General features: G+C 36.5%; 2 protein-coding genes and 1 pseudogene across 2 annotated transcripts; 1 reads left to right on the forward strand and 2 right to left on the reverse strand.

Moving 5' to 3' along the window:
* Positions 1 to 40,288: 40,288 nt before the first annotated feature.
* AADAC (arylacetamide deacetylase) lies at positions 40,289 to 52,942 on the reverse strand. Its single transcript, XM_015072469.3, is given in 6 exon segments — positions 40,289 to 42,813; positions 42,949 to 42,973; positions 43,066 to 43,135; positions 44,174 to 44,329; positions 44,332 to 44,395; positions 49,877 to 52,942. Coding segments are annotated over 6 exon segments (1,032 nt in total). The 5' UTR covers positions 50,027 to 52,942; the 3' UTR covers positions 40,289 to 42,246.
* Positions 52,943 to 66,417: 13,475 nt separating this feature from the next.
* LOC106975180 (arylacetamide deacetylase-like 2) lies at positions 66,418 to 114,493 on the reverse strand. The gene is given in 5 exon segments (XM_015072483.3): positions 66,418 to 71,030; positions 84,485 to 84,656; positions 87,449 to 87,518; positions 100,269 to 100,491; positions 104,638 to 114,493. Coding segments are annotated over 5 exon segments (1,206 nt in total). The 5' UTR covers positions 104,776 to 114,493; the 3' UTR covers positions 66,418 to 70,427.
* LOC106975158 (dynamin-3-like) lies at positions 73,113 to 82,415 on the forward strand (annotated as a pseudogene).
* Positions 114,494 to 120,968: the final 6,475 nt, after the last annotated feature.

Raw genomic sequence — 120,968 nt, forward strand, 5'->3', positions numbered from 1 at the left:
TAGCATACTAGTCACCTTTAGCTTGCTGCTCTTCTTAAAGAGTTTTCATCCAAGTAATTCTTCTCAGGTCCATATTGGAGTGCTAGGCCTTCCACCTGGATGAATCATAGCTACTGCAGACACTGTATGAACAAACATCCTCTCTACCTCCTACCCCATCAAAAAGATTCAGAATCATCTACCTATCTATCTATCTATCTATAGATATAGATATCTATATCTATAGATAGATAGATAGATCTATCTATAGATATAGATAGATAGATATATGTGTATGGCAGAAATTAATTAGAAAAAAATAAGCAATGGAAAAGCCAAACACTTGAATACGCACTACATGAAAGAGAAACCCTGTAAACCAATAATTACAGGATGATAACCAAACTCATTAGTATTTAGAGAAATGCAACAAAAACCACAATAAAATACTATATTATACAAATTTCATTGGCAAAAATGAAGCTTAACAAATCCAATTACTGGAAAAGATGGAGATCAAAAGAAATATTCATACATTGCTTTTGAGAATGTAAATTGGTACTGCTATTTAGAAAATAACGCAGCATTAAGTTTTCTATGACTCAACAGTTCTACTTCCACATATATATGTAAGAGGAAAACTCTTACCTAAGTGCACCTGGAGGCCCAGAATATCATATTTATAACAGTATATTTTATAAAGTGAAAAAACATAGAAAACAAACAAAGAAACAAAAACCTGGGGAAAAACTAAATACCCCAAACAAGAGAATGGTTAAATAAATTGTGGTATATTCTGGTAATAAAACATTTTATACCTTGATGAAAACAAATAAGCTTTCATTCCCTGCAACATTTATGGCCAGTATATATATGATTGAGTGAAAATCATGTCTCAAAAGACTACATAAAGTGTAATTCCATATTTTGCTCCTAAAATAAGCAAAACTAAGCATATTGCTTAGGCCAGCTTACATACATTTAAAAATATTTTTAATTAAGAAAAGAGAATTGCATACCTCCAAATGAGAATTTTAGCTATTTCTCAAGGGAAACAAAGACTGGATAGGAAAAACATGTAGGTGGATAAAACATATTGGTAATATTCAGTTGAAGTGAACACAATAGTGAATTTATGGTGTTTGTTATATTATTAAGACTCTCCAAAAAGAGAGAAGAAAAAGAAGGAAATGAATTAACTCTTGAATGGCAGAGGGAATCTGTAATAAGTATAAGACACACAGAGAGTCCATTTAAGGCCTTCCATCCTTTTATAAGCTCTCCCTCACCCCAAAACCCCTGTGCTGCTCAACCAAACTATTCCCCAAGGTTCCAAGGGAAAAAAAAAAGAAGAATTTGTAAAAATAAAACTTTTCGAATGAGACTCATATTCTCTACACATATAATTAAAGTGTTACAGCTGCTAATAGAAGTCTACAGGGCAAAAATGGGGCGAGACAAAAGTAGTGTCCAGGATGGTCTTCTAAGAGGAGGGGGAAGTATGAGCACAATTCCATAAATACGAAATTCTGATAGGACTATGGGGCTTTAAGGTATTTTGAGGAGTAGACTGTGAAAGGCAGAAGGGATTCTGCAAAATATAAGCTGAAGACTTCATCAGATGGATCATTTAACTAATTGATAATTGACCTTGCTTCTATTCTAGTGTATGTATTAGAAACTACCATGTATGTTATAAATTCCCTTCTAAGACCAGCTTCACTTCAGCCCACAAGTCATGATATGTGTTCTCATTATCATTCAATTCAAAACATGCTCTAATTCCTATAATAAGTTAGATTTTGTCTCTAAGTTATTTAGTAATACATTTATTACTTTCATAGAGATGGGGATTTTAAAATTTCCTGTTGTTATTAACTTTTAGCCTAATTTCACTAGAATCTGAGAATATGCTCTACATGGTTTCCATCATTTAAATTTGACAATAATTACTTAATGGCCAAAAATATTTTTTAATCTTCAATGCATACTTGAAACAAATGTTTATTATGACATTATTTGCTACTGAGTTCAATATGTGTAAATTAAATCATTTTTATTAATTATATTATATAATTTTATTAAATATATTAACAGAATTATAATTATGTTGTTGCAATCTTATCTACTTATCAATTTGTGTCTGTTTTTTCTAATAGTTACTAAAAGAAAAAAAGGATTCAAAACTTCCACTATGGGTCCTTAATTTTTAAAAATCCCCAAATCTCCCCCATGAGAATTCACACAGAAATTTGGTTAAGAACACCAAAAATCTATGGACAACATTTTATGCGGTAAAACATGAGTCAGAATATAAAGTATCCATACAAACCTCCAAGTATGAATGGTGAGAACATTCCACCAATGATTATAAGGCTGGTGCAGTATCAGTGCCTGTATAAGAGATAGCAGAGGGAAGCAACAAAGCATTTGATAGGTTAAGATTTTAACAAGTATTCATCAGAAATCTTAGTAAAATTCAGAAAACAGTTGAAACTGACAGGGATTTGTGGACCCTACTAATAGGTGAATACAAGCTATCTGCAATTAGATCTGAAGGGGCTGGAGTAGTCTGGACTCTACCATCCCTCAACATGAACCAGTTAAAGCCTCTTTCCAGATAGAGCTCCACATTGACTAAGAGCTGTTGGGAATAGAATCCAAATAAACCAGGACAGAGGAAAGGACAATGCAGATTAAATGGCCAGAACATAATGTAGTATTTGACAAGAATAACAGAAGAAAGAGCTCAAGAGTCATAAAATTAGGAAATCCGTAAAACAATTATTTCCCTACAGCTTCTAGAAGTTAAGATAGTTAGTTTCATGTAAAAATGAGCATCAGAAGTTGGAGCCAAGATGGTGGAAGAACATGGAAGTTTTTTGTGTGTCTCGCATCCATGAAATACAGCCAGACCAACACTAAACCATCCTGCACACCTAGAAAAGTGATTTTCGATTAACACAACAATCTGCACAACCTATACCACAGAAATCAGCAGGCATGCAGCGTGGATAGGTGAACTGGGGGAGAGAAGCTGCAGAGGGCAGGGAGGCACTTTTGCATGCAGAGAGAGGATGAAGATGGGGCGGGGGGAGAGGGCGGATAATATAGGAAAAGTACCCCTCCTGGAAAGGAGGTAGAGACAAAGTGGAAAGTTGGAAACAGCCACAGGGATAGAACTAAAAAGGTAGAAAGGAGAAAGGAGAAAGGAGAAGGTTTAAATTCCATTAAGACTGTAAACAGGGGGAGCGCAGAGTCTGAACATCCACAGCTCGATAACTGGTGGTGCTCTGGTGGGAAGGGCAAATCCCCAGTAGCAGAGTGGGGTCTTGGAGGCTCTCAGGCCAAACAGGGAGAAGTGGTTCCACTGCTGGAAGGATATGTGGTGGAGGCTGTGAGGCTACATGGACCCAGGAGACCCTGAGAACAGCCACATTTGCTGGTGCTGGAACAAGGTTGTTGGGGGTGAAGTCTGGTGCCAGATGTCTGTTGTGATTTTCCATAATCCCTGAGGCTCTGCTGCTACACTGTCTTGCAAACTTTTTCTGGGACAGGCTGGCAACTGGATGCAGTCTCTGGGCATTGGCAGCAGCACCGTACCGCAAGCATTCCTTGGTGCAGCCGGCACCCGGCCGTTGATCGCCGAGACATTCTGCAGAGGGGTAGAACGGGTCAAAGACACAGTCCCGGAGAGAAGTTGGGGGGGGTTGGAAGATGGCGGCGTAGGAGGACGCTGGGCTCACCGCGCGTCCTGCTGATCACTTAGATTCCACCGACACCTGCCTAAATAACACAGAAAACCGCCAGAGGATTAGCAGAACAGAGTCTCTGGAGCCAAGTGCAGAAGAGAGGCCCACAGAAGAGGGTAGGAAGGGCGGTGAGGTGGTGCGTGCTGCACGGACTGGCGGGACAGAGCCGGGGCGGAGGGGCAGCCTGCTGGCCAAGCAGAGCCCCCGAGTCTGGCTGGCAAAAGCTGAGGGGCCGGACGGAGTGTGTTCTGACAGCAAGCGCGACTTAGCGTCTGGGAGGTCATAAGTTAACAGCTCTGCTCAGAAAGCAGGAAGGCTGGAGGACAAAGGGAGAGAGAGTTGCTGAGTCCCCGGACGACAGAGCTCAATTTGGTGGGGAACAAAGGCGCTCGCCAGCGCCATCTCCCTCGCCCATCCCCCAGCCAAAATCCCAAAGGGAACCAGTTCCTGCCAGGGAACTTGCTCGCTCCTGCAGAGCCAAACCTCCGGCAGCGGATCTGACTCCCTCCCGCTGCCACAGGGCCCCTCCTGAAGTGGATCACCTAAGGAAAAGCGAGCTAAGCCTGCCCCTCCTGCCCCCATGCATCTTGCCTACCCACCCCAGCTAATACGCCAGATCCCCAGCACCACAAGCCTGGCAGTGTGCAAGTAGCCCAGATGGGCCATGCCACCCCACAGTGAATCCCACCCCTAGGAGAGGGGAAGAGAAGGCACACACCAGTCTGACTGTGGCCCCAGAGGTGGGCTGGGGGCAGACATCAGGTCTGACTGCAGCCCCGCCCATCAACTCCAGTTACACACCACAGCACAGGGGAAGTGCCCTGAAGGTCCTCACCACTCCAGGGACTATCCAAAATGACCAAACGGAAGAATTCCCCTCAGAAGAATCTCCAGGAAATAACATCAGCTAATGAACTGATCAAAAAGGATTTAAATAATATAACAGAAAGTGAATTTAGAATAATAGTCATAAAATTAATCGCTGGGCTTGAAAACAGTATAGAGGACAGCAGAGAATCTCTTGCTACAGAGATCAAGGGACTAAGGAACAGTCACGAGGAGCTGAAAAACGCTTTAAACGAAATGCAAAACAAAATGGAAACCATGACGGCTCAGATTGAAGAGGCAGAGGAGAGAATAGATGAACTAGAAGATAAAGTTATGGAAAAAGAGGAAGCTGAGAGAAAGAGAGATAAAAAAAAGCAGGAGTATGAGGGGAAAATTAGAGAACTAAGTGATACACTAAAAAGAAATAATATATGCATAATTGGTATCCCAGAGGAGGAAGAGAGAGGGAAAGGTACTGAAGGGGTACTTGAAGAAATAATAGCTGAGAACTTCCCTGAACTGGGGAAGGAAAAAGGCATTGAAATCCAAGAGGCACAGAGAACTCCCTTCAGACGTAACTTGAATCGATCTTCTTCATGACATATCATAGTGAAATTGGCAAAATACAAGGATAAAGAGAAAATTCTGAAAGCAGCAAGGGGTAAACGTGCCCTCACATATAAAGGGAGACCTATAAGACTCGTGACTGATCTCTCTTTTGAAACTTGGCAGGCCAGACAGGATTGGCACGAGATCTTCAGTGTGCTAAACAGAAAAAATATGCAGCCGAGAATCCTTTATCCAGCAAGCCTGTCATTTAGAATAGAAGGAGAGATAAAGGTCTTCCCAAACAAAAAAAAACTGAAGGAATTTGTCACCACTAAACGAGCCCTACAAGAGATCCTAAGGGGGATCCTGTGAGACAAAGTACCAGAGACATCGCTACAAGCATAAAACATACAGATATCACAATGACTCTAAACCCATATCTTTCTATAATAACACTGAATGTAAATGGATTAAATGCGCCAACCAAAAGACATAGGGTATCAGAATGGGTAAAAAAACAAGACCCATCTATTTGCTGTCTACAAGAGACTCATTTTAGACCTGAGGACCTTTAGATTGAGGGTGAGGGGATGGAGAACTATTTATCATGCTACTGGAAGCCAAAAGAAAGCTGGAGTAGCCATACTTATATCAGACAAACTAGACTTTAAATTAAAGGCTGTAACAATAGATGAAGAAAGGCATTATATAATAATCACAGGGTCTATCCATCAGGAAGAGCTAACAATTATAAATGTCTATGCGCCGAATACCGGAGCCCCCAAATATATAAAACAATTACTCATAAACATAAGCAACCTTATGGATAAGAATGTGGTAATTGCAGGGGACTTTAACACTCCACTTACAGAAATGGATAGATCATCTAGACACACAGTCAATAAAGAAACAAGGTCCCTGAATGAGACATTGGATCAGATGGACTTGACAGATATATTTAGAACTCTGCATCCCAAAGCAACAGAATATACTTTCTTCTTGAGTGCACATGGAACATTCTCCAAGATAGATCATATACTGGGTCACAAAACAGCCCTTCATAAGTTTTCAAGAATTGAAATTATAGCATGCATACTTTCAGACCACAATGCTAAGAAGCTTGAAATCAACCACAGGAAAAAGTCTGGAAAACCTCCAAAAGCATGGAGGTTAAAGAACACCTTACTAAAGAATGAGTGGGTCAACCAGGCAATTAGAGAAGAAATTTAAAAATATATGGAAACAAACGAAAATGAAAATACAACAACTCCAAACGCTTTGGGATGCAGCGAAGGCAGTCCTGAGAGGAAAATACATTGCAATCCAGGCCTATCTCAAGAAACAAGAAAAATACAAAATCTAACAGCACACCTAAAGGAAATAGAAGCAGAACAGCAAAGGCAGCCTAAACCCAGCAGAAGAAGAGAAATAATAAAGATCAGAGCAGAAATAAACAATATAGAATCTAAAAAAAACTGTAGAGCAGATCAATGAAACCAAGAGATGGTTTTTTGAAAAAATAAACAAAATTGACAAACCTCTAGCCAGGCTTCTCAAAAAGAAAAGGGAGATGACCCAAATAGATAAAATCATGAATGAAAATGGAATTATTACAACCAATCCCTCAGAGATACAAACAATTATCAGGGAATACTATGAAAAATTATATGCCAACAAATTGGACAACCTGGAAGAAATGGACAAATTCCTAAACACCCACACTCTTCCAAAACTCAATCAGAAGGAAATAGAAAGCTTGAACAGACCCATAACCAGCGAAGAAATTGAATTGGTTATCAAAAATCTCCCAACAAATAAGAGTCCAGGACCAGATGGCTTCCCAGGGGAGTTCTACCAGACGTTTAAAGCAGAGATAATACCTATCCTTCTCAAGCTATTCCAAGAAATAGAAAGGGAAGGAAAACTTCCAGACTCATTCTATGAAGCCAGTATTACTTTGATTCCTAAACCAGACAGAGACCCAGTAAAAAAAGAGAACTACAGGCCAATATCCCTGATGAATATGGATACAAAAATTCTCAATAAGATACTAGCAAATCGAATTCAACAGCATATAAAAAGAATTATTCACCATGATCAAGTGGGATTCATTCCCTGGCTGCAGGGCTGGTTCAACATTCACAAATCAATCAACGTGATACATCACATTAATAAAAAAAAAAGAGAAGAACCATATGATCCTGTCAATCGATGCAGAAAAGGCCTTTGACAAAATCCAGCACCCTTTCTTAATAAAAACCCTTGAGAAAGTCGGAATGAAGGAGCATACTTAAAAATCATAAAAGCCATTTATGAAAAGCCCACAGCTAACATCATCCTCAAAGGGGAAAAACTGAGAGCTTTTTCCCTGAGATCAGGAACACGACAGGGATGCCCACTCTCACCGCTGTTGTTTAACATAGTGTTGGAAGTTCTAGCATCAGCAATCAGACAACGAAAGGAAATCAAAGGCATAAAAATTGGCAAAGATAAAGTCAAGCTTTCACTTTTTGCAGATGACATGACATTATACATGGAAATCCCAATAGACTCCACCAAAAGTCTGCTAGAACTGATACATGAATTCAGCAAAGTCACAGGATACAAAATCAATGTACAGAAATCAGTTGCATTCTTATACACTAAGAATGAAGCAACAGAAAGACAAATAAAGAAATTGATCCCATTCACAATTGCACCAAGAAGCATAAAATACCTAGGAATAAATCTAACCAAAGATGTAAAAGATCTGTATGCTGAAAACTATAGAAAGCTTATGAAGGTAATTGAAGAAGATATAAAGAAATGGAAAGACAGTCCCTGCTCATGGATTGGAAGAATAAATATTGTCAAAATGTCAATACTACCCAAATCTATCTACACATTCAATGCAATCCCAATCAAAATTGCACCAGCATTCTTCTCGAAACTAGAACAAGCAATCCTAAAATTCATATGGAACCACAAAAGGCCCCGAATAGCCAAAGTAATTTTGAAGAAGACCAAAGCAGGAGGCATCACAATCCCAGACTTTAGCCTCTACTACAAAGCTGTCATCATCAAGACAGCATGGTATTGGCACAAAAATAGACACATAGACCAATGGAATAAATAGAAACCCCAGAACTAGACCCACAAACATATGGCCAACTAATCTTTGACAAAACAGGAAAGAAGATCCAATGGAAAAAAGACAGTCTCTTTAACAAATGGTGCTGGGAGAACTGGACAGCAACATGCAGAAGGTTGAAACTAGACCACTTTCTCACACCATTCACAAAAATAAACTCAAAATGGATAAAGGACCTGAATGTGAGACAGGAAACCATCAAAACCCTAGAGGAGAAAGCAGGAAAAGACCTCTGTGACCTCAGCCGTAGCAATCTCTTACTCGACACATCCCCAAAGGGAAGGGAATTAAAAGCAAAAATGAATTACTGGGACCTTATGAAGATAAAAAGCTTCTGCACAGCAAAGGAAACAACCAACAAAACTAAAAGACAACCAACAGAATGGGAAAAGATATTTGCAAATGACATATCGGACAAAGGGCTAGTATCCAAAATCTATAAAGAGCTCACCAAACTCCACACCCGAAAAACAAATAACCCAGTGAAGAAATGGGCCGAAAACATAAATAGACACTTCTCTAAAGAAGACATCCAGATGGCCAACAGGCACATGAAAAGATGTTCAACGTCGCTCCTTATCAGGGAAATACAAATCAAAACCACACTCAGATATCACCTCACGCCAGTCAGAGTGGCCAAAATGAACAAATCAGGAGACGATAGATGCTGGAGAGGATGTGGAGAAACGGGAACCCTCTTGCACTGTTGGTGGGAATGCAAACTGGTGCAGTCGCTCTGGAAAGCAGTGTGGAGGTTCCTCAGAAAATTAAAAATAGACCTACCCTATGACCCAGCAATAGCACTGCTAGGAATTTACCCAAGGGACACAGGAGTACTGATGCATAGGGGCACTTGTACCCCAATGTTTATAGCAGCACTCTCAACAATAGCCAAATTATGGAAAGAGCCTAAATGTCCATCAACTGATGAATGGATAAAGATATTGTGGTTTATATACACAATGGAATACTACGTGGCAATGAGAAAAAATGAAATATGGCCTTTTGTAGCAACGTGGATGGAACTGGAGAGTGTGATGCTAAGTGAAATAAGCCATACAGAGAAAGACAGATACCATATGGTTTCACTCATGTGGATCCTGAGAAACTTAATAGAAACTCATGGGGGCGGGGAAGGAAAAAAAAAAAAGAGGTTAGAGAGGGAGAGAGGCAAAGCATAAGAGACTGTTAAAAACTGAGAACAAACTGAGGGTTGATCTGGGGTGGGAGGGAGGGGAGGTTGGGTGATGGGTATTGAGGAGGGCACCTTTTGGGATGAGCACTGGGTGTTGTATGGAAACCAATTTGACAATAAATTTCATATATTGAAAAAAAAATAAATTGAGAGAAGTTAAGGGAAAAAAAAAAGACACAGTCCCTCAGAAGTGGGGGGCTGGTGCAGGCAGCCACATCTGAGACAAAACTCGGGAGGAATGTGTCCTGCGGCTTAATCATGGACAGTGTGGAAGCGGGGAGTGGGTGGAAATCAAAGATGAAGGACGGGTACGCGATTGCTGATCAAGAAGAACAGAGTTCCAATACTAGAGACTGGGTAGCTGGGTGTCGCCACTTTCACCACTCCCACCTATGCATATAAGCACCTATAAGCTCCAAAACAATCCACCCCAGTAGGATAGCAGTGCCATCTAGTGGAGAATGGATAATGCCATCTAGAAGAGCCATTACACTAAGCTCTGCCCAACTGGGCCACCCTCACTCTTCAAGAACACAACCCTCACAGCCTACTTACTTTATGGTCTATCAAGCACTTCATACTTTGACTTTTGGGGGAAAATGAAGTAATTTCAGCCGTATTTCATTCTGTTAGCCAGTCCAACTATTCAATTTTCTAGCTGTTTTTTTCTCTTTCTCTTTTCTTTTCCTTTTCTTGAATACAGATAGAAAAAAAATCATTTTTATTTTCAAATTTTATTAAAAATATTTTTCTTTAATTTGTTTTCTGCTATATTTTTACTTTTGTGTAATTTTTTCCAAACTCTAATTTACTTCCATCATTTCATTTAGCCTTCTTCAGTGTATTCATTTTTTCAAATTTTCAAAACATTTCCTTTTTTCTTTTTTTCCCCTTTTTTGTCTAATCTATCAAGCACTTTAAACACCCAGAAAAAACACACCTAGGATCTAGCATCTTTTATTCCATTTTTTGTGTGTGTTTTTAATTTTTAATTTAAATATTTTTTAATTTTAATTTTTTAATTTTGATTTTTCTACCTCATTAATTCCTTTTCTCATTTCAAAATGATGAAATGAAGGAATTCACTGCCCAAAAAAGAGCAGGAAGAAACGACAGCCAGGGTCTTAACCAACACAGATACAAGCAAGATGTCTGAACTGGTTTTTAGAATCACGATAATAAGAATACTAGCTGGAGTCAAAAATAGATTAGAATGCCTTTCTGCAGAGAAAAAGGAAGTAAAAGCTAGTCAGGATGAAATACAAAATGCTATAACTGAGCTACTCTTGAATGGATACAGTGGTGGCAAGGATGGATGAGGCAGAACAGAGAATCAGCAATAGAGAGAACAAAAATATGGAGAACAATGAAGGAGGAAAAAAGGGGGAGACTAAGGCAAAAGAGCATGATTTAAGAATTAGAGAAATCAGTGACTCATTGAAAAGGAACATCACCAGAATTATAGGGGTCCCAGAGGATGAGAGAGAAATAGGGATAGAAGGGTTATGTGAGAAAATCATAGTGGAAAACTTTCCTAACCTAGGGAAAGACACAGACATCAAAATCCAGGAAAAACAGAAGCCACCCATTAGATTCAACAAAAACCGATCATCAACAAGGCATATCATAGTCAAATTCACAAAACACTCAGGCAAGGAGAGAATCATGAAAGCAGCAAGGGAAAAAAGGTCCTTAAGCTACAAGGGAAGACAGATCAGGTTTGCAGCAGACCTATCCACAGAAACTTGGCAGGCAAGAAAGGAGTGGCAGGACATATTCAATGTGCTGAATCAGAAATATATGCAGCCAAGAATTCTTTATCCAGCAAGGCTGTCATTCAAAATAGGAGAGATAAAAAGTTTCCCAGACAAAAAAAAATTGAAGGAGTTTGCGACCACTAAACCAGCACTGCAAGAAATTTTAAGGGGGACTCTCTGAGGGAAGAAAAGACGAAAAAAAATCTAAATATAGATATATAGATATATAGATATCTCAAGGCAACAAAGATTAGAAAGGACCAGAGAACACCACCAGAAACTCCAATTCTACAAGTATCAAAATGGCAGTAAGTTCATATCTTCCAGTATTTACTCTAAATGTCAATGAACTCAATGCTCCAATCAAAAGAAATAGGGTAACAGAATGGATAAGAAAACAAGCTCCATCTGTATGCTGTTTACAAGAGACCCACTTTAGACTTAAAGACACCTTCAGATTGAAAATAAGGGGATGGATGGGGCGCCTGGGTGGCACAGTTGGTTAAGCGTCCGACTTCAGCCAGGTCACGATCTCGCGGTCTGTGAGTTCGAGCCCCGCGTCAGGCTCTGGGCTGATGGCTCAGAGCCTGGAGCCTGTTTCCGATTCTGTGTCTCCTTCTCTCTCTGCCCCTCCCCCGTTCATGCTCTGTCTCTCTCTGTCCCAAAAATGCATAAACGTTGAAAAAAAAAAAGAAAATAAGGGGATGGAGAATCATCTAACATGCTAATGGTCAACAAGAGAAAGCCAAATAGCCATACTTATATCAGACAATCTATACTTTAAAATAAGGACTGTATCAAGAGACGCAGAAGGGCATTGTATTGTAATCAAGGGGTCTATCCACAAGAAGACCAAACAATTGTAAACATTTATGCACCAAATGTGAAAGAACCCAAATATATGAATCAGCTAATCACAAACATAAAGAAACTCATCGATAGTAATACCATAATAGTAGGAGACTTCAACACCCCACTCACAGAAATGGACAGATCATCTATGCAAAAATCAACAAGGAAACAATGGCTTTGAATGACACATTGGACCAGATGGACTTAACAGATATATTCAGAACATTTCATCCTAAAATAGCAGAATATACATTCTTCTCCAGTGCACATGAAACATTCTCCAGAAGAGACCACATCTGGCACACAAATCAGGCTTAAGCAAGTACAAAAAGATAGAGATCATAGCATGCATATTTTAAGACCACAACGCTATGAAACTCAAAATCAACCACAAGAAAAAATTTGGAAAGGTCACAAATACTTGGAGACTGAAGAACATCCTACTAAAGAATGAATGGGCTAACCAAGCAGTTAAAGAGGAAATTAAAAAGCATATGGAAGTCAATGAAAATGAGAATACCATAACCCAAAACCTCTGGGACACAGCAAAGGTGGTCAAAGAGGAAAGTATATAGCAGTCCAGGCTTTCCTCAAGAAGGAAGAAAGATCTTAGATACACAACCTAACCTTGTACTTTAAGGAGCTGGAAAAAGAACAGCAAATAAAACCCAAAACCAGCAGAAGACAGGAAATAATAAATACTGGAGCAGAAATTAATGCTATCAAAACCAAAAAAAAAAAAAAACCAAAAACAAAACAGTAGAAGAGATCAATGAAACCAGACACTGGTTCTTTGAAAGAATTAACAAAATTGATAAACCACTAGCCAGTTTGATCAAGAAGAAAAAGGAAAGGACCCAAATAAATAAAATCAAGAATGAACGAGGAGAGATCACAACCAAGACAGCAGAAATAAAAACAATAATAAGAGAATAGTATGAGCAATTATATGCCAATAAAATGGGCAATCTGGAAGAAATGGACAAATTCCTAGAAACATATACACTACCAAAACTGAAACAGGAAGAAATAGAAAATTTGAACAGACCCATAACCAGTGAAGAAATCAAATTAGTAGTCAAAAATCTCCCAAAAAACAAGAGTCCAGGGCCAGATGGCATTCCAGGGGAATTCTACCAAACATTTAAGGATGGTAACAACTATTCTCTTGAAGCTTTTCCAAAACATAGAAATGGAAGGAAAACTTCCAAATTCTTTCTATGAGGCCAGCATTGCCTTGATTCCAAAACCAGACAGAGACCCCTCTAAAATGGAGAGCTATAGACCAACTGCCCTGATGAACATGGAGGCAAAATCCCTCAACAAGATATTAGCCAACTGGCTCCAACAATACATTAAAAAAATTATTCACCACGACCAAGTGGGATTTATACCTGGGATGCAGGGCTGGTTCAATGCCTGCAAAACAATTAACATAATTCATCACATCAATAAAAGAAAGGACAAGAACCATATGATCCTCTCAATAGATGCAGAGAAAGCATTTGACAAAATACACCAAACTTTCTTGATAAAAACCCTTAATAAAGTAGGGATAGAAGGATCATACCTCGAGATAATAAAAGGCATATATGTACCACCCAACGCTAATGTCATCCTCAATGGGGAAAAACTGAGAGCTTTCCCCCAAAGGTCAGGAATAAGACAGGGATCTCCACTCTTGCCATTGTTATTCAACATAGGATTGGAAGTCCTAGCCTCTGCAATCAGACAACACAAAGAAATAAAAGGCATCCAAATAGTCCGGGAGGAGGTCAAACTTTCACTCTTCTCAGATGACATGATACTCTATATGGAAAACCCAAAAGATTCCACCAAAAAACTACTAGAACTGATTCATGAATCCAGCAAAGTTTCAGGATATAAAATCAACGCACAGAAATCGGTTTCATTCCTATTCACCAACAATGTTGCAACAGAAAGAGAAATCAAGGAATCGATCCCATTTACAATTGCACCAACAACCATAAAATACCTAGGAATAAATCTAACCAAAGAGGTGAAAAATCTATACACTGAAAACTATAGAAATCTTATGAAAGAAATTGAAGAAGACAAAAAAAAATGGAAAAAGATTCCATGCTCCTAGATAGGAAGAAAAAATATTGTTAAAATGTTGATACTACCCAGGACAATCTACATATTCAACGCAATCCCTATCAAAATCACACTAGCATTCTTCACAGAGGTAGAACAAATAATCCAAAAATTTGTATGGAGCCAGAAAATACCCTGAATAGCCAAAGCAATCTTGAAAAAGGAAACAAAAGCAGGAGGCATCACAATCCCGGACTTCAAGCTGTACTACAAAGCTGTAATCATAAATTAATATATATATGTAATCATCAAGAGAGTATGGTACTGGCACAAGAACAGACACTTAGATCAATGGAACAGAATAGAGAACCCAGTAATGGACCCACAAACATATGACCAACTAGCCTTTGACAAAGCAGGAAAGAATATCCAATGGAATAAAGACAGTCTCATCAGTAAGTGGTGCTGGCAAAGCTGGACAGTGACATGCAGAAGAATGAACCTGGACCACTTTCTTACACCATATACAAAAGTAAACTCAAAATGGATGAAAGACCTAAATGTAAGACAGGAAGCCATCAAAATCCTCGAAGCGAAAGCAGGCAAAAACCTCTTTGATCTTGGCCACAGCAACTTCTTACTGAACACATCTCTGGAAGCAATGGAAACAAAAGCAAAAATGAACAACTGGGACCTCATCAAAATAAAACCTTCTGCACAGTGAAGGAAACATCAGCAAAACTAAAAGGCAACCAACAGAATGGGAGAAGATATTTGCAAACGACCTATCAGATAAAGGGTTAGTATTCAAAATCTATAAAGAACTGATCAAACTCAACACCCAAAAAGCAAGTAATCCAGTGAAGAAGCATATTGCCAGTTATAGTTTTTTCCTTATGTGATAAACTTACTGAAACTTCCAAAGCAAAAACCAACACCATGAATATAGATGACAGCCGGTCTTGGGATTTCTGACTTTCTCTTTGGCAAGTACAAATGTACTGGAGTACCAACAAATGCTGTATCGGTCTCTGTGACATTTTCATCTGAGAGTGGTTGTGTATAGTCCAGACTGAATATCATGGAAATTAAGTCTCCATGTCTAATAATACCTAGGTTTTCAAAACACATATGCTGTAAAAGCAAAACAAAAATGAATATTTTTATCTTATATTACACCAAATGCATATAAAGAGAAAATAAAACGTAAGTGAAATGGACAGAAATAGAATATTTGTAATATTTATTTCCAAGTAATACTGTATAGACTTTATTCCATAACTTTTTGCCCTTGAAAATCTCAAGTATCCTGTAATTTATTAGTAACTGTGTCATTCAAAATCTGTCAATTTACTGGCAGTTATTTTATAATTGTAAATTCTTACCTGGAAAATCTCCACATCTTATAACACCTTTTCTTTCCTTTTTGTTTTATAGGCATGCTGTCATATTTTTCTTCTTTGTTGTTCATTTTACCTAATCCAAAATTTTAAAAGTTCTCTTATGCTCACACTAATAGTTACTTAATGCTGTGGTTATCTTTTTTTTAATGCTTTTTATTTATTTATTTTAATCCAGTTTAGTTAACATTCAGTGTAGTATTAGTTTCAGGAGTCGAACCCAGTGATTCATCATTTACATATAACACCCAGTGCTCAGCCCAACAAGTGCCCTCCTTAGTGCCCATCACCCATTTAACCCATACTTCCAATTACCTCCCCTCTAACAACCCCCAGTCTGTACTCTGTATTTAAGAGTCTTTTATGGTTTGTCTCCCTCTGTTCTTATCTTATTTTTCCTTTCCTTCCCCTATGTTCATCTGTTGTGTTTGTTAAATTTCACATGAATGAAATCATATGGTATTTGTCTTTCTCTGACTTATTTTGCTTAGCAAAATATACTCTATCTCTATCCATATCATTGCAAATGCAAGATTTCATTCTTTTTCATCACTGAGTAGTATTCCATTTTGTGTGTGTGTGTGTGTGTGTGTGTGTATACATACACATACACATACATACACACCACATGTTTTTTTATACATTCATCAGTTGATGGACATTTGGGCCCCTTTCATAATTTGGCTATTGTCACTATTGCTGCTATAAACACTAGAGTCCATATGCCCCATCAAATCAGTACTTTTGTATCCTTTGGATAAATGCCTAGTAGGGCAATTGCTGGATTGTAGGGTAGCTCTATTTTTAATTTTTTGAGGAACCTCCACACTGGTTTCCAGAGTAGCTGCACCAGTTTGCATTCCCACCAACAGTGCAAAAGTCTTCCTCCTTCTCTGCCTTCCTGCCAACATCTGTTGTTTCCTTAGTTGTTAGTTTTAGCCATTCTGACAGGGGTGAGGTGGTATCTTGTTGTGGTTTTGATTTGTATTTCCCTGATGATGAGTGATGTTACCATCTTTTCATGTGTCTGTAAGACATATGGATGTAATCTTTGGAAAAGTCTTTGTTCATATCTTCTGTCCATTTCTTCACTGGATTATTTGTTTTTTGGGTGTTGAGTTTGATACATTCTTTATAGGTATTTCGTATTAACCCATTGTCCGGTATGTTATTTCCAAATATCTTCTTCCATTCTGTAGGTTGCCTTTTAGTTTTGCTGATTGTTTCCTTCACTGTGCAGAAGCTTTTTATCTTGATGAGCTCCAAAAGGTTTATTTTTGTTTTTGTTTAATGCCCTGTTTTCAACTTTAAATAGCTGCGTCCTAGCACCCAACCCCCATCCCTCAAATCCCATATTTGATATCACTGGAAAAAAATATCTCCCTGGTATTTCTGATAACTTTTCTAGGAAATTCGTGACATGTCACTGGGCAGTTTACTCAAAAGAAAAAAACTTAAAAATACATGGTCAATAGTACATTAAACACATTCCTACAATTATTTCAAAGAGTATGGTATTACAGGATCTTAGAGAATGTCTAATTCCTACACTTTAACAATGAGGAAGCATGCAGAAGCTCTAAGTTGCAGCCAGTAAAGGTCAAAGTTAAAATGCACTCATTTTTCCAGACCAACCACTTATACCATCACTTACTGAATATATGATCTGAAGCAAATTCAAATTACACTCTACTTTAATTTTTTTATCTATATAATTGTAGTCATAATAATAACAACAAATCCCTCAGTGGGCTGTTGTATGATTTAAGTGAGTTAGGACTTCTCATGTACATAGAAGAGTGCATACTACATGTACGTATTTAATAAATCTTGCCTTATTTAAGTATTCTTTACTACTAAAAATTCTTAAGTAATTTCATGCTAATTGAATATAATCAGGTAGAGTGTCCTTTAAGGCAAGATTTTGGGAAATGGGTAAATTAAACTAATTTTCATTTAGTGAAGTGAATTTTAAAAGATATTTGACAGATTGCTTTTTTTCCTCATTTCTCAGACATTTTTTGTTTTTGACAGGTAAGTATTTTTTGAATAACAAAAGTATCACCTTAGAGATTATTTTGTGCTGTTCAACCATACATGGTCTGTAATTCTCAGAGCAATCCTCTAAAGTATTTATGATTAATATCCCCATTTTATAGGTTAAAAATGTATAATGGAGGGTTAAGGAAAGTTTAGAAGATTGGACATGCTTTCTTTTACCAAACTCAGCCTTCCAAGTTAACATATGACTCCATAGCAATGCATTTTATTTATCAAGATTACTTCCTCAAAAACTTTACTTTTCACTTCCATTTCCTATGATACAGTAATCTATCTTCTGGTATCTCAACTTTGAGTTACAAAATTCAGTACTGACAAGAATAAAGTTGGTTGTTGTTATTGTTTTTTTTTTTTTTTGAGAACAGCCAAGGACTGTTAATTTTACTAGAATAATCTTGCAAGTAAATACATGGGTGCTCTTCTTAGCACCTTTTTAAAAATAAAGAACAATCCATAAACAATGTGAAATCTATAAGGTACATAATTGTGTTATAGATGGACAATGGTGAGAATAATTTGTAGCTGGAAAAGGAAAAGACTATGGAGTCAGCACTTTTTTCCCCACATCTTCTTTCATGTTATGTTAAATCAAGGAGTAGGAGCATTGGAGAAAGAGGCAGTTGTAGTGAAGGTAAGCCACTAGAAGTAGTGGATAGGTAGACTTAATATTGTTAAGATTCGTCAATACAACCCAAAGTAATGCAATTCCCATCAAAATTCCAACAACCTTTTCCACAAAAGTGGAAAAGCCAATCTTTCAATTCGTATGGAACTACAAAGGGCTCCAAATAGATAAAAACAATCTCAAAAAATAAAAAGTAGTTCCATATTTCCCACTGGGGGCCAGTGGAAGTTACAACTGAATCAGAAAATATCTGAAAACAAGCCACTCTAACACTTTATAAAAACTGAAGCAGGAACTCTTTTATATTAGTAAAAAAAATATCTGAACTGTCTCTTTCTACCAGTTCTAAAAAAACAAATTTAAAAAAATGGTGAAGAAAAGTATCAAGGGTGAAGTCTCATACAAAATATACAACATAGACAAGAAAACTAAAAGAGAAGAAATAAAAAAATAAACACAACTATCCATTTATACAAAGAAAAGCAATGTGGAAAAAACAAAAATTTAAATATTAAACAGAAAAGAAGGGGGCACCTGGCTAGCTCAGTCAGTTAAGCGTCAGACTCTTGACCTCAGCTCCGATCATGATCTCAAGGTTTGTGAGATCAAGCCCTGTGTAGAGCTCTGTGCTGACAATGTGGAGCCTGGTTGAGATTCTCTCTCCACCTCTCTCTCAATCTCTTAAGAAAAAAATAAATAAAAAACATTTTTTTAAAAAAAGAAGTGATAAATGGTGTTTAAGAGAAAGTGACAAATATTAAAGACAGGCAAAGAAATGACAAATATGAACAATTGCACTCATCTAAAAAAATTAAAACAAGATAACAAAAAAAATATTACATACTATAATCAAAGAAGCTTTCCTAAAAAAAAAAAAAACACTTGAAAATACATAATGAGAGCCTGCTCTGTGTACCTGAGAATATTGAACCAGAATAGGTAATAGCAAGATATATTCCTGTAAGTTATTGTACTGTAAAGAAAAAAGGGAAAGACATTATATGTTTAGGCAAAAAGGTCATTTGGCTTCTGAGGAAAATAATTAGACCAAGAAGAGAAATTAGTGGTCATTCTTTATGTCAAGAGAAAATATAATATTTCATTATATAATAATAATTCATTTTATTATATAAATGTGGATAAATAATTTAATATCTGGATTTTTTTCAACTCAGTGTATTGTACCAAGAGTGCATCCTAAAGAATCTAGTAGAGAATGAGCTTCATGCAATCAAAATTAATAAAGAGACAATGTAAATACTGGTTAACATTATTAATTATACTGTTACTGTAAAATCAGTGTTCATTGATGGTTGAAAAGGGGAGGGGTGTAGCAGCAGAGAAGGTATTGCTATTGCTGTCTAATAGCATAGATAAAGTGCAACCAGATAGTGAAAAGAAAGAGCAAAAAGACAAAATTTACTATTTTTAGTTATCAAAAGTAGTGGTGGTGGTGTTCATATTGTTATTCAAGGACCACCATCTTTGTAAGGTGAGTAAAAACAAGATAGGGGGATAGGGGATATGTGGGTGGTTCAGTTACTTAAGTATGCAGTGTTGATTTTGGATCCAGTCATGATCTCACGGTTTCTGAGTTCGATCCCCACATGGGACTCTGTGTTCACAACGCAGAGCCTGGTTGGGATTTTCTCTCTCCCTCTCTCTCTGCCCTTCTTCCATTCACACTATATATCTCTAAATAAATAAATAAATAAACATTAAAAAAAAGAAATTGTGGGATGTTTTTATTCCCTCATATACATGTATCCCTAAGTGTCTAGATTCTTGGATTGTCAGTGTGGAAAAAAAAGACAAGCGATATAGAAGAGATCAAGTAAAAATCCTGTGGTCTTCTCTCTGACCTCAGCTGTAGCAATTTCTTACTTGACACATCCCCAAAGGCAAGGGAATTAAAAGCAAAAATGAACTACTGGGACCTTATGAAGATAAAAAGCTTCTGCACAGCAAAGGAAACAACCAACAAAACTAAAAGGCAACCAACGGAATGGGAAAAGATATTTGCAAATGACATATCGGACAAAGGGCTAGTATCCAAAATCTATAAAGAGCACACCAAACTCCACACCCGAAAAACAAATAACCCAGTGAAGAAATGGGCAGAAAACATGAATAGACACTTCTCTAAAGAAGACATCCAGATGGCCAACAGGCACATGAAAAGATGCTCAATGTCGCTCCTCATCAGGGAAATACAAATCAAAACCACACTCAGATATCACCTCACGCCAGTCAGAGTGGCCAAAATGAACAAATCAGGAGATGATAGATGCTGGAGAGGATGTGGAGAAACGGGAACCCTCTTGCACTGCTAGTGGGAATGCAAACTGGTGCAGCCACTCTGGAAAACAGTGTGGAGGTTCCTCAAAAAATTAAAAATAGACCTACCCTATGACCCAGCAATAGCACTGCTAGGAATTTACCCAAGGGACACAGGAGTACTGATGCATAGGGGCACTTGTACCCCAATGTTTATAGCAGCACTCTCAACGATAGCCAAATTGTGGAAAGAACCTAAATGTCCATCAACTGATGAATGGATAAAGATATTGTGGTTTATATACACAATGGAGTACTACGTGGCAATGAGAAAGAATGAAGTATGGCCCTTTGTAGCAACGTGGATGGAACTGGAGAGTGTGATGCTAAGTGAAATAAGCCATACAGAGAAAGACAGATACCATATGGTTTCACTCATGTGGATCCTGAGAAACTTAATAGAAACTCATGGGGGAGGGGAAGGAAAAAAAAAAGAGGTTAGAGAGGGAGAGAGGCAAAGCATAAGAGACTGTTAAAAACTGAGAACAAACTGAGGGTTGATCTGGGGTGGGAGGGAGGGGAGGTTGGGTGATGGGTATTGAGGAGGGCACCTTTTGGGATGAGCACTGGGTGTTGTAAGGAAACCAATTTGACAATAAATTTGATATATTGAAAAAAATAATAATAACAAAAATAAAAGCAAAAAAAACCCCTGTGGTCTTGAATTTGAGATGGAATAACAGACTGCAATGATTATCAAGGATATCAAGAATCATTTTTTCTTTAAAAATGGGTATTTGTAAAAAAATAAATAAATAAAAATAAAAATGGGTATTTGTATAAAATTCCTAGTTTTGTCCACTGAAGAAACCTAATGCTCAGACTGTGGTATTGAAGTATCACCACCATTAAAATAAATCAAATATTAAAGGAAAATCAGGGATCTGGGATGAATGGCTAATCCAAGATCCCTTTCAGAAAATGTGTAAGATGAGCCTGGAAAATACTGACATATCAGGTTGCAAGGAATATCATATCAGAGCCATATCAAGAGGACTGAAAGGAGCTTCCAGTGGCCCAAAGAGGGAATACTGAACTACTTTAATAAGAAATTAATCAAAATGGGGCACCTGGATGGCTCAGTTGAGTGTCCAACTCTTGATTTTGGTTCAGGTCATAATCACATGACTTCTGGGTCAAGCCCCGCATAGGGATTCTCTATCTCCTTCTCTCTCTGTCCCTCCCCTACTCACTCCCTCTCTCTCAAATAAAATAAACTTTAAAAAATGCTTCAAAAAAAAAGAGAAATTAATCAATAAAATAGGCTTTAATTCTCAAGTGTGTACTGATATGTTATTTTTTAATTAATCAGTTAATTACATTCTGAAGATAACAGGGAATCAATTCATTATCTTGAAAAGAGGAAATAAATACAAGGAAATAATAAACATTTTATCTTGCTTTTCTTATGTGAAGTATGCGGTTGTTGAACTAAAAATGAAGGTAACCATCTTGTATAAAACTTTCAAGGTAATATATAAAAGAAATAATCCAATTAAAATATCATTTTGCAATCTCCATTGAATTAATAAATCTGTATTTTCAGCCTCGATGGCTTTTAACCTAACATGTAGTGACAAATATGTGTTTCCTGATGAAATAAAGCCCCATCATATATATTCTTGCTAAACAGACTGAACTAAGTCTGGACAAACCTCTGGATTCCAACTGATAATTCCCAGGAAACACAGAAGACAGAGGAACATGGTAAACTGCCAAGAAGTGTGCAGTCGGCAAAATCTAGACTGTAGGAAACCGTACAGGCTGAGATTCTTCCACAGATAAATTAGAAATAAAGTGTACTTGTAGGAGAGCCCAGTGGCCAAAGGGGGAAAAAAAAAAGTATGAAGTGTACTTGGAGAGTGAAAGAGATTTAAGAAGACTGCCATGTTACAAGTTGTGAAAGAATACATTAGAGTTTCTAGGGATTCACAGTTGGGTGATAATATTATATAGAAATGCAGTGAAGCTATAACTAAAATTCAGGACAGTGGTTCCACTTGGAAAGAGGGGAGAGTAGTGATTTAATTGTGACACAAGGATGGGCACATGGGTAACTTGGCAAAGTTGCATTTCTTAACCAGAGTGGCGGTTGATATGGGTCTTCACAGTATCATAATTCATTAACTATATACTTGTTTAATGTGGTTTATCATATCTTTTTGATTTTACAGTAAAAAGTGTTTTGAAATAAACATAGTCTAACAACATATAAAAAAAATTAACTCCATAACCTAATATAAGACCTAAAACTATTCAACTAGAAGAAAATATGGGGAAATTGGATTTGGCCATGATTTCTTGAATATAACACCATAAGCACAGTCAGTGAAGCAAAACAGACAAAAATTAAACTAAAATTTTTCAGGGAATCAAACTAAAAATTTTCAGGGAAACAAAGGAGTCAATCAACAGAGTGAAGAGTGGGGGGTGCCCTGGAGGTTCAGTCAGTTATGCATCCAATTCTTGGTGTCAGCTCAGGTTGTGATGTCATGGTTCATGATTTCGAGCCCTGCGTTGGGCTCTGTGATGACAGTGCAGAACCTGCTTAAGATTCTTTCTCTCTCCTCTCTCTGCCCCTGTCCTGCTTGTACTCACTCACTCTCTCTCTCTAAGTAAATAAATAAACTTAAAAAAAAGCAGAAGGAAAAGGCAACCAGTGGAATGGGAGAAAATATTTTCAAATCATATATCTGATAAGAGGTTAATATCTGGAATATATAGACAACTTCTACCACCAAACAACAAAAACAAACAACATCCTTAAAAACTGGGCAAAAAACTTGAATAAACAGTTCTCCAAATAAGATACACAAATGGCCAAAAAGCACACAAAAACATGTTCAACATCTCTATTCATAAGACAAATGCCAATCAAAACCACAGTGCAATACCACCTTATAGCATTAGTATGGCTATTATTCAGAAAAACAAAACATAACATGTGGGTGTGAGGATATGGAGAAATGGAATACTTGTGCACTGGGTTACATTAATGTAAATGTAAGATGGTGCAGTCATGTGGAAAGCGGTATGAAGATTACTCATAAAATTAAAAGTAGAATTATCATGTGATCCAGCCATCTCACTTCAGAATGAGATGAAAGAGAATGAAAAGCAGAACCTCAAACAGATATTTGCACACCCATGTTCACTGCAGCATTATTCCCCATAACCAAAAGGCGGAAGAAACACAAATGTCCAACAACAGATAACTGGATAATGAAAATATGGCATATACATATATTAGAATACTACGCAGCTTTTAAAAAGAAGGAAATCATGTCATGTGCTACAACATGAATGAAACTTGAGGACATTATGCCAAGCAAGAGTCAGCCAGTCACAAAAGAACAAATATTGTCAGATTTTACTCATATGAAGTATCCAAGACAGTCAACATGATAGAAACAGAAAGTAAAAAGCTATTGCCAAGGCCTCAGGGCAGGAAAGAGGGGAATTAGTGTTCAGTTGGTAAAGAATTTCAGTGATGCAAGATAAAAAAAGTTCTAGTGATCTGTTATAAAACAACATGAAGATATTTAACACTACTACTGAACTGTACACTTAAAAATGGTTAACGTGATAAATTCACTGTTATGGGCTTTTTTAAGCCCACATTTTAAAAAATGGGCAGTAATTCTCATGACTAGAACCATAATAAGAGTTGCTTTAATATAGCGTAAAAATAAAATAAACATAGTCTGATAGGATTCTTAAATCTCCATATATTGGTCACAGAAATCAAATCTAAAATATGGTATGCAAAAATATTGGCATTCAACATATTACAAAACATATTTCAAGAAACATATGGTCTAGGTGGCAGCTGGTATAGCTACATTGCTCGAGGCAAGAATCATTTCTTGCCTATAGACAGACAAAGAAACTATAGATAGATAAAGAAACTATAGATAAAGAGACTCACCAAATAGTGACAAAAAATTTTTATGCACCTAGATGACAGATCAATTCCATACTCTAGTAAACTAGCCTCAAAATAGGGACGGAAAAAACATAAAACAAAAAGAAACTGAAAAATTCACGGCATTAATGAGAGAATTTTAATACTTCTTTCCTATCATTAAGAGATCAAGTAGATAAAAGTTTTAGGAAAGATGTGGAAGATTTATACAGCACATTAACAAGCTCAAACTCATGGTATAAGTAGACTGTTTCAACGAACAATTAAAGATTAATATTCTTTAGAAATGCATATGAACGTATACACAAATTGATCACATGTTATGCAATAACCCTAATCTCAAGAAGTTTTGTAGGACTGTAACATACTGACCATATTCTCAGGTCTCATCACAATTAAGTTAAAAACTAAAAAAAAAAATCTCTAAACAACTAAATATCAAAAAAGACTCAATTGAAATAGAAAATACTAAGAACGAAATAGACATCAAGTATAGAAAGCCATTTAAACAACAGGGGAAAATCTGTGCTAAATTCTAAAAATAATCCTAAAATTTATGAGTTATGCATCCATGGCAAATTCTCCATTTTTCCTAGCTCTCACCAATAAATGAAAGAACAGCTGTATAGAGACATAGTCTATGCATATGAATGTATGTACATGTGCATTTGTACACACTCTTTTCTCTTTATTTCAGTGGTGAATTCTACTGAGAAAGGGTCACAAAAACCTATCATAGAGCAGTTAAATACCTCTTAAGAAGTGAATCAAAAGCTGCATATGTGCTTCTCTGGTGTTTTTTTGGGGAGGGTAAGAGGTAGCATCTTCCTGGCACAAGGAAAGCCCCAAGCATGTAGAAGATGTTGGTTTGGTGGTCTAATTATATACAGCAGCTAAAGCCACGGAGACAGACAGACCTGGAGACAAAGACAGGCTTCGTAAGACAAATGTGGGAATTCGAGCTCTATCCTGAAGGAACTGGGGAAATGTTCCATGCTGTAGAGGGTGATCATATGTTCCTCTCACCTGAGGTCATCACCTTCACAATTACCTTGGTTTACACAATACATTATTTGGACATCCATCTATAAAGGTGTTTAAAGAAAACACAAGTCTGACCTGGTATAGTTAGGCTGAGAGGGGAAAGGTATTGGAAAAAAATACCCAAACACCAATTGTGTGTGATGCAAACACCTGAAGAGAGGACAATAATCTTCCTCCTGTTGCTTCATAAACTTGAAACCAGAAGGCAGAAATTCACAAACTAAATCCCTGGAGTCAGGACCTTTAACTTGGAACTGTAACACCATGACTGAATATTTCAGCAAGGAGGAGAAACAATACAAGCTAAAGCCCAATGAGAGAAAAACTCTCTAAAGTCCTGGTCTTTAAGGGAAGCCGCTTTAGATTTCTTTCCAAGTCAGCACGAGTGTACATAAACTTTGCTGAAACCGAAAGCCTGATTTATGGCCCACCAAATGCATGTTGTATACCTGGTTTGTAAATGAGCAGCCTGAAAGAAAATCATGTTGTCTTTAAGATAGCCATCAATGCTTCTACTCCCTGCATTCCTTGATGTTAAAACTCATGATTCCTGTCTATATGTTAATCTAAATCTTTTGAACTTTCACAAAATGTACAAATATTCATTCTCTGTAAAAACTGTTCATTCCCCGGAACACTTTCTTCCCTGTGAAGAGCCTGTTTCCCAGGCAGCTATCCTAACTTGAGCACAAATAAAACTTTCTTTTAGATATTCTAAATGGTCTGTCCATTTTGTGTCAATAAGCCCATCATAAAGCAAAGTGGAGGACGGCTCGTGCCAGTAGGAAAATTTCGCATCTACTGAGTTGGAAGGAGGAGGTGTGTGCTCTATACCTTTCTCTAAAATTGGCATAGGCTGCCTTGGGGACCAGAATAGCACCCAGGGCTGAGGCACAACCTACAAAGTGGGTCAAACTCTTCAGGTGTCTTCAATTCCACTTTCTGCAGACTCCCCCCTGTCACCTTCAAAGTGGCCACTCCCCAGTGGACACCTGTTCTTGGATCTTCCCTTTCCTGCAGTTCATGGGTGCTACCTAAATCACCTCTAGTTCTCTCCTTCTAATCCCAACCTCCTTTCCTTTAGAGCAGCTGAACTATTATGAAAATATTAATAACAACAGCAACAACACACTAAAATTGAATAAACATACACCTGTATCAGGCAAACCGGCACATTCTGATTAAAGCAAACACAATCATCACTCAGTACATCTCCCAGATTTCCAAATATCCAATTGTTAAACCTCAAAAACAGATATCCTATTTTTGAAATCACCTTACTTCTGATTGCGATTTTATTGTTGTTTCTTTAACTGTATCTCTTAAAGCTCTTCATTTAGCTCATCCATCCACCTCTATATACCTACAGATCCAATTCTCCTGGTAGTTTGAAGAGTAGAGAATTTATCTTCACCTGGTCCTTCTTTTCACTAAAGAGAAATAATGTACCTCAATAAGAAATAAATTGCCAAAAGATACTCTCTGGGTCACCTGTATACATGTCTAGGTTATTTGAGCCTAGGCTTTGTCTTTGAAATATTTTACATCTATGCATTGCCTCCATTAAGTACACTCTCTATGCTCATTGTCTCTGAGATGTTTGCATTATATTAGTCCCTTAGGTTCTCTTTTAAAGAAGTTATAATATCTGCCTGGTTTCCTAACTGAATTAATCAAAATACAGTTTTTAATATGTATTCATTTTTATATCTGCATAAGTCATAATTTTAAGATATTTGAAAAATCATCTTTGATGACATAGACCTGGTTAATCACTGTATTTACACATCGGTATGGTGGCTTATAATATTTATAGCTACAATGTTTTCATGTATTATATATCAAGCTTTGTAATGAATTCTGATGTTTAAAAATTTTTTTGATGTTCATTTATTTTTGAGAGACAGAGAGAGCACTAACAGAGGAGGGGCAGAGAGAGGGAGACACAGAATTCAAAGCAGGCTCCAGTCTCTGAGCTGTCAGCACAGATCCCGATGTGGGCCTCGAACCATGAGATCATGACCTGAGCTGAAGTCAGATACTCAACTAAGCCACCCAGGTGCCCCTGAATTCTGCTGTTTTAAAGAGGTTTATTAAATTCTTAAAATGCCACCTTCACTCTGACCCCACCAGTAGTTTCATATACAGAATATTACCTTTTATATGGATATTGTTACATTATTACCCATGATTGTATAAGCTTGAAAATGATGGACCAATGAATATATTTCCTAGGTTTTGAAACTTAGTAAGAATAGGACATGGCCAATAGCTTTGGTATCTGAACAGATTCTGACATGTGATTATGGGGGAAAAGCCTCTCTCTCTTTCCCTTTCTCTCTCTCTCTCTCTCTCTCTCTCTCTTGATCTGTCTGGTTCCAAAAAGAATAAATCTTGAATAAAATGTGATGTCATCTGCCATCTTATGTCAATATCAAGTGATGCATTAGTTTGAAAGTTTTATCCCTAACCAAAATGAGCCAAATCAGCATGTCATATGTTCTGAAATTGTATTAGTTTCTGCAAACTCCAGCCGATGAACATGATTAGCCTGCATTTTCTTTCCCAGACCCTGTGGCATAGGACAGGCGATTTACTATACAAAATACATCATTCATCAATGCACCACCCTCAATGGTGTAAGGAAAAATCAACAACGATCACATAAACCTCTATAAACAAAATGAGGGTAGAAGATTTCACTACACCCTTCTCGGGGTAATACCAGAAATAGATAACGCTAATCCAAAAATGAGCCAGCAGGTTCTGCTTGTTCAGGGGAAATGCAGAGCCCATTATTCAGCCTCATCCCTTGACAAATTATATTGAAATACAGAAATTTGGAAATTAAATGCATAGTGTTTTTAAGCAAAAAAAAATTAACAAAGCAACAATAGTTTTCCTAGTAGAGATTGCAAACTACCCCTCACCCACACCACCACATTAAATCTAGAGGTAATGCCAATATTATATTGGCATAATTATATATTAAATATTATTAATAAATCATATAAATATTAGCATAAAGGGAGAGGAGCAGAAGGGGGATGGAATGTATAGACAGGTGGAGAGAGGCTTACAAGTACCACATCTGCTGGGTTGTTTGGGTCACTAATGTCTCTTTCTCTGCCAATGCCCATTGTTGTAAAGCACTATGCTGAGATGGTGAGAATCTCTTCCGTTACTTCTATAAACTCTATAATCTCCAGCCTTTGTTACAACTGCCAGGAGGTGCTGCCTAGTGCACAAGGGTGTCTAAGTGAATCCTATGCCAACCCCTTTAGAAATGCTTGGAGGGTGATATTTATTGTGAAACGTGCTTCTTTTAACAGGCAGTTAATAGTAGGAAGCGTCACATTGCCTAAATATTGACAATCTTAGAGAACTCATTACTTTTTTATGTAGCCCACTCCATTTTTCCAAAATAATTTTAAATATTTATTGTTTGAAGAGTAATACATTCATATAGTTAAAGTAACAACCAACATGAAAAAAGTGTATCTGCTGAGACAACCTGCTCCCATTCCTGTCCTTACCCATCCTCTAGACATTGATAAAATGTCATTTTGCTTGATTTTGTTTTTTGAAGATAAATGATAAATTGTATCATAATACAATTTTTTTCTGAGGTCCTCTTAATAGGAGTAGGCTTTAGAACCAGAAAACTTCCTTTTCCCAGTTTTAATTGAATTTTTGCTCTTTTTAATTTCTTTCTATACTGAGGAGATTAGGCCTTTGTGGAACAAAGTGCAAATTTTGTTCCCCATTTATCTTTTATCTTTAATACAATAAATTGGCCATATTGAAGTGTTTCTTTTTATTTTTCTTCATTTTTAAAAAATTATCATTTGTCAATGTTTACATTGTGTCTTCAAAACTTTGAGAGTGAGAAAGGCCTTCACCAAGATTATAGAATTCACTCATAGTTTCAACCAGTACTTTCATGGTTTCCTTTTTATACTTACATCTTAGTTCCGACTGGAATATGTGTTATAAATGGTGAGAGATATAGAATGAGCTTTACTTTTTTCAGCTTCGTATCCTGGTACCATTTATTTTAAAGTTCCTAGTGATTTGAGATAATATAAAAGATCCATACAGGTCTCTAAAAAATAGCAAAAAAAAATGATTCCTACATGATCTACCAAATATATTCGATGAAGATATGCATGGTAAATAGTACAGCGCTCTCAGAAAAGGGGGTGAAAGTGCATTCAATACAAAGGGGCATATTTCCTTACATGCATAGTAGATGGCCAAAAATGAGAGTGATAATGGCAGTGAGACCACGCTCAAAAAGACTAGAAAACTGTCACAGGAGCCTACTGTGAACCCAAATCCTGGATTTTTTCTTATATTTAAAGGTTCACTTGCATTTTATTTATTTATGTATTTATTTACTGCTTATATTTATTATTGTTTATTTATTTATATGATTTATTGCCAAGTTACCTAACATACAGTGTTTATGCTATGCTCTTGGCTTTGGGAGTGGATTCCCATGTTTCATCATTTACATACAACACTCAGTGCTCATCCCAACAAGCACCCTCCTCAATGCCTATCATCCATTTTCCCTGCCCCCCCACCCCCACTCCTTTCCATCCTTAATTTGTTCTCTGTATTTAAAAATCTCTTATGGTTTGCCTCCCTCTCTACTTGTAACTATATATATCTATAGATATAGATAGATAGATAGATAGATAGATAGATAGATATAGATAGATATAGATATAGATACATACACACACACATATATATAGTGATTCTTCACTTACACATAACACCCAGTGCTCATCACACAAACAGCCCTCCTTCATGCCCATTAGCCCATCCCCCAACCACCTCCCCTCCAGCAACCCTGTTTGTTCTCTGTTGTTAAGAGTCTTTTATGCTTTGCCTCCTGCTCTGTTTTTATCTTTATTTTTCTTTCCCTTCCCCTATGTTCATCTGTTTTGTTTCTTAAATTCCACATACAAGTGAAATCATATGGTATTTGCCTTTCTCTGACTTACTTCACTTACCATAATACACTCTATCTCAATCCACATTATTGCAAATGGCAAGATTTCATACTTTCTGATGACCAAATAATATTCCACTGTGTATATGTATGTGTTTGTGTATATATATGTATATATATTTATTATCACATTTTCACATTTACTCCTGAAACCAATACTTCACTATATGTTAACTAACTTGAACTTGAATAAAAACTTGGAAGAAAAAGAAGTGGAACACACTATTATATGATAAATAAAAGTAAGTTGTAAAAACACTGAAGATATAAATCATAAGTGAAGAATAATTAAATATATTGCAAGAAATATTAGGAGTAAGCAATCTGTCTGACTTGCTCTGTGGCAAGAACCACACAGTGTTTTCCATTGCTATTCCTAAGCTTAGAAAATGTGCACATGGAGATCAAAGATTTCTGTGTGCACATGGAGATCAGAGATCTGGCAGTTTCCAATCTCTACCACCAAACAATCTATACTAATTAAAGTGAAAAATTAAAAGAAAGGGAGAGAGAGAAGTTTAATTTTGTAGTGGGAGGTTTAGAGAAATTAAACTGGGTCACTTTCCCAATGAAGTAGTAGTCACAATAGAGATAACAGAAAGGTATTCTTCCACAGCCACTAACCAGGCCTCTCATTGTTTTTTAAAGGCATTTTTCAGTCAAACAATCTATACTCTATTTTCATAAGAACCTACTTGCATGTCTACACTATACACTCCAATTCCAAATTCAATGCTTAAATATCATAGTTAACTACAGAGTAGCTCAAACATATGACTTCTGAGTTTTGTATAAAATTTTTAAAAATCTTTACTTATTTGAGAGAGAGAGAGGGAGAGAGAGTTATGCACAAGCAGGGGAGAGGCAGAGAGAGAGGGAGAGAGAATCCCAAGCAGGCTCTTTACTCAGCACAGAGCTTGACGTGAGGCTCAGTCTCAACAACCATGAGATCACGATCTCAGCTGAAATCAAGAATCAGATGCTTGGCCAAGTCACCCAGGCACCTGTGCATGACATTTTTAAATCACACCTAACTAAAAAAATAATAATAATAAAAGAAAACAAAAAATTATTACTCTTTTTTTTAATATTACTGCTACTTTAGAATGTATCATTTTAGAAATATAACCTGAATGCTTCCTTGACCATCTTGTTATCAAGACCTATTTTGAGGTCATTCAGAGATATAATAAAGAAGTCAGCAGAATTTGAAGTCAAAGACATATAGAACTTGAAAAACAAAACAAAACAAAACCTAGAATACTAGAAAACTTGCCTCTCTAGATTAATAAATATTTTCACATAACAAATATGATGCCATTTTTATAAGAGCATTAAGCAACATCATTTTCCATGGTCCCTTGACATTATCTGGGAGGGGTTTATAATATGCTATGAGGACTTCCAAGATTAGAAAGTAAAAGGAGGGATGCCTGGGTGGCTCAGTCTGTAAAGCATCTGACTCTTGATTTCAGCTCAGGTCTTGATCTCAGGGTCTTGAGTTCAAGCCCTATATTGGGCTCCACCCTGCCATGGAGCCCGCTTAAAATTTAACAAACAAACAAACAAAAAGTAAAAAGATGTTGTCATCATCTTGTAACTCAGGTTCTGTTTCTTCATCAAGACAGTATTATAATTTCAATGCCTGAAATTAAATAAACATTGGGCAAGCCCTACCCAGAACTATTATCTAATTTCTGAGCCAGTTTCCTCAGTTTGCCCAAAAGTATCCCATGTGACAAAGTCTCAAAGAGTAGTGTTGCAAAAAAGTGCTCAAGATCCAATGCACACCGTGTAAAAGAGAATACACATGTTGTAGCAAGTCCTGTCAAATCTGCCAGCATTGTTTTATCTTCAGGTAGTCACTGTACAAATAATTATGGAACATCCACTTGGAGAAAAGTATGTTAATTCTCGCAGATTCTGGAAAATATAGAAGCCCATCTCCTCTAGAAGAGAAGCAAAGGGATTCATAAAAAGTGAAATAAACAATAATAACAATAAGTATGTTTTGATATATTTTACTAATACATCTTATCTTTCATGAAATCCAAATTATTATATGCAAATCAAATGTATTAAGTGCTATGTAGTGATTGGAATCAATTGGAGTGAATAATGGAAACTTTGTTGCAAAGGTAACTGAGTCAAGCCTTAGACAGGTCCATTGTTTGGTATGCGGGAGAAAGATAAAGGAGCTTTTAAAATAAAAGGCACTGAAGTAGACTTTCTAAGTCAGGTTTTTAAGGTAGTTTCTCAAACAGAAACCCATGGGGGAGGGGAAGGAAAAAAAAAGAGGTTAGAGTGGGAGAGAGCCAAAGCATAAGAGACTGTTAAAAACTGAGAACAAACAGAGGGTTGATGGGGGGTGGGAGGGAGGGGAGGGTGGGTGCTGGGTATTGAGGAGGGCACCTTTTGGGATGAGCACTGGGTGTTGTATGGAAACCAATTTGACAATAAACTTCATATATTGAAAAAAAATAAGGCAGTTTCTCAGCTTACTACATCATTTCTTGCTCCTTCAAATTCTATCTTGGTTAATATATAATCTCACTTGATGTGTTGTTAACTAACCTCGCTGAATCATATCAGAAATGAAGACATCCTAAGTGTCTCATTAAGCTAGTTCTGCTGACTTTAATGTAAGATTATTATTCTTTTCTTGGTCACCGTTCTACTTTTCAGAAAAGCAAACAAAAGAATGTGTAGAACCACCTTTTTTCTATTGTCAAGAGAATTCTGTAAGGAAGGTGGGTGGTAAAAATAAATAAATAAATAAATAAAATTTAAAAAATGTGAACTTTCAGCAGTACTTGCCCAGGAGAGAAAAACTAAATGTTGTGTTTTACTACAAATTTTCTGACCTTAATGATCTTTTTTTTTAAGTTATGTATTTATTTTGAGAGACAATGAGTACGAGTAGGGGAGGGGCAGAGAAAGAGGGAGAGAGAGAGGCCCAAGCAGATTCTGAGGCCAGCACAGAGTCCCACATGGGGCTCGAACTCACAGACCGTAAGACCATGACCTGAACTGAAATCAAGAGTCGGACATTTAACCAACTGTGCCAATCAGGTGCCTCATGACCTTAAAACTCTTAAAGAACTGCGAACTTTAGAAAACCTTGACGTGAATCTAACTGAAGATCCTTTCCTGACTAATGATCAATGGGACTTGTTTTGAACTGATTGTGCACTGACATATGAACTCATCTTTACTGCATAGAGAACTGGTTCTCAGTTCTTAATCATCACAACCACTCTGTGTGTGTGTGTGTGTGTGTGTGTGTGTGTGTGTGTTTCTCTTCAAAATATTAGTTTTAAGCAGGTTGTCTTCATGATGAGTTTCACTGCCTGAGCTAGCAGCCCTAGTGAATTCTATATAACTAATCCTATGTTTTATTTACATTATAGCAAGAAGGAAGACAGGAATTCCAAAGCAGTATGAAGAAAGAAGGCTAAAGTCAGTAGACTTCAGCTGAATTCCAGCAGGGTGGACTCTTGGATTCATCACTTTGAGGCCAGTTCAATTCCAGTGTAATCAAGTTTGTCATGTGCCAGCAATGAAGAAGCTGGAGTTCTGAGTAAGACCAAGGTACAGAAAGCTAAATAAACCCTCTTCTGTCCAATCGTAGTTTATGTAATCAAAGTATTTATTATTTTAAAAATATAGTAAGTTTATATTATGCTTACACTTTTTAGATGAAATAATTGAAACATATATTTACTAGCTGTGTGATCAAAGGGAAAGTTCTTAGACCACTCCTGAGGCAATCATTTCATTTATAACAATGGCATATCGATGCATACCTAATAAGGTTGTTGATTGAATTCAACTAATGCATCTAAAGAACTAAGCATAACTTGGCATCTAGGAGGTCCTCAATCAACGGTAATGTTATAATTACTATTATCTTTGTACATATTACTGTTAATAACATTACAGGGAGAGAGGAACACAATCAAGATTCATGCTCTGATGGATCTGACTTAACCCATCCTCCACTTAAGAAAATTGATCCCTTGATGCTGTCTACATTGCTGGATTCAAATATGAAATGCAGCAATTTAATAAATGAGCCCTAGGAACTGCTCAGGCAAATTGGGAGGCAACATAGAAAAGGCAAAGATTGTACAGTGCAGAAATAGCAGTAGAATAAAAGTATAATGACCAGTGAAAATTAAAACCTTATTATCCATGGGGTGCCTGGGTGGCTCAGTTGGTTGGGCGTACAACTTTGGCTCGGGTCACGATCTCATGGTTTGTGAGTTTGAGCCCTGCCTTAGGCTCTGCCCTGACAGCTAAGAGCCTGCTTCAGATTCTGTATCTCCCTCTCTCTCTGCCGCTCCCTCACTTGTGCTTTGTCTCTCCCTCTCTCTTAAAAATAAATAAACATTTAAAAAATTAACAAAAATAAAACCTTATTCTCCTCAAATGTTGATAGATTATTAACCTGTTAAAAATGGAGAAAAGGGATAATGCATTCTGATTGGAATTCTATAAATTAAGGAAGGATTGCTTCACAAAGAAATGAAAAAGTTTTTGCTGATTTTTCCCCCCACTGTCTACCTGGACTACACACTCCCTTTTAGATAACGTACACTAGGTAAGATTCAGGTCAGTCAGGCTTCCAAGAGTGAGCTGGTGGGAAAAGTCTTCCTCCTTATCCATGAGCAAATATTGAAAACAGAGAAGCATGCTGTGTGGGGCAAACAGGTTAGAAAAGAATGGTGCTGACCAGGAAGAGGGTATTTTTCCCTTACATGGATCTAGAGAACTAAAACAGGAAATCCAAATGATGACACATCAGAGCACCATTCACAACAAGATGGTACAAATACTGACATAAGAGCTTGCTGGTGAACCAAATTCTTGACTTTTTCTAATACTCAATTTCACTCATATTCAAACAAATTTCACCCAGACAGGTCAGAGGTCTGACTTCCAATCTTACAGCCAGGAATAAGCTTCCAAAATATCAATGGAAATGCTTTTTAAAACTTAAGTAATAACTACATTCTAAGATCTTATTTTCTGCGACCCAACTAAGTCTTAATATTTAAGTATGGTCCTAAAAGCAAATTAAGGCTTTTCTCGCATGGTTAGTAAATGATTGCAATTTGAGGGTTTATGATTCTCACTGAATTCCTCTCAGCTTTTCAGTTAATACTTAACCTTTCCAAGGATTCAGAACTCTGCTCAGGCACTTGAAATGTCATTGTGGATATTGTAAAAGATCTTCGAGAAAACCATTGTGAAAGTGGTTGCATTTACTCCCCTCAATCTTCTCACCCCATCTAGGAAAAATAGCTCACTCCAAGCAATCTGTTTATCAAATGGGCTCTCATTAGCTGTTGATGGACCAAAGTGATTAAATTGAACCAATGCAATTTATTGCTGCAGAAAGATACAAGGCCAACACTGACGTTAATCTTGATGCATGCACATAAACCATTCAAATTAAGGCAACCATTCATGTTGCAGTGCAGTACCTCAGCCTGGCAGGGCCACTGGTTGCATGATGGGAAACAGGAGAGGATTGGACTTGGAAGTGAACACACTGGTTAGTTCCTTCATGGACTGACCCACGTGGCTGTAGGTCAGGGAGAACAAAACAATCTTAGCAAACTTCTATCCCACAGTCAGGATTTTCAGCTATGCCATGCTGCAACACCTACGTGCCAAGATTTTGAATACTTGCACAAGGCTAAAGAAATGGCTGATTTTTTTGTAATTTCCCTCACTTTGGTGGCAAGTTTTGAGGCTTAGGAAACATTATAAGTGTCATAGGTTTATGATAGGAGTTAGAATCTATGCCTCACTAAAGAGAGCATCAAAACAGGCTAAACTGTGATCCATGCACCCACACATTTACAGGCATCTGTATCATCTCTAACAAGGTCTACATCCTGTCATTCCTTTATATCATTCAGTGGTGTTCCACTGCATACATAAATCAAAATTTGTTCACCAGATGATGAATACTTGCATTGTTTCACTTTTGCCCACAATGACTAAAACTGTTTTGAACATAAATACGAGTATTAAAGAGGATATATATTTTCATATTTTTTGAAAATGGAATTTCTGGGTCATATCATAGGTTCTGTTAGCTTTATAAGAAGTGGATAAACTGTATTTATTAATAATTAACAGTGTTCAATTTTTTTCATGTGTTCATTGGCCATTTGTGGGAGATGGAGGAGAGAAGCATCAAAGGAAAAGACTTCAAAAGGGAAGGGCTGGAGAAGGTGCAAGGCCTTAGGACATGTTTACATAGTGGAACGTGGCTGCAGCTCATAAGGAGTGCCTAGAGCCATTAACATTGTCCAGGGCTGGATCCTCCTTCACACCTGACCCTTCCTAGTGTTATAGAAACCAATTAACTCGAAATTCAACCTTGAAAAGCTAAACCATTGGATTGATTAACACACTTGCTTAGCTGACTTTATGCACATAGTCTTTCGCAATTATCCTAATAAAAAGAAGCTTCATTCTGGAGTCGGGGCCTCATTCCGACTGGAGTATGAGGACCTTCATTTAATTGCACTTTGTGGACTAATCTTTTGCGACCCCAGCCATACTCCCTGCAACAGCCATTTATATATCTTTTTCAATGAAGTAGAGCTGCTCAAATATTCCATGTATTTTTTTTAACTTGTATATTTTGCTTCTTGTTACAGAGTTGTAAAAGTCCTTTAGGTACTGTGGACTCAGGTTTGTTATCACATATATATTTCTCAGATATTTTCTCTTAGTCTGTGGCTCATCTTTTCTTTCTCTATATAAGGTCTTTCAAAGAGTACAAGGTTTGAATTTTGATAAAGTCCAATGTATCTATTTATTTAATGTCTGTTGCCTTTTTTCTGCCTCATGTCTTGTCTAAGAAATCTTTGGCTATAAAATGTTCACAAATATTTTTTGTATTTTCTTCTAGAAGTTTTAAACTTTGAGGTTTTTATATTTAGATCCATGATTCATTTAGAGTTAATTCTTGTATTTGGTGTGAATTAAAGGTCATGGTTAACAATTTGTTATGTGGATGTCCAAGTGTTCAAGCATCATTTAAAAAAAAAATATATATATGTATATATATAATATATATACATATATATATATATATATATATATATATATATATATATATATTCTTTTGGAATTCAATTACTTTAGCAACATTGTCTCAAAAATTGACCCTGTATGTATGGGTTGATTTCTGGACTATTTTATCATCTGCTGCTTATTATTTGTTTATTGACTAGTTGTCCATCCTTATTGAAATTCCATACTATCCTGACTACAGTAGCTTTATATTGCCTAGAAATCAGGTCGTGTACATACTCCAAATGTGTTCTCTTAAACAAAATAGTTTTTGATATCATTTTATTTCCATACATTTTTTTAGGATAAATATGACATTTTCTTTAAAAAAAATACTTAAAGCCTCCTGGGATCTAAATGGGGATTGTGGTAAATCTATAGGAGGACTGACGCCTAAATAATCTTGAATGTTTAGAAAGATGCACATGTTATTTCTATTTCTTTAAGGACATGTTTACTATCTCTTAGAAAAGCTTTCATTTTGCCTATAAGCCTGTCTTGCACATATTTTGGTAAATCTGCCTCTGAATATGTCACGGTTTTTGGTGCCACTTTTAAAATCACTACTTTCTTAAAACATAATTCACATACCAAAAATTTACCATTTTAAAGCAATTTGACATGTCAGAGACTATACTAGCACAGTGCAATAAAATTTGAAATAGATTTTAAGATAATAGCACATCAAATTTCATAGAATGAACACAAATTTTGTCAAAAGATAAATGACTATCTCCAAAGATAAATGAAGATCTCAAAGAATTGACAACTCATTTAGCAACAAAGGATTAATTTCTTTACTATACGTAACATTCTTTCATATTAATAATAAAGGCAACGATGAATTAATAGAAAAGTAGAGAAAGATTATGAAATAATGGTTCGTGGAAAAAGAAATTTAAATATGCCCCTACCACTCATTATGGCAATAACTGCAAATTAGTCCCATTATTTTCCATGTATTTAATCTCTTTCAAATCTTCCATATCTGGCTCTCTCCAATGTAGCCTACTTCTTTATATCTATCTTTTATGCCTAAAATTCACTTCAGCTGACTTTAATATGTTGTTAAAGCACTTTTGTGTTTTAATTTTTAACTGTTATCATCCAAGTAGTCAAGGATAATGGTGACTATATAAACTCAAATCTTAAGAAACATCCTCCCCCAAGCTATACAGTCCAACAAGAACAAATAAAATTTAACAATCAATCTCAAACTTCAAATTGTCTGTAAAGAGAAATTAATCAGCAAATTACAGCAGCATCATTTCCCAAGCTCTTGCCTCAAATCTTTACAGAGAATGGGAGAGAGATGTCTGGAAAAACTATAAAGAAGAGAGGAAAAAATGAAATGCGTAAGCCTGAGGAAAAATCACACCTCCTACCCCCAAAAGAGAAAGTATGCCTAACGGGTGAACATGGTGTACACGAGTCATAATAGATCATAGAACATTACTCAAGTGAAGGGACTTAAAATGTGCACAGTGCTCATTGGGAGGGGATGGTAATGGGAAAAGAGCAAAGCCCTATAGAAAGACAAGGGAGGAAAGCGAAAAAGATCAGAGAAAATCTGTAAATATCTTCTAGCTTTTCTACTAACTGGTTATTTTTTTGTTGATATGAAATATAATAATTTTCGCTTATTGATTTTCTAAACTTCCATATTTCTGAATTTCTATCTTAATGGCATTTTATAGGTTATCTTAAATTATCCAAGTAAATTGAAATAGTGATCATTTAAGTCCTTTCCAATTGTTTACGTTTTAAATTTTATTTTCTTGCCTAATTGAAATGGATGGTACCTATCCGGAACAACGAAATTCAGGAAAGGTAATAATAGATATTCCTGATTTCTGAATAATTTGAATAGGGATTAGCATGGGGCAAAATTTTATATGGCAAATATTTAGCCATATAAATATCCTTCTATTACTATCACATATTGTTTAAAATTAAAAAGTGAAATTTAATTTTTAGATCTCTTTAAGATATTTAGAGACAAGAATATGATTTTTCTCATTGTTGCTAACAAAAACATTGGATAATCTTCTCACCCCTTATATCAACCCTTCTGAGTCATGATATATTAGTCTTATGATCTGCTAATGTATTCTCCTTGTTTATGTTTTTAGAATTTTTCATTGCACTGCATAAGTGAAAACGATCTGGAGTTTTCTCCTTTTCTGTCATGCTAGTTTTGATAAAATTACTTAATAAAATGAATACAGAAATTTTTTTTTTGCACCCTAGCATTCGATTTTTAAAGGGTTGATATATTTTCTCCTTTAGACTCTCTCAAGAACACTGTTTTTGTTGTTGTTGTGTTTGTTTTTTGTGATAGGAAAGGCAGTAGTAGCCTGATCAGTGTCAAAATTCTTTTGAAATTTTTAGTATGCTAATGTATCATTTAAGATAGAAAACATATTTTAGATTCATGTTTATTTTGCTAAAAAAAGGTTTTCCAGGTTTAAAAGTTTATCTTAATTGTTGAACAAACTAATCTACAAACTTCTTTTGTAACTTTTTTCATTTATCCTTTCTTATTTGGTGTATTTTTCTTCTCAACTAGGATGCCAGGTTGATTAGGATCATCAATATTACTGAATGTATGAAACCCAGAAATTTCATTTATTAACAATGCCAATTTATTTACTTATTTATATCTTTTTAAAATTTGGTAATTCTTTCTCCTTAATTTTCTTGGGTTTATGTAATTTCTTCCTAACATCTTGAGTTCAAGTTTAAGCCTTTTTTTTTTCTACCATATTGTGATTGGTGTATGAGACTGAAATTTCCTTTCAATGCAACAGGATTAGCTGTGTCCTCTAGACTGTATGATATTTCATATATAGCTATATATCTATCTTCCCACATACACGTTTAAAAAGTGAGAGTTTTTGTTTTCTGATTCTTTTGCAAGTTTTGTTTTCATATCTTATTTTTTCAGAAGTTAAGAAAACTTTGAAATAGAACTCTGATGTATTTGGAAGTGTTTAAAAATTTTTTTGTAGTACCTGCATGAATCATTTTGGAGGCACACACTACTTAGACAACTGCAGAGGGAATCTCTAATAGAACTCAAATATTGCTACCCAGTGGCATCCTTTGGGATTTGTATTAAGGTATCTTTTTATTTTCTAATACTTTGGTGTTTTGATATCTGAGGACTTGCTGACCAGGAAAGGACTGTCCCTCTCAGGGTCAGCTAATGCCTAGAGATAAGCATCCAACTGGCCTGTGAGTGTGCCATTCATATGTAAACCAACCAAGAACCCTTACCCACCCAGTCTCCTACAACTATTACCCCTTTAGTCAAATCACCTCAGGACCAGGTACCAGACAAACAGAAATAGCCCCAGTACCTCAAAGTCCACTGAAATTGTTCATGCTGCCCAATCTTACTTACTCTGCTTACTTGCCCTGTTTACTCTGCCTTGCCTATTCCTGTGGAAACCACAAGAGTTTTTCACTCACATTTCCCCTTGCTCTCTCTGCCTTCAGACCAACTCTGGGGCTTCCCCATGTGGTCCCCTCATGAAGTATCATACTCACGCCTCTGGCCACCTGTGAGTAACAAACTTTCCAACGAGAGTCACCTCCTGATCTGTTTGCCTCACCATACTATAATAATAATAAAATCTACACTTTAAGACAGGATTATAGATTTAAGAACTGCCTGATTAAAGAAAATTATTTGCCTATCATTGGGCAATGATGCAAATATCTCCCACCACCTCAGGCCACCTGATAGAGGTAGGTGTCACTTATAATGTCAGAGATAAATCTCAGGTAGGAATCTGGGTTTGCACCTTCTTAACGTTTTTGGCCCTGAACATTCCTCTACTTTTCACTCAACCATTCATGATTTGTAAAGATTTGTTATTTATTTCATGCAGCAGGTTGAGGTGTATGTACTTTAAGGTTTTCTTCAGACATCTTGGCTACTACACTATTGAAGACAATGCTGAATATATAAACTTATGTAAGTTTATTTTATAATTTCATAGATTAGAAAAATCCTATATTTTTAGCATTGAAAAGAGCTCTCCTTTTTGAAATGGTATTATTTAACTGTCTTAGTGCCTACAAGGCAGCATTTCAAGGCCCTAAACCCATGTCAGTTGAAGCTCTGGCATTTCACAAGCCAGATGTGTTGAAGCTTTCTTCTCAATAGTAATACTGTCAGGCAATCAAAAAACTAGAGCTGTGGGGTACCTGGATGGCTCAGTCAGGTTAAGCATCCGACTTTGGCTCAGGTGAAGCTGTGCTGTCTCCCTCTCTCTCTCTGCTTCTCCCTTGCTCATGCTCTGTCTCTCAAAAATAAAATAAATATTAAAAACAAAAAACAAAAAAAAAAAACTAGAGCTGTGAATTAGAGCTAAAGAAATGAGTAACAGCAGCAAGAAAAGAATATACAGGAAAGTAAATACTTTCTAAGGTACAGAAGTGAATAAACAACACTTAGGACAAGAAATAGAGAACTCCCTAAGTTAAAAAACAAACAACATGATGGCTATGAAGACTTTAGAAAGGTCACAGATGATAAACATCAATCCAAACATAACCTTTGATTCTAAGTTGTTTCCTATTCTGGGGCTTATATATATTTTATGAACCCCTCCTCAGATTTTTACTATGGATTTTCACTTAGCCAACTCATATACTGATTTTCTACTCTATGTGTAATTTTAAGTGCATAATTGGAAAGTGCTCCATGGAATCCATCCTCAATATGATTATGGGTCACCTGAACTCCAGCATTCTGAAGTCAGGTGACATACATGATTCCATCATCTCTTAAGACATCATATTGACAGGTGATGACATAGGTCAAGGGTAAACTTCGCAATTTGTTGTCATCAGCTAACAAGGGGGATGCCCTCACATCGAGAAATCCTGGATATTTTTTAGCCAACTCAGAACTACCATAAGTTGGACTGTTATAAAAGTGCCCTTTCTTAAACTTCTCAGGGAGCAAAGAACTCCAATTAATAAATTTGAACAGATGGCTTGATTCCACTGGTACATGTTGCTTGAAGAGCATAGCTTTTGCAAGTGATTTGTCCGTGGTAAAGTATTCACTCCAGAACCTGACCATCAGTGATTTGGGCAGAGGTGGAAAGTGTGAATTTTCCCAATATGATGGTAAATCCATATCAAGAGTCTGAAGAGCAGGATAAATTAAAGAGGTCATTTGTCCCTAAGATGCAGTAGTTTAATTTTATTGTAACAGTTTTTTGACTTCCTGTTTTTGATCCCCGCTTGACCTAACTGTACAACTCTTTTCTCTCTGACTCTTTTCTGGTCATGTGAACTTCATGTTCTCTATTCTCACCTCCTCCATTTTATTTGAAACACCCCTAGAATAACCAAGGAATGACTAAGACAGCTTAGAGCATCCTACTCTGTATGGTATCTGGCTCAAACTCTAACAAATCAAGAGTACTCTTACTTGACTGAAATGACAACAACGTCAAATCTATCCACTGTCTGTTTTGACAGAAAGGCATAACTAAACAAAGCTGAAATAAAGGAAATAAAATCAGAAACTAATACTGTGATGAAAAGATTTTTAAAGAAGGGCTTTGGGTAACAGGGACTCATGGAAACAAACTGAGGCATGGCATTATCAGACTTTGTCTTAGAAACCTCACTTCATTGCCAGCTAAGGCCTTTACTGCCTGTATTTGTAGAAAATCATAGAGAGGATCACATCCTTTCCTACTTTGATTTATGTTTCCAGTCTACATCATTCCATCAACACCTCTTTTCTTCTTGTCGCAGAGTGTGTTTCTCTTCCTATGTGTTGCCAATCCTTCTCCTCTGTACTAAGTCCAATTTCATCTCATATCTTCTAGATCAGGCAAACCTCATTCCATCCTCCAGCCCCCTCCCCTTTTCTACAACTTATTTCTATTAACCCCCACCTTTACCTTGAGTTTACAAACATGTTCATAGATCTCCTACAGGTAGATATAAAATAAATATAAAACATGCTTTTATACATAAAATATAAAACTTTATATTATATAAAGTAACACTATATATATTACATATTTAACATTTATGTAAATATTGAAAATACATAAAATTGAAATATACTTTTTTTATATAAAATAAAGATAAAATACTCATACTCAACTCTTCTTTTCCATCTAACACCTTTCTCATTTCTTTCCATATCTATGCTGATTGAAAGACTAGAGTCACATCTCCATTTCCTCATTCCTCATTCACTATTCAATGTACTCCATTTTGGTTTCATTGCAACATCCCATCATTTCTGCCATTAACAAGTTCAATAATAAATTTCTAAGTTCATGAAACACTTTTCTTTCTTCTGAAATTTGCTACAGCCTTGGCTATTGATTATCCCTTTAAGAAAGAGATTTAAAATAATTCCTTTAAACTAACAGAGCTCAAAGAAATGAATTTCAGACAACTGAAGTGTTAGCTTATCTGGGATGTTGAACAATATATCTTCTTGATATGTTGAAATCACCATCTTAATACAATGTGTGTTATATGATAAACTACAATTTCTAAAAAGGGGCACATACCAGCACTCCCCAAACACCAACCACCACCATGAATATAAAATAAGCCTCTTCTTAGTCTCTCTGGCTTTCATTTTGGTACATATATGCGGACAGGAACATTGTTGAAAGTTGTCTCCATCACAGTGACATTTTCATCAGATGTGGGTGGGACTTCTTAAAGCTCATAAAGAACATTACAATGTTCATGGCATGGTTGATTCCCAATAGTTCAATAAACAGAACCTAAAAGGGTGGGGGGAACCACACCAGGTTACACATAGCAAATATCAATGTTATTTATACACGTAGGAGTATGCTATATGCTCCCAATGGTCCTGTGTCATACTGTCACAGGTAAATCTGAATGCCATGGTTAGAAATTTCCATGACTGGAAATTCAGACTTTTTACCATAATAGTTGCTTTAGATTTAAAAAAAGATATGTAAAGAATTATTCAAGTATTACAACTTGGTGGGTTCTAGGCTTCCTACTTTGAGCACAAAGATCAACAGGGTAAGTTCCCTACTTTAAATAAGCTCAGAGTCAAGTGGGAGAAATGGATATATATAAGCAGTTATAAAGCAACATAATTACATAACTGCATGTCTCATAGACAAGTAGAATGAACTTTGGCAAGGGTCAATGGAAAGGTAAACTAGCTGCCTGGATGTGAGACCTAGGGAAGAGTTTTCAAATAGTAGGTGACCTCTGATATGGAATAAAGTTTGGCTGGACAAAGGAGGAAATCTCACTCTGGGCCAAAATTAAAGACACAGGTATACTCCTACTTCAATCAGAGAAATGCAGGTAGCTTAGTAAAGCTAGGAAGTCAGGTCCCTACAGGGATGCGTAAAAGAAAAAGGACCTCAAAAGGTAAGTGGGAGCCAAACCATGATCTATAATATTGGAATTGCAAGAATCGAAAAAATTGTTTTCCAACCTTACGTTGGAAACATGTGGAGTATGGTCCTAAGTGATCGATTAAAGAGTTGGGTCAACCTCTGTCCCATTTAATGAAGATAAATGCAAAGGGAATAAACAAAATTATCTAATTTCAACACCAAATTATCCCCATGTTCCTGAAAGGTAGGTCAGGGAGATACATTTCCCAGAACTCCTTGCCAGGTTAAATTGTGTTACACAGAGGCACTCTTGTAAGACTGATAGGGTAGAAATAAAGAAAAAGCCATTATTTCCTCTGAGCCCCTATGGATATTTATGTGAACATTGACAATTATGTGGCTTTCCGTACCTCTGGTTGTCCTTTTGAGAATTACCAGTTCAGTGATGCAAGCAGCTTCAAGTACTGGTGGCTTCCCTTCACCCCACACTCTAAAGGTTGTATACCTCAAATTCTATATTCTCAAACTGTTCCTATTGGGGTATTTATAACAGCATCTATATTGTAAGAAAACAATGATTGTTAGAGAATATAGCCCAGAAGTTCTCAAGAAAGGAGACCACTTAAGACATGTGCTGGAATTAGATAACTGACCTGGTTAGATTTACATCTAGTAAATTGTCTCATTGCTAATGCAAAATAGAATCTGTTCACACATGAAATGTAGTAGCAAAAAAGCTATTAAATTAACACCTGTAATAGTTCTTATTAAAGGATAGTTTTGAGAGATCAAGTAGCTATTGCAATAAAATATTATGGTGAAAATAATGAGTTCAAGCACTAACTGAACTTGAAACATTACTGAAAGAAAAATTACTTTCTCAGTTATTTAGGTTTTCAGTTCAAGTTACAGTCAGTAAAGCAGATACTCTGCAAACTTTCCCTAGAAGAAATCTCATCTTTAACAGCTCTAAAAGCAGAACCAAAGTTTGATCTTGTAAACTGTAGAATTGCCATGCAAGGTAAAGTCACCATCCACCAGACATTTAAAAAGCTTGGTCTAAGTTTCATATGTGGGTGATATTCTGAGTAGATTACATACATTTTTATGGGTTCTGAACATCCTCAACTCCCAAATCCTCCCAGACCTCCCCTAGTAGAAGCAACAGAAACCAGCTTCAGTAGTAGAAGTATTTAAGGAAAATGAGGCACCAAATTTCCCAGCTATTGGAGGGGAAGAAATCCAAAGGCTGAGGGAAATAGTAATATCTAATATCTAATTTGGTATTGTAAATAAATATCTAATTTATTATTGTAATCCATAACCCACCGCAATGCTGTGTATTCAGCAAACTCCAGAGGATATCTATATAAAGACATTGAGAAATGTATTAGTGAGTGGAACCTTAGCATCTTAGCATACCAAAAGAAATGAGAAAAGATAGTATAAAATCAACTAACAGATTGATGACAGGTTGATAAATACTAACAGCTACACACACACACACACACACACACACATAAATATGCACTCACATGTATATAATGGACTATATATATTTATATTAAGTTATAGATCTCATTAATATCTAAGTCTAGCCCATGTACAAATCTGTATTTATATGCACATCAATATCCATGTCTGTTTCTATCTCTATAAAACTTTTAGGTATTTTTCCAGAAATTTTACTTGAACATGATTTTCAATATTTATTTTATCCAGGATTGTCAAGGTTCAGCTGGGAAATTTTTTCATACGGTTTTATCTGGCTATAAAATCACAAGCATACGGTGATAACACAGGCAGTTGTATGGAGATAGATATAAATAGCAATAATATTTACTGTGTTTAGTTTTTGCCAGGTACTGTGCTTATTCCCATTCAATTCTTACTAAGACCTGGTAAGTAGTAATATATTCCAGATTTTCAGTTGAGTACATTGAGATGGGAGAGTTTAAAATTTCTGTTCATGTCCACCTAGGCAGTAGATGCTGGATGTGGGACTGAAGTCCAGGTCTGACTCTGGAGCAGATGTCACTCCTCACTGGCCAATATGCCATCTCTTAGTGACCATCACTGCAAAAGGCCCATTGAAGAAGACAGAGCGTGACAGTGGATGCAGCAGTCAAGGATCCCTCAGTATCCATAGAACTTTGACGGGTATGAGAGAAAACACAGAAACCTCTATGGCCACCTTGCGGCTGGCCCAGGGTCCAGCAGAATGTTGTTATATTTTATGACCAGCTGCATTTTCCAATCTACGAATGCTACATCTGGGTGTGTGTTTAAGCATCAAACATCAGTATGTTAAAAATAGTGTCCGTTGTCCCTGGAGTCTGAACTGAATAAGAAGGGCTTTACAGTTTCTTTAATTGTCTTCCCTTTCATGAAGTCTGATGAGTTAGAGCATTAAGTTAATGGATATATCTTCTCAAATCATTTACTGTTTTTACACTAACTCTAAACCCTAAAAGGATTTTTAATGTAAATTTGAGATATCAAATTATAAACAAAAAAAATTCCGACCAACTCTGGAATTTATATCCTTCAGTTTATGGACAAAATGATTTCTTGCATCTTTATCATCCAAAGATCTATCATCTAAAGGAAAAATAGTAAAATAAATTTCTGATGATCCAAATTTAAGAAACAGTACTATGACTTTGGCTGCACCCAAGTTACAGATCTGCATATCAATTGTAGGTATTCAGCAATTTGAAAACTAAAAAGATAATTGGGCCTCAAAATGTTCATCCTTTATAGGCCAAAGGGTAGCAAAACGAAATAAGCAGGGCTAGAAGAATCAACGCCAAATGTAGGAAAAGAACAGAGATGATAAAACCAGTATTTTTAAAAATGGTCTCAAACCTAGGGAACTTCAAATTGTCCCAATACAATTAAGGAAAACCTTGTAATCTGGTATAATGATGGAAAACACTTTCACAAATGCTTATAATCTCAAACCGGAGATAGAGCTGACAGTGTTATATTATTGGATTATAATGTTACTTCTTACCAAGATGAGATGCAACCTCCAAGTCCTTTCAAGGTGATGCTGAGCCATATATCAAAGTTGGCATTTTGGTTAATTATATTTGATATTTCTATTCCAGGAGACAATGCTACATCACAGACAAGTTGACAGGTGATTATATTCAGTGACTTCCATTTTTCTTCATCATTGAATTATTAAAAGTTTGAATTACTATTCAAACAGCTTCCAACTCATGAAGAAAACAAATTAGAAAAAAAAAATTGCTACAAAGTGGATGATATACTACACAGTATTGCAGAATGAATTTTAAGAAGAATGGTATGAAGAAATATCACAAAGGAAAAATATACATATTCATAGAAGACATGGAAATATTTGGTGGTGATCACTAGTCAAAACAAGGAGGTGACTAAAAACTGGTAATGGTAGAACTTAGAAGAGGAATATATAATGAAGGACAAAATAATTTCAGAAATAAACACTAATGGGGCGCCTGGGTGGCTCAGTCGGTTGAGCATCTGACTTCGGCTCAGGTCATGATCTCACAGTTTGTGAGTTCAAGCCCCAAGTCGGGCTCTGTGCTGACAGCTCGGAGCCTGGAACCTGCTTCGGATTCTGTGTTTCCTTCTCCCTCTGCCCATCCCCCTCTTGTGCTCTGTCTCTGTCTCTCAAAAATAAATAAATAAATGTAAAAAAAAAAAAAAAAAGAAATAAACACTAAGTTGAAAGTAACACAAGGTATTATATACGATAGAAATGAGAAAATCAAAAGGAAGAAAAAATGTAGAAAAAGATTAAAAAGTACTAGGAGGGAAAATGACACCATTTCTGAAGACATACTGAGAGGATCGTGTATGTATTTACATGTGTATATATGTATATATACTTAAAAAATTAAATAATAAAAGAAAACAAAACTATACACCAAAATAAATATTTTAAATAAAATTCAAGAATAACTTATAAAAGATAAAGAGTTGAAACTATACTCCAGTGAAACTGACCCAAATCCAACAACATACTTGCTAACAAAATTACTACAAATGATCAAATCACTAATAAAATGAAAATAAGACAAGTCTTGCACTTATTCAGAGCTACATTAATGCCAGAAGAGATATTTAAGAACACCTTTAAAAATTCAAGGAAAGAGATAATGAGCCAAGTGTTTAATACACAGGTTAATTGTTCTCAAATTATTATTATTCTAATTTTTTTTTTGTTTTTTGCTCCAGAAGGCAGTTTGCTACAAGATGTTTAAAGGAGATGAAAAAAAAAGCGCTTCAATTTCACATAATGAGCCTTACTAGAAAAGAACCACAAGTCTTTGAGGGGCAACTGGAGACACTGGATAGGGCAGCCAACTGCCCTGTCACCTTAGCAGGTCATGCTTTACAACTGGAAATCATGTACATCCAGTTTCCTTTGGCTTTTTACCAGCTGACTTGTTTACAAATATTTCAGTATGAATGCATTTGCATGCTTAAATACAAGGTTATTGCACAGAATTCTGTAACTAATCACAGCGCTAGTCAATCTTACTGTTTCTGAAGTTCACACTTCAAAGTGCTTCATTTGGGCAGGATTCATGCCATGAAACTCACGATACGACTTTTTGTCGGTCTTCCTGTCTTTTAATATTTAAAAGATTACATTTGTCTTTTAATATTTAAAGTTAAAGCTGCTTGACTACTTCCTTCATATTTATTCTATTAGGGGTCTGCATTAAGGAATAGTTAAAATAAAAAAAAAGCTTTTAAAATCAGCAAGCCAGTTTTACGAACAAAATTTCCAAGACAGTAGAAATTTTTTTTAAATAACAATAATACAAATACTTTCTCCTGATTAAACTGTTAAATAGTCAGTCAATAAAGCTCTATAATTACCAAATCTGTTAAAGTTTTCATATATGTGTTAACCAACATTAGTTTCCATGGCTCCTCAATGTTATCTGGGACAGGTATATAAACATAATATGCCCCAAGAACCCCCATAATCAGAAGTGAAATGGTCTTTCTTCCCATGATGGTTCTCATCTGCTCTTTTGACTTGGTGACACGGCAAATACACTTGAAATATTCAGTGGCTGAAAATTACACCCACGTTTTGGGACCCTCATAAAGTGTCATCTAACTTCCGGAACACAAATTCCACTGCTTAGTCTGTCATTTCATTGGCTGTCCTGTTACTAAGTTTACTCATTAAACTTAGTAACAAGTACAAAGAACTCTTCTGTTGCAAATTTTATCATATCCAACAGCCTTTATTATGTTGCTAGTCAAGTCAGTAAACAAACATGTATTGATTGCACAGTTACTAGGTGTAGTAACTACTAAAGAATAGGCCACGATCAAATATAAGAAACTCAGTATATGCTTCAAATAACAAATCTCAGAGTTGGGGAGAACCAACAAATATTTGAAAAGTATTGAGAGCTTTTACAAAGTAATATAGATATGGTCATATGTATTTTGTATTACTTTTATTGTCTTGCTACAATTAAAATTACCAGTGAATAATAATCATGTTAAAATTATATAATAATCATGGAGAGAGCTAACAGTTTCTGATCCAAGAAAGTGTACTAAAACAATTAAAACTTATTTAAAGTTCAAAAGTATTGTCACATGAGAGAGAGAGAGAGAAACTGAGACAAAGTTCAGAAACTTGTGCAAGGTCAACAGTATGGAGTGAAATCAGTACAGAGTCCTCTTAAGAGTGCACACTAAAACCTCACTTGTCCCAGTCTTCAATTAGTCTCAGATTACAGATAAATACCTGAAATTAAGAAGATTAAGTAACTTGTCAAGGTCATACAAAATCAAGTAGCAGTGTTAGAGACACTTATTGTTCACTAAATACCCCTGTAATATTTAGATCCCTTCTCTTGAGGTTAAGTGAGGTTATGGGGCTAGTGCTGGTAAAAAGGACCTGATAGAAAGTCATTTGTCATTTCCAGACAGAAGTAGTTAAGTAAGATCCAAAGACCTGGAAAACATTTGTTTTTGTTTTGCTTCCAAGATTTTATTAAAACTCAAATTAGTTAACATATAGTGTAGTACTGGTTTCAGGAGTAGAATTCAGTGATTCATCCCTTACATATGACGCCCAGTGCTCATCACAAGTGCCCTCCTTAATGCCCACCTCCCTCTAGCAACCCTCAGTTTGTTCTCCAGAGTTAAGATTCTCTTACAGTTTGACTCCCTCTCTCAAACCATCTTTTAAAATGGTAGGATCACAAAATGTAAGTAGTTTGGATTGCTAAGGGACCCAAGAGTTTAAGTGCTCAAACTCCAGAAGCATTTTCTTGTGGAGCAAGTAAATTTCATGCCAAGTTTAAAATATGTGACATAATCCCCATATCACTTTAAATATATTATATTACTTAGCTCTCATATCAACAGTGGAATGTAAGAACTAAGACTATGAAAAGTTTCTTTCTTTCCCAAGATCACTTCATTACATATTTCCAAAGCTATCATTTTAGCCTAGATCCTCAGGCTCTGAGGTCTTTATTCTTAACTCTGCAAATTAACGAGAAGGGGAAATCCATAGGAGCTGGTCATGTCCATGTAGTGTCACTGTTAATTTTATTCAAAATATTCTTGAACTTCTAGGACTTAGATCCTTTTTTACCTACTTGTATCTGTCTTATCTAGCCACACCCAGGGAAGGCACTGACATCAGCTTCTCTTCCCATACTTAGTTCATCTGGGACACAGGTTTATTTTGGACATAATAAATCCTTCAGTAAAGTTGAGAGGATTTTGATATACAGGACATGTGGACTAAAGTATAATCAATACTTCAATTACTTGATAACACTTCAAGTCTGTTTACTGTCCATCTTGACAGAAAATCGTATCTATAGAGTTTAAGTAAAACAAGACAAAATCAAAATATTAATGAAAATTAATAAATCATGTGATTTGATTTTTTCTTCATAGAAAGCCTCCCATGATAATTTCGTATTTCTACAATTTATATTGAAATCCTAGGAAGAAAATCTAACAGTCGTCCCAAACATCAACTAATACTGCTCAGGGATTCTTTGACTTGCTCATGATTAGCTTTCCAAGCTCCATTCTGTCAAGTCCCATTCAAATCCTATACCAGCATCCAGCATCAATGTAGCTGTCTTCATTCAATGTGACTGACATGGTGTTAGTTGCTGGGAAGGCCAAAATGAAATACGTTTTCTGATTTCAAAGAGCTCATATTGTGGGGGCACATATGTACACATCAACAGCCCTTGCCTTGAAAAGAGGAAGGTGCTAAAGGAATTCTATAAATTTTGAAATCTTTTATGAAACAAGATAAATACAAGAGCTACAAATATGCAAATTATAAAGGTTTATGGCAAAGGTTACACTGAGACAGGTGTTTGGGTAAGGGTAATGGGTTGGTAAGTTAGAGAAAGTAATACTTTCCAGCTAAAATTCTTTTCAAATAAAGAGTCCTTTATTTAGTAAAGTAATGAAGGAGATTTAGTAAATACAATTTTTAAGAGAAATTTCTCAATTTAACATATAACTATTCTTTTATACAAGTTTTATCTTAATTAATATGCAATTATGGCTGACTGCATTTTGTTCAATTTGTTGTTGATTAACTGCACTGATCCATAGCAGCTGGACTTTGGGTGTATGTGTTTGTTTACCATCTAGAAGTTGGATGAGCCCCCCTTCTGCATTACCAATGGGATTCCCATAAGGAAAGAGGGGGTATAAATGAAAACTTTGGATTTGTAGCATTACTCACTAAATACTGCATTTTACATCAACTGCTCTTGCATTAGTGCTCTGAAAGAACCATGATCTTAATAAACTTGCTAAGTCAGATGAATGTAAGTAGAGATTTTTTCCAGGCCAAAGAATAATGAGACTTGGTTAACCAATGGTGTACAGACCTATGGATTCATTTCCCCTAGCCTTTGAGCTCATTTTCAATCTTCAATCTTCAATCATTAGTTACCATTAGTTACCATTACCTCCATGTGCCAGCTTCTGTGGTATGAGTTTTAAAAAATTTCTTCATTCAATTTTTACAAATATTTTATGCGTTGTGTATTATTTTGCCAATTCTTACTAATGAGAAAGTTGAGGATCAGGGAGGAATAAGGACTTTGCCCGTGGTCACAGAGTAAAGGGTTTGTTAAACAAACACAGCGATTCCTAGTTCTTGACTCTCCTACCAAGAACCAGGATCTAAAACTAGATATGTCTGACAACAAAACTTCTGCTCTTTCTTTTACTTCAGTGGTTTCCTACACTCTTCTACCCTCAAAAGAGTTAAGGAATATCATTCCATTAGTAATGATGATTCACAGTCGGGGTTATATTCAACTGAGACAGTCAAGTATCCCTTGAACAAAGCATCAAACCCTTAACGGTGCAGTGTTTTGGGAAGAGAGTAACACAGAGATTCTTTTAAAAACCTCTTAAATGATTCTGTCATGGCCCTTCCTCCCAGAGCTTATATTAACAATCACTATTTTATGGGCAGCTGGGTGGCTCAGTCAGTTAAGCGTCTGACTTCGGCTCAGGTCATGATTTCATGGTTTGTGGGTTGGAGACCACCAGTAGCTCAGAGCCTGGAGCCTACTTAGGATTCTGGGTCTCCATCTCTATCTGCCCCACCCCTGCTTGTGCTCTGTCTCTGTCTCTCAAAAATGAATAAATGTTAAAGAAAATTAAGAAGCACTCTTTTATACTGTTCCACGTCTATGAAAACACTCTTAGTTAAATAGTTCTAACTTAGATTTAATAGGAGTAGGACAGGGAAAACTTAATCCAGCTGATGAAAGTGAAAATCTGGATAAGTGATTGGGAAATATGAAATTGTATATCAGTCAAATGTTTTTAACTGAGAATATGTTATTATAGAAAAAAAAAGCTTCAAAAAATCTTCCTTAAACTTGCCAAAGTAGTTTGGACACCAAGAAAACAGAAGCTCTCTAGTTTGGACAACCTCTTTTCTACTAACCACCTAAAGTGTCATGAATATGTATTAGCTTGTTTCTAAGTGTTTTTCTCACAGGTCCCCTTGTGGAAAAAAAATTGTAATATAGATTTTCAAGAAACTAAGTATTACTCAAATATAAAAAAATAACAGTAGAATAAAATGCAAAGCACCTTTTTCTCTGTCCTCTTTTTGACTTGTTTTAAGTATATTGTAAACAAAATTTAATTTAAAAGAAGCCAAGGAGGAGCCAAGTTAGCTGAACAGCATGGAAGTTTTTGTGTGTCTCTCATCCATGAAATACAGCCAGACCAACACTAAACCATCCTACACACCTAGAAAACTGATTGGAGGATTAACACAACAATCTGCACAACCTCAACTACAGAATTCAGCAGGTACAAGGCGCAGAAAAGTGAATTTGGGGAGCGAGAAGCCGCGGAGGGTAGGGAACTGCTTTTGTGGGAGGAGAGAGGACACAGACTGGGAAGGGAGGGGGAGAATATGGGAAAAGCACCCCTCCCCAAAAGCAGCTGGAGAGAAAGTGGAAAATTGGAAACAGCCACAGGGACTAAACTAAAAAGGGAGAAAGGAGAAGGTTTAAATTCCATTAAAACTATAAAAAAGGGGAGTGCAAAGGCTGCAACTCTGCAGCTTGATACCTGGCAGTACTCTGGTGTGAAGGACGAATCCCCAGGAACAGAGTGGGGTCTGGGAGGTTCTCAGGCCGCATGGGGAAAAGCAGTTCCACTGCTGGAAGGATATTTGGTAGAGACTGCTGAAGCCACCTGGTCCCAGCAGACCCCAGAAAATGGCAACATTCACTGATGCTGGAACAAGGTCATTAAGGGTGAGGCCTGGTGCCAGATGTGTGTTGTGATTTTCCAATATCCCTGAGACGCTGCTGCTACACTATCTCGTGAACTTTCTCTGGGGTGGGCAGGCACCTGGCCACAGTCTCGGGGCACCAGCAGCAGCAGGGTCCAGCGGGCATTCCTGGGTGCAGCCGACATTCAGCCATTGCTCATTCAGCCATTGCTCAGTGAGACCCTCCCACAGAGGGGCAGAACGGGTCAAAGCCACAATCCTTCAGAAGTAAGGGGCCGGGGAAAACAGCCGCATCTGAGACAAAATTCGGGAGAGAGGTACCACCTTGGGCCTTGTCACAGACAGTGAAAAAGCGGGGAGTGAGGGCACAAAACCTCAAGACAGAGGACAGGTGCACAATTGCTAAACCGGGAGAACAGACTGGGTAGCTGGGTGGCACCATTTTCACTGCTCTCATGCATGCGCATATGCACCTAAAGCTCCAGACACTCCACCCCAGTAGGGTAGCAGCGCCATCTAGTGGAGAGCGAAGCTGTTACACTGAGCCCCACCGAACTGGGCCATCTTTGCCCTTCAAGAACAGAAGTCTCACCTCCAGCTTAGTTTATGGACTATAAAATGCTACAGAGACTGACTTCTAGGGAAAATGAAGTAATATCAGTCCTACTTCAATCTGTTAGCAGGTTCATCTATTGAATTTTCTTTTTTTCCTCTTTTACACTTCTATTCTTTTTCTTGAATACAGAAAGAAAAAATTTTTATTTTCAATTTATTAAAAATATTTTTCTTTAATTTTTATACTGTATTTTTTACTTCTGTGTAAATTTTTCCAAATTCTATTTTACTTCCATCATTTTATTTTAGTCTACTTCAGTGTATTCACCTTTTAAAATTTTCAAACAAGTTCCTTTTTTCTTTCTTTTTTTTTCATTTATTTTTCTTGAATGCAGAAAGAGAAAAACTTAATTTTTACTTTCAATTTCTTTAAAAATATCTTAATTTAATTTTTTACTATATTTTTTTGCTTTTATGTAAATTTTTCCAAATTCTATTTTACTTCCACCATTTTAATCTACTACAGTGTATTCACTTTTTTCAAAAATGCGAATGATTTTTTTCTTTTTTTCTTTTCTTTCTTTTTTCTATTTTTCATTTCTTTTCTCTTGAATACAGAAAAAGAAAAAAATCCTATTCATTTTTAATTTTTTATTAAGAATATTTTCTTTATTTTTTTCTACAATATTCTTTACTTTTGTGTATATTTTTTCAAAATCTATTTTACGCCATAATCTCATTTTACTCTACTTCACTGTATTCATTTTTTCAAATTCTCAAATAATTTCCTTTTTTTTATTCCCCCCTTTTTCTCTCATCTGCCAAACTCCTTTCAACACCCAACCAAAACACACCTAGGATCTACCATCATCTATTTGATTTGTTTGTGTGTGTGTGTGTTTAAATTTTAATTTTAATATCTTTTTTACTTTTAATTTTTTTAATTTCAATTTTTCTACCTCATTAATTCCTTTTCTCACTTCAAAATGACAAAATGAAGGAATTCACCCCAAAAGAAAGAGCACGAAGAAACGACAGCCAGGGAATTAACCAACATAGATAAAAGCAAGATGTCTGAACCAGAATTTAGAATCACGATAATAAGAGTACTAGCTAGAGTCGAAAATAGATTAGAACCCCTTTCTGCAGAGATAAAACAAGTAAAAAATAGCCAGAATGAAATTAAAAATGCTATCACTGAGCTGCAATCAGGGATGAAGGCAGTGGTGGCAAGGATGGATGAGGCAGAACAGAGAATCAGCGATATAGAGCACAAACAAACGGAGAATAATGAAGCAGAAGAAAAGAGGGAGACTAAGGCAAAAGAGCACGATTTAAGAATTAGAGAAATCAGTGACTCACTAAAAAGGAACAACATCAGAATCATAGGGACCCCAGAAGAGGAAGAGAGAGAAATAGGGGTAGAAGGGTAATGTGAGCAAATCATAGTGGAAAACTTTCCTAACCTGGGGAAGGACACAGACATCAAAATCCAGGAAGCACAGGGGACCCCCATTAGACTCAACAAAAACCGACCACCAACAAAGCATATCATAGTCAAATTCACAAAATACTCAGGCAAGCAGAATATCATGAAAGCAGCAAAGGAAAAAAGTCCTTAAGCTACAAGAGAAGATAGATCAGGTTTGCAGCAGTACTATCCACAGAAACTGGCAGGCCAGAAAGGAGTGGCAGGATATTTTAGGTGTGCTGAATCAGAAAAATTTGCAGCCAAGAATTCTTTATACAGCAAGGCTGTCATTCAAAATAGAAGAAGAGATAAAAAGTTTCCCAGACAAACAAAAATTAAAGGAGTTTACGACCACTAAACCAGCCCTGCAATAAGGGGGACTCTCTGAGGGCAGAAAAAGTGAATATGTATGTATGTGTGTGTGTGTGTGTATTTTAATATATATATATATATATATATATATATATATATATATATATATATATCAAAAGCAACAAAGATTAGAAAAACCAGAGACCACCAGAAACTCCAACTCTACAAGCATCATAATGGCAATAAATTCGTATCTTTCAGTACTCACTCTAAATGTCAATGCACTCAATGCTCCAATAAAAAGACATAGGGAAACAGAATGGATAAAGAAACAAGATCCATCTATTTGCTGTTTACAAGAGACCCACTTGAGACCTAAAGACACCTTCAATTTGAAAACAAGGGGATGGAGAACCATCTATCATGCTAATGGTCAACAAAAGAAAACCAGAGTGGCCATACTTATATCAGACAATCTAGACTTGAAAATAAAGACTGTATCAAGAGATGCAGAAGGGCACTATATCATAATCAAGGGGTCTATTCACCAAGAAGACCTAACAATTGGAGACATTTATGCACCAAATGGGATAGCGCCCAAATATATAAATCAACTAATCAGAAACATAAAGAAACTCATCGATAGTAATACCATAATAGTAGGAGACTTCAACACCCCACTCACAAAAATAGATCATCTATTCAAAAAATCAACAAGGTAACAACGGCTTTGAATGACACACTGGACCAGATGGACTTAACAGATATATTCAGAATATTTCATTCTAAAGCAGCAGAATGTACATTCTTCTCCAGTGCGCATGAAATGTTCTCCAGAATAGGCCACATACTGGGACACAAATCAGCCCTTAGTAAGTACAAAAAGATCGAGATCATTCCATGCATATTTTCAGACCACAATGCTATGAAACTCAAAATCAACCACAAGAAAAAATTTGGAAAGGTCACAAACACTTGGAGACTGAAGAACATCCTACTAAAGAGTGAATGGGCGAACCAAACAGTTAAAGAGGAAATTAAAAAATATATGGAAGTCAATTAAAATGATAACACCACAACCCAAAACCTCTGGGATGCAGCAAAGGCGGTCATAAGAGCGAAGTATATAGCAATCCAGGCCTTACTAAGGAGGGAAGAAAGATCTCAGATACACAACCTACCCTTATGCCTTCAGGAGCTGGAAAAAGAACAGCAAATAAAACCCAAAACAGCAGAAGACAGGAAATAATAAAGATTAGAGCAGAAATTAATGCTATCAAAACAAAAACAAAACAAAACAAAAAACAGAACAGATCGATGAAACCAGAAGCTAGTTCTTTGAAAGAATTACCAAATTGATAAATCACTAGCCAGTCTGAACAAAAAGGAAAGGACCCAAATAAATAAAATCAAGAATGAGAGACCAGAGATCACAATCAACAGAGCAGAAATAAAAACAATAATAAGAGAATAATATGAGCAATTTTATGCCAATAAAGTGGGTAATCTCGAAGAAATGGACAAAATCCTAGAAACATATACACTAACAAAACTGAAACAGGAAGAAATGGAAAATTTTAAGAGACCCATCACCAGTAAGGAAATTAAATTAGTAATCAAAAATCTGCCAAAAAACAAGAGTCCAAGGCCAGACGGCTTTCCAGGGGAATTCTACCAAACATTTAAGGAAGAGTTAACACCTATTCTCTTGAAGCTATTCCAAAAAATAGAAATGGAAGGGAAACTTCCAAACTCTTTCTATGAAGACAGCATTACCTTGAATCCAAAACCAGACAGAGACCCCTCTAAAATGGAGAACTATAGACCAATTTCTCTGATGAACATGGATGCAAAAATCCTCAACAAGATATTAACCAACCGGATCCAACAAAACATTAAAAAAATTATTCACCACGACCAAGCAGATCATACCTGGGATGCAGGGCTGCTTCAATATCTGCAAAACAATTAACATGATTCATCACATCAATAAAAGAAAGGACAAGAACCATATGATCCACTGAATAGATGCAGAGAAAGCATTTGACAAAATACAGCATCCTTTCTTGATAAAAACCCTCAAGAAAGTAGGGATGGAAAGAGCATACCTCGATATCCTAAAAGCCATATATGAACGACCCAACGCTAATATCATCCTCAGTGGGGAAGAGCTGATAGCTTTCCCCCAAAGGTCAGGAATAAGACAGGGATGTCCACTCTTGCCACTGTTACTCAACATAGGATTGGAAGTCTTAGCCTCTGCAATCAGACAACACAAAGAAATAAAAGGCATCCAAATTGACCAGGAGGAGGCCAAACTTTCACTCTTCTCAGAAGACATGATAGTCTATATGGAAAACCCAAAAGATTCCACCAAAAACACTGCTATAACTGATTCATGAATTCAGCAAAGTTGCAGGATATAAAATCAATGCACAGATATCGGTTGCATTCCTATACACCAACAATGAAGTGACAGAAAGAGAAATCAAGGAATCGATCCCATATACAGTTGCACAAAAAACCATAAAATACCTAGGAATAAATATAACCAAACAGGTGAAAAATCTATACACTGAACACTATAGAAAGCTTATGAAAGAAATTGAAGAAGACACAAAAAAAAAATGGAAAAAGAGGGGCGCCTGGGTGGCTCAGTCGGTTGAGCATCCGACTTCAGCTCAGGTCACGATCTCACGGTTCGTGAGTTCGAGCCCCGCGTCAGGCTCTGGGCTGATGGCTCAGAGCCTGGAGCCTGCTTCCGATTCTGTGTCTCCCTCTCTCTCTGCCCCTCCCCCATTCATGCTCTGTCTCTCTCAGTCTCAAAAATAAATAAACATTAAAAAAATTTTTTTAAAAAATGGAAAAAGATTCCATGCTCCTAGATCGGAAGAACAAATATTGTTAAAATGTCAATACTACCCAAAGCAATCTACATATTCAACGCAATCCCTATCAAAGTAACAGGAGCATTCTTCACAGAGCTAGAACAAATAATCCTAAAATTTGTATGGAACCAGAAAAGACCCCGAATAGCCAAAGCAATCTTGAAAAAGAAAACCAAAGCAGGAGGCATCACAATCCTCGACTTCAAGCTATACTACAAAGTGGTAGTTATCAAGACGGTATGATACTGGCATAAGAAGAGACACTCAGATCAATGAAACAGAATAGAGAACCCAGAAATGGACCTACAAACCTATGGCCAACTAATCTTTGACAAAGCAGGAAAGAATATCCAATGGAATAAAGACAGTCTCTTCAGCAAGTGGGACTGGGAAAACTGGACAGAGACATGCAGAAGAATGCACCTGGACCACTTTCTTACACCATATACAAAAATAAACTCAAAATGGATGAAATACCTAAATGTACGATAGGAAGCCGTCAAAATCCTTGAGGAGAAAGCAGGCAAAAACCTCTTTGATCTTGGCCACAGCAACTTCTTTCTCAACATGTCTCCAGAAACAAGGGAAACAAAAGCAAAAATGAACTATTGGGATCTCATCAAAATAAAAAGCTTCTGCACAGTGAAGGAAACAATCAGCAAAACTAAAAGGCAACCAACAGAATGGGAGAAGATATTTGCTAATGACATATCAGATAAAGGGTTAGTATCCAAAATCTATAAAGAACTGATCAAACTCAACACCCAAAAAACAAATAATCCAGTGAAGAAATGGGCAAAAGACAGGAATAGACACTTCTCCAAAGAAGACATCCAGGTGGCCAACTGACACATGAAAAAATGCTCTACATCACTCATCATCAGGGAAATACAAATCAAAACCACAATGAGATACCATCTTACACCTGTCAGAATGGCTAATATTAACAACTCAGGCAACAACAGATGTTGGCAAGGATGCAGAGAAAGAGGATCTCTTTTGCATTGTTGGTGGCAATGCAAGCTGGTGCAGTCACTCTGGAAAACAGTATGGAGGTTCCTCAAAAAACTACAAATAGAACTACCCTACAAACCAGCAATTGCACTACTAGGCATTTATCCATGGAATACTGGTGTGCTGTTTCGAAGGGACACATGCACCCCTGTGTTTATAGCAGCACTATCAACAATAGCCAAAGTATGGAAAGAGCCCAAATGTCCATTGATGGATGAATGGATAAAGAAGTGGTATGTACACACACACACACACACACACACACACACACACACACACACACACAATGGAGTATTACTTGGCAATCAAAAAGAATGAAATCTTGCCATTTGCAACTACGTGGATGGAACTGTAGGGATTATGCTAAGTGAAATTAGAGAAAAACAAAAAATCATATGACTTCACTCATATGAGGACTTTATATAGAGACAAAGCAGATGAACGTAAGGGAAGGGAAACAAAAATAATATAAAAACAGGGAGGGGGACAAAACAGAAGAGACTCATAAATATGGAGAACAAACTGAGGGTTACTGGAGGGGTTGTGGGAGGGGGGATGTGCTAAATGGGTAAGGGGCACTAAGGAATCTACTCCTGAAATCACTGTTGCACTATATGCTAACTAATTTGGATGTAAATTAAAAAAAATAAAAAATTAAATAAAATAAATAAATAAATAAAAAATATATATAAATAAAAAAATAAATATAATATATAAAGATCAATAATAAAATATTGAATATGTTCCTATATACAATAACAAAAATGAGAAAATAAAATTAAAACATCAGGACCATTTGTAATAGCAAGAAAAACCATTAAATTCCCATAATTAAATCTAACAAAATATTTGTAAGACTGTGACACTGAAAATACTGTCAAGAGAAATTAGAAAAGACTTAATTCAATTGAGAGATACAGCATGTTCGTGGTTGAAAATGTACTAATTTTAACTTACCAATTCTCCCAAAGATTCAACAATATCTGACTGAAAAATTTCAAAAAAAAATTTTTTGGGGAAAAAACTGACAAGCAGATTGTAATTTTTTTTAATGCAAAGAGCATAGAATAGTTGAGACAATTTTTAAACAGAACCAAGTGGGAGAATTTACCAAACCAAACTTCAAATTTAGTATAAAAATCAGTGAACATGAGTAGAAATAGAAAGTATTTAAAATTAAGTACACAGGGGAGGAAACATGGAAAAATGAAGGGTTCTGTAATCTCTGGGAAAATATCAAGCAACTAAATATGTGTAATTGTGTGGGAAATGCAGGAGAGAAGCATCAAAGGAAAAGACTTCAAAAGGGAAGGGCTGGAGAAGGTGCAAGGCCTTAGGACATGTTTACATAGTGGAACGTGGCTGCAGCTCATAAGGAGTGCCTAGAGCCATTAACATTGTCCAGGGCTGGATCCTCCTTCACACCTGACCCTTCCTAGTGTTATAGAACCAATTAACTCAAAATTCAACCTTGAAAAGCTAAACCATTAGATTGATTAACATATTTGCTTAGCTAATTTTATGCACGTAGTCTTTAGCAATTATCCTAATAAAAAGAAGCTTCATTCTGGAGTTGGGCACCTGTGAGGACCTTCATTTGAATGTACTGTGTGGACTCATCTTTTGCAACTCCGGCCATACTCCCTGCAACATAATTGGGAGTTCCAGAAAGAAGTAGCAGATATATTGTTGGGGCAGGAGGAGAAGGGATAAATTATATGAAGGTAAAAGGGGCAAAATTTTTCTAAATCTAAAGAAAACTATGAATTCAAAGATCCAAGAAATTCGATAAATCCCAAGAGAATAAAAATATAAATCACAACAAGTCACATTTTTTTTTATTTGAGAGAGACAGAGACATGTGAGTGTGGGAGGGGCAGAGAGAGGGGGGTAGAGAGAGAGAATCCCAAGCAAGCTCTGCACTGGCATTGCCAGTGCAGAGCCCAATGTGAGGCTTGAACTCAGGAAACCACAAGATCCTGACCTGAGTGGAAACCAAGAGTCAGACACTTAACTGACAGGCACCAAGGCGCCCCACAGCAAGTCATATTTTATTCAAAATGCTGAAAAACAGTAATTAGAAACAAGTTTTCAAACTAGCCAGAGATAAAAGAAATATTACATACAAAAGGATAAGATTGACCACAGACTTCTCATTATAACATTTGTAAGAAGAGATCAACATCTTTAAAGTTCTGAAGAAAAATCATACTATAATCTTACTCAAAGTTAAAATATTTTCTTAAACTCAAGCAACATAAAATATTATTCAAGAAACAGAAGCTTGAGAGAAATCACTGCAAGCAAACATACACTACAAAAAATGATAGAAGGACCTCTTCAGAAGGAAAAAAATAAGATGATAACCCTGATTTATACAAAAGAATTAAGAGCTACAGAAAGATAATAATGTGGATCAATACAGATGTTATTTCTCATCTTAAATATGCTTAAAAAGATAATAATTTAAAAAATTATTAATATAATGTTGGGCTCATAACATAAGTAGCACTGAAATATATGGCAACAATAACCAAAAATGTGAGAGAAAAATGGCGGTATACCGTTGGAAAGTTCTTACCACTTCCATGAAGTAGAACGTTATTTGAAGTTAGATGTGATAACATAAACATGCATACTGTAAATTCTAAAGCAACCACTAAAAAGGATAAAACCAAGAAGTATATCTCATAACCCAACAGAGGAGAAAACAATTAAATCATAAAAATACTGAAATAATAAAAAATAAAGAAAATAGTAAAACAAAAAAAAGAGCAAATGTAACAAAGAGGAAACAAATAGCAAGATGATTTAATCCCATACACTGAAATCTCCAAATATGTCCTATATGTATAATATCCATGTTATCAAAAAGAAATCTCTCTGACACTACATATTACACAAATGGTATCTCAGCTCTTATCTACTGACCTTCTGCAATGGTAGATGTTTGCACCAGGGCTCTATAAGAGACTAGCAATTGTCCAAAAAAGTAATACTTTGCTCCTACAGCAAAGAGATTTTGAATCCAGAATCCCAAAAGACACCACCAGATGGCAGTAATTGACTTTATCTGCAAGTGTCTAGTGAACACCTCCAAAATCATGTGTGCGTGCCAGTTGTTCTAGACCTTGGCCAAATTCAATACTATTTCAGTGTATAAAGTTAGTAAGTTACTTATGTTGGTTAATACATCTAGCAATATCTAAATACATCTAACAATACTCAAATAGCCTGCAAGGACCAAGTTTATTTCTTAGTGTTCATCCAGCAGAGACTATTTTATTCCATATATCCATGGAATGTATCCCGAGATCCTGGATCAAGGTATTCTTAGAAAATTTATTGATTAGGTTAGTTCCTGTATTTTACCTAGTTGGATTAACCATCTTCAGCTACTTATGTACATCAACATAGTGTTTGGTTTTTTCCCCAGAGTGAAATTATCCTGCTATACAACCAGAATGAACACAGAAAACAAACAAAAACCTGGGGAAAAACTAGATACCCCAAAACAAGAAAATGGTTAAATAAATTGTGGTATATTCTGGTAATAAAACATTTTATACCTTGGTGAAAATGAATAAGCTTACATTCCCTGCACTATCTATGGCTAGTATATATATGATTGAGTGAAAGTCATATCTCAAAAGACTACATAACATATAATTCCATATTTGGCCCCTAAAGCAAGAAAAACTAAGCATATTGTTTAGGCCTGCTTACGTAAAAAATATTTTTAATTAAAAAAAAGAGAATTGCATACCTCCAAATCAGAATTTTAGCTGTTTCTCAGGGGAAACAGAGACTGGATAGGAAAAACATATAGGTAGATAAAACATATTGGTGATATTCAGTTGAAGTGAACACAATAGCAAATTTATGGTGTTTGTTATATTATTAAGACTTTCAAAAGAGAGAGAAGATAAAGAAGGAAATGAATTCACTATTGAATGGCAGAGGGAATCTGTTAATAAGTGTAAGTCACAAAGAGAGTCCATTTAAGACCTTCCATCCTTTTATAAGCTCTCCCTCACCCCAAGACCGCTGTGCTGCTCAACCAAACTATTCCCCCAGGTTCCAAGGAAAAAGAAAAAAGTATTTTTAAAAACGGAGCTTCTTAAATGAGATTCTCTGCATAATTAAAGTGTTACAGCTGCTAATAGAGGTCTACAGAGCAAAAATGGAGACTAGACAAAAGTGGTGGCCAGGAAGGTCTTGTAAGTTGAGGAGTTTGTATGAGCACAAGTCCATAGGTATGACAGTCTGATGTGACTATGGGACTTTATGGTATTTTGAGGACTAGACTGTGAAAGGCAGAAGGGATTCTGCAAAATACAAGCTGAAGACTTCATCAGATGGATCATTTAGCTAAATGGCAATTGACCTTGCTTCTATTCTAATGTATGCATTGGAAATTATCATGTATGTTATAAATTCCCTTCTAAGACCAGCTTTACCTGCATCCCACAGTCATGTGTTTTCATTATCATTCAATTCAAAACATGTTCTAATTTGTATAATGAGTTAGTTTTTAACTCTGAGTTATTTAGTAATACATTTATTACTTTCAAACAGATGTGGATTTTTAAATTATCATGTTGTTATTCTAGCCTAATTTCACTAGAGTCTGAGAATATGCTTTACCTGGTTTCTATCATTTTAAATTTGACAATAATTGCTTAATGGCCAAGAATATTTTTAATGTTCAAAGTATACTTGAAAAGAATGTATTATGACATTATTTGCTATTGAGTTCAATATTTGTACATTAAATCATTTTTATTAATTATGTTGTTGAAATCTTGTATACTTATCAATTTGGGTCTGTTTCTTTTTTTTTTTCTAATAGTTACTCAAAAAAAAAAAAAAGAATTCAAATATTCCACTATGGGTCCTTAATTTTTGAAAATCCCCAAATCTCCCCCAGAAGAATCCACACAGAAATTTGGGTAAGAAAACCAAATCTATGGACAGCATTATATGAAGTAAAACATGAGCCAGAATATAAAGTATCCTACAAACCTCTAAGTATGAATGGTAAGAACAATCCACCAACACCTACAAGGCCTGTGCAGCATCAGTGCCTGTACAAGAGATAGCACAGGGGAGCAACAAAGCATTTGATACACTAAGATTTTGACATGTATTCACCAGAAATCTTAGTAAAATTTAGAAAACAGTTGAAACTCTCAGGGATTTGTGCACCCTATTAGTTGGTGAATACAAGCCATTTGCAATTACATCTGAAGGGGCTGGGATAGTGTAGACCCTACCATCCCTCAACATAAACTAATTAAAGCCTCTTCCAGCACAGAGCTCCACAATGACTAAACTGCTGGGAATAGAATCCAAAGTAACCAGGACAGGGGAAAGACAATACAGATTGTTCTGGCCAGAACAAAACGTAGTATTTCACAATAATAACAAAAGAGGGAGCTCAAGAGTCATAAAGTGAGAAAATCTGTAAAACCATGCCTTCCCCATACCTTCTAGAAGTTAAGATAATTAGTTTCATGTAAAAATGAGCATCAGAAAATGATTGTAGTTATATATCACTCAGAATTAATAAGAGCAATTTGTAAGAGCAAACATAATAAGAAGCAGAATAAACTCTATACAGGCAATGAGAGCATAAACAGAAAAACTTGCCCACAAAGCAAAGGAAAACTATATCCTAATGTTTTATAATTATCTGAAGTTATTAACACAATGATCTACAATGTGAAAGAGAAACATAATCCAGAATTATCGAAACTCAAAAATTAATTAATAACACCCAAGAAATAATTCAGAAAACAAAACACTGTTTCAAAAATGAAGATTAGACCAGAATCAACACAAAGGAAAATAAATACAGAAAATGTCAGAGGGAAAAACAGCCTTAAATTAGGAAAAAGTTTAAAGTAAAAAGGAACTTAATGGCTCCCATATGATTCCATTTATATGATAATCCAGGAAAGGTAAACTCACAGAGACAGAAAACAGAACAGTAGTTGGCAGGGGCTATGGGAAACAGGAGGAAACACAGAACAGAGCTGTTCTGTGTCTTTGCTGTAGAAAAATTTACATGATACTATGCCTTTGTCAAAACATATAGGCCTATACCTCAAATGTAAAAAAAAAGTGAGTGCAAAGTAGAGATTAAGAACAAGATTAAAATGATTTTAAAATCTACAAATAATGAACAGAGGGAAAGAGTATCTAACATAGATATGATAAAATTTCCCAGAGAAGAAAAACAAAACAAGGAAATGGAACAATTACTAAAAATTATTATTCAAGATGTCACTGAAAGTTTGTAAAGAATTACTTGAACTTAGATATTAATGAGGTAAATGGCATACCTGGGGAAAAAATCAAACCAGAAATATCAACACTGATTCATAGTTTAGTAAAAATTATTAGTCTTTAAAGACAAAAAGGAATTTTTTACACATTAATGAAAACAGGACCAAATAACTTCTAGAGGAAAGGTCTTCAGATAATGTATAACTATTTTCATACCAAAAGGAAATACTTATTTATGTATATGTGTGTGTATGTACATATGTACATGAAATGCTCTGAATATATCTGTCAAGTCCATCTGGTCCAGGTTATCATTCAAAGCCCTTGTTTCCTTGTTGATCATCTGCTTAGATGATTGTCCATTGCTGTAAGTTTGTTATTAATTCATGTACACGCTTGGCTGCTCTCAAGTTAGGGGCATAAATATTTACAATTGTTATATCTTCTTGCTGGATAGATCCCTTAATTATATATTGTAGCCTTCTTCATCTCATATTATAGTCTTTGGTTTAAAATCTCATTTGATATTAGTATGGCTACTGCAGCTGTCTTTTGATGTCCACTAGCCTGATAAATGGTGTTCCACCCTGACCTTCAATCTGGAGGTGTCTTTGGGTCTAAAATGAGTCTCTTGTAAGTAGCATAACTGTGGGTCATGATTTTTTATCCATTCTGATGCCCTATGTCTTTTAAATGGAGGATTTAGTCCATTTACATTCAGAGTAATTATTGATAGATATGAATTTAGTGCCCTTGTACCACCTGTAAAGTCACTGTTCCTGTAGATGGTCTCTGTTTCTTTCTTGTTTCTTTTGGTATCTTTCCCACTCAACGGTCCCCTTTAATAATTCTTGCAGAGCTGGTTTAGTGTTCATAAAGTCCTTTAGTTTTTGCTTGTCTTGGAAACTCTATCTCTCCTTCTATTCTGAATAACAGGCTTGCTGGGTAGAATTCTTGACTGCATATTTTTCCCATTGAGCACATTATATGTATCATGCTACTCCCTTATGGCCTGCCAGGTTTCTGTGGACAGGTCTGCTGCTAACCTTATGTGCCTACTCTTATAGCTTAAGGACATTTTGTCCCCAGCTGCTTTCAGAATTCTTTTCTGAAATTCTTTTCTGTCAGACCTGTGCTAGTACAGATGCACCTGTAGGGAACAGCAGGGTGAGGTTTGTTTTAAGTAGTTCCAGCCTCCACTGGCGGCACTGTTTTGGTTGGTGAAGTCCCACCAGGTACTGGGTGGGGGAAGATGGCATCACTCTCCTTTCCTGGCTAGGGGAGCTGCTGCCCACCTCTGTTCAGTTAGACTTCACAGAGAAGCAAACCATCTCCCTTCCTATGTCCTACACTTCAATCAGATCCCTGCCTTCAACCCATTTGTGCCTAGGTTGTCAACATGCCCAGTGTCACAGCTCTCCTGTGTTTTATCTCTGGTGCATGGCTCGTATTCAAAATTACTAATCTTAAAGGACAAGGTGAGCCAGAGGCTTGTACACCCCTCCAGAGGAGATCCTCACAGTGCTGTGCCTGGTCCTGTTATGTCCATGAAAATAGGCTGCACAGATGTACAGGTGCCTGGAGTTTATGGTGAAGCATAGCCAAAAGCTGGAACCAGGTTATCTGCCCTATGCACACACTTCTGTCCCCTGCTGTTGAATCGTTGCTCAAAGGCACCAGCCAGGTCTTTTGTCCGTGGAGAGGAAATATACCATCTTCCAAATGCACAGCAGGGAAGAGAAACTTTCTCTCCCACTGTGATCCAGGGACTCCCCACAACCCACTATCCGTTGTCCACTGCTGACCTTCCACCCTCCTTTCCCCAGGAGCACTGTTGCCCTCCCAGATTGACTCCCACGAATGGTAGAGAATTCCAAAACCTCGGAATTTCAGCTCCACTGTTTGCAAATATTGCAATAATCATTTCCTCCCAATTCCCCAATGATTCTCAGAAAATCCTTTTCTTGTGCAAACCCAGTGCCATGCTCTCTCACCGTTTCCCTCTCCTTTCTGTAAAAAGGTCTTCCTACTCCTGTGGCACTGCAGCTTTTCTCTCCCTTAATGCACGTCTCCACACCTCTTAACCTGCCACATTCTCTCCTTCAAATTATGCAGATGGTTCTCTTAATCCTCAGATCAATTTCCTAGGTATTCAGAATGATTTGATGTGATCTAGCTATGTTTGAGGAAGGACGCAAGCCCAGGGTACCCCTAATACTCCACCATCTTAACTCTTCCCCTCGTTGAGTGAATATTTAGATGTGATTGAACTTTAACAAATTATAATGTTGATCTGTTGCCTTTTTAAAACATTTGACTAAAAATGTGAAAAAAAAAAAAGGCCTTCCAGAAAAAAATCTAAATCCTACTCCGTGGGAATGTCACCTTACATGGGAAAAAAAAGGCAGGTATTTGCAAATGCAATTAAGGATTTTGAGATGGGGAGAGGATGTTGGATCACTTCGGTGGAAACACATGTACCTTTCTAAAAGGGAGGCACAGATGAAGGCCAGTGAAGATGGAGCCGAGAAAAATTTGAAGATGCTAACCTTGAAGATAATGTGATCTGGCTACCCCAAGGAATAATGACAGCCATCGGATGAAGGAGACAAAGAGCTCCATCTAGAGCCTCCAGAGGGAGTGTGGCTCTTGCCAGCACCCTGATTTGGTGACCCTCTGAGAGAAAACATTTCTGTTGTTTTAAGCCACCAAATTTGTAGTAAAACATTACAGCAGTCACAGGAAACTAATCCAATTACCTTGTAACTTTTTCCCTTTATTTTTCCTTTGCCCACTCACTATTATAATTTCTCTGCCATCTTCTCTAAACTGTCAGTAACATTCTTATTCTCAACTTGAATAGGTGTTGGTTTGTATTAGGACAAACATAATTATCATAAACTATAAATAAAAGGATTATATACATTTTACACATGCAGTTCTAGGAATAAGAAAAATTAACTAGCTCAAGGACATACAGTCACTTTTATAACTGATTTTAATCTCCATTCAGATAACACAAATGACATTGTTCTTTGTACCACACCTGTGATAATTTGTATATCACAAATTACAACCCATTAACTGGTGGCCCTATATATTTTATATATATTACATTTATAAATTCTTATCCAGCCAACTAATATACATGTCTTTTATCCTGAGACCTAGACGTAAGTACACTGGTGACACCATGAACGATAAAGCTCCATGGAACCCATTCTCAATATGGTCATGAGTAACTTGAACTCCAACATTCTGAAGTCTTGTGACATACATAAGTCCATCATCCCCTACACAATCATACTGACAGGTAAGAATATAGGTTGATGGCAAATTCTGTAACTGAGAATCATTGGCTAACAAGGGAGATGCTCTGATATCCGTAAGTGCTGGCAATGAATAATTATGTCTTCCAAGAACTGGTTCGGTATAAACATGGTTTTTTCTATACTTCTTGGGTAAAAGAGTACTCCAGTTAACAAACTTAAACAGGTGTCTTGATTCCAGAGGCATATGTTGGTTTCTTCTCATTGCTTGAGTAACTGTTTCATCAGTGGTTAAATATGAGCTAATGAGTTTTATGCCCAAGTCCTTTGCTAGAATTATACTATGCTCATTTTCTTGGTGAGATGGCAAACAAGAATCTATTATCTGTAAGACAGGGTAAATTAAAGCTTGAAGCTTGATTTTATGCTTTATTTCAAGATCAATCTTCACCTGAAAAAAACATAATGATGTCCTATAAGCAAGAATTCCAAAACTTCAGGAGGGAGAGATTTAATTTTTAAAACGTAAGCAATCATGAGATAAATAAATCTACATAAATTGATGTGATAATATATTATTTTCAGAATATTTATAATGACCTTCAGTGGCATAAAAACTTGTCAAGCTCATTTCAACAGTAAAGTTTTAAAAATGTTGGTTGTGTGTGAAAAAGGGAGAGAGATAGAGACGCCCAGGTATAAAACAAATAAGTCCCAGGGATGTCATGTATAGTGTGGTTACTAGGTTAATAATCCTGTGTTGTATATTTGAATGTTATTAAAATAGTAAATCTCAAATGTTCATATCACAAGAAAAACAATTTGTAGTTATGTGTGGTGATAGATGTTAACTTGACATATTACTATGTTGATCAATCTGCAATACGTACATCTATCGATTATGCTGTATACCTGAAACTAACATGATGTTGTATGTCAATTGTATATTGATTAAAAACAAATTTAAAACAGACAATGTCAGGAAGTGAGGCACTACTGGGCTGTACCCAAGAGCAATTTGAGAGACTGGGAGCAGCAGCCACAGGAATCTCAATCCCAGGTGGTGACAGAAGTAGCAGCAACCTGGCTTTGAAACCACTAATAGCACATACCTTGCTAGATTTGTTTAGCAATTTGATGCCTTATTGTCAACTGGGCTGGTGCATCAAATGAGTTCATTACATTGGGTAAATGGGAAGAGAGAGAGAGAGAGAGAGAGAGAGAGGGACATGCATACATACATACATAGAATGAGGTTTTTATCAAAAATCACCAATGCAAATAATCTAAATAGGATAACCCTGGAGGAAACTGACACCATAAATAAATCTGCAAGAATTATTGACTGGATGAAACCAAAGTGAATGGAAAAAATAAATATAGCTATTGAAATAATATTTTATCATAAATTTGAAAATTAAAATTAAAAATTAGCATTACAATTAAAATATTTTAAAACAGTATAAAGTTTAAAATAATATTATTTGGCTGTTAAGCAAGTTCCCAGCAACATACTGTAAATTTTAAGAAACATTATTTAAATGCAGAAGTACAGAGACAGAAAAGCGAAAAAAAGCCAATGGATAGGTAGCTTACCTTCTCAAAGAATGGTGATATTTGGAAAACAAAGGGATGAAATTATTTTTAAAAACCTTGTTGATATTCCATTTGACATACAAGGAGAGAAAGTGGAATATATAACATAGAGCCCTTTTTTCTTTCCAGAGGTGAAGGGGGGTGTCCTGAGGTTCACCTATGACCCTGAGAACCCTAAAGGAGAACCTGAAAATAATTTCCAAAAAGCAAGTGTCTAGGCTAGAGTGTGGCATCTGAGACAATGATATCTGGACAAATGAAAACGCCTGCTGTGACTAGAAGAGGTACCTGTAAGTCAACCTCTCACCAGAGTGGCTGGCTGAACTCAAAGGAGGGAATCAATTGAAATCCAAGATGTACCTCAGAAAGGGAAATAGTATCCCACCACCTCTATGATGCTCTCTCAGGGCATTAGAGGCTTCACAAGTTTAGAATGAAAATGAGCCAAGACAATGTTTCCTGACGGAAACTCCCAAATCTCTCCCAAGTGCCCTCATGTAGATAGATGATTTACTGAGCCAAAGTCTACCATCAACATCCCACTGCCAATGTCCCAAACCTAGACAAGGAAACAAACAGCCCACATCCACAGGGAGAGGGCAAACAGAAACACACCAACCAACACCTTATCTGGCCCTAACTGTCCTTTCTGGAATGTCATATGAAATAAATTGTTTTCCCACAAATGTGTCACTACTTACTATGTCTACATCCTTACTATATCATTTGTTGCTTTGCCAGTCAATACCTCTTCCTATCTCTCTGTCATCCTTTGAAACTCATTTTAAAGTTAACTCTTTGAAAATACTGGAAGGGCACCTGCTGGTCAGATCCACCAAGTTTGGCAATTTTACCCTAGTTTTAGCAACCATGTTATCAGTCTAGTATGAATCTACTTAGATGTTTTCTATATATTTACATATATTTCTAACCAAAAATGTATGATTATGCATGTAAGTACCTGATCAAAGTTCACTTCTCTATCTTTGAACTCCTCTAAACTTCCAAAACTCTCTAGTGCTTTCAGGTCAATGATCAATTTCCCCTTACCTTTTAAAAATGTATATAATGGATCTCTCTCCTCGATTTTTAATTCCACAAGCACTGATAATATCTAAGTTGTCATTGTATGTCTTACCAGTTCTAAGATAATAAAAGGCTAAGTATAATATTTTTTAAAAGCAGAGAAATAACTAAATCAAAATTGCTGCTCAGTTTCTAATTCTAAGAGGACATTGTGTTCTCTTAGAACCAGAAACAAGAGGACATACGAAGCAGTAAGAGACTTATAATGAGTAGGTCCCAACAATAACACCTAATTATTGAATTATCTATAGCATTGTTCTTTCCTTCTAGATCCACATGGACTCAAAGACAAATGGCCAGAGTGCAAGAGTGCAAATAAGCATTAATACTGAACCATAAACATTATTACTGAAAAGCCCTGAATGAACCTTCCTATAACATAAATGTGAATATCACATTAATGGATACATATTTCTCATTCTGTGAGCAATCCATATGTACCTGGCTGCAAAAAGTGTGTAAGACATTTATCTCAGGATATTATCACTTCAAAAAGAACAAGAATGAAAATACAAAAGCAAAGAAAAAAATTGAGAGAACACATCTTGCTTGTTGTGGTATCCTTGAGGTTTAAACACTGGTAATTGTTCTTAAATTGTCCACTTAAATTTTTATTATTGTTTTCAGTATAACAAAGACCTCTGGGTAACTCAGTAGAAGGTTACAGAATACATTCAAAAAAGCCCATTCTTCTTTTTAATCCCTTCTAATAATTAACATTATTTCAATGAGAACACAATGGATGTGATACATTTCAACTTTTCTTTTGTACTTAAATACCATTAATTCTAAACTCATGAAATCTAAAATAGAATTCTCCCATATAAACTATTCCCTCTGCTCCTCTTTTATTAAACCATGCAATTTAAATTTCTAACTGGTTTTTCAAGTTACAGGTCATGCCACTGATAGTATTGTTACCATGAGAGTAGTTTATTAACACCATGGTAAAGACTGATCTCCTCAATCTAGAAAGTTGGCCACAAAATTCGAAACCAGTTCATAAAAGGCTTCTGTATCATACTAAAAAGCTTAGAATGACATGTAGGTCAGAAGGATTTTCACTCCTCCGTTAATTTCTTTACTCACAACTAGCCCCCATTAGTTGGGAATGGTGACTGAGGGGTAGCTGATAGGAAAGACAGAGAAAAACCACTCATGACTTTACGCCCTGCCCAGAGAGCCCTGTATCAGTTTACTGACTCAACTGCTTTGAAGCCCATGTATTTGCCTGTCATGGATACTTGTGCCTGATATAAAGTCTGCTCCAGACAGTCTGAAGCATTACTGAATCCTCTCCCATTCCCCAAATGCCCCCAAGGCCATCTATTAGGGCAATGGTGCTTTCCTAGAGAATGGCCAGTTCTTCCTGCCCAGCGCATACATTACTGTTCCTGCATTGAGTCGCTCATTATCCACAGCCCAGCTCAAACCAGTCACTGGTTTGCAAAGGTCCTTACCATCTAGCCCCCTGGCTTAGATGTGTATTATTTAACGTTCTGCACATCCACAGCAACTTATCCTGTGCTTGTCATCCATAGAAAGATAGATGTATGTAAAATATTAGTTATAGATGGAGTTCCCACATCACTACTGATAATCCTGTTCATCAAACTTAGCAGATCTACTATTTTTTAATCTGGTGCACCCAGCTTCATAGCAGTTGTGATTGCTTCCCTCACTGCTCTTCCTTTTCATTGATCACCTCCACCTCGTACCACATCCAACTTCACCAACACACAGATAGCCAGTGAGTATTTGGGTGACTACGAGACACCATGAAGGAACTCCAATACAACAGGACTTTTGGCATCACCCTAGAGCACATGTTCCAACTTTTGTAGAAGCTGGAGAACTCCCACATGGAGCCTACTGTAGTCTGAATGTTTATATTCCTCCAAATTCATACGTTGAAAAGCTAATGTCCAAGATGGTGGTATTAGCCCATGGGGTGTTTGGGACTCCTTAACGTCCAACACTTATTTCACCAATTCCCCCACCCACCACCCCTCTGGTATCATCAGTTTGTCCTCTATGGTTAAGAGCCTATTTCTTGGTTTGCTGCTCTCTCTTTTTCCCCATGATCATTTGTTTTGATATTTAAATTCCACACGAGTGAAATCATATATACAATGGAATATTCCTCAGCCATAGAAAAGAATGAGATCTTGCCATTTGCCACAAAGTGCCTAGAGCTAGAGGGTATTATGCTAAGATAAATACAACAAGCAACAGTATTTTTTTAAATACAACTGTGATTAAAATTTTTCTATGACTTCACGATGCCCTTGGAGAAAAAAAAATCAAAAGAGGCATGATTTGCCCCTGCCATCCTTTCTAACATCACTATTCACCGTACTTCCACTGATATAGTATCTATGCACTTAGTTTTTTGTTTTTGTTTTTTTTGAACCAGGATTCCAAAAGAGACAAACAGTAACTGCATAAATAGGGAGGGGACAGAATGAATCCATTCAACTCTTCTCAGCAAGTCGCAAAAACAACTTGATTCCAAGGTCAATAATCAGTTATGGTTCAATTCAGCAGCATGTAGGACCAGTGTCTTTATTTAATCTTTAAATTTTTCCCACAAAGATGTGTTGAGGATAATCTGTAATATCGTGCTGTGTTACACAAGGGGACAGATAAAGAGGCTGCCCTCAGGTAAAACAGGCAGAAGAGAGGAAAAGGTCCAACTCTGGAGTGTTCTGAAGGGTGGAGGAAGAAGACAGCAAGAGTACAGGTATGATGGCAGGGTTTGGATATATAAAGATTAAAAAAAAATTATTGTCCCAGATTCCAAAATACTTAGAGTCCAGTTGGGATTGTGCACATGCAACAAATAATAGGATAATCACTAGAGTGTAACTGCTTTGGGTAGTATAGAGGAGGTTCGCCTGTAAGGGTTTCTAGTGCTTATGGAATATCCAGGTGGGGAAAACTATTTGGATACATGGGTTTTGAGCTCATGACAGTGGCATTAGTGGGAGGCATAACTTTAAGAGCCTTCAGCAGATCATTCAGAGCTGAAGTCATGAGACCAAGCAGAGAATGGGATAAAAGCCAGAAGGACCAAACGTTGAGTCCTAAGGAAAATCAGACTCAAAGGAGTGTATAGACCAAGAGTTCATCTCCCATAAAACTGAATGGAAGAGAAGAACAGGGAGAGTGACTATTTTAAGACAAAAGTTGGCAAGAGTTTCAAGTGATGAAAAGAAGTTAAAGAACAACAACAAAAATGCCCTTAGATATAGAAATAATGAGATCCCGGACCTACTTAGCCACAGCAAGTTGAACAAATGGCCAGGGGAGAATACAAAGTGATTAAATGAGGAAGGTATACATTAGGAGTATGTAGAAAAAGAGCTTAAAATGATGAGAGTTGAATATCTGATGTTAGGCTGTAGCAAAACAACTTTTTTACTTACCAAAGTGACCTCCACCTGTAACTCCAGAGTAAGGCAACTTTGTTGTTACTGTGTGTCAGGTAAACAGCTTTCAAATGTTGAAAGGTAATCATTTCAAAGCCAGATGAATTTCAGGCTTAACTTGCACTGTTAATAAAGGTCTTTTAGTTTTACAGAACTGAGCAACCTAGCCAATCTTTTATTTAATCTAGCAAACGTACTAAGTCATTTTTTCCCTGAAATGAAGATGTAAATCCCAAGACAAGATGCTTTTCCTAGACACATCTTCCGCTTGGCCAACACAGGGAGAGAAAGACCTACTGCTAATCGACCCATGAAAGAAGAATGGAAGAATTTCTCTTAGTCTTAAGAGAGGGATAATCGGTCCAAGATCTAACAAATGATGACAAAGAACTCCTGAGACTACACAGTGGCTTCAGAAAACCATCTTGATTGTGCTGGCACAGATGGATAGAGGTTTCCAGAGAGCAATGGTGATGCAAGATTGAAATTAACAGAGGACTGGTATTTCTACGTTCAGTGGATTTCATGTAGTCCATGTGACACTGATATGTTGTGATTACATGGATATTAATAAACATGGCAGAAGATAGTATACCTGCTACTGAAAATATCCCAGGTTGAAGGGTGTGTAGTGTCACTTTTTTTTAAGGCATCATCATTAATTAGTCTCTGATTTATATTTACTCTTATGACTGGTAAAGAAAACATTAAAAATATTTTTAGAGAAGTGTCAAACATATAAGATCATATGTGGCCATAGAAATATGTAGAGAAGTCACAGAAATATTGTTATAAATCGAACACAAGGCCACGTTGACACCTTATGACCAATGATGCAAATTAGTAGGAACAATATATTTAGAAAGGTTAACCTATAAACAAATAGAGATATCTTATATTACCACTACCTTTTCAAATTTCCTACATAGAATCACATAGTTTTTAAAAACTGAGAAGAGTGGAACTTAATAATTACTTCAGAGTATTGAATCAATTCATATTGCTTTCTAAAGTTAAGAAGATGTTTATGCCATAAATAAATAAAAATAATGCATAAATTACTCTAAAATATAATTGGATGAGATGGCCAGGAAATTGAATTTAAATGCTATTAAATTTAAAAAAAAATTGCTCCTTAAAGTAAAGATTAAGGAACTTTGTTGAGAGAAAGTTTTTCGACTATAGTGATTATTCAGATCATTGTAATTGGTAAGCAACATTAGTAATTTTAGGACACATTATGTGACTTTGCCAGAAAATCTCAGAATTGTAGGGAAAAGATATTCATTTCTCTTTCAGTAAGTAGAAGAGAATTGAAAAATGGACAAAGTCCAAAAAAGAAAATTAAAGAATACAGAAGAATCTATTTAACCTCTTAATCCACGAGAACATCTTTTTACACTATGAATTATACATATATTTGGTATCCATTAGGAAGGATATATCTAATATGTTGCCTGAAGTCTTCTCAGAGTACACAAAAATACCAATCTCTAAATGAGGTATTCTTACTGAAACTGAGCTTTTCAGGCCATAAATCTGTAACATACTATTAAACGCTTTGTTGAAACATGAGACTTTGAAAAAAAGGGAGGGGTGGTATAATACTTACAAAGTAAAAGGTGATTTTAATTAGCCAGATAAAGAATAAACCTAGCATGGGGAATAAAACTTTTTGATTAAAATACAACTCATGTAGAAAGTTTAGCTGACCATGAAGAATAAACAACTTAAAGTATGATCATAAAAAACAGGAGGGGCACCTGGGTGGCTGAGTCCGATGAGTGTCCAACTTTAGCTCAGGTCATGATCTCGTGGTTCATGGGTTCGAGACCCAAATCAGGCTCTGTGCTGACAGCTCAGAGCCTGGAGCTTTCTTAGGATTCTGTATCTCCCTCTCTCTGCCCTTTCCCCTCTCTGTCCCTCTCCCTCAAGAATAAATAAACATTAAAATTTTTTTAAAAATAAACAAGAAATGCTAAAGGAAATCACTTTTTTGTCATACTATGTAACGATGTTGAGTTCTGATACAGTATTTTCAGCTGTAAAACAATTTCTTTGATCAGATATGTCAGAAAGTTAAATAGATATTATGTTCTTCTACAAGTAGCCAATTCAAAGAATACGATAATGTCAAATTTTAATTCACTTCAAGACAACAACTTGTACTGTCCTACAAATTGTACTGAGAATCGCATCTGTTTTTGGTAGCTGTGTTAATATTCAGGATTGCCCTGCTGGAAAGGTCTTCACATCTTGATGGATCTTTATGGCTACATGTCATAACCATTTCAAAAGCTTTCTTCATTTGCAAAGCCTGGCATATATTACAAAATGCAAACAGACATTACAGGTGTTAAAGGTGCTTCTTGATCATTATTGGGTAATTATTGGACAGTTTCCAGAATTTCTATATCCATAAAACCAGTTTTAGATAAAATTCAAGATTCGATTGCTGTATGATTTGGTGTAGCGATTCGTATGTAAAACAGGGGACAGTCTCCAATATTCATTCTCTACCACACTTCCCACCCCATCCCAGCAAGATTTTTCAAATAAGTGATGTATTAATTCAAATACATAGCAAATTAGTTTAGGTTGGAAGAGGCCTTGGGAATCAACAAGTCTAATGGCTTACAAATTTTCTTTTTGGTAATGAAATTCTGCAGAGCCAAAGGTGAAACTTTGCTAACTACTGACATTCTGGCTCCACAATAGGGTTTTGTATGTGTATGTGGTGTTACAGATTAGTATACATGCATATGTATATGTACACTTTCATATTATGAATGTGTGTATCTCTCTTTGCAATGTGCATATGTATACATAAAATATAAATATATGTGTCTGTATATAATTTTCTTCTGAGTGGTCTGAGTATTTTATTTTCACTCCTATTTTTTTTTTTAATGAGCAAGATTCTGGGTTTGTGAAGAGGTGGAAATTTGGGAAGAGTGGAACACCTGGAGAGGGTTTCAAAGCTCTGTGCCCTTGGCCCATACCTTGCCCTATCCATGTCTTCCCTATCCTTTTATAATTACCTGCTAATCTAGGACATTCTCCCTTGGGGGTTGGGCATTGCAACGAGATGGTCTCTTGTGCTGCACTATGAGGAGAATATGCTGGATTTCTTTACACAGGAAAACAGATTTTGATGGTGTGTGCCATGAAATTGAAGCAGAAAAAGATCAGGTGACCAGAAGGAATGCAGACATTTCCTCCAATCCAATTTATTTATGACTCTATTCCCTACATGTGTGAAATCCAATCCTTATCGCCCTACCTGGAGAAAGTGTCCACAGGAAATCAGTCACCATATCAGTCACCAATCAGAGAAATGATTTCGCAGTTCATCATGCAGGAGAACTGATACTGGCTGTTACCCCAGCCAATACCAATCTTACAAACTAAGATCATGGAAGATAACTAAATAAGTTGATTCTCAGGGTGCCTGGTTGGCTCGGTCAGTTAAGCGTCAGACCCTTGGTTTGGGCTCAGGTCATGATCTCACATGCTGACAGCACGGGGCCCGCTTGGGATTCTCTCCCTCTCCCTTTGCCCCTCCTCCACTCATGCTGTGTCTGTCAGGAAAGAAAGAAAGAAAAGAAGGAAAGAAAGAAGGAAAGAAAGAAGGAAAGAAAGAAAGAAAGGAAGGAAGGAAGGAAGGAAGGAAGGAAGGAAGGAAGGAAGGAAGGAAGGAAGGAAGGAAGGAAGGAGGAAAGAAAGGGAAAGGAAAGGAAAGGAAAGGAAAGGAAAGGAAAGGAAAGGAAAGGAAAGGAAAGGAAAGGAAAGGAAAGAATTTGATTCTCAATGTCTGAAAACTACTGGAGTCATCACCAAACTAGACTTTATAGATGAAGAAACAGATGCCAGAGATGTCCTAGAGAACAAGATGCTACCCCTTCACAGGGATTATGTGATGATGGGAAACAGAAGCTGGAAGAATATATATGGGAAGGAGGAAAGGAAATTGTTTCTCTCACATTCAGCTTACAAACATATTGCCAGTCAGATGGGCACCCCATACTTGGAGAAGTTCCTTAATCAGCAACTTACCAACCACATTTGACATAATCTGCCAAATTTCAGGAACAAATTAGAAGGACAGTTGTCCTCCACAGAATGACAGAATGTGAAGTAGGAGCCTACAAACACTTCAAGCCAGAAGAGCCCACCAGGAAGACCAAAGCATTGCTGTAGGTAGGTCAACAATTTGCTGTGGACTTTGAGAAGAGAATCACAGTGTGAGGGGATCAAGCAGTTATCCTGGAATTCTCAAAGGGCTTTAAATCCATTGTATTTTCTATGAAGGCTTTCCTTCTGAGACAGTAAAGATGGGGTTCAATGAGAAAGAACTGTGAAGAGAAATAACCTATGCAATCAAAAACATACACTGTATCAGGACAGGGTTGTTTACTCGAGACATGGCATTTTGAGCAATAGTCAAGAAACAATTGCAAACCCTTCCTTAAGGTGTGTGGATCTGGTAAAACAAATATTTATCAACAGTGTCAAAAAGTACACCAAAACAAAAAAAGACTGGCAAACTTCCCCAGACTCTTCAAGTCAATGGAAAGGATGATTGGTGACCACATTTGACAGCAGAAGGGAAGACAAAGTACTAGGTCCTGATATTGATTGACATCCAGTCTCCTACACCAACACTAATCATAAAGTAATTTTCATAACTTTGCAAATGTTCAGCAGAGAATCAGTCAGGTTCACAAGAAAAATAGATTTGGAAATTAAGTAATTTGAAAGATGCAGCTAACCATCAGCATCAGTGGCATCATGAAAGGAGGCTTTAAAGGATACTGGTTTATACTTACCCCGAAAGTTTGTCCTGGTACAAAGATGACAAGGCAAAAGCAAAGAAGTATGTATTTCCCTGGGACAACCTGAAAGTCTGGGATGTGCACAAGAGCTTTATGCCTAGCAAACACATATGTATATTCTTTAATAAAGAACAAAGGGCTGTATACAAAGACTGTTGCTTCCTTGAGCTGGCATGTGATTCACAGGAGGATGTAGGCAGCTGGAAGACGTCTCTACTAAGAACTGGGGTTTCTCCTGATGAATCTTTTACTGCAAATAATGAGAATAGCCAAGCAGAAAACTTTTCCATGGACCCACAAGTGGAGAGACAATCAAATACCACTCATAACCTGGTAGATTCCTACATGTCTACCACCCACAAATGTGCCAACATCAAATTCCCAAAATGATAATGCACCTGCTAATCAAAAATGTTAAAGATTTTTATAACTTCAGAGCTCTTAGCACAGTTTGGTTCTTTACAGGACCAAAATACTCTGATGAAGGAATCTGCTGAGCAGCCTCAGCACTGAGATGAGATATACCAAACCCTTAAAAAAGCCCTTGTGATCATTGGTGATATTAACACTGGCACTACCTTCATCCTAGGGATTTCTGTGGATGGCTCCTGCAAACAGCACTCCTGTAGGTCACCACCTCCAAGTCCCACAACCTACAACAGACATTGAGTGCTCCCCTCATATGGCCCACATGGCCCACATCTCTCCCAAGGTCTGCCCCTGCCAATCCTCTCCTGCACCCCACTTGGGAGCTACCCCAGTTCTGTTCCAGCTGACCCCTTACTTCTTTTTCCCAACAGCAACAGTTCACTTGGAGTACCTCTGCAAGTTTCCTCTCAACCCACAAGAGTCCCTCCCAATGTTCTAAGTCATTCCCCCAAATTTTGAGTGAGGGCAAACTCATGACTCTTGAGTGTCTCTTTGAGTCTCTCTTTGCATATGTAACATCAAACTTTGGTGCCGTCAATGATGAAGCTAGTAAGCCTTGAGGACTTGGGCTCAGGAAACACAGACAACTAATTGACTTGTGTGACTGACCTGTGTCTGATTTCCCCACAATCACATGGTGGAAATTACCTAACTTAGTCCCTCCTCAACATCCCTCTATAAGTTTGACTTTTAGGAGCTGAGTGTCATTTGGACAAACGAATTCAGCTTGTGACTTCTGATTTCAGCTGTGAGCTTTCTATTTTCCTCACCATTCTTCTCCTTTAAAGAACAAATAAATATATTTATGATTAGGTATTCTGAAAAAAAAATTGGAGGAGGAGTTGGGATGCTTCCCAAATGATTGAATGAGGCCAGTATAACTTTATGTCAAAACCTGACAAGGGGTGCCTGGGTGAGTCAGTCAGTTGAGTGTCCAACTCTTGATTACAGCTCAGGTCATGATCCTGGGACATGGGATTGAGCCCTGTGTAGGACGCCACATTCAGTGTGGGGTAAAATTCTCTCTCTCTCACTCTCTCTCTCTCTCTCTGTCTGTCTCTTGGGGCAACTAGGTGGTTCAGCTGGATAAGCATCCAACTTTATCTCAGGTAATGACCTCATAGTTCATGGGTACGAGCCCCATGCTGGACCCTGCAATGGACTCCACATTGGTATCTGCACTGACAGCTCTGAGCCTAGAGCCTGCTTCAGATTCTCTGTCTCCTTCTCTCTCTGCTCCTCTGCTGCTTACCCTGTCTCTCAAATTAAATAAACATTTTAAAAAAAGGATTCTCTTTCTCTACCCCCACACCTTCTTGCCTGTGCTCACTCATTCGCTCTCTCTCTCTCTCTCAAAAAAAAAAAAAACTTTGACAAAGAACTTTTAAAAGATAGACATCAATCCCTCAAATCTTTAATTTCAGCAAAAAGAAACCAGCAAAATATAATAGCTTTAAGTCATCATGACCAGGGAGGCTCATGTCTGGAATGCAAGCATAATTTTACATCTGAGAGTCAACTGACATAACTTACTACATCAAAAGAATAAAGGAGAAAAATCACACTGTAATCTCAATAGATCCATTAAAAACATTTAGCAAACTTAATACCTATTTATGTAAACACTATCATCAAATCAGGAATAGTAAAGACTTTCTCAGCCTGACAAAAGCCAACTGTAAAAAGCTTTCAGTTAACATCATATTTATTGGTGAAATATTGAATGATTTCCTTCTAAAATTCAGAGAATGACAATTGTATTCAATATAGTACTGGAAGCCCTAGCTAGTGCACTAATTAATAAAAGAAAAGCATAAAGATTAAAAAGGAAGAATTAAAATGGTCTCTAGTGGCAGGAGATATGACTATGTAGAATATCCTAGGAAACGTTAAAAAAAAAACCTAGAATTTATAAGTGAAATTTTTAAAGATATGATTGTAAAAGGTCAGTGTAAAACGCAAATGATTTCTGAATACTTTCAAAGAGGCACTTGAAAAATATTATTTTACATGAAAATTTTCCCAAATAATTCAGGAATAAATTTAAGAAAAGATTTGTAAGATTTCTACACTGAAAAAGGAAAATACTGAGGAAAGTGAAGAAGACTTAAATAAAAAATGACATAAACCATGTACTTTAATTGGAAGTACCAGGATTATTAACCTATAGATTCAACACAATACCATACAAAATCCAAATTAGCCTTTTTGTTTTTAGAAATTGACAGGATATCCCAGTATTTTGATAGAAAAGATCTAGAGTATTAGAAACAATTTTGAAGAAAGACCAAAGCTGGAGTCAGAATAGTATCAGGCATAAGAACAGACAAACAGGTCAATGGAACAAAAGAGAGGATTCAGAAATAGTCATATTGATAGTTAAATGATCTTAGACTCCAGTATCACTGTAATCCAATGAGAAAGTATGGTCTTTTCAACAAATGATGCTGAAAGAACTGGTTATGTGTATAGGAAAAAAAAATGATTTGTGACCTCTACCTCTCAGAATAAAAATAAATGCAACATACCTGTTGAGTCACAGCTGCTGCCAAATTGCCCCCAGAACTGTCTCCTGAAGCACAGATTCGGGTGGGATCCACTCCATATTTTCTAAGAATTTTATCTTGAAGAAAAAATTTGACTGCAGTGAAACTGTCTTCAAACTGAGCAGGAAAATAGTGTTGAGGAGCTAGTCTATAGCTTTAAAAAAGAATGATTTATTTAAACAATTTTTTTATAACGTACCATTTATGGTTCTATCTTTCTATGTAGTTTTTCAATACCAAATAGATGCAATTTAACACCAGTTTCTATTTTTAATCTGTCAAAAAAATCACACTTGAGTTTTCCACTAACTCCTTAGTATATGGGAAAAAAAAGAAAAGAAAATTCATATAAAGGTTTTCAACCTTGTATCTACATTCCACGGATAGCATTGTGTGTGAGGGGTAAGGAGATATTAGGAACTTCCGACAATTGTAAGCATAGTTTTTAGTCCACATGCATTTTAGATTGGAGATACTCTATAGTTTATACCATATTCTCAATGTAACTGGAGGTCCAAACATTAAAAAAATTATTGAAAGAGCACCATGGATATTTGAGGACAGCAGATCTGAGAGATTATTATAGGGAAAGTGTTACATTTTTCAAGATCATGTGGAAAAAAATCCTACATGCTTGCAATGTATATATCTTACCAAGGATAATGTCAAGGGGTTGATTTTAGATAAAAATTTTGAAATATAAATAACCTTTTAGTATGCTAGGAAGATTGTTTGTTTCTGATGAATTCATTTCTGAGGCAAACTATCACACTATTCTTTTAATGGATACAAATGGATTTTTTCCCCCACTATGTACATGGACCAGTAAACATAGGAGAATGGTTCTATCAGCCTGTTATCTATCAGGGCTAACTTTTTTCCTCATGCTCTTTAGAAAAACAAAATTTGTAAATATCTGTACTTAACATTAAATGTTAGTGTGATGATCCTTAAAATTTTATCATAGACTATCTTTAGAAAATCCTAAACAAAGTATGTTGGTATCTATTACTTTAAATGCAGTATATTTAGACGTTAGGGCGAAGAACACAAATCATAAGGGTATGATAAAATATATAAGCCAGACACAGACATATCACTATATTAAAATAGATTTAAAATAAGTTTTAGATTACTTCAAAAGTTATGGAGGTATAAAGGATATATCCTAATGTTATAAATGAGAAGTATCCCTGAAAATAGGAAGTTCTAGCCACTGCAAGTAATCAAAACAAACAGCATTGGCAATCACTCTTTAGATGACCAAATTGCCACTTTAGTTTTCTCTCTAAACTTTCATAGCTTCCTAGCTAAAAATCAAAACAAAACAACAAAAAAACCCCAAATCTATGTCACTATCACTGATTAGAAGTCTGTAAGTATGTTTTTGTTAATATGGACTAGGGAAGAGAGGTACGAAAAAATCCCTCCTGGGGATGTCGGCTTCAGAAATACAGACTGCATAAGTATGAGAAAATATTGAACTGTCCTGACACATTCTGATATTTTCTAGCAAAATCCAGAAGGTAGAATTCACTTTTCCTGAGAATGACTTAAAATTCTTAGCTGATCCCAACCTTTACCTCCTACGTTACTCCAAACAAGAATAATTATAAAATATTTTATTACCAACCCAAATATAATCTATCATCCCAAATTTGTAGGATTTATTTATATCTTCTTATGTAGCTATGTTACTTGGGGCTTAAGTTGGGACCTGAGTTTTAAGTGTCTAGAGCAAAAGTGTATCCAAAAATGTTCACTCAGGGATGTTACTCAGAGATTTCCAAAATCACAGAAGAATATGAGATAGCGGACACTTCAGGAATGGTTTACATTGCAATGGTGATAAATAAATAGAATAATTTTTTTTAATTGATATTTCAGGCAAAGCTAACTTGATTTGGAAATCAAACCTCTACCTGGTGAAGGCAAAAATCATAGTAGGCAAAGAAAAACATTCTCTTACTCCAATCCCATGGGCAACAACAGCATTGAGTTTGTTTGCATTCCATCTATTCAGGGAGTCATAAGCCCTCTGCTCTGGAATGAAGAAAGAAATGTGAGAGTACTTTTGGTAAAAAACAAAAACAAAAACAAAACAAAACAAAAAAAAACAGCAACAGAAATGCTTGTAGCTATGAACTTGGAAAGAAATGTGTTATATAGAAACCTAAATTCCCCATTCCATTTCTATTCAGAGGGACCAGAATCAGCCTGACACAGTCTGGAGGAGTGTCTCCTCTGTCACTGTCTCCAGTGATGAAAAGATGACTTTGCAGATTGGTGTTTTGAGGAAGGGAAAGTAGCCTTGGGCCATTCTATTTTTTCTATTTGCATCCGCTGCCGGTACACAATGATCCTCCCAAGAAAATTTTGTGGCTTGTTGCGTTTTACTCTGCTTGCTTTTTCAGGCAGCAAGTTCCATAGGGAGGAACTGTGTGGCTGGTTAGCAGGGCCAGCCACGACAGATGAGTCAATCTAACTCAGTACCTAAATACACTTTCTCCCAAAGCCTTCTTTAGAAATAATGGTTATGTTTTGACTGTCGTTTATTTGAATTTTGTATATAATCTTCAGTTGGTTCAGAATTTAGGGGGAAAGAAAGTAATAGATACACTGACTCTGTAAAACCACAGCACTCAATAATACGGTTCCTTGAATCTCCATATTCTTTGCATATGTCACATTAGGAAATGGTGTAATAACCTTGGTATTGAAGACAGAGTCTAAAGAAAAGTAACTTAATTTTGAGAGAGCCTCTGGCGAGTGAGAGATTTCCAAAATCACAGAAGAATATGAGATAGTGGACTCCTGAGGAATGGTTTACATTGCAATGGTGACAAATAAGGAGAATTATTTTTTTAATTGATATTTCAGGCATAGATAACTTGATTTGGTAATCAAACCTCTGCTTGGTGAAGCCAAAGAAAATTATTCTCTTACTCCAATCCCACAACAACAGCATTGATTTTGTTTGCAGTCTATCTATTCAAGGAGTCATAAACCTTCTGCTCTTACATGTTCATTTTAGCACACAAGGCATCCCCTCTCTCCCTAGTACACATGTGTCTCTAACCCCAGGTACCTCCAAACCCAATTTACCAGTAACCTGGCCACATAATTTTGGCAACTCTGTGACATCTGCTACTACTTTATTTACCACAAGATCCTAGAAATTCAGAGAAGCTGTTCCAAGATGTCTCCTGCACATTAACAAAACTTCAAATTAAAAACTAATTAAATACTGGGTATGTGAATACAATGAAAACAGAAAAGTAAATCAACTAGCCTTTTAGGTAGATAAATGTTTTCATTCAAGACTGAGTTGATAATTTGCAAGAAAAGGCAATGGGTGGATGAACACCAAAATGTACAAGACATAAGAAGTCACTGATACCCACAATGAAAGACCCTCAATGATATATTTAAAACCTGTCTTCATTTTATCTCCCAATACTTTTTATTTATCATAAAGCAAAAGTCATTTTAAGTTTTTTGTTTCCTATTCTTTATCTCCAGCTGTCCGAAGTCACACCATATTTCTGATAAAACTTGTTGGCTCATGTTTTTCCCTCTTCGATGTCCAATAATTGAATTTATATCACTTGTAGAACCCAGGTAGAAACAGGAAGGTATTAGTATTGAGGTTGAAAAATAACAACCGCTGTTTTATGTAAATAAATCGACTAGAGAAAGATATTCTTGTATTTCTTAGTTCTCAAAACAACTTCAAGTTATAAAGAAGAAAAAATAGGAAGCCTAGGAAACAAAAAAGGAAAAATGAAATTTATAAATAAATAGTTATATTATATATGTCCTGATCTGTCAAAAAATAGAAGCTATCTAAGTCCTTTCTAGTTTATAAATATAAGCTCTCACATATCTATAAACAATACACAAATATAAAGCCAAGACACAGAATAAAGACACAATAGGAATTTGCTGAACAAAATGTTGGAACATGCATCCTGAATGATAATTTGCACATTTTTTAGGAACTACTGATCACAATCATTGCATTTGTCAATAAAGGGGAAATCAACATGATAATCAGGAGAACTTCCAAGTATTTTCCAAAGTGATATTTTCTTATCTGTGATCATTTGTCTTGTGCTCACTGAAGACCCAGGTAATGTGTATATAGATACTTGGATATTTCATAGACCTTATAAGAACTTTAAGGGTATTAATACATCTCTTTAGAGAAGCATCTGGGCGGCTCAGTCAGTTAAGCATTAATTTTTGATTTCTGCTCAGGTCATGATCTCACTGTTGGTGGTATAGAGCTCCATGTTGGGCTCTGTGCTGAGAACATAGAGTCTGCTTGGGATTCTCTCCTCTCCGTCTCTGCTGCTCCCCTGCTTACACACTGTCTCTCAAAATAAATAAATTTTAAAAATGCATCTCTTTTGAGACAAATGAGGCCAAATTGGCCTCATTAATTTATCTTTTTATATATCTCAGAATATCTTAAAATATATTTTATAAAGGAAGCATAATATTCCAACTACAAATGCCTAGTATAAATTAAATTATATGTGAACTCTAATTTACAGAAAACATTAAGGAGATAAAAAAGATATAGAAATACTAGGAAAGCAAGGAGCCAAGATGGCAGACAGCATGGAAGTTTTCTGTGTGTCTTGCGTCCATGAAATACAGCCAGACCAACACTAAATCTGATCTGAGGATTAACACAACAATCTACACAACTTGAATGACAGAATTCAGCAGGTATGTGGCATGGAGAGGTGAACGTGGGGAGACAGAAACCACAGAGGGCAGGGAGCTGCTTTTCATGCAGAGAGAGGATGGAGACGGTGGGCGGGGGGGAAGAATATGTGAAAAGCACCGCTCCCCAAAAGCAGCTGAAGAGAAAGTGGAAAACTGGAAGCAGCCACAGGGACTGAACTAAAAAGGGAGAAAGAAGAAAGGAGAGGGTTTAAATTCCATTAAGACTGTAAACAGGAGGAGTGCAGAGTCTGAAACTCCACAGCTCGATACTAGCAATGCTCTGGTGGGAAGGGTGAATCCCCAGGAGCAGAGTTGGGTCCAGAAGGTTCTCAGGCCACACGGGGAATACAGTTCCACTGCTGGAAGGACATTTGCTGGAGGCTGTGAAGCCACCTGGTCCCAGAAGACCCCAGAGAATGGCCCCATTCTCTGGCGCTAGAACAAGATCATTTGGGGTGAAGACTGGTGCCAGATGTCTTTTGTGATTTTCCAAAATCCCTGAAATGCTGCTGCTACACTATCTCATGAACTTTTTCTGGGGCAGGCTGGCACCTGGCCACATTCTCGGGGCACCGGCAGCAGCAGGGTCCAGCAAGTGTTCCTACGTGCTGCCAGCATCCAGCCATTGTTCAATAAGACCCTTCACAGAGGGATAGAGACAAAGCCACAGTCCCTCAGAAGGGGGGGCTGGGGAAGGCAGCTGCATCTGAGACAAAACTCGGAAAGGAGGTGCTGCCTGGGGCTTGGTCATGGACAGTGTGAAAGGGGGGAGTGGATGGAAACCGAAGATGAAGGATGGGTGCGCGATTGCTGATCAAGGAGAACAGAGTTCTGATACTAGAGACTGGGTAGCTGGGTGTCGCCATTTTCATCATTCCCACATATGCAAATACGCACCTACAAGCGCCACAACAATCCACTCCAGTAGGCTAGCAGCGCCATCTAGTGGAGGATGGAGAATGCCAACTAGCAGAGCTGTGACACTAAGCCCCGCCCAACTGGGCCACCCTCACTTTTCAAGAACACAAGTCTCACCACCTACTTAGTTTATGGCCTGTCAAGTGCTTCATACTTTGACTTCTAGGGGAAAACGATGTAATTTCAGTCATATTTCAGTCTGTTAGCCAGTCCACCTATCCGATTTTCTTTTTTTTCTTTTTATTGAATACAGAAAGAGAAAAAAATCATTTTTATTATCATTTTTTATTAAAAATACTTTTTCTTTAAATTTTTTCTACTATATTTTTTACTTTTTTGTAATTTTTTCCAAACTCTATTTTACTACCGTCATTTCATTTTAGTCTACGTCAGTGTATTCATTTTTTAAAATTTTCAAACGATTTCCTTTTTTTTTTCTTTTTTTCCCTTTTCTCTAATCTATCAAGCACTTTCAACACCCAGACCAAAACACACCTAGGATCTAGCATCATTTATTCCATTTTGTGTGTGTGTGATTGTTTGTAATTTTTTAATTTTAATATTTTTTTAATTTTAATTTTTTTTAATCTTAATTTTTCTACCTCATTAATGCCTTTTTTCCCATCAAAATGACGAAACAGAGGAATTAACCCCAGAAGAAAGAGCAGAAAGAAACAACAGCCAGGCTCTTAACCAACACAGATACAGGCAAGATGTCTGAACCAGAATTAAGAATCACCATAATAAGAATACGAGCTGGTGTCGAAAATAGATAAGAATCCCTTTCTGCAGAGATAAAAGAAGTAAAATCTAGTCAATGAAATTAAAAAATGCTAAAACTGAGCTGCAATCTCAAACAGATGCAGCGGTGGCAAGGATGGATTAGGCAGAACAGAGAATCAGTGATATAGAGCACAAACATACGGAGAATAATGAAGCAGAAGAAAAGAGGGAGACTAAGGCAAAAGAGCACGATTTAAGACTTAGAGATATCAGTGACTCACTAAAAAGGAACAACATCAGATTATAGGGGTCCCAGAAGAGGATGAGAGAGAAACAGGGGTAGAAGTGTTATGTGAGCAAATCATAGTGCAAAACTTTCCTAACCTGGGGAAAAACACAGACATCAAAATCCAGGAAGCACAGAGGACCCCCATTAGACTCAACAAAAACCGCCCATCAGTAAGGCATATCAGAGTCAAATTCACAAAAGACTCAGACAAGGGGAGAATCATGAAAGCAGCAAGGTAAAAAAAAGTCCCTAAGCTACAAGGGAAGACAGATCAGGTTTGCAGCAGACCTATTCACAGAAACTTGGCGGGCCAGAAAGGAGTGGCAGGATATATTCAATGTGCTGAATCAGAAAAATATGAAGCCATGAATTCTTTATCCAGCAAGGCTGTCATTCAAAATAGAAGGAGAGATAAAAAGTTTCCCAAACAAAAATTAAAGGAGTTTGTGACCACTAAACCAGCCCTGCAAGAAATTTTAAGGGGGTCTCTCTGATGGGAGAAAAGATGAAAAAATAAACAAACGAATAAATAAAGACCAAAAGCAACAAAGACTAGAAAGGACCAGCGAACTCCAACTCTACAAGCAACATATTGGTAATAAGTTCATATCTTACAGTACTTACTCTAAACGTCAATGGACTAAGTGCTCTAATCAAAAGACAGAGGGTAACAGAATGGATTAGAAATCAAGATCCATCTATATGCTGTTTACAAGAGACCTACTTGAGACCTAAAGACACTTTCAGATTGCAAATAATGGGATGGAGAAGCATCTATCATGCTAGTGGTCAACAAAAGAAAGCCAGATTAGCCATACTTATATCAGACAATCTAGACTTGAAAATAAAGACTGTATTGAGACGTAGAAGGGCACTATATCATAATCAAGGGGTCTATCCACCAAGAAGACCTAACAATTGTAAACATTTATGCACCAAATGGGATAGCACCCAAATATATAAATCAACTAATCACAAACATGAAAAAACTCATCAATAGTAATACCATAATAGGAGACTTCAACACCCCACTCACAGAAATGGACAGATCATCTAATCAAAAAATCAACAAGGAAACGATGGCTTTGAATGACACACTGGACCAGATGGACTTAACAGATATATTCAGAATATTTCATTCTAAAGCAGCAGAATGTACATTCTTCTCCAGTGCGCATGAAACGTTCTCCAGAATAGATCACATACTGGGACACAAATCAGCCCTAAGTAAGTACAAAAAGATTGAGATCATACCATGCATATTTTCAGACCACAACGCTATGAAACTCAAAATCAACCACAAGAAAAAAATTGGAAAGGTCTCAAATACATGGAGACTGAAAAACATCCTACTAAAGAATGAATGGGGGAACCAAGCAGTTAAAGAGGAAATTAAAAAATATATGGAAGTCAATGAAAATGATAACACCACAACCCAAAACCTCTGGGACGCAGCAAAGGCGGTCATAGGAGCGAAGTATATAGCAATCCAGGACTTACTAAAGAAGGAAGAAAGATCTCAGATACACAACCTAACCTTATGCCTTAAGGAGCTGGAAAAAGAACAGCAAATAAAACCCAAAACCAGCAGAAGACAGGAAATAATAAAGATTAGAGCAGAAATTAATACCATCAAAACCAAAAAAAACCAGATGAAACCAGAAGCCAGTTCTTTGAAAGAATTACCAAAATTGATAAATCACTAGCCAGTCTGAACAAAAAGAAAAAGGAAAGGACCCAAATAAATAAAATCAAGAATGAAGGACGAGAGATCACAAACCAACACAGCAGAAATAAAAACAATAAGAGAATAGTATAAGCAATTTTATGCCAATAAAATGGGTAATCTGGAAGAAATGGACAAATTTGAGAAACATATACACTACCAAAACTGAAACAGGAAGAAATAGAAAATTTGAACAGAGCCATTACCAGTAAGGAAATCGAATTAGTAATCAAAAATCTGCCAAAAAACAAGAGTCCAGGGCCAGATGGCTTTCCAGGGGAATTCTACCAAACATTTAAGGAAGAGTTAACACCTATTCTCTTGAAGCTGTTCCAAACAATAGAAATAGAAGGAAAACTTCCAAACTCTTTCTATGAAGACAGCATTACCTTGAATCCAAAACCAGACAGAGACCCGTCTAAAATGGAGAACTACAGACCAATTCCCCTGATGAACAGTCCTCAACAAGATATTAGCCTACCAGATCCAACAATACACTAAAAAAATTATTCAGCATGACTAAGTTGGATTTATACCTGGGATGCAGGGCTGGTTCTGAAAAACAGTTAACATGATTTATCACACCAATAAAAGAAAGGAAAGAACCATATGATCCTCTCAATAGATGCAGAGAAAGCATTTGACAAAATACACAAAGCTTTCTTGATAAAAACCCTCAAGAAAGTAGGGATGGAAGGAACATACCTCGAGATCATACAAGCCATATATGAACAACCCAATGATAATATCATCCTTAATGGGGAAAAACTGACAGCTTTCCCCCTAAGGTCATGAACAAGACGGGGATGTTGACTCTCGCCACTGTTATTCAACATAGTATTCAAAGTCTTAGCCTCTGAAATCAGACAACACAAAGAAATAAAAGGCATCCAAATCAGCCAGGAGGAGGTCAAACTTTCACTCTTCTAAGATGACATGATACTCTATATGGAAACCCAAAAGATTCCACCAAAAAACTGCTAGAACTGATTCATGAATTCAGCAAAGTTGCAGGATATAAAATCAACGCACAGAAATTGGTGCGTTGACTGGTTGCACAGAATAGGTTGCATTCCTATTCACCAACAATGTAGCCACAGAAAGAGAAATCAAGGAATCGATCCCATTTACAATTGCACAAAAAAAACATAAAATATCTAGAAATAAATCTAACCAAAGAGGTGAAAAATCTATACACTGAAAACTATAGAAAGCTTATGAAATAAATTGAAGAAGACACAAAAAAATGGAAAAAGATTCCATGCTCCTGGATAGGAAGAACAAATATTGTTAAAATGTCAATACTACCCAAGGCAATCTATATATTCAATGCAATCCCTATCAAAGTAACACCAGCATTCTTCAGAGAGCTAGAACAAATAATCCTAAAATTTGTATGGAGCCAGAAAATACCCTGAATAGCCAAAGCAATCTTGAAAAAAGAAACCAAAGCAGGAGGCATCACAATCCCAGACTTCAAGCTATACTACAAAGCTGTAACCATCAATTAATATATATATGTAATCATCAAGACAGTATGGTACTGGCACAAGAACAGACACTTAGATCAATGGAACAGAATAGAGAACCCAGTAATGGACCTACAAACATATGGCCAACTAATCTTTGACAAAGCAGGAAAGAATATCCAACGGAATAAAAGACAGTCTCTTCAGCAAATGGTGCTGGGAAAACTGGACGGAGACATGCAGACGAATGAACCTGGACCACTTTCTTCCATCATACACAAAAGTAAACTCAAAATGGATGAAAGACCTAAATGTAAGACAGGAAGCCATCAAAATCCTCGAGGCGAAAGCAGGCAAAAACCTCTTTGATCTTGGCCACAGCAACTTCTTACTCAACACGTCTCCGGAGGCAAGGGAAACAAAAGAGAAAATGAACTACTGGGACCTCATGAAAATAAAAACTTCTGCACAATGAAGGAAACTTTTGGCAAAATTAAAAGGCTACCAATAGAATGTGAGAAGATTTTTACAAACAATATATCAGATAAAGGGTTAGTATCCAAAATCTATAAGGAACTGATCAAACTCAACACCCAAAAAACAAATAATCCAGTGAAGAAATGGGCAAAAGACATGTACAGACACTTTTCAAAAGAAATCCAGTTCTGGGGTGCTTGGGTGGCTCAGTCAGTTAAAGCATCCAACTTGGCTCAGGTCAAGATCTCAGAGTCTGTGAGTTCAGGTCCCGCATCAGGCTCTGTGCTGACAGCTCAGAGTCTGGAGGCTGCTTCGGATTCTGTGTCTCCTTCTCTCTCTGCCCCTCCCCCATTTGCACTCTGTCTCTCTCTGTCTCTCAAAAATAAACATTAAAAAAATTAAAAAAAAAAAAAGACATCCAGATGGTTAACAGACACATGAGAAGGTGCTCCACATCACTCATAATCAAGGAAATACAGATCAAAACCACAATGAGATACCACCTCACACCTGTCAGAATGACTAACATTAACAACTCCGGCAACAACAGCTGTTGGCGAGGATGAGAAGAAAAAGGATCTCTTTTGCACTGCTGGTGGGAATGCAAGCTGCTGCAGCCACTCTGGAAAACAGTATGGAGGTTTATCAAAAGATTAAAAATAGAACTACCCTACAACCCAGTAATTGCACTGCTAGGTATTTATCCAAGGGATACAGGTGTGCTGTTTTGAAGGGATACATGCACCCCAATGTTTATAGCAGTACTATCAACAAGAACCAAAGTATGGAAAGAGCCCAAATGACCGTTGATGAATGAATGGATAAAGAAGATGTGGTGTGTGTGTGTGTGTGTGTATACACACACACACACACACACACACACACACACACACACACACATATACATACAATGGAGTATTACTCAGCAATCAAAAAGAATGAAGTCTTGTCATTTGCAACAACGTGGATGGAACTGGAAGGTATTGTGCTGAGCAAAATTAGTCAGTCAGAGAAAGGCAAATATCATACGACTTCACTCATATGAGGACTTTAAGATACAAAACAGATGAACATAAGGGAAGGGAAACAAAAATAATATAAAAATAGGGAGGGGGACAGGGGCACCCGGGTGGCTCAGTTGGTTAAGCATCCAAATTCGGCCAGATCATGATTTCACAGTTTGTGAGTTCGATTCTCACGTCTGGCTCTGTGCTGACAGCTTGGAGCCTGGAGCCTGCCTCAGATTCTGTGTCTCCTTCTCTTTCTGTCCCTCCCCAACATGTGCTCTGTCTCTATCAAAAATAAATAAATGTAAAAAAAAATTAAAAAACAGGAAGGGGGACAAAACATAAGAGACTCTTAAATATGGAGAACAAATAGAGGGTTACTAGAGGGGTTGTGGGAGGGGGGATGGCCTAAATGGGCAAGGGGCATTAAGGAATCTACTCATGAAATCACTGTTGCACTATATGCTAACTCATTTGGATATAAAGTAAAAAAATGAAATTAAAAATTAAAAAAAAAAAGAAATACTGTGAAAGCATTTCGACTAAGAATCCCTCTAGAACAACAACAACACAAGTTCCTTTCAGTAATTCAGTATATTTTTTCCAGAAGACATTTATCTGTTTAACCTTCATTATAAGGAATGTGCTTATTAGCTAGATGCTCAGTGGTGATCCCACTTCCTGGAGAGAGGCTAACCCAAACATGCAACACGATTCTAAAATAAAACAAGGATTGCTGCCAGCAGGTAAACACAAGCTGCAATGACACATGGAAACATTACTAAAGTCTTTTAGAGCCAAGGAAAAGTACACACACACACACACACACACCACACAAAATGATACTTTACTTAAATATAAAAGGGTGACCAAGAGTCTTCTAGCAGTAAGATGGGAAGAACATACTAGAAAAGCACAGGCAGAGATAGAAATAAGAATACACAGGTCGGTGGGGAACTAAATATTAAGTTCCGTATGATTGAAACAAAATTATGAATGAGAGCATTGGCAAGTTAAATATGTAAGAACCTGGAAATCTGAACACTATGCTAATGGATTTAAATTTATTAAGTGATAAAAGTGAAGAGTTTAGACAAAGAAATCATATAATCAGACTTGAATGTTAGAAAGATCCAGTATACTAAGTGTAGAAGATGAAATAAGGTTGAGCAGGGAAGAGGCAGAGACATCAGGGAAGATTATCTGTAAAAGATGACGAAGTACTAAATTGTGTTAATGAAGTCAAAATGTTCAGAAGTACAATGAATGGGATATGGTAATTAGATGTAAGTGCTAAGGAACTATAATTAATTGATCATAAGTGCTATTTACTGAGAGCATTCAATGTTGCTTTAGATCGATAGTGGTTCTTTTGTTTGTTTCTTCTGAGGCCATTTGGACACAAGACAATAAATTATACTCGATCATGTGGAGCTTGAGATGTCTGTGGTTTGTCCAGTTGTAATGTCTAAGTGATAGGTGTATATGTGGAATCAGGACTCAAGAATAGTGTCAGAGAAGCAGATTCAGGACTGGATGTCAGCAGCATGTGGGTATTTGGAGAAGATCAGGGATTGGAAAAGAGAGTATGTACAGTCAAATCTCAAAGATAGGGAGAGAATTCTGGGGGACAAGAATATTCATGAAGAGTAAGTATGGGAAACCTGTTATTTTGTTTGCTTGGTTTGTTTTTAAATGAGAGAGGGAGGGAGATGAGAAAACAATGAATAACAGAGGAAATCTAGGAGATACTTTGTCATAGAAAGAAAAAGGAGCAGCAGTGAGAATGTCAAAGAGGAGAAGAGACTAGTATTCATCAAATGCACTAGAGTAGAGAGATCGAGGAATTAATTAAAGGTGGGTAAAGAAGGAAATAGGGAAGTCCTAGAACCTACAGTGTATAGAAATTGGTCTGAGAAGGAAAGGGAAATCAAAGGGACTAATGAGACAGAGGAATTCATGGCCAAGTGGAAAAATATTTTTTCAAGATAAAAATGAGCATAACATGTTTTTCAAAGTTAAAAAGCAAAAAAACAGAGTATTGGTGGAGATACACTGATGAAGCCAAATAAGAGGGAAAGAGGTATATGATATGGAGCAAAAGGAGAAAGAGTGATTTTGTCAACAGATTTTGTCTGATATTCCTGTGAGAATATTAGAAAGAAGTGAGCCAAGGATGGATATGGTGGATAACAAACTTACAGAAGGGGGGATTGAGCCAAGGACACAGCGTTCGAAATGTGAGGGCATACAATCCTTCATACCCTCTTTCCTCTGAAATAGCAACAAGCTTGCTCTCTAGCTGAGTGGGAGGCACTGGGAGGCCTAGAGTCAAACAGGCCGTGAGTGACACACGAATGAGAGACAGAACTCAGATACGTGGGACAGGATTTCTGAGCCACCACAGGGCACAGGTCATTGATCTCCACAAGCAGTCAAGTATAGTGTAGCGCCCGGATCAGTATCATCAACAGCAACTGGAAATTAATTTGAAATGCAAATCATCGGTCCCCACCATTACTTGTTGAATCACAAATTCTGTAGGCCAGGCCCAACAGTTTTTAACAAGTCTACTAGGTCATGCTGAGACACGAAAATTTGAGAAGCACTGTCTTAGGGCTTCATACATTACTAGAAGTACGACATGACTGTCTTTCCCTTCCTTGTCACAGTGTGTGCTTTAGAATTCACTTTCCAGAATCTTTTAAAATATTTGAGAAAGAAAGCAATATTTATGAGGACTTCCTGAAGGACATTCAGAATACCTGCTTCCCTGGATGTTATAAAATTCACCTATGAATCACATCTTTCCAAGAGTCTTGATCTTTACCACATCCTATTACCTGCTCCTAGAATTGCTTTGACTGGGCTGCCTGGGTGGCTCAGTCAGTTAAGTGTCCCACTCTTGATTTCAGCTCAGGTCATGATCTCATGGATCATGACTTTGAGCCTTATGTTGGGCTCTGTGCTCACAACTCAGAGCCTACCTGGGATTTTCTCTCTCCCTCTACCCCTACGGCATTCTCTCTCTTTCTCAAAATACATAAATTAAAAAAAAAAAGAATTGTTTTCACTAATTATTGTCTTGGAGGCAAGCTATCATCCTATACTTGTAAGGATGATCGTAAATTCAATAGTGACTACTGGGATGGTTTTCAGGAATCTACCAACCAACCAACCAAGGGACATGAACACAGGGACCAAGCCCCACCCACGAGTTTTCGTTAAAGTTGAATATTGCCTCCTGAGCTGGAATTACAAGGACTCAATTTTTCCCAGCTTATCCTAACCAAAACCCAAACCCAAATCCCATCATCCTTCTTCAAGTGAGAACCTGTGGGGTCATCAAATGATTTTCAAGTGAGCCTGGCCAACTAAACTCTCTAACCTCTATTTAAATCACGTAAATAATTTTCTTTTGACAAGTCACTATGAAATTTTACTGACTATATATTATTTCTAATTTGTTAGTTGTCAGAAAGCTAGGAAGGAGAAATCTGGAAAGCCAAAATTTCAGTCTAACTGTTTTGGCCTTTTGTATATTCATCTGAGTGTTTGTGCCTCATCAATTTTCCATGCCAATTTTCTCTGTGACTAATCCTCATAACTTTTGTTTGGTGAAGTGTAGCTTCCTATATGCACATACTTTTATAAGGTTCTCACTATTTAGAACCCAATGAGGCTTAGAGACAGGCAAAAGGTTAAAAAAAATCACTTCTTACCTGTTTATCTTTCCTCCATTCTCTTCATTTGTTTAATTAAATAGAATGGTGCCTCCTCCTGATATACCAGCACCATTCTATTAAAGAGTTTTCCAAAGCTTTCATGAAGGAAAATTTATTCATGTTTTTGGTTTGAATCTTCTACCTATTCCTCTTAAATCATAGCCATAAATGAACGGGGAAATTAGACTTCATAAGAAGGAGTTTAATGTAACCTATGTCTATTTTGTGTTTTCCTTTAAAAGAATTGAGACTAGCTATCATTCTAAGCTTTACTAACTGTTAGCATTATTGTTATTGGCATTTACAAACTTGATCTTGTAGCAACCAACAACATGTGATTCCGATTTACTGTTTACAACATCCATATCACTTCAACGTTTCTGCTCCTGAATATATTCTAATGTCACAGAAAAGAAGTTGTACTAATTGACTCCTTCATGTCTTATTTTCATTTGATATGAGCTGATTCAATATGGAAGCTGAGAAGAAAGAGCTTATCAAAACCAAGCAAAACAAAAACAGAAATAATGGTCTGCCTATTTTTCTCCAAACATATGTCTACGTCTGTTCAATATCTAATATTTATACCTATACTTATCCCTATTATACATATAAGTATGTATATTTATATTAAATATTTCTTACACCAAAAACATATTGCCAGTTATAGTTTTTTCCTAATGTGATAAACTTACTGAAACTTCCAAAGCAAAAACCACCACCATGAATATAGATGACAGCTGGTCTTCGGATTTCTGACTTTCTATTTGGCAAGTACAAACGTACTGGAGTATCAACAAATGTTGTACCGGTCACTGTGACATTTTCATCTGAGAGTGGCTGTGTATAGTCCAGACTGAATATCATGGAAATTAAGTCCCCATGTTTCATAATACCTAAGTTTTCAAAACACATATCCTGTAAAAGCAAAACAAAATTGAACATTTTCATCTTATATTACACCAAATTTGTAATATTTATTTCCAAGTAATACTGTATAGACTTTATTCCATACTTTTTTGCCTTTGAAAATCTAAAGTATCCTGTATTTTATTAGTAACTGGGTCATTCAAAAGCTGTCAATTAACTGGAAGTTATTTTATAATTGTAAATTCTTACCTGGAAAATTTCCAGGTCTTATAACATCTTTTCTTTTCTTTTTGTTTTATAGGAATGTTGTCATATTTTTCTTCTTTATTGTTCATTTTATCTAATCCAAAATTTTAAAAGTTCTCTTATGCTCACACTAACAGTTATTTAATGCCCTGGTTATCTTTTTTTTTCTTTTTAATGCTTTGTATTTATTTATTTTAATCCAATTTAGTTAACATTCAGTGTAGTATTGGTTTCAAGAGTTGAACCCAGTGATTCATCACTTACATATAACACCCAGTGCTCAGCCCAACAAGTGCCCTCCTTAGTGCCCATCACCCATTTAACCCATACTCCCAATTACCTCCCCTCGAACAACCCCCAGTCTGTTCTCTATATTTAAGAGTCTCTTATGGTTTGTCTCCCTCTGTTCTTATCTTATTTTTCCTTTCCTTCCCCTATGTTCATCTGTTGCATTTGTTAAATTTCACATGAATGAAATCATATGGTATTTGTCTTTCTCTGCCTGACTTATTTTGCTTAGCAAAATATATTCTATCTCTATCCATATTGTTGCAAATGCAAGATTTCATTCTTTTTCATCACTGAGTAGTATTCCAATTTGTGTGTGTGTGTGTGTGTGTGTGTGTGTGTGTGTGTGTGTATGGGCATGGGTATATGTATATATACACACACACATACCCATACACACATACATACACACCATATTTTCTTTATGCATTCATCAGTTGATGGACATTTGAGCCTTTTCATAATTTGGCTATTGTCACTATTGCTGTTATGAACACTGGAGTCCATATGCCCCATCAAATCAGTACTTTTGTATCCTTTGGATAAATGCCTAGTAGGGCAATTGCTGGATTGTAGGATAGCTCTATTTTTAATTTTTTGAGGAACCTCCACACTGGTTTCCAGAGTAGCTGCACCAGTTTGCATTCCCACCAACAGTGCAAAAGTCTTCCTCCTTCTCCGCCTTCTTGCCAACATCTGTTGTTTCCTTAGTTGTTAGTTTTAGCCATTCTGACAGGGGTGAGGTGGTATCTTGTTGTGGTTTTGATTTGTATTTCCCTGATGATGAGTGATGTTGACCATCTTTTCATGTGTCTGTAAGCCATATGGATGTCATCTTTGGAAAAGTCTTTGTTCATGTCTTCTGTCCATTTTTTCACTGGATTATTTGTTTTTTGGGTGTTGAGTTTGACACATTCTTTATAGGTATTTCATATTAACCCATTGTCTGATATTTTATTTCCAAATATCTTCTTCCATTCTGTAGTTTGCCTTTTAGTTTTGCTGATTGTTTCCTTCATTGTGCAGAAGCTTTTTATCTTGATGAGGTCCCAATAGTTTATTTTTGTTTTTGTTTAATGCCCTGTTTTCAACTTTAAATAGCTGTGTCCTAGCACCCAACCCCCATCTCTCAAATCCCATATTTGATATCACTGGAAAAAAAATCTCCCTGTTATTTCTGATAACTTTTCTAGGAAATTCGTGACATGTCACTGGGCAGTTTACCCAAAAGAAAAAAACTTAAAAATACATGGTCAATAGTACATCAAACACATTCCTACAATTATTTCAGAGTATGGTATTACAGGGTCTTAGAGAATGTCTAATTCCTATACTTTAACAATGAGGAAGCATGCAGAAGCCCTAAGTTGCAGCCAGTAAAGGTCAAAGCCAAATCTGCACTCATTTTTCCAGACCAACCACTTATACCATCACTTACTGAGTATATGATCTGAAGCAAATTACGCTCTACCTCAATTTTTTTATCTATACAATTGTAATCATAATAATAACAACAAATCCCTCAGTGGGCTGTTGTATGATCTAAGTGAGTTAGGACTTCTAATGTACATAGAGGAGTGCCTACTACATATACGTATTTAATGAATCTTGCCTTATTTAAGTATTCTTTACTACTAAAAATTCTTAAGTAATTTCATGCTAACTGAATATAATCAGGTAGAGTGTCCTTTAAGGCAAGATTTTGGGAAATGGGTAAATTAAGCTAATTTTTCATTTAGTGAAGCGAATTTTAAAAAGTGAATTGCTTTTTTTTCTCATTTCTCAGACATTTTGTTTTTGAGCTGGTATTTTTGAATAACAAAAGTATCACCTTAGAGATTATTTTGTGCTGTTCTACCATATGTTATCTGTAATTCTCAGAGCAATCCTCTAAAGTATTTATGATTAATATCCCCATTTTATAGGTTAAAAATGTACAATGGAGGATTAAGGAAAGTTTAGAAGATTGGACATGCTTTCTTTTACCAAACTCAGCCTTCCAAGTTAACATATGACTCCATAGCAATGCATTTTATTTATCAAGATTACTTCCTCAAAAACTTTACTTTTCACTTCCATTTCCTATGATACAGTAATCTATCTTCTGGTATCTCAACTTTGAGTTACAAAATTCAGTACTGACAAGAATAAAATTGGTTGTTGTTGTTGTTGTTGTTGTTGTTTTGAGAACAGCCAAGGACTGTTAATTTTACTAGAATAATCTTGCAAGTAAATACATGGGTGCTCTTCTTAGCATCTTTGTAAAAATAAAGAACAATCCATATACAATGTGAAATCTATAAAGTGCATAATTGTGTTATAGATGGACAATGGTGGGAATAATTTGTAGCTGAAAAAGGAAAAGACTATGGAGTCGGCACTTGTTTCCCCACATCTTCTTTCATGTTACGTTAAATCAAGGAGTAGGAGCATTGGAGAAAGAGGCAGTTATGCTTAAGGTCAGCCGCTAGAAGTGATCAGGGAGAGAAACAGCAGGACTCGGCAGATGCAGACAGGAGATGGTTGCGTTTTCACAGAACCACTGTCTGCTGTGCAAAGTACCATGGGACAGCCTCTCCTTATATCATAGATTGTTCTCTCTTCTCTAATCATTTGCTGCTGATTTGTCTTCTCCTTTCAGCTTCTTACTGTTTCCGTCATCAAATGACCTTTCTGGGAGCCACTTGGTTTGGCAGAGAGAGTACAAGTTTTGGAATGAGGCATTTGTGGCTTCAAATTTTGAAGTGGTCACTTTCTAGCTGTGTGAGATCCTCTGAACTTCTTTTCCTCCTCTGTAAACTGGTCCAAATAGTCGGAAGGTAGTGGGGATTCAGAGAAGTATACATTACTGAAAACCTGTGTATTCTAAGAGCTGAAAAATGCTATTCTAACCATATCTCTCCCTTACCAAGAGCTGTTTTTGCTTGAATTCATAATTGACCCTGCATATTTCAAGTCAGACAATCTCTGAAATCTAGAAATTTTGATTAAAGATAAGCAATGGAGTGGCACCTGGGTGGCTCAGTTGGTTCAGTGTACGACTTTAGCTCAGGTCATGATCTCACAGTTCGTGGGTTCGAGCCCTGCATCGGGCTCTGTGCTGACAGCTCACAGTCTGGAGCCTGCTTTGGATTCTGTGTCTCCGTCTCTCTCTCCCCCTCCCCCACTCATGCTCTGTCTCTGTCTCTAAAACATGAATAAACCTTAAAAAATTAAAAAAAAGATAAGCAGTGGAAACCAATGAAATACTGAGAGCCCTAAATTAACACCAAATAGGCACAAGTCTCAATAATGTTGATAAGTATCACTTATATATAAGTAAAATATAACTGGAAACTCAAATACGTTAAATATAATTCAAACGTAAGGTATCAAGTAAGCTTCAAAGCTTTCCTGTCAAGAATACCACTTATGCATATCACAGTATGCACAAACTTTACATCTGGATACAAACTCCTTAGAAGCAAGAATTCTGTCCCACTCTGTTTGCACAGATGTAGATATAGCTAGTTTTATAACTTAAGTTAATTTTGTGTAATTAATTTTTTCTAAAAAAGAAGCAATGGTTATTTCAAAACAGTAATTTCTAAAAAGTTCAAAAGCACTGATTTTTAGTCAACAAGGCATCCCAATATCCAGAAGAAAAAATGTTAATCTTACCATAAATGTGCAGGTTTTAGCAACTGTAAATAAGGCTATTACTTTCCAGTATTCTTCAATGTTGCCTGGAATGGTGATATAAATGTAAGAAGCACAGAGAGCACAAAACAGACCCAAACAGAGAGCTTTGAACCCCATAATATCCCTTTCTCCAGTCTCCACAGTGCTGAGAAAAAGAGATTCTGAGACAGATACTGCAAAACATTAGTTCAAGCCTTAATTATTATTAAGCAGCTCCCACAGTGTTTCTTCACCCTGTGATGCTGTCATCTTCCTAAAGCACCATAGGTGTGAGTCAGAGCCTAGATGAGAATTCTTAATAAGCCACAAAATCCAATTTTGTGATTGGTTGGTTGCAGCATTTTGTAAGAAGAGGTTTTAAAAAAAAAAAACTAGCTAATATTTCATCAAGATCCTGGCTCATGAAATTAGCATGGATTACTAACTCTGTTGCTTGTTGTGCTGGACCAAAATTTGAGCTAAAAGATAAGGGGTGTGGGGACTTTTCCACATGACATTATTCATCAAGTTGGAACTTTAATAGTCAGAAGTACAACAAGGCTCGGTATAAGTATCTCAGGAAACACTTTTTAAAGAGATTGTATAGTGACTTTATTCTAATGGTTAATTGGTAAATCTTTAAAATCAATCTACACCAAGTAGCCTAGTGTGGCAGGCAACCACAAGCACAAATATTGGACTTACGCTTGCTGCAACCTAAGATAGCCTGAGAAGCTCCTGTCCATAAAGCTGATCATTTCAATGTTCTTTAGAGATGTAAGGCACTGGAGATTTTCTGTATGATCTGTTAGGCCCTAGGAATTAAAAGAACAGTCATAAATCAATAAATCCACAATTCTCAAGCTCATTCCCAGAGATTGGGACTTAAAGAAAGTAAATTTTAGTGATAGAATTAAATTCAATCAGGAGTCTAATTTAAGTATATACTGGACCTCTTGAAAGCATAAGTATTAACTTCAAAGTCTCTCCTAAACTTTATTACTACAATTTTTATTTTTTTTCATTTACATTGCAGTTTCCCTGAATCCCCCAGGAGTAATTTAGGAATATTATTTGTTTTTCAAACTACAACACTATAAAAAGTGCTTTCACTATTAATAATGCATTTAAACTGGAACTTTCCTGGAGAAACTGGTACTAACAGACCTACCCTAATTATGTAATTCTTTGATCACATTCAATTGCTAAATACATATTTTTAATAAATTAATGTATAAACAAGTTAAGTGATTAATTAATGCTTACAAATATTGGGAAGGGGGAAATCTCAAGTTCACCGACAACAATGAAGTTTGAAAACTAAAATCAGGAGTGGTCATTGATGACAAAGACTGAGAGGAGAATAGAGTTAAAGTTAAGATAAAGTTTCTGCCTTCACATCACATGTCTCTCCTACTCCACCCCCACCCCATGCACATATGCATGCACACACACACACTCACAGAAGGGGACTGGGAAGAAACAGAAATAATGTTATCAGGCTAAATATTTGCTGTACCTGTATGAACATGAAGGCCCTAATCAGAAGCAGTTAGGAGATATAATCAAAGTATGCCAAGAAGTATGCAGAAGGTGTTTGGAATCTTTCAAAACCCAGATATCATGTAGCTGATGTGGTTTTTTCTCATATTTTGAAAAATGAGCAGAGGCATCTGATGTAATGACTGAATTACTTTGATCATGGCAGTTTGCCTAACACATAGTAAGCAATCAAGAAATATTACCTGCTATTGTCATGACATGGTTTTTTCTCATATTTGGAAAGATGAACAGAGGTATCTGATGTAATGACTGAATTACTTTGATCACACAGTTTGCCTAACACATAGTAAGCAATCAAGAAATATTACCTGTGTAATATTACTAGTATTATTTTATTATTGCTGACATCAAAGAAAAGAGGTAACTTAAGAATATGGGATCCTCCAAGAAGACCCAGATCTATGTAGTGAGGTTATAGCGGGACTTTAGATCTCTGACAGTAGTCAAATGTTAAAAGCATCTGAAGAGCTAGAGAGAGGGGTGAAGACAAGGAGAAAATGCCCCCCAAATTTATTTCACTTTGCAGTTCCTTAGATTCAGCCCTAGGTTTCTAAAGATCTCCAACTTTCACAATTTTGCAAGTCCCTTGGGTCACCATTGTTCAGTATGGAAGGAGAACATATCAGATGCACAACATGAAGAAGGAATAAAACTAATACCATCTCCTCCAAGATTCAATGGCTGTAGGTCTTTTCCTACTTTAAAGAGCTGTCAACTGCATCGTACTAGGTCTGTCTTTAATCTTCATTTTATTTTACTCACTAAATGAAAGAAAGGTAGTGTTTTTTGCATACAATAATTTCTTTTGGCATTTTTTGGCCTTTGGCTTGTGAGATTACAAAAACATCATGCACTCAGTTGACAGCAAAGTGTGCTTAGTTTCCCCACAGGTTTCCACCACACAATATTATAATCAGTCAACTAACATCTGTGGAGTATCATCTCAATTCTATGCAGATTGGACAATCTCAAACATCTTTATATTTTTCCCATTTCCTCCAAGATAAAATCCAAATTTTTCCGTAGCACATTGTATGTTTCTAGTCATCTTCACAGAGTCTCTCCTTTGATCCTACAATCCAGGTCAACTTCAACTACTGAAAGTTATCCTATAGCAACAAGCCGTATAAGCCCTCTGGAGCTTTTGTTGTATCTCTTTTCCTAGAAAAAGCTTCTCAAGTTCTCTCTGCTTATACCTGCTTATCAAACACTTTTCCTGCTTTGAATATTCAAGGCAGTCACTTCTATGATGCTTTTTGTGATCCCTGACAGATAGGATTGATCAATTTCCCTTTCTTTACACCCTCCTAAAGAAGTGTAGACTTTTGCCATAGTCCCAGTAACACTAAACTGAATTTACATAGTAGGCATAAATCTCTCTTAATGGTATGTACAAATATTTCTTTAAACCCTGTTATAGACTGAATGTTTCTGTTCCCCCAAAATTTACATGCTGAAAATTTAATGATCAAAGTGATTGTATTAGGAAGTGACCTCTGGGGAGCTGATTATGTCATGAAAGTAGATCCCTCATAAGTGGGATGGTGCCCTTATAAAAGAGACTTCAGACAGCTCCTTTGCCCCTTTTGCCAGTGAGGACACAACAAGGAGATGGCTGTCTGTGAACCAGGAAGCAGTCCCTCACCAAACAGCAAATCTGCTGAACCTTGATCTTGGGATTTTCTGACTCCAGAATACTGAGAAATACATGTTTGTCTTTTAGCTACTCAGTCTACAGTTTGGTTTTGTTTGTTTGTTTTTTTATAGCAGACTAAGACAAACCACAAACAACATTAACATCAATGTATTATGCCAGTTAGGCATTACAAATAAAACATAAATAGGTCAAGGACAAGACAAGGATCCTGCTTCACCTCTATTACTTGACACTACACTGGAAGTTCTAGGTAGAGCTACCAGATAAGAAAAGAAAAGCCAATCCAAATTGGAAAGGAAGAGACAAAGCTATCTTGATTTGCAATTTACATGGTCTTTTTAAAAATGTTTATTTTGAGACTGAGAGAGAGCAAGCAATGGAGAGAAAGAAAGAGAGAGACAGAGGGAGAGAACCCAAAGCAGGACCCACACTGTCAGTGCAGAGCCTGATGTGGGGCTCAAACTCACAAACCGTGAGATCATGACCTGAGCTGAAATCAAGAGTCAGACACTCAACTGACTAAGCCACCCAGGCACTCCTGCAATTGACATGATCAGAGATATAGAAAACCCAGTAAACCCACAAGAAAGATACCAGAGTTAATAAAATAATTCAGCAAAGTTGCAGAGTACTAGACCAACATATAGCTGTTCATTAGCAATTACAAAGGAAATTAGGAAAGTAATTCTGTTTATAATAGCAATGAAAAGACTTACATACTTAGGAATAACTCTAACCAAGGAGGTGAGAAGCTTGCATGTTGAAAACTATAAAACAGTGCTGAAAGAAACTTTAAAATACATTAAAAAAATAGAAAGACATAACATGCTCATGGATAGGTAGACTTAACATTGTTAAGATGTCAATACAACCCAAAGTAATCTATAGATTTAATGCAATTCCTATCAAAATTCCAACAGTCTTTTCCACATAAGTGGAAAAGCCAATCTTTCAATTTGTATGGAATTGCATGGGGCTCCAAATAGACAAAACAATCTTGAAAAATAATAAAAGAGTTCCATACTTCCCATCTGGGGCCAGTGGAAGTTACTACTGAATCAGAAAATATCTGAAAGCAAGACACTCTACTTTTTAACACTTCATAAAAACTGAAGCAGGAACTATTGATATTAGAAGAAAATATCTGAACTGTCTCTTTCTACAAGTTCAAAAAACCAAATTAAAAAAAAATGGTGAAGAAGAAAAGTATCAAAGTCCAAGTCTCATACAAAATATACAACATAGACAAGAAAACTAAAATAGAAGAAACAGAAAGAAATAAACACAACTAACCATTTAGATCAAGAAATGCAATGTGGAAAAGGAAAAAATTAAATATTAAAAAGAAAAGAAGGGGTCGTCTGGGTGGCTCAGTTAGTTAAGCATCCGACTCTTGATTTCAGCTCAGTTCATGATCTCAGGGTTTGTGAGATCAAGCCCCGTGTTGAACTCTGTGCTGATAGTGTGGAGCTTGCTTGAGATTCTCTCTCTGCCTCTGTCTCTCACACTCTCTCCCGCTCTCTCGCTCTCTCTCAAGAAAAAAATAAATAAAACATTCTTTAAAAATAAAAGAGATAAATGATATTCAAGGGAAAGTGACAAATTTAAAGATAGGCAAAGAAATGACAAGTTGGACAATTGCAGTTATTAAAAAAATTAAAACAAGAGAAAAATATTAAAAACTATAATTGAAGAAACTTTCCTAAAATTAAAACAAAACCTTGAAAATACATAATTAGAGACTGCTTTTGTGTACCTGAGAATATTGAACCAGAATAGCCAACAGCAAGATATATTCTTGTAAGTTACTATACTGAAAAGAACAAAGGAAAGAAATTATATCTTCAGGCAAAAAGTCATTTGGCTTATGAAGGAAATAATTAGACTATCATGAGAACTTAATTATCATTATTCATGTCAGGAGAAAATATAATACATATATAACATACTTAATAGAAATAATGTGACTAAATAATTTAATATCTGGAATTATTCAACATATAATAAATCAGTGTATTGTACCAAGAGTGTTTCGTAAGAAATCTAGTAGAGAATGAGCTTCATGTAATCAAAATTAATAGTGAGACAACCTAAATACTGCTTAACATTATTAAATATATTGTTATTGTAGAGTCAGTGTTCAATTATGGTTAAAAAGGGGCGGGTGTAGTAGTAAGGGCATTGTAGTCTAATAGCACCAAAAGGTGAAAGCAGATCAAGTAAGGAAGAAAAGAAAGATCAGAGAGAAAAAAAAATTTAACTGTTTTTAGTCATCAAAATTAGTGTTGGTGATGTTCATATTGTTATTCTAAGACCACTAAATTTGTAAGGTGAGTAAAAACAAGTAAGAAATTGTGGGACAGGGGTGTCTGGATGGCTCAGTTGGTTAGGCACCAGACTCCTGATTTCCATTCAGGTCATGATATCACAGTTCAAGAGTTCAAGCCCTATGTAGGGCTTTGTGCTGACAGCACTGAGCTTGCTTGGGATTCTCTCTCTCCCTAACTCTGCCCCTTCTCCGCTAAAACTCCTTTTCTCTCTCTCTCAAAATAAACATTAAAAAAAATTATGGGATGTCTTTATTCTCTTATATATATGTTTCCCCAAGTGCCTAGATTCTTGGGTTGTCAGTGTGGAAAAAAAGGGAAGTGATACTAAAGAGATCAAGTAAAAACCCTATGGTCTTGAATTTGAGATGGAAATAACAAACTGCAATTACTATCAAGGATATCAAGAATTATTTTTTCTTTTAAAATAGGTATTCGTAAAAATTCCTAGTTTTGCCCGCTGAATAACCCTACTGCTCAGATTGTGGTATTGAAATATCACCACCATTAAAATAAATCAAATATTAAAGGAAAACCAGGGATCTGGGATTAATGGCTAATCCAAGATCCCTTTCATAAAATGTGTAAAATGAGCCTGGAAAATATTGACATATCAGGTTGCAAAGAATATCATACCAAGAGTCATATCAATAGGACTGCAAGGAGCTTCCACTGGCCCAAAGAGGGAATACTGAACTACTTTAACACGAAATTAATCAACATGGGGCACCTGGATGGCTCAGTCAGTTGAGTGTCCAACTCTTGATTTTGGCTCAGGTGATAATCACATCACTTGTGGGGTCAAGCCCCACATAGGGATTCTCTCTCTCCTTGTCTCTCTGCCCCGCCCCTGTTCCCTTGCACTCTCTCAAATAAAATAAATAAACAAAAAATGCTTTAAAAAAAGAGAAATTAAGCAATAAAATAGGCTTTAATTCTCAAATGTGTACTGATATGTTTTTTTTAATTAATCGGTTGATTACATCCTGAAGATAACAGGGAATCAATTCGTTATCTTGAAAAGAGGAAATGAATACAAGGAAATAAATACTAAAAATGAAGGTAACCATCTTGTATAATACTTTCAAGGTAATGTATAAAAGAAATAATCCAATTAAAATATCATTTTGCAATCTCCATTGAATTAATAAATCTGTATTTTCAGCCTCGATGGCTTTTAACCTAACATGTAGTGACAAATACGTGTTTCCTGATGAAATAAAGCCCCGCCAGATATATTCTTGCTAAACAGATTGAACCTAAGTCTGGTCAAACCTCTGGATTCCAACTGATAATCCCCAGGAAACACAGAAGACAGAGGAACATGGTAAACTGCCAAGAAGTGCGCAGTCAGCAAAATCTAGACTGTAGGAAACCGTACAGGCTGAGATTCTTCCACAGATAAATTAGAAATAAAGTGTACTTGTAGGAGAGCCCAGTGGCCAAAGGAAAAAAAAAAAAAGTATGAAGCGTACTTGGAGATTGATTCAGAACACTGCCATGTTTCAAGTTGTGAAAGAATACATTAGAGTTTCTAGGGATTCACAGTTGGGTGATAATATTATATAGAAATGCAGTGAAGCTATAACTAAAATTCAGGACAGTGGTTCCACTTGGAAAGAGGGGAGAGTAGTGATTTAATTGTGACACAAGGATGGGCACATGGGTAACTTGGCAAAGTTGCATTTCTTAACCAGAATGGCGGTTGATACGGGTCTTCACAGTATCTTAATTCATTAACTATATACTTGTTTAATGTGGTTTATCATATCTGTTGGATTTTACAGTAAAAAGTGTTTTCAAATAAACATAGTCTAACAACATATAAAAAAAATTAACTCCATAACCTAATATAAGACATAAAACTATTCAACTAGAAGAAAACATGGGGAAATTGGATTTGGCCATGATTTCTTGGATATAACACCATAAGCACAGTCAGTGAAAGGAAAATATACAAAAATTAAACTAAAATTTTTCAGGGAATCAAAGGAGTCAATCAACAGAGTGAAGAGTGGGGGTGCCCTAGAGGCTCAGTCAGTTATGCATCCAACTCTTGGTTTCAGCTCAGGTTGTGATATCACGGTTCATGAATTCGAGCCCCACCCTGGGCTCTGTGATGACAGGGCAGAACCTGCTTGAGATTCTTTCTCTCTTTTCTCTCTGCCCCTGCTCTGCTTGTTCTCTCTCTCTCTCTCTCTCTCTCTCTCTCTCTAAGTAAATAAATAAACTTAAAAAAAAAGCAGAGTGAAAAGAAAACCAGTGGAATGGGAGAAAATATTTTCAAATCATATATCTGATAAGAGGTTAATATCTAGAATATATAGACAACTTCTACCACCAAACAACAAAAACAAACAACATCCTTAAAAACTGGGCAAAAAACTTGAATAAACAGTCCTCCAAATATGATATACAGATGGCCAAAAAGCACACAAAAACATGTTCAACATCTCCATTCATAAGACAAATGCCAATGAAAACCACAGTGCGATATCACCTTATAGCATTAGTATGGCTATTATTCAGAAAAACAAAACATAACATGTGGGTGTGAGGATATGGAGAAATGGAATACTTGTGCACCGGGTTACATTAATGTAAATGTAAGATGGTGCAGTCATGTGGAAACGGTATGAAGATTACTCATAAAATTAAAAGTAGAATTATCATGTGATCCAGCCATCTCACTTCTGAGTGAAATGAAAGAGAATGAAAAGCAGAATCTCAAAGAGATATTTGCACACCCATGTTCACTGCAGCATTATTCCCCATAACCAAAAGGCGGAAGCAACCCAAATATCCAACAACAGATAACTGGATAATGAAAATATGGCATATACATATATTAGAATACTATGCAGCTTTTAAAAAGAAGGAAATCATGTCATGTGCTACAACATGAATGAAACTTGAGGACATTATGCCAAGCAAGAGTCAGCCAGTCACAAAAGAACAAATATTGTCAGATTTTACTCATATGAAGTATCTAAGACAGTCAACTTGATAGAAACAGAAAGTAAAAAGCTATTGCCAAGGCCTCTGGGCAGGAAAGAGGGGAATTAGTATTCAGTTGGTGAAGAATTTCAGTGATACAAGATAAAAAAAGTTCTAGTGATCTGTTGTAAAACAACGTGAAGATATTTAACACTTCTACTGAACTGTACACTTAAAAATGGTTAATGTGATAAATTCACTGTTATGGGCTTTTTTAAGCCCACATTTTAAAAAATGGGCAGTAATTCTCATGACTAGAACCATAATAAGAGTTGCTTTAATATAGCGTAAAAATAGAATAAACATAGTCTGATAGCATTCTTAAATATCCATATATTGGTCACAGAAATCAAATCTAAAATATGGTATGCAAAAATATTGGCATTCAACATATTACAAAACATATTTCAAGAAACATATGGTCTAGGTGGCAGCTGGTATAGCTACATTGCTCGAGGCAAGAATCATTTCTTGCCTATAGACAGATAAAGAAACTATAGATAGATAGATAGATAGATAGATAAAGAAACTATAGATAGATAAAGAAACTATAAAGAAACTCACCAAATAGTGACAAAAAATTTTTATGCACCTAGATGACAGATCAATTCCATACTCTAGTAAACTAGCCTCAAAATAGGGACGGAAAAAACATAAAACTCAAAAAGAAACTGAAAATTCACTGCATTAATGAGAGAATTTTAATACCTCTTTCCTATCATTAAGAGATCAAGTAGATAAAAGTTTTAGGAAAGATGTGGAAGATTTATACAGCACATTAACAAGCTCAAACTCATGGTATAAGTGGACTGTTTCAACGAACAATTAAAGATTAATATTCTTTAGAAATGCATATGAACGCATACACAAATTGATCACATGTTATGCAATAACCCTAATCTCAAGAAGTTTTGTAGGACTGTAACATACTGACCATATTCTCAGGTCTCATCACAATTAGGTTAAAAAGTAAAAAAAAAAATCTCTAAACAACTAAATATCAAAAAAAGACTCAATTGAAATAGAAAATACTAAGAACGAAATAGACATTAACAAGTATAGAGAGCCATTTAAACAACAGGGGAAAATCTGTGCTAAATTCTAAAAATAATCCTAAAATTTATGAGTTATGCATCCATGGCAAATTCTCCATTTTTCCTAGCTCTCACCAATAAATGAAAGAACAGCTGTATAGAGACATAGTCTATGCATATGAATGTATGTACATGTGCATTTGTACACATTCTTTTCTCTTTATTTCAGTGGTGAATTCTACTGAGAAAGGGTCACAAAAACCTATCATAGAGCAGTTAAATACCTCTTAAGAAGTGAATGGAAAGCTGCATATGTGCTTCTCTGGTGTTTGAGGAGGATAAGAGGTAGCATCTTCCTGGCACAAGGAAAGCCTCAGGCATGCAGAAGATGTTGGCTTGGTGGTCTAATTATATACAGCAGCTAAAGCCACGGAGACAGACAGACCTGGAGACAAAGACAGGCTTTGTAAGACAAATGTGGGAAATTGAAGTCTATCCTGAAGGAACTGGGGAAACGCTCCATGCTGTAGAGGGTGATCATATGTTCTTCTCACCTGAGGTCATCACCTTCACAATTACCTTGGTTTACACAATACATTATTTGGACATCCATCTATAAAGGTATTTAAAGAAAACACAAGTCTGACCTGGTATAGTTAGGCTGAGAGGGGAAAGGTACTGGAAAAAACACTCAAACACCCACAGAAGATCAGATAATTCCGAATTGTGTGTGATGCAAACACCTGCAGAGAGGACAGCAATCTTCCTCCTGTTGCTTCATAAGGCAGAAGTTCACAAACTAAATCCCTGGAGTCATGACCTTTAACACCATGCCTGAATATTTCAGCAAGGAGGAGAAACAATACAAGCTAAAGCCCGATGAGAGAAAAATTCTTTAAAGGCCTGGTCTTTAAAGGAAGCCGTTTAGATTTCTTTCCAAGTCAGCACGAGTGTACATAAACTTTACTGAAACCGAAAGCCTGATTTATGGCCCACCAAATGCATGTTGTATACCTGGTTTGTAAATGAGCAGCCTGAAAGAAAATCATGTTGTCTTTAATCTAGCCATCAATGCTTCTACTCCCTGCATTCCTTGATGTTAAAATTCATGATTCCTGTCTATATGTTAATCTAAATCTTCTGAACTTTCACAAAATGTACAAATATTCATTCTCTGTAAAAACTGTTCATTCTCTGGAACACTTTCTTCCCTGTGAGAGCCTGTTTAACAGGTAGCAATGGAAAACACTACCTGGTTCTTGTCACAGGACAAGTGAGACATATTGCTTACTCCTAAAATTTCTTTTAATATTTTTAATTATTCTTGAATTATTATTCATATCTTTAGTATTTTTACAACTTATTTTTATTTATCATATAATATGGTGTTCCACTTTATTTTCCTCAAGTTTTTATTTGAATTCAAGTTAGTTAACATATACCTGTAGTATTGGTTTCAGGAGTAGAATTTAGTGGCTCATCACCTACATATAGTACCCAGTGCTCACCACAACTGCCCTCCTTAAAGCCCATCACACATTTACCCCATTCCCTCACCCACTTCCCCTAAGGCAACCCTCAGTTTATTCTCTATAGTTAAGAGTCTCTTTTGGTTTGCCTCCCCGTTTTTATCTTGTTTAACTTCCTTCCCTTCCCCTATGTTCATCTGTTTTGTTTCTTAAACTCACATGAGTGAAATCATAGGCTGTTTTTCTTTCTCTGACTGATTTATTTTGCTTAGCATAATACATTCCCACTCTATCCACATCATTGCAAATTGCAATATTTCAATCTTTCTGATAGCTGAATAATATTTCATTGTATATGTATATACCACATTTTCTTTATTCATTCATCAGTCGATGGACATTTGGGCTCTTTCCATAATCTGGCTGTTGTTGATAGTGTAGCCATTTGTATGTCTTCTTTGAAGAAATATCTGTTCATGTCTTCTGCCCATTTCTTAACTCGATTATTATATATATTTTTTGGATGTTCAGTTTGATAAGTTCTTTATAATTTGGACACTAGACCTTTATCTGATATGTCACTTGTAAATATCTTCTCTCATTCCATAGGTTGCCTTGTAGTTTTGTGGATTGTTTCTTTCATTGTGCAGCAGCTTTTTATCTCAATGAAGTCCCAATAGTTCAATTTTGCTTTTGTGTCCCTTGCCTTCAGTGATGTGTCTAGTAAGAAGTTGCTCTGGCTGAGGTCAAAGTTTGTTGCTTGTGTTCTCCTCTAAAATTTTGATGGTTTCCTGTCTCACATTTAGGCCTTTTATCCATTTTGAATTTATTTTTGTGTATAAGAAAGTTGTCCAGGTTCATTCTTCTGTATGTGGCTGTCCAGTTTTCCCAACACCATTTGTTGAAGAGACTGTCTTTTTTACATTGGATATTCTTTCCTTGTTTGTCAAAGATTTGTTGATGATAAAGTTGTGGATCCATTTCTGGGTTCTCTATTCTGTTCCACTGATCTATTTGTTTTGTGCCAGTACCATACCCTCTTGATGATTAGAGTTTTGTAATACAGTTTGAAATCTAGAATTGTGATGCCTCCACTTTGCTTTTCTTGTTCAACATTACTTTGGATATTTGGGGTATTTTTTGGTTACATACAAGTTTTGGAATGTTTCTTCTAGCTCTGCGAAAGATGCCAATGTTATTATGATAACATGAAATATGTAGATTGTTTTGGGTAGAACAGACATTTTAACAGTACTTGCTCTTCCAATCCATGAACATGGAAGGTTTTCCATTTGTGTCTACAATTTATTTCATTAGTGTTGTATAGTTTTCAGAGTACAGATCTTTTACTTCTTTGGTTAGGTTGATTGCTAGGTATCTTATGGTTTTTGGTGCAATTGTAAATGGTATTGATTCCTTGATTTCTCTTTTTGCTGCTTCTTTGTTGGTGTATAGAAATACAACCAATTTCTGTACATTGAGATTATATTCTGTGACTTTGTTGAATTCACGTATCAGTTCTAGAAATTTTATGGTGAAGTCTTTCAGGTTTTCTACATAAAGTATAGTATCATCCATGAAGTGTGAAAGTTTGACTTCCTCCTTGCCAAGTTGGATGCCTTTTATTTCTTTTTATTATCTGATATCTGAGGCTAGGACTTCTAGTACCAAGCTGAACAACAGTGGTCAGAGTGGACAACCCTGTTGTGTTCTTGACCTTAGGGGAAAACCTCTCAGTTTTTCTCCATTGAGGATGATATTAGCTATGGGTCTTTTGCATATGGCCTTTATGATATTGAGGTAAGTTCCATTTATCCCTACTTTCTTGAGGGTTTTTGTTAAGAAAGGATACTGTGTTTTGTCAAATGCTTTTTCTGTAACTACTGAGAAGATCACATGGTTCTTATACTTTCTTTTATTAATGTGGTGTATCACATTCTCCATTAGCATGATAAATGGCTATTTCCTCATTTCCAATATGAAGGTGTCTAAAATGAGTCTTTTGTAAGAAGTATATCAATAAGTCTTGGTTTTTATCCATTATGATACCCTATGTGTATCATGTGTATTGGAGGATTTAGTCCATTTACATTCAGAGTAATTGTTGATATGAATTTAGTACCATCGTGCTACCCAGAAAGTCACTATTCCTGTACATTGTCTCTGTTGCTACTAGTCTTTGTTGCCTTTGTCTCTCTTCCCCAAGTGTCGCCTTCAATAATTCTTGCAGAGCTGGTTTACTGTTTACAAACTCCGTTAGTTTTTCCTTGTGTTGGGAACTCTCTCTCTCCTTCCTTGCTAGATAAAGTATTCTTGGCTGCGTATTTTTCCCACTTAGCATATTATATATATCATGCTCCTCTCTTATGGCCTGCCAGTTTTCTGTGGACAGGTCTGCTGCTAACCTTATGCATCTACCCTTGTACATTAAGGACGTTTTGTCCCCAGTTGCTTTCAGAATTCTCAATCTTTGTATTTTGCAAGTTTCACTATGATGTGTCTTGGTATTGTCCTGTTTTTGTTGATTCTGAGGGGAGTTCTTGGCCTCTTGGATTTGAATGCCTGTTTCCTTCCTCAAATTAGTGAAGTCCTCAGCTGTAATTTGTTCAAATAAACCTTCTTTTTCTCACTCTTCTTCTTCTGGGACTCCTTTTATACAGATATTATTATGCTTTGTGGATCACTTAAGTATATATTCATGATCTAATAGTTTCCTTTCCCCCTTCTTTTCAGCTTCATTATTTTCCGTAATTTTATCTTCTGTATTACCTATCCATTCCTCTGTCTCTTCCATCTTCATTATGATTACATCCAGTTTTGCATTTCAGTTATACTGGCATTTTTTTATTTTGACCTGATTAGTTTTTAAGTATTTTATCTGGTGTCTTCTATGCTTTTTCCGAGCCCAGCTAGCATTCTTATGACTGTTGTTCTAAATTCTTGTTCAGATATACGGCTTACATCTGTTTTTGAGCAAATCCCTACATGTGGTTTCTTCTTGATCTGTCTTTTGAACAGAATCCTTCTGTCATGTCATTTTGTCTAGGTTTCTCTTTCTTCATGTTATGAAAGCTTGTTATGTTTCCTGCTCCTGACAGTAATGCTATATTAAGAAGGGTTCATACACTGTCCAGGGCATAGCACTTCAGGAAGTGTTTCTGGTGTGTGCTTTGTGCACTTTGCTGTTGTGTTTTTGCTGCTCTTTTCCACAGGTCAGTCCTCTGTAGAGTTCATCCTTTCTTGCACGGAGGATTGTTTGGACCTTTAACTAGGTGTGCTTTGATTTGTTTGTTAAAATAAGCCCGATCCAAAAAAAGAGAAAATGAAAAGGAACTAACAAAACACCAAACAAAAAACTATAAGCCTGATTTCAAAGAAAACGAGAGAGAGAGAAAAAAAAAAAGGAAGCAAATGTAAAAACAACCAAACAAACAAAAACTACAAGCCTGAATCTAAAGAATGAAAAAAAAGAAATCCTGGTCCTATTTCTATCAGAACTGAAACTCACACTTTGGAGCACTCTATGATGTGTACACTTGGCGCATGCATTTGTTCCATGTGCGACAGGCTTTCTGCACTGGTTCACAGTCAGACCTGCCTTAAGATGCACCTGCAATATGCAGAGGTTGGGGTTTGGTATAAGTGGCTCCAGCCTGCATTGCGGGCACTTTTTTTTTTTGCTCACTGAGCAAAGTCCACTGAACTCCAACAGTGCTGGTGGGTGGGGTGAAGATGACACCATCCCACTCTCTCCTTCCTGGAGAGGGGAGCTCTCACCCACCCCTATTCAGGAAACCCTTAAAGACAAGTGAACCAACTCCCCTCTTGGGTTTCAGACTTCTGTCAGATACCTGCCTGTGCCAGGCCCTCAAACACCTGGCACCACAATCTCCTGTGTTTTATCTCTGGCATGGTTGGGATTCAAAACTCCAAATCTTAAAGAGCCTGACAAGGTGTGGACCCACTCCCTTCCTCTGGAGGAGACTTCACTGGGCTATGTCTGGTGCCATTTTGTCCCAGAAAATCAGCTGCATGACCTCACAGATGCTTGGGTTGAAGTACAGTGAAAAACAGTGACCAAGTTACCTGCCCTCTCCATGCACTTCTGTCCCTTGCTGATGAATGGCCATTCAATGATGCTCTCCGGGTCTTTTGCCCTTGGAGAAGCAATATATCCTCCTCTGTATGTACTCCAAGAAGGGGAATGTTTTCTCCCCATGCAACACAGGGGATACCTCCACCTTCCTTCTCTCCAGGAGCACCACTGCCCGTATGGCTTGACTATAGCATAGGTTGTGGACTCCTAAAATCTCAGAATTTTGAGCTCTTCTGTTTGTAAAAACTTGCAATAGTCAGTTCCTCCCAACTCCCCATTTTGGCGAAGTGTTTTTTCTAGTAGGAACTCTATGTGCTGCTGTTTCTCTCCAGCTCACTCTCTCCTCTCCCTGTGCCACTGTGGGCTTCTCTCCCCCAGTTCACATCTCTGCACTTCATACCTGACAAGTTCTCGCCCTCCAATTGTGGATATACTTCTCTTAATCCTCAGATCAATTTCCTAAATGTTGGAAATGATTTGATGTTATTCTAACTATGTTCGAGGAACAAGGCAAGTCCAGGGCCCCTTAATACTCTACCACCTTAATTAACCCTCTATTGTGTTCCACTTTTGTTCTTCCACATAGAAATTCATCACTGATATTGGGATTCTGTATTTTCTAGTCTGTTTTACTGCTTATCTTTGTCTTCTCCCACACTGAACCAATATTGATTTATGTGACATATTATAGAATGATTCAAACAGCATTAAAGGATTGCAAAAGTTTCTTACTCAATAACTTTATGTTAATATGTAGTAAAACCAAATTTATAAATAAGTTATCAAAGTTATACCTATAATTTCATGATACAACCTATGTGTCCCCCATGTGAGAGCACATCACCCAGGATTTTATGTCATCCTAGTATCTTCAGGTCATTAGAACTACATTCTGCTTCTTCATTTAATCAGTGTTCAGAATGTGACTAGAAACTTTCTTGGATTGATAATATAGCAATCAATATTTTTAAAAGTTTGAGTGTTGGGTGGGGGTGCGGGGGTGCCTCAGTGGCACAGTTGCTTAAGCATCTGACTCGTGATCTCAGCTCAGGTCATGATCTCACAGTTCATGACAGTTCATGAGTTCGAGTCCTGCAATGGGCTCAGCACTGATGGCATGAAGCCTGCTTGGGATTCTGTCTCTCCTTCTCTCTGCTCCTCCCCGACTTGTGCTCTCTCTCAAAATAA

The sequence above is a fragment of the Acinonyx jubatus genome, chromosome C2 (assembly GCF_027475565.1).
Source record: "Acinonyx jubatus isolate Ajub_Pintada_27869175 chromosome C2, VMU_Ajub_asm_v1.0, whole genome shotgun sequence".
NCBI lineage: Eukaryota > Metazoa > Chordata > Mammalia > Carnivora > Felidae > Acinonyx > Acinonyx jubatus.